Here is a 134,953-nt window from a genome sequence, read left to right as displayed (position 1 = left end):
AAAGAAAACTAGAAACTAAGTTCTTCCTCATGTTTGGAGTATGAACAACATTCTTCAGCATCACTTTTTGCCCTGAAGTGAAGCAAAGCTCAACGTCCCCAACATCGAGTACCTTTGTAGTATGCATGTCCCCTAAAAGCACCTTCTTCTTATTGTCTGCAGGCGCATACGTCTTGAACCACTTCCTGTCAAAACACACATGACGGGATGTACCAGGGTCGACTCACCACCCTTCAGATCCTCCAACAATATTAACTTCAGTGATCATAGCCACAAGTGGCTCTTCTGTCACGTTGGCTTGAGGGATTGGCGCATTCTTCTTACGTCGACACATCTGTTCAATATGACCTTTGAGACCACAAATATAACACACAACTTTGGAATAATCATTCTTTCCAGAAGTTGTGTTTTGGTTCTGAAGCTTGAAGGTACCTCGGTTTTGGTTCTCTTGCTTTTTCTTCAACTTATTTTTGGGCTTCAGATTCACTTGCGGTTTTTTATTTTGATTCTTAACAACAGAAATTGCATTCACATTAGTTACATTTTCAATATTCCCTTCTTTCTTATCTTGGTTACGGTTTTCTTCTTCGATCCGAAGACGAGCAAGAAGACCCTCCATCGATAGTTCTTTAGTTTTATGAAGAAGGGAATTTCTAAATTCTTTCCAAGAAGGGGGTAATTTTTCAATCACGGCTCCAACTTGAAATTGTTCACTTATAGTCATTCCTTCTGCAAGGATGTCGTGAACAAGTTTTTGCAACTCGTGGGTTGAGAAATCACCGTCTTCTCATCCACCATATAATATCTAAAATACTTACTAACCGCATATTTCTTAGACCCAGCCTCTTCCGTATCATATTTCTTTTATAAGGCTTCCCAAAGGGTAATGGAATCCTTACAATTACTATAAAAATCGTACAATTCGTCGGAGAGGCAATTGAGAATAAAGTTTTGGCATATGAAATCAGAATCTTTCCAGTTCTTTTTCAAAATAGATCTAACCGGTTCATGTTCTGATCGCCAAGGCCTTGGGTCTTCCAAAACATGGGCTACTTTCTTAGTGGTTAAAAAGAAAAATATTTTCTTCTTCCATCTCTTAAAATTGGTACCACTGAATCGAAAAGGCTTATTCGAATTTGAGGAATCCGACATAAATCATGGAATGCCATATTTTAGAAAGAGGAAAACAGAAACGAAAATCACCTTAAAATTATGGTAAAATTTTCCTCTAAATATAAAATTATGGCGTACCTGATCTCAGATTTCTGTAAAAAAAACTAAGAAATAAATGATTAGATGAAACCTTTTCGATGCGGCAAGGTGAGGCACGGACTTGGTCGCTCTCTTTAAGGTGATTTTGCGCCTCTGCGGAAAATCCTCTGGTGCAACAGATCAAAACGCAATCACCCCCAGGATACAACAGCCCGACGCACCGTCGAATCTATCTAAAGTGCACAATCAAATAGATCTGAACCAGACAGGGAACACTCGAATTGCCCAAAAAATAAAACAGTAGAAAAGAACAGAAGAAGAGAGCACGTTGGAGAAAGTCTGTTTTTAAAGGGTGCCCCTTCAAAACGTAAATACATCCTTTAAAAAACTAGCTGTTTTTTCAATACGAGTGATTCCCAAACCCAACCCACACGCACGCGCACCAGCGCCCACACCCCGACCTGACCCGACACGGCTCGGCGCATGCGCGAGTGTGTTTTTATTTGTTTCTTGTTGTTCTTTGTAAAATTCCCAAGGCAAACAAATTGAATGCCCTTGAAAGGCCCAAGCCTTTGTCTCAACACTCCATCTTATATGGATGGAAGAATTTTTCTCACTTTCCCATCTTGGACTAAACTTCACAAGTGAAAAGAGAGCACACTCCAAAGTCTTCAAAATTTTTTAGTAGGAAAAGTACAAAAGATAGAATCAATTTGAAAGCTTCAAATTTTGGGTGGGAAGTTCAAAAGTAAAAGGAATTTTTCAAAAAAAAAAAAAAGACTCTTTCTTAATTTTAGTATTAAAATACTAATAGATGATACACAAGGATTGTTAGCAAGATATCTTGCTAGTGTTATATATAAACAAAATGAATTTCTAGCAAGAAACGGAGGAAGGATAGGAAATGTGGGGTTAGTTACTCCCTACATGATGCATGGGCGGTTAGTGGGCTAGGATATTGGTGCATCATGCAGGGGTGGAACCCTGCCCTTGCACATTCATACTCATCCTTAAATTCACAGATTTTACAGAAAATCAAAAAAGCTACCACTTTCCTTCCTGCTTATATATAAATAGAGGAATATAGAGGAATAAGATTGTGCGGTCGACCGCACCAAGCTTAGGTGCGGTCGAGGGCCCCAAACTCATGTGGGCCCACTTTGTTAGGATGATCCAAATCATTGATTTTAAAGGCCCTTACATAGATGGGTATGTACAAAAAATCAGCTCCATAGGGTCATCCTAACCCATCCATTTGTGGAGGTCAAAATGGACAGACATCGTTTGCCACAAATTTGTCCATTTTTTCCCTCCACTTTTGGAGGGGTTAGGATGATCCAATGGACCTGATTTTTTGTACACACCCTAACTATGATGGAGCCTTGCAAATGAGTGGTTTTGATCAGCACAAAAAATGTGGGACCCATTTGTTTAGGTGCGCTCACCGCACACTCCTTTTCCTTATATATATATGGGAGAGAGAGAGAGAGAGAATAGAGTTCCTGAGGGTGCCCTCATATAGCTTATATGTGGTGGCTCTCACAAAACATAAGGGGCCCACATTGTTAGGATGATCCGAAACATTCATTTGAAAGGCCCCATCATAGATAGGGTGTGTACAAAAAATCAGCTCCATTAGATCATCCTAACCCCTCCAAAAGTGGGGGCAAAAATGGATAGACACGTTTTGTCCACAAATCTGCCCATTTCCCCCCCACTTTTGGAGGGGTTAGGATGATCCAATGGAGCTGATTTTTTGTACACAACCTATCTATGATGGGGCCTTTCAAATGAATGCTTCGGATCAACCTAACAATGTAGGGCCCTTATGTTTTGTGAGAGCCACCTCATATAAGCTTATATGAGGGCACCCTCAGGAACTCTATTCTCATATATATATATATATATATATATATATATATATATATATGGGGAAACATTTTCTGCACGATACCTCAGATAAGTTATCTGAGCAAGAGCTCAAAAAAACATATGGGCCCACATTGTTTGGATGATCCAAGGCATTCATTTGAACAGTGCAAAGATAGATAGAGTGTGCACAAAAAATCTACTCCACAGGATTATCCTAACCCTTCGATTTGTGGAGGTTAAAGTGGATGGGTATAAACCTCCACACATCTGTCCATTTTTAACCTCCAAAAATCGAAGGGTTAGGATGATTCTATGGAGTTGATTTTTTGGGCACACCCTATCTATGTAAGGGCCTATTGCTTAGATAAGTTATCTGAGCAAGAGCTCAACAAAACATATGGGCCCACATTGTTTGGATGATCCAAAGCATTCATTTGATAGTCCAAAGATAGATAGAGTGTGCACAAAAAATCAGCTCCACAAGATTATCCTAACCCTTTGATTTGTGGAGGTTAAAGTGGATGGCTATAAACCTCCACAAATCTTTCCATTTTTAACCTCCAAAAATCAAAGGGTTAGGATAATCCTATGAGCTAATTTTTTGGGCACACCCTATCTATGTAAGGGCCTATCAAATGAATGCTTTGGATCATCCAAACAATGTGGGCCCACATGATTTTTTGAGCTCTTGCTCAGATAACTTATCTGAGGTATCGCGCAGAAAACATTTCCCCGTATATATAGAATTTATATGATGCCCGACCGTCAAAAATCAAGGGCGAGGTGGCAAAGTAAATTACCCGGTCGGCCATCATATAAAAACTATATATATATATATATATATATATATATATATATATAGAGGAAAGTGTTTCTACTCGGTCCCCTAGATAAGCTTATCTACTCCTCCCTTTAAAAAAATACAGTGGGCCCGCGCTGTTTGGATGATCCAAAGCATTCATTTGATAGGTCTTAACATAGATAGGGTGTGCCCAAAAAATCAGCACCAAAGGGTCATCCTAGCCCTTCGTTTTGTTGGGCACACCGTGTCCAAAATGGACGCATATAAACGTGGACGTTTATATGTGTCCATTCTGGGCACCACAAGACACTACAAAACGAAGGGCTAGGATGACCCTTTGGTGCTGATTTTTTGGGCACACCCTATCTATGTTAAGACCTATCAAATGAATGCTTTGGATCATCCAAACAGCGTGGGCCCACTGTATTTTTTTAAAGGGAGGAGTAGATAAGCTTATCTAGGGGACCGAGTAGAAACACTTTCCTCATATATATATATGAAGTAAAAGCACCTTGGACAAAGTTCCAGTTGGAGATTATGAAGCAGTTACTCAAATTGTCAATATTTAAAAAAAATTCATGGTATTCTACGAGTTCCACATCATTAAGAGGTATTATTAGTCTAAGGGATCAAATATCAGGACTATCTAATCTTGGTGACCAAAAAATAACTTTTACACTGTAATCACACAGGAGCTCGAGGACCAGTATCAGGTATTTGATAAGCCATTACATGGTGACCCAGTGGGCCAAATGGAAACTTGTTTACAATATTGAGGGTTGCAAAATTTAATGGTTTGAATACATCTTAAAGGATGCTTTTGTTAAATTTAGAGAATAGAAAATTTCTATTATTCTTGGATGCATTACAATCAAGCCCAATGAGTGTTTATATAGGGAACACTCAAGAAGATAAACATAGAAAGAGATATGACATGATTTAGGAGATAATCCTAATCTAATCTTGTTACTTAATCTAGGCTTCTTCCTTAATCTACCACCTAATCAAATCAATCTAAAATCCAACCCAATCAATCTAAAATCCACCCCAATCAATCTACGATTTGATTTTATTCTCTAATAGCTTTTTCATCATTCTTGATCAGAAGTCTAGAATCAACCGATGAGAGTTGGGCCAAATGGAAATCTTGTTTACATTAATGGATGCAAAATTTAATGGTTTGAATACATCTTAAAGGATTCCTTTTCATCATTCTTGATCAGAGCTCTAGAATCAACCAATGAGAGTTGGGCCAGAGGGAACCTAGATTTGTGGTGGCAAACAATATTCATGGACAAGATCACGGGAAATGTGGTACATGGTCGATGTTGTACATGGTCGTTTTTCATAAAGACTGTGATGCCATCTTACAAGATTTTTCTTTAGACTTTCTGATATGTTTAAAAGTAACGTGGGCTTATATGGGTACTCATACAAAGAATGCACTTCTTCTTTTTTTTCTAAACGAAAAAATCTGTCCAGTTAAAATACAAGAAATGCTCACTTATTCAATGATATAAAATTATCAATATTAGGCCTCACAATAGCATGAACTTATAGAAAAATGATTTAGATCATACAACAAGGAGGCCACACTTGTTAAAGTTGGACGTATTTATCATTGGAAGAAAGAGCACATCCATCATATAAGAACCCAAATCATCCTCTCTATTAGAAATAGAACTATCTTAATCAAGGACTAAACTGTTTTTGGATAGAGCGGGGATGTTAGATTGGCACTTGATAATGGTGCCCTTTCTAGATCAATTTTTGCGACAGATCTTTTGTCCTAGAAATTCGCACATGCCATATAGTTCATTGGTTATAATTTGATGAATTTTTCCATATCCATATTTTAAAAGCTGATTAGGGTCCATAAAATTATGGATTTGTACTGGAGTTCTATGCATATCCTCTAATTAGATTAGGGTATCACCAGTTGTAAGAATGCATCCGATGAATTATAAGAATGCCCACAGATCATTGCAGTGTTATATAAGTATATCTTAAAAGGAAGCTTTAAATGTTTCTTATAACTTGGATTTTTATAAACTATAAGTATGTTTTTATGAAAAGAGTGTATACATTCTCTCCTTGCACTCAGTAGTAACATGTATTACATAATTTTTATTATGTTTTTAAAATAGATTACTATTTTTATTGGATCATGTATGATCTATTCTTAATCGGAATGATCCATACATAACTTCACACAAAAAGCATAGAACGCACAGAATTCTCTGTTTAAGATCTTATCCAATTACGATATGAGTGGATCATAACCTAGACATAGGTTGATACAATTTGAATAAGATTTGTTGAGACCCCTACAATGCATACTAAATTATCAACTTATTATTTTTACTTTAGTCAATTCGATCACGTATCTAATACAAAGAAATCACTTAACACCAAAACGACAACAACAAATCATATATGGTAGATTTCTATATTTTCAAATATTAGTATATACAAAAGAAATAAGTAGAATCTTCCTAATCTGCTTTCATAATCATTAGATAAACTATTATTCCTTACAGAACAGATTTCATGGTTTCCGAAGACATGAAATAGGCAAGATTTGCAATATCGACTAAACTAATCATGACACATGGTAGTGGATCCTTATAGCACATTATCCTTTCAATTAGCCTCTATTTCTTTCAATGAAAAATGAGCAGAAAAGAAATTTTAAGCCCATATGCAGAAAGAAATGATATTCCAGCTCTTTGCAGGCCTAAAAGTTCTTGGTTGGGGTTTAGACTAGACATATCTTTTTGTACATAACCAGCATCAGACCTAGCCTCCGTACATGAATTGGGGTGCCCTTTCTCGGTCACTGGGGTGGTGGACCCTTAGCAGGCAAAATTGGTGCTACAAAGGTTTGCGCATTGAACGGATAACAACAAAATAGCCTGTGGACAGGAATATGAATAAGGTTGTTTTCCAGACAGGACCCTTTAAATGTCCTAAGGCCTGAGGGGTCATATTAGTTCGTGGGCCCACTCCATGGATTTAGGCTTTCCAATGGTGGTTCTATTATCATAGTCACTTGAGGATTGTTCTAGGTCATAGGGTAACCCGCGAGGTCAATAGGGATGCCCAACATGGAATCCTCCACCTTTGACTGATGAGGAAAGTCATTTTTTGTTTGTATCTTAGCATAGGCTCTAAAATAAGTCTAGGCAAATGATTTGACACAGTGTTTATCTGTTTTCGTAAATAATTGGTGATTTCTTAAATTATTTTGCAAATGCATTTGCAGGCCTAGGTTGTTAGATTGAAAGGTATACCTTGGGTGGGCCCATGGGTAGATATTATCCAACCCCATAGGACCATGTTAGAGTATACACCCTGAAACGCCAGTAGAGTGACATTTATTAATCAATAAAGATTTATTTCAAGATATGAATGGGTAATTATATTAATGAATGTGTGTGATGTGCTTATTTTATGACACATGTTCATCCTTAGGTAGCGTGGTAGAAATGCCAAGCTCAAAGGAGATCCAAGGGAGCTAGGAGATATGGCATCTCGGTTCTATGCAAGCCTTAATAGTTCCTAGCTGGAAAAGAGACCGAACATCTCTTTCTGTATACAACTAGCATCAGTCTTGCCTACATGCACGTGTCGTGAGGTGACTTATCTCGGTCATCTCGGTAGTGGACCCTAAGCAAGAAGAGTGGGTGTGACGATTGGACGCGCAACCGAACCAGATCAAATAAAGAACAACTTGTGTACAAGAGAGTATAAAGTTGTTCTTCCAGACAGGTTCCTTCACATGTTAGACCTGAGGGATCTTAATTGTCTGTCAGCCCTTTCTAGGGTCTTAGTCTGTCTCATAGTAATTCTAGTTTAGAGTCACATTCGGATAGAGCTATATCCTAGAGCAAACCCTCGAGACCAATAGTGATGCTCAACATAGGATTCTTTGCCCTAAAATTTAGGGATTGACATCTACAATTTTGTCAGGGCGGTAGCCCTATTAAATAGCCTGGCCAGACGGACTTGATAAAAGGTTTATCGAAATATTTTATGAAACATTGAAATGTTTTCAAAGGATTTTATAAATCCATTTGGAGGCCGAACACCATTTGACCAAAATGGTATATCAAGAGTGGGCCAAGGAGGTAAGAGACGTCCACCCCCCGTATGACTCAACTTCGTAAATGTAGTCAAGAAGAAAGGACTTGCACATACAAGATGTGATTACGGGTAAGATGATCTGACGGTAATCTTCAGGGTTACGTCTCGATGGAGGCCACTGACCTAATGCGAGAGTAGTCAGACTATAGAGCGAGATCGCAGTGGGACCCACAATAGGGATCTGCAGGATCGACCGTCGGATCCCTGCGATGATCCCACTCATAACTCGAATGACCCGGTAACATCCAAACAGTTCAGGGTTCCGCATTTTATGTAATTGCACGGACAGATATGATTCGTTAGATCAATGTGGATATTAATAAAGTGTATATATATATATATATATATATATATATATATATATATACATGTCTTTGTTAATAGTTAACAAGAGACAATTAGAGAATTTTTTGAAGACAAATTGGAGCCGAAATAACTCTCATTGGATGCGAGTCAGTAATTAATTAAATAGATAATTAATTATTTATTTATTATTCATTTATTATAAATTATTATATATTATTAATATGATTAATAATAAGTATAATAATGTGAAATCCAAATGCGGATAGTTATTCCCAAATCGGTTTTGCAAAAGTCGCGGAATTGCAACGGAATTGGGAATTGGGAATTGGAATAGGACTACACATTTGGATAAGCTTGGTGGGGGCCACCACACGCCCAAAACAGTTGGAGTGCTGGGAAAAACGTTCCCAATTTCTTAAGGACTTTGAGTTGCACTCAAACTCCTCTTTGGATAAGAATAACTAAAATGTAGGATTTACAAAGCAAGCAATTTCTTTCCAACACCAACTCTTATGAGATAAGGCCACAAGGGCTGGAGAAAGGCTTCAATACACGTTCCCCAAGATTTCTTGGGCGTCCCCACAAAGCCTTGGACGTTTGGGAAGAGTCCCAATTCGTCAAGGAGTCTTAATGCAACAAGTCTTCATATTGGATAGGAATTAGGAGAGATAAACAAGAGGAAGATCAAACCAAACTCTTATTATTATTTAAAAGAGAGGGCTGAACGAATTTTACTTGTATTCCATCGCCAATATTCATCAGCCACTTCTCCTCTCCTTGGAAAATCGTTTTCACTCACTCTCTCTCTCTCTCTCTCTCTCTCTCTCTCTCTCTCTCTTCATCTTCTCAAATTGTTGGAATTATACTACATAGTTTCAAAGAGAAAGGATTTCAATTCAATTCTCTGATCTCTACAACAAAGGTACTGATTAGATCAGACCTTGTTGAAGTGAATAAGAGATATTCACATCCACAATCAACGGTGCAAAGAAATGAATCCATCGGTTCAACTTACAAGGTTCGCGACGTTGAGAACGATTGCAACCGTTCGAGGAGTAGATCAAGCAGCGTGGTTCCTTTATTTCTTCTTCAAAGAGGTATTTCTTTATGTTTAATTAACATAATTAACTCATCTAGACTTTAGGATCTTGGGCAAAAGCAAGATCGAAAAGAACATTTAAAGTTCTATGCTAGTTTTGTTATGCTGCGCAAAGCAATCTTGCCGGAAGGGGATAACCTTCCTTCTGACCTAACCTGGTAAATGAGGATTGGAAGTAGGATAGGGTGTACGCATTTGATTTCATTAGTGGTAATTGGATGATCTGAGAGTCATATGCAGTGTAATGTCCTGGTGAGGACCACTCACCTAAATGCGACCGCAGTGTGACTATAGGACAAAAGGCTGTTGGATCCCTTCGATCATCCCATTCATAACTCGCTTAACCCTTTAAGATTCTTGGAGAATCCAGGTCTTGGATTTCATTGCTTAAATTGATGAATTTGATCATCTACATAAGATGTAGAGTGGTGATGCACCATAATTATGGTGGGTGCCTGACATTTGTCCGAATGTGGATTTGTGTGGAAATCAATTAATTACTTAGATTAATTAATTAATTCCTACTAGATGAAGGACTTTCTAATTTAGATTAACTAAATAGTTTAATTGATCAATTGGAAGTTTCTAACTTCAAGGGAGAAGAATATTTAAATTTGGATTTTTTTAAAAGAGTTTCAAAAATTCATATTTTGTAAAAATTCAATTTAGGCAACCTAAGTTTGTTGGGCACCCAAGGTGACTTGAACGTCCAACCATGGGAGGTTTCCTAAACCAATTAAGTTTGCATTGGGATGTTGTAATATGAAAACAAGTCAATTTAAAAGAGGTAGGTTTGTATTGAGGTTCTTTTTTAAAATTAGTATTTGATTTAAAGGAAACTAAGAAAGAGAAAGAGAGATTTGATGAGTATGGACGTCCAAGGCAACTTGGACACCCAACCCACTTGTCTATATATATATATATATATATATATATATATATATATATATATATATATATATATATATATATGGGTTTTTGGAGAACACTATAGGTTACACATTTGGGTCTCTCTCTCTCTCTCTCTCTCTCTCTCTCTCACACACACACACACACACACACACACACACACTTAAGTTAAAAAATGTTTTCACTCTTCTCTCTCTCAAGTTCTTATTCTTCTTCTTCTTCCACTTCTAGTTATTGTAGAAAGGTTCTTCAAGAAAGGTTCCTCCACAAATCGTAATAAAAGGGTGCCATCGATCCAACTTCCAAGGCATTCATGTTTGAAAAGAATCGAGGCCTGCAAGGAGTAGATCAAAAATAGATTACTATTTTTTGAGTAATCACTTTGATATTATTTTCAAGATCTTTTTTTATTTAATTTTATCACTATTGACAGTCTAGTAACTAGGGATCCTGTAAATCCGATCAAGGGCGAAAATTTTTGTTTGTTCCAAGGCATTCTGTTGCGCCTTTATCCCTTGATCGGTACGGATTTAAACTAACAATGATATCAGAGCCTAACTACATAACTAGATTTGGTGTTTTTGCAACCAAGGATAGATCAAGACTTAATCCTTTGTGAGCTCGGACGCTAATTTAGGCTATTAGAGGTTGCGGATCTACTTGTGTTCTTAATACAAAATAGGAAGTTCTTGATTATTTTGATTGAATTTGCATAATAGTTTCGTGCCAAATATTTCCCTCTAAAAGTCTTTGAATCATGTCAGGATGACTGGATTCATCCCTTGAAATCAACTCTAATGAATGCAGAGTGATAAAAAATCTTTAGAAGGATTGAATGTATCAAGAAGAGTCAAAAGAATATGAATTTTGTGAATTTCCACAAAAATCTACAAAATCCAGAGAAAACTAGTTTTTCGAAGTGCGGTCGACCGAGAGGTATGCGGTCGACTGGCCCAGGCTCGGTTGACCGAGATTGCCTCTCTAGAAAATTTTTAAATTTTTGGGTTTTCTCCAAATTTGCATAGCTTTTGGAAATTGTCTTCCATACTTTGTTCGAATATGTTTTCATACTATCGATGGTGGTTCTCTCACATCAATTTGGAGATCATAGGCTATTGGAAATTTCTCAATTCTAGTCTCGAATGCATGCATGGTTTGTTTATTTAATAGTCCATGGGGATGTATAGACTTTTTTCTACATGAAATGTAATAATTTCTTCCTCCCCATCGCTCTCCCTCCACCTTTCTCTTTATTGATGTATTCCCCTTGGGTGGTTATGAAAATAACAGGTTTCCCAAGTTTCTAGTTATGGAAATTGATGTGTTGATTAATTAGGCTAGAATTAGGGGGAGAATTTGATATTGGTAGAGAACAACGGACGGATTCGAGTCACGTGTTGGATGCATGTGAAAGTCGATGAAGATCGATTGGGGAGACGAGGTGACACGACTCTAGTTGATCGAGTGGAAGCACATTATCGAAGACCATGGACATTGCTTCATCAGATGAAGCGGTCTTTGTGATGGGATCACAATACCTTTATTTCCCCATGATCACCACACGAATTGTCAATATGGCGTGTGAAGATTCTCGAGTTCACATTAAGAATAGTGGGAGGACCATTACTGCCTAAGATGCCAAATATGGGTTATTTGATGCATTTCATTTACATGTTATGTTTGTTAAATGCATGCAATATTCTAATGTATATTTGATTCATGAGATAAATGTTTACAACATGTTGTGTTTCATTTTATCAAATCTCCCGTAAATACCCTCACTAATAATATTAAGTTGATGAATTGGATCCCGTTAAAAAGGATCAGATCTCATGGCCTTCCATAGCCATCTGGTAGTTAGCTAATTAAAAGATAGGATGGTCACATGCCATAGCAGAAGCGGATCCTGATCTTTTAACTAAAGTAACTACCTTATTATCATTGAGATAAGGGAAAATGCATAGGATTCACTGGTCATATGCCACAACAGAAGCCATTAGTACTCTTTGCATGTTTTTTTTTCCCGAGGCGGTGGGTTTGATTTAACCTAGAAAAGGGTGTTGGTGCCCACGGGATATCCACATTGCGATGCTCCAAGGCTGAGTTAAATCAGATATCGTGTAGGACATGATGGATTAGATGACGCCACCTATCTTATGGCAAGTATGGTACACGATCCAAAGGCCAGCGACCAATGCTGCATGAGGAGGGCTTTTGATGCCCATTGGAGATATAATCCTATTTCTCTTGATCCATGGAGATGAGGGTCCCTAGATGAGACATGCAATGGGAGGCACCATCAAGATCGAAAACTCAGATCGGATGGTTATATGTCATAAAATTGAATTTAATATGAGGTAAATTGCTAGTTATACCTAAATTCTCTTTGCATATAGATAATTGAAAATGTCCTCTCTCAACCCATTGTATAGAATCCTAGATGATAACAAGTTTTCATGTCCTAATTATATCGACCGAAAAAAAAATCCTCATGATAGTACTGACAGCGGCAAAGGTCAACTATGTTATGACCACCAGTTTGCCTGGCATGCCTGATTTGAATACCACTCAAGAAGAGAAAGACAAGTTCATTGAGTGCATGACGATGTCGACATGTCCAAGTGCTACATCTTTCCGGACGATGTCGATATGTCCAGGTGCTACATCATTAAGTGGCCTTGAAAGATTCCCCTAATTATTACCTAATTTTCCGGACCTCAGCCGATCGGTCACGAACCTTAACAAAGTCTGATTAAAAATTAAAACTTAATAGACAATAAGACAAGATGAGTTAGGGGAAGATATCGAAACATGGGAGTGCCAGCATCATCTTAGAGCTTTTTAACTTTACTTGTTAAGTTTTATAGCTAACAAAGAACAAGGGATTGGGTTTTTACATTTTAGCTCTTGAGAGTCAATACTTTGTGCTATAGAATGTTAGCTTGGTCACTTACTTAATATGGCATTTCAAATGGAAGAATTTTGTCTTTTAGAGAAACGGCTGAGATGTGCTTTCTATCGATCATTTAAGAAGATCTCCCGACTCAACGGCCAAGATTGTGTTTCAACAAAGAATAAATGAGAGTTGCTTGGACCAATGGACCATCCCATGTGGCACTGAGAGAGGGAAATCATTTTTCTTTCTTGGATAAAGATTTTTCAAGAAAAGCAAATCCAAAGAAAGGAAAATGATAAGGGGGAATATTTTCCCAGAATAAGAATTCCAAGAAAAATACCACCTCGATCTTAAACGTTACATCTTTAATGAGGGCCGTCGATTTTGTAGATAATCTAAACCTTTACACTCTTAGGAGATCAGTGATTCATTCACTCCCATCTTGATCATCGAGTTCAGATAAAATGATCTCGGCCGTTGGTTCATAAACTTTAAATCCAAAGTGATCCTAATTTGCCAATCATTGGTCAAAAATTGATCTGGGCTCTTGATCTTGTGATCCATGGTCATCCCCTATCCAATGTGGGCTCGGGAGAGAGAAAAACAAGGAGACAAGGTCACGAAGGAGAGGAAAAATATGAAATATGACCGGACTGTAGAGAAATGAAGGAATAGCATGGAAGGTGACTCAAGAGGTCCTAGAACATTGGGATCGACCCAAGAGTGAGATGTTTTGAGTTGAGTAGGACTCTTTGGCTCTGAACATGTCCTAAATTTTAGGGGTCTTTCCAAAACACTCCGAAATGATTAGAAACAAGGACATTCTTTTAGGACATGAATATTATCCTAAAATTTAGGGAATACTCTAAAAGGTAGGACTTTCCCAAAATTTAGGAAACGGTCTGAAACAACTTGAAATGCAAGACATCCTTCCCAGATCCACGGGTTTCCCCTAGAATTTAGGGAATACCCCAAAATGTAGGACTCTCCTACAATTTAGGACTTTTCTAAAATTTAGGAAACGGTCTGAAACGACTCAGATTACTGTATACTCTTCCCGGATTAGAAGTTTTCTCCTAAAGTTTAGGGAATACCCTAAAATGTAGCACTTCCCTATAATTTAGGATTTTTCCTAAAATTTAGGAAATGGTCCTAAATGACTCGGAATGACTCGAAAGATCTCAGGATCTGCGGAATGCCTCCTTTTCTCAAGGAATTCCCTGAATACAAGACTTTTGAAATGACTCGTTTCATATAGCCTTTACTCTAGGGAATTCTCCTAGTATCTTAGGAATTTAGCAAAGAAACTCTAACTACTTCAAAACAGAGAAAAATGAGGGTGTCTACAATGAGGTTCTGAATAATGGTTGATAGGTTGCAATAGTGGTTCAAAGGGTCTCAATAGTGGTTCAGATGGTCTCAATAGTGGTTCATAGTGTGTAATAGTGGTTCAGAGGGTCTCAATAGTCTTTCAGAGAGTCTCATTAGTGGTTCAGAGGGTGTTATAGTGGTTGTGAAGGTCTCAATAGTGGTTTAGACATTTGAAATAGGTACAATAATGGTTCAAAGGGAGGATGTACTAGTGCTTCAGAGGGTCTCAATAGTGGTTGTGAGGGTCTCAATGGTGGTTCATACGGTGTAATAGTGGTTCATAGGGTCTCAATAATGGTTCAAAGGGTTTAATAGTGGTTGTGAGGTTCTTAATAGTGGTTCAGAGGGTGCAATAGTGGTTCAGAGGGTCTCAATAGTGGCTCATAGTGTTTAATATTGATTCCTAGTTGACTACCTTACGGATTTTTTTGCTGAGTGGAAGTCGGATGTAAGTGCATTTCCAATTATAGAGCTCGAAAAGCGGCCCATACAAAAAAATGGGTGATGTTTCTTACTTGATTAGATTTGGAACCTCTTCATTTGTAGAAATAAATTCCTTATCACCTCTGTTTTGCATCAGTACTTACTTGATTTAGTGTTCATGTTTTCAGCAATGACTATGGGTTGTTCGTTCTAAAAGAAATGGAATGCCTGGCTCGTGATGGTAGTTTAGACTTCACATAGGCAGATATTATAGTTATGAGAAGTAGATTACTCATCGAATTCTTAGATGGAGTATATGGGAGAGTAAAGAATTTATATAATGTCAACATGATGGTAGTGATGGTGGTGGTGGCTATGATGATTGTGGTGGTGGTAGTGGTGGTGGTGATTCATGATGGTCGTGGTGGTGGTGGTGATTCATGATAGTGGTGGTGGTGGTGGTAGTGATGTTCGTGGTGGAGAGGGGATTTGTAAACTAACTCCAAAATTTTATCCCTTTGGCAAACTGTAAACTAACCACATTGTTTTCTGCATTTGTAAACTTCAATGATGGCATTTGTAAATGTTTTCAATGGATGTCTTTGTTATCGATCTATTTTACAATTGAGTGACTGAGTGGCCCTTGAGGGACAAAAAAAATAAAGTCGACCTCAAGGTCGACTCTGAACCCCTAATCCTTAACAGAGGCAAATGAATGATATGGAGTCGACTTTAAATTCTTTTTCCAGTCTCGAGTTGACCTTGAGGTCGACTTTGGATTTTTATACGGGAGTCAACCTCGAGGTCGTCTCGGAACCCCAATTCTGAAACAGAAGCTACTGACCGAAATCAAGCCAACCAACCTTGAAGTCGACTTTGAGTTTTTTACACGTGAGTTGATCTCAAGGTCGACTCAGAACCCCAATTTCGAAACAGAAGCTATTGATTGAAATCAAGTCGACCTTGAGGTCGACTTTGAATTTTTTTTATATGGGAGTCCTCAAGGTCAACTTTGAATTTTTTTTTTATATGGGAGTCGACCTGAAGGTCGACTCGGAACCCCAATTTCGAAACATAAGCTAGTGACTGAAATCGAGTCGACATTGAGGTCAACTTTGAGTTTTTTTTAAACGTGAGCCGACCTCAAGGTCGACTCAGAACCCCAATTACGAAACAAAAGCTACTCATTATGATCTCGAATTTCTATGACATATCGACATTTTATAGATAATGAAACCTCGGTTACTATGGTCCCAATTCTGTTGTGAATTAAAGATTCAAATTCTGGAAAATTTATTTGCCGATTCTCAATTAGACACATCTTCGTCCCACCAACATATTCGAATGATATTGCATCCTTTAAGTAGCCATCAACGTGTAAGATCAAAGAAGCCCTTCTTTTTGTCATTTTCTACCACTACTAGATCCTTTGAACCGTTATTTAGTTCCTCTGAACCACTATTAGACCTATTTATAATGTTTGAACTACTATTCGAATGTATGAACCACTATTTATACTCTCTGAACCACTATTAATCCCAATGATATACTATTACAATGTAAGAACCACTATTTAGAAGGTTTGAACCTCTATTTCGAATTTTTGAACCACTGTTAGAATGTATGAACCACTATTTATACACTCCAAACCACTATTAGTCACAATGAGCAACTATTAGAATGTAAGAATCACTATTTAGAATGTTTGAACCACTATTAGAATGTAAGAACCACTATTTAGAATGTTTGAAATATAAGAACCATTATTTAGAATGTCTGAACCACTATTACAATGCATTAACCACTATTTATACACTCCGAACCACTATTCGTCCCAATGAACAATGTTTGAACCACTATTACAACGTTTGAATCACTTTTATACACTCAGAACCACTATTAGGTCCTCTGAACAACTATTAGACCTTATGAACCACTAATTAGATCTATTTAAGCAGTCTAAACCACTATTAAACCCTCTGGACCTCTATTAGATCTAATTACAATGTTTGAACCACTAAGATCCTCTGAACCACTATTCTCAGAGGCTCTAAATAGTGGTTCTGATAAGTTTTGGATTGTGGTTCAAATATTTTCCAATAGTGGTTCTATCAACCAGAAAAGGGAGAGAGAGAGAGAGAGAGAGAGAGAGAGAGAGAGAGAGAGAGAGAGATGACCTATCTTTAAGAAAAACAAAGAGATGGCAATGGCTCCAAAAAGAATGTCAATGGTAGCTTCTCCTTCTTCCTTCGGAAAAGCTGAAAGGTGGAGACGGCAATGGCAGAAGGTAAGGTAAGTCAAAGAAACATCCCATCAATTTTCTATCGTCAATCGAAGGAATGTGGGGGCAATGTTTAAACTCATTTTTGAATTTAATATCGGCCACTCGGGACTGAGCCATTGGCTGATGATTTGTCCATTAGAATTAGAGAGGTATTAACCGACGGTCATTTCTTCTAAAGGATAGAGACGACAGTTATTCACAACGAATTGAAGTTTAAAATTGAAAATGAAAATTGACAGTTATGATAGGTTCCCTCCTAGAGATCAATAAACGAGCAACTTTCAGAGCCAATATCAAACATGTCATAATTTATCTTTACATTTATCTTTTATTTTTCTACAGTGTCTTTTACTTTTCATTAGTTGTAGTTCAATCCTAGAATTGAAGATTTAAGGAATGGATTCATCGCCTTGTGTGAGCATTTCTATTTTATTTCAATTCTATATCACTACATTGGTTGCAGATTGTGTATTTCTGTTTAGAATTTAACCGAAATCTTGTCAGTCTCCGTCATGTGGTTTGCATTCAGTATGATTCCACATTAAGGCCATCACTTTGGCAACGCGTTACTGAAAAATCCTTTGTCTAAGAAGCATTAAAAGCCCAAGGAAAAAGTGATGTTTCCCACTTCTTTTCAATCGCCTGAAATCCAATTATACGGGACACAGTTGATTAACCGAACTTAATTTCGGACTTTCACCTTTCTGATTGGCCCGCTTGCGCATATCACACACAACACAAGTTGCAGTGACCCCACAATAACACCCCGGGTAATTAATCGCAACCAAGGTCCCACTTCATGGAACCCAAGAAATGAATAGTTTGGATCAACAAACCCATGTGGACCCACTGTATTTTTGCCCCACAAGAAATGAATGGATTGGATCATCAAAACCATGTGGGCCTACTGCTGAATGTCTGGATTCAGGACAAATTGGCAGCCAGAATGGGTCTGATCAAACTATTCACATTGCCGTTCAGTTAAGATAGAAGGTGGGTCCAGTTTGACTTACTCTGGCTAACAGGTCTACAAGACTACAACCCACAATCTAAACCCTAGAAATACTCTATATCACAAAGTCTAGAGCAGAGCAGACTAAAAACCCTAATTTCAGAGATGACCCAAAAGACGGCTCTTTTCAAAGGGCAGCAGAAGAAGAAGGCAATTCCTCCTAACCGCCATGGAAAAGCCCCTTCCATTCGCAAAGGTATAAGCCACTCTCTCTCTCTCTCTTAAATGAGTTTTTTTTTCTCTTCTTTTAATTGGGTTCTTTGTTCTCACACCCATCTTGTCATTGCAATTTGTAGGTAAGAGATTTGTGAAGCCCTCAAAGATAACTAAGGAGATGGATGCTGACCATGTGAGCCCAACACCTTTCCCATCGTTTACTTCTTTTTCTTGTAATTTATAGATAAAAGAGAGGGAGAACACAAATATGTGCCAAAAATTATCTATACAAGTTGGATGCAAAAGTTTGCAAATATCTTTTGATGATGCTCTTATAGCATCCATCAAAAGGGATGGAAATTATGGTCCTTTTGAACAATAGCATATTTGTAGATGATATGTGCATATAATTATGGTGTTTATGGGGTTGGTTGTAATGTAGTTATCGTCTAGTTGTGGGATTGTGTTTTAGGGTTGTGGGTGTTAGTTATTGCTTATGCGTCGTGTAAGTGGGTTAAGAGGGTAGTGATGTGGCAATCCTTTGTGCTTGTATTTAATGAGTTGTATATTAATGAAAACGTAGAGAACATAGTTACCAGGGTGGGAAATGAATTCGGGAAACGAAACTTGAAACGGAAACGGGAAACGCATGAAAAAAAATATAGGGGAAACGAGAAACGAGAAACAATATAAAATCTTACGAGAAACGTCTTAGGAAATTATGTGTTTTTTTCCAAAATGAATTTCGTAAGTTCCACACATGTTTCCTACACGTTTCATATGTGTTTTCTACGAGTGTTGCATATGTTTATCATGCGTTTACACATTATTTACATAAGTTTTCCATATGTTTCCCATGTGTTTCAGAAACATTTCTCCAATTTTGTATCATATTTTGGAAACATTTCCGAAACGTGTTTTCCTCGTTTTAGGGGAAACGAGTTTCCCACCTGTGAGAAACGCGTTTTAGGTGAAACGGGTTTCCCACCCTGCCAAGGAGTTTCCGGCAACTATGGTAGAGAATTTGTAGCCAAAACAGAAACTTATGTGGCACTCGAGTTGAACCGTTAGGAGGTCTGGTTGCCTCGAATCTCCCCCCTCCCCCCCTCTTGCTATCTTTATTTTTTGTTTAGTTGTGTTACAACCAATTAGGCACGTAACAGTAGATGTGTTGATACCGAGGGAAATGTGATTTTGACAATAGATACAAACTTATGAATCAACTAAGATCAATTTGATGAATTTAATGGAGATGGGTTTTGGGGAGTATTGGAGCATGAGCTTGTCAATACCTGCTCATGCTGTAACTTCATAAGTGTTTTGGATCGAGGGCAATCCTACTTCTGAATATTACTCTCACGAATTATGTATTTTTTATGGGATTTGCTTGCGTCCATCACAAAAGGCATTTCGCCTATGGTCTGTCGCATGTCAGAGCAGCCACACAGGCTGACTTTTCAGCAAATTTTGTCTTCATTCATGACGTGGCTGCTCTGACATGCGAGAAACCATCCGCGAAATGCCTTTTGCGATGGACACTAGCAAATCCCATATTTTATTCTTACAGGTGAAAAGATGATGTGTCATTTTCCTTTAATGGTAGCAGCCAAGAACCATGCAAAACTGTAGCAAAGTTGTTGTTTTTTAGTCGTCAAGATAGTCAAAAGCCTAATAATTCCCTTAGGCAGCCAAACCCTAGCATAGTTGTTGAGTGTTCACCCAGTCATAGTTTTAAAACTCCCTCGGGTCTGCATCGACTCCCCAAAGTCGAATCCTCTTTTACCCTGGCCGCGTTCCACGTTGCGCTACATCCATGTTCCACGTTGTGCCGCATTCGCGTTGCGCCCTACAGTGTCAATAAAAATTCCTTCGATTATCCCAAATTATGACGGTGTCAACAGAGTACTCAACCGTGTCATGCCGAGTCGACTCATGCCGAGTCGACTAGGATTTTCTTCGGCCGCGTTCCATGCCGCATTCGCATTTTTAAACGCTGCACTTGGTGCCTAGAAGGATAGAGGAAAGTTTTAGGGTAAATCTATGTTTTAGATCTTTTTATTCCAATTTGTACAATTTTTAATGGAACTATTAACTATATTTTAAGATGAGAGATCTTTTATTTGTACAATTAGTCTTTAATTGTTTAGGTTATCCCTTTGCACTAGGACTTTGTAAACACAATTTGTGTTTATCTGTGTGTTCTATACGTGATAACAGCCTCATGTAATTTTATGTGATTTTATGTAGCATGGCAAACCCTCATACATTAACACCATACACTTCGGTCACTTTAATTTTTTACCACTCTCTATGCATCATCCCTTTGTGTAGACATTTTGAGTGTGAAACGTAATGAGCTGAGAAAGCAAGGAAAAGTAGCACATCTTACTCGAATAGGCAATATCTATCTCTTTTTTCTCTAGAAATGGAATGATCTTGTGAACAAATTGGCAAATGCTAGTTTGTCTTCAAATCTATGCCAATTTTTTTAGATCCCAAAATAAGATCATCTAATTCATCAAAAAGAGAGGAGAAATGCCAAGGAGGCAACACCAATCTTCGCAACCATCGAATCACATTTAGTGAATCACCCTCCACAATGGTGTAATCCGTAACACCTCTGTCAAGCGTTTTGATACCCTGATAAACCGCCTTTATCTCCGCCACCGAAGCGTCACATATCCCTAAAGGGCCAGAATAGGCCCAACAACATTCCCACCATCATCACGACAAAGTCCTCCAATCCCAGCGGGCCCGGGTTCCCAAAACTCGGCCCATCGAAGTTTAATTTGAACATACCATTAGGCGGAGCCTCCCATCGCTGAGCAATCTTAGGCCGATCCTTCCTATTGAAAGTTTGAAACACACTTCCCGCCACCCCTCCCATAAGTCAAAAGCCGATGCAAACCGAAAAGCCGGAAGAGATCTCGCCCAAGATATGGTAAGAGTGATAATTTTAATGTAAAGCCAATAAAGGGACTTAGTCGATCCTTCAAACACTCTAGAATTTCTCTCCTTCCAGATCACCCATCATGTAGCAAGTGGGCAAATTTTCCACAACAATTTACCTTTCTTTTCCACGGCACCATGACCCAACTGCAAATCAAATTGGGAAATTTTCCACAACAATTTACTCTTCTATGCCAAAAATTTTGGTATCTACTTCCAAATCATTCTCCAAATGCTTTAAAAAATCATGTCACAACCTTTTGTTGGACAACATGCTTCCAAAAGTCCTTTTGGCAGGGGTCATCTTATCCATCACACCATATTCATTAGTAAGAACCCCTGTCTGGAACCCTTGTTCTGCTTACATGATTCTGGGCATTCTCGCTGTGCGTTGTTAGAGGTAGGATCCTATGAAATCCATGCCTTCCTACATTATTGTGGGCAGTGTGGAAGGAACATAATAGAAGAATTGTCAAAGGGTGAAGCCTGTTGGAACATTGAAAAGCATTGTGTTTGATGCTGGACCAAAAAAGTAGAAAAGTACATCTTGTAGCTATGTTTCCAAACTGATTAATAAGATATTTTGCCATTAAAAAAATGATACCAAACTGATGTAGGACGAATTTATGGAAGGTTTGAAACAGAGGGTTGGAAAAGATGAAATGGTTCCTATGGGTTACTTGATGGGATCCAATCTAGGAGTTTCCTGAAAATTAAGTTGGAGATTTTCGGGTTTAGAATACTAGCAAAAGTTAGCAACTGACTTAAAGGATTGACTGTGGTTAGTTTCTGGTGAGAAAACACCTTAGGATGGCAATATCAAAATTTGAGGTTGGTCAGACAACACAAAATCAAATCTTGGTAAGAATTTTCAATTTGAGATCTAAAACTCATCACTGATCTCAATTGAACCTTGGAAACCACCCCTCCTCTCCCCCCAAATCATAGGTATTTATCAGTATAGACTACGAGGAGAAGGATGCCCAACTTTCAGAGTGAACTGTAGAAAATTCCGATCAGAGTGAAAACAAAAGATCTGCAATATCCAAGTATTTACAAATTAGTTCGTTACCCGATTTTAGATCTTGTTGTTAGATTGGCTTGGAATTCAACCATGTACCGTCGTAGACCAAGATTGAGAAGATCTTAAAGTCTCGACACGATTTGAATGTTAGATCTGGAGAAAATTAGATCTTTTAATTTTTTTCGAACTTTAAATTCAGGAATTGCATTGGTTGAATATTAGGATTTTGTGAAAGTAAAAGCAAGTTCTAAGATGGCAAAGAGAACAATCAAGATTAAAGAAAAGAGGTAATGGTGAAGAACACTTACTAGTAATTATAATATGAACAGGGCATCACACCTTACTCTCTGGATCCTTACTTAATGCTCACAATCTAGCTTCCATCGAAACCAACTTTCAAGGGTGATGGCTGCTTTCTGAATCTTTAAGTAACATGAGTGTGCCACGTTGGAATTGCCTTTGGATTCTTAGTATGGCTCTCGTTCGTTGTTTTAAGTCGAGGGATTGTTGTGCCGCCAAGCCTCTCTCACAAGCTTGGATCTGGATGATTGAAGATAATTTCCTCTTGTATGCTTGCTTAGTCTGGTACATTCACCAAGTTGTCTGAATCCACAGACAAGCAGATTGCTTCACTGTACACGCCTTGGTTTTCTTGTCTAGTGTCTTGGGTTTTACCTTAGCATGGCTCTTAAGAGTCTCAAGGGACATAGGAGTCAGAAGGATGTACTTTCCCTTGTGCATGAAGCTATAGGTATTTGCTCTCCTGCTATGATATACATATTGGTCATACATGACGCCCCAACAGTATGTGAACACGTTCATGGGAGTGACTAGGGTTGCTTCCGTATCGAGATGGTGGTATTGTCTATCCATGCAATCTTGTGTGGCCTCGGATGAGGTTGGGAGGTGAGCTGCTGTCGATCAACAGTAGCCTGTGATATGGCATTCATACTGCTACGTCCGTCGATTACTTGCTTCTGCTTTTGATGAGGGCGTGGAAGATGGTGGTACATAGCCAATCATCCTCTATTGATCCCTCCTTAGGGACGGTCAGAATACGCCGAACAATGCAAGTTAGTAACTTATCCACCTTCCTACCCAAACTCAACATGAATTGGTTGTGCCCAATATTTGGGCCACTAATAAAGCCTATCACCTTGAACTAAAGGTAGAAAGAAGTTTAAGAGACTTGGTGGTTGTACTTGTCCTCAAGCGCAGGGAGAAGTTCTAATGATGTCATAGGACTAGATCGATCATATGGAAATTGATTCTAGCATTCTAATGTAAAGTACAAGTAGAGTACAGAAAAATATTATATCATATTTTGGATGGGAAAGATACATTCAATATATTAAAGTTTTGACTTTTGTGATTTAAGAGTTCATTTTGAATAAACTCCATGAGATTTTAATCTGATCAATTTGTAAAAATAGGAGGGATCTTGACTTGGGAGGTTTAGATGTGTCAGGACTGAATGTCCCGAGCTATTTTCCTCAACTAGAGGAGAAAATGATGTTTTAATAGAGACTTAGGGATCGGTCATTTCAGACCTTAGTCGTAGGTGCCCACTTGGGTCCTAAGCAATTGCTAGGCAACAAGGTTTTATTCCTTTTTTTTCCTTTGTGAGGAGAAAATGATGTTTCTGCAATTTGTCTAGGCGATCTTGTAAAACCAATGTTGCATGGACACAAACATGAGTGTCATGTCTAGCACGTCTATAGAGTACCTGAAATGGGTTAGTTTTTTTTTCGACTTCTGCATGGTAAAACAGACAAGATGTGATAAAACCCATAAGAGGCATCTACCTCAAGCCCTGAAAAGAATCTATGGTGAATCAGAGGTTTAGAAATCTTAGGAGGGAGAGAGGGAGGGAGGGAGAGGTAGGGAGAGGTTTGGAAATCTTATGGTCCTACCGTTGGACAATTTGGATTGTGACATCCGATAGACAGATGTTTGGAAATCTTATGGCGCTACAGTTGGACATTCGAGCCTTTGATTTTCACAGCAAAATCTTACGGTCCTACCATTGGACAATTTGGCTTTAAAATCAAAGGCTCGAAGGGAAGGAACCTTGGTAGTTTCTTTTGAAATCTTAGGGTTTCATGGTTCAACACTTTGGTTTGTGAAATCCTAGATTTGAAGATTCAAGGTTTTAAAATGAAAAGATATGGAGATGGGAAAAAAAAGTTGAACTTGAGAATAAAAGAGGGTTTTTTTCACCATCTTAGCAGAAAGTGATAGAGATTAGATAGGTATGTTCCTCTCTGTGTCTTCTCTTACCCTCTTTTAAAATCCCAATTTTTGGGGTTTCGTATTTGTTGGGTGAATGACGGCGCTAAGATGGGGTGTCGCCATATGTGATGCACGAAACATATGTTTTATATGGCTGGACTCGCATATAGTGCGTCTATGTCGAACGCATGTTTGACATTACAAGAAATTGAAGCATTCACCTAAACAACTGTGTGAATGACTAGGCCATATGGCATATGTAGCTAATTCCCAAGTGATGTTACTTGGTCCAATTAGCTAACAAACCCCATGCATAATGAAGCAGCTATAGCTACATGAAAAATGAGTATCTATCAGAAATGGATGAGGACGAACTTGATAAGAAACAATTTTGCTATATAATGGGAAAAAAATAGTAGGTGGCAAAACTCGGGTTGAGCCTAAATATTCTCTAAGGATACAGGCCTAAATATCCCCATGGCAAGAGCCAAAGAGTAGGAAGACTAAAATGTTCATTTTGGGATCTTTTGTTGAAACTCATGTATATATGATGGGTTAAATTTAAAATGTCCATGGATATGCTATTTTTAAACGGTAGGCCTTATTTGGCCGAATTTGGATGTGAAATTATATATAACTGCTATTATTAAAATCTGCAAAAAGTTATGTATAAATTATCCCTAAAATTTGTGATTTTAGAAACTGTGTAGCCAGGGTTCTCGGCAAATTAGATTAAATTGCAAATTGATCTAATTTCAACTTTTCTGCCTGTTTGGTTGCCCTCCAAATATGTAATTTGACAAAATTATAATGATAGTAGTTGGGGTGGGGTGGGGGCATCATCTATCATCAATAATACTGTTCTCATAAAAATGGGTTCATCCCAATGAGTTTTGTCTGCTTCTCCAAGGGGAATGGTTAAGAATCAACTTCATGATAGTAGGTTGCAAATGCCTTTGAAATAACTTGTTTCTTTTACCTTTCTCAATGCTACTACCTATAGGAAAACCAATATAAAAGCTAATGGATTGAGTGTTCATGGTGTGGTTAGACTCATTTGGGCCTTGCAAACTTTAAATCTAGTGGTTTTCCCTCTTACTGCACATTCTCTAATAAAAAAATCAATTGGAAAATACAATCATTAAAGTGCAGATTATTGTTGAACATAAATAGATTTTAATTTATACATCACATATGAGCAGAATATGAATTCTTTAACCACATCAATTCAATCAACTCAGACTTGAGAGATTTTTTTAGTCGAGCATTAAGTCCAAACGGGAATAAGTTACTACTCTTGTAATTATCAGTTATCAGAAAACATTTTCCTGATGAACTTGTGCTGATGAATTATTAATTTGGCTTGTTGGGTTCAGGAACTGAGCAAGTTCATAAACCAGTGCAATGAGATGAAAGCTGCGACTGCAGCCAACAAGGAAGGTGGTCAGCTTAGTATCATCAAGTCAGCGTTGGAGTTTACAAGCGCTGAAAATAAATAAGGAATGCTTCTCTGCTGAGAGGAGTTATGGTGGAGAATATGCAAGCATGATTTGCTTTGTATAGGGCTTCTAAGTCAATCTGAGTTTTGTGACTCTTATTTAAGGTATTATGTGTATTACAGATACAAGCTTCTCTTCGAAGGGCTTCTGCTTGGTGTTATTTTCTTTTTGTATGGCATGTCTTTTAGTTCCGGCGAGTTGATGCGATGGAAAAACTGCTGAGTTCTGGGAATTGAACTGAAATTTCAATGGAAATTTTCTGGGAGCAAACTTAATAGTTTCTTTGTGGATTTGCAAGACTCTTAGAACTTAAAAATCACTGGCATAACATTTCCTTCCAAAAGTTATTGGTTTTTTTCTCATCCATACTTCGGGTTAAGAAGTGGAAGTGCATTTCTTTGTGTAAGAACAGTGTGTTCTGAGGTGTGAAATGTAACAGGCTATACGAGTCCTTTAACCTGAAAGTTCTGCAAAAATATTTTTATAACGAGTTCTAAGATGAAGGGCGCCCTTGTTGATTGTAAATCGCCGAAGTGGTGCCCTTTCTTCCCTTTTTTTGCAAGGGCGTCCTTCAGTTTAGAACTCCTCTTTTATAATTTACAACACATATATAAGTTGGTTGGTCTTACATGCAACAGACCATTTGCGAAATGCCTTGTGCGATGGACGCTAGCAAATCCCATGAGAAATTGATGAATTGTTAGCCAAATAAGAAAATTTGCATTTAAATCCAAAAGGCAAATATTGTGAATTAATTGGGATTTTTTCAATTATTAAAGAGAATTTTGTAACAAGCTGAATGATGTTGCATGGGCATGAGGTGAGCTAGGCCATTGATCATGTATGCCACCCCCAAGCCCTTGGTGTTGTTTCAAAGCTTTTTATTAAAGTTTTACCATTCAATGGCACCCTCAATCTACTGATTCACCATCAGATCCAACTACTGAGACTAGATATTAGCAAGCGGACGAGATCAACTGAAAATTGCAATCAAGGGCTCCAATTTTCCTAGAGAATCACATGGATTGGGAATTGCATATCTCAAGGACAAAAAACTTCCTTCTTGGGACAAAAAATTGTTTCATGGGAATGTTTGTGTTGTGAGAGATGGGTGGGAGTGAGGGGAGCATGAAAAGTCACTAAAAAACAATTCAAAATAGCGTATGTATTATGTATGTAGAAATATTTAACTAAATCCCCACTCTCAGGATTGTGATATTTGTACCCTCTTTTTTTAGGAAAATGTTATCGGCACTACTGTATTTTGATGAGGGCACTCCTCACTTTATTAAAAGTACGGTATGGCCTGCACTGTAGGATGATCCAAACCGTCCATTAGATGGACCACATCCTAAATAGGTTGTGCCCAAAAATCATTTCCATGGGTTGATCCTAAACCTCCGATCTGAATGTTAGAGGCGTGATCCTAACCTATTATAGATCGGAGAGTTGAGATCAATATGGAAATAGTTTTTGGGGCACGGCCTAATTAGGCTGTGGCCCATCTAATGGACGGTTTGGATCATCCTATGGTGTGGGTCATACCGTACTTCTAATAAAGTGAGGAGTGCCCTCATCAAAATTCGGGTTGATATTCAAGAAACAGAGAGTGACATGAATATCAAGTTTGTCCACAGTGGAAACAAAAAATGAATTCAAGCAAACACAATCAGACAATTTATAAAGGGAAATGATTTCTGCACAACTATGTTTCCATACAAGATGCTCATGTTTCTTGTCTTTTATTATTTAATTGTGATGTTAGTGCTTTTTGGGAACCGTAAAACCCTTTTACAGCTCTTTAAATACTAAAAGACAAGAAACATGAGCATCTTGTATAAAAAATGTTTGTGTTGAAATCATTTCCCTTTATAAATAATTGGAAACAAGGAAGACTGGCCTAAGAACCTAGATGTGATACTTACCGTTAAGTAGGGAAATGATATTTTCTCCTCTCTAAAGGATAAAATCCCCCTCTTTAACGTTATCCGTTAAGTTTTAAAGGCAAATAAAAGCATTACAGGCGGGTGAATTTATCCTCAAGCAGTGAATCATTCTCACAGAAACCGTTAAAAAGTGGGGGATTTTCCTCCCATTTCAAGAAAGAAGTGCCTTAGTGACTTCGACAAGATGATTTTTACTTTCAGCCACTCAATTTTGTTGTTCTGTAAGGACAAGTCAGGTCTCAACAATCCCATATCCAAGGAGATAATCTTGCAAGTTGTTAGAAATATACTCTCCCCCATTATCAAAATGTAGGACCTTAAGATTTTTCTCAAATTGAGTTTGAATCATCTTGTGAAAACACTTAGGTTTTTTTACTGGCACCAAACTCGTGTGTTATGTTTCTCAATCAAGAATATGTTGTGATGTATGCGTTTCTGTTGCTGAGATGAGATTTAAGAGGTGCTGAAGATATGGATTATTCTGATTTGGATTTCTCACATTTGCAGCCCTTTTTGCATTGTAATTTGGATCAGATCAAATTCTTGGATTTCTTTTTCAGCAGCTGACAGTGAAAAAAATCAGATTTCTAAATTTGCTGTGGAAATAAGAAATTGGAAATCTGGCAGTTTCCTTCACCCTCTTTGCTCCTCAACCTCTCCCCTCCACTAGGAAGTACCCCTTTCCCTCTCTGTCTCCCTCTACAAGAGCTGCCGGATCTATTCAATTTGTATTCAAAACTCAATTCCAAATCCAAATACAAAATGGGAGGCATCAAAACGGGCCCTTAAGGATGCTTCTGACTTCACCTTTTGTTTTCATACAAAGTTATAAGCAAGGTTTCAAATTTCGGTTTCAGAATGTGTTTCAGTCCTCACCAAAATTTCAAAATTTTGGCCGAAATTGGATAAAATCTATTCAACGGCTATTTTTCCTCCTAATCTATTTCGACTTGGATAATATTAAATAATTATCAAAAATCCGGTGAAATTCCTTAAATTTTGTCCGAAATTTCGGGATATTTCGACCGAAATTTTGAAATTTAGGCCAAAATAAACTACAGTTTCGGGTATAATCAATTTTGGTTTCGTTATAGACCGAAACCTGAAATTTCGGCTTTTTGGTCGAAATTTAAAACCTTGGTTATAAGAGAATAATAATCAATACATGCAAAAAAAAAAAGAACTTCAAACACATAACCCACTAAGAGGAACCCCAAACATTTGAATACATAGCAAAGGGTTCATAAATTTTATTTAAAATAAAAGACAGAATGTCCACAATATGCCTCAATAAAGCAAAGTAGACACATTTTACTTGAGTAAGCAAGGAAAACAGATCACAAACTAGACAGAGAAACTTAAACATTTATGCCGAAGCATTAACTAGTCTTTATCAACTTCAATACAAGATAAATAAGCATCTTGAGCGTCCAAAAGATACAATCCATTGACTTCATCACCATCGCCCATCATTATCCTAGTTTCTAGATCTTGCAAGACACAATGTGAGAGAATATAAATATATAGTGCAATTAAGATGTTTGATAAGACAACATGCAAAGAAGAGAAAACTCAAAGCTATCTTCTTCCAATAGCAAGCACAGAATAACCATCAACCATCTTAACCTTATACCAAAACATTAAGCAATAGAACAGAAAATAGTAGTCTTAAAGGCCATATGGTCAAAAGCTATTGAATATACAATCCGCATAGCAGGGTTAAACGAAAGAGATGTGTGATGAAGAGTGGCAGTAAGTAGCTTAAATATATTTGGGCAATGTAGAAAGACCAAATCAAAGATAATCCTAAAACCTAAGGCCTTCCCCCACCTTGATGAAGGGAAAAAAATAATTCAAGAAGAAATTAATCTGCTCTGGCTTTAAATTGAAGCAGAATTGCATACACGATAAAATAAGGGAAAGAATATCAGCACAACCATGTTTTGTTTTGTTTTTTTCAATGGTAACCAAGGTTTGTTAGGGCGCCATTATAGATTGTCTTTTCCTTTTTAAGTGAATTGTGACCACTTTTTCGGAACTGTAATAACCTTTTGACAGTTCTTTAACTACTAAAAAAGAAAACATAGGTTAGCCCAAATATCAAAACATGTGGAAAATTTTCTTTCAGTATTGTAGCAGATCACAGCATGAGGGCATTATTGTAGAACTGTCGCAGTTACTGTAGCAAAACTTTCCAGTACAAATCCAAAAATAAATATCTCCAACTCACAAATTTCCAGCATCTAAAAATTCCAGGAAGAGACAGTTTGAATATTGAAACAATAATCCATGAAACTTGGGGAGAGGGTAGAATCCAAGTATGCAGCATCAGGACACATACATTAGTAAAATCTATCTAAAAGAAGAATCTAAGGCATCAAACGTAAAGAAAAATATCATTCTCATATCAAAATTTATAGCGAAGGGAACTTATATAGCTTCTCGTGTCTCAACCTCATAAAACCCTAAAACTAATAGCCCTTGATTCCAAGTCTAAGAGAGCTACTTGACCCCCAAGAAACTCTTAAGTTTCTACTCGAAAAGCACTATTCACGTTTTACAATGATAAGCAAACAGAAGACAACTCAAGTGAAACTTTTGTCATACATAAACTAATCCTAGTCTTTGAGAAACTTTAAAAACAAAATTTTCTATTCCTATTGTTTTTTCTTTTTTTCTTCTTCGAGCAAATGAAATTCATCAGTCGAGAAAGAAAAAAATACAAGCAGCTACCGAGTAGAGCCACCAAAGAAAAAAAAAAGCTACAAAGGCATCTGATCCTCCTACAAAAAAAAGAAAACATTATTTGCTAGAATGTCCCTTTTTGCATTTACTTCACGATGAATATGATGATATGAGTGATAGGGAATCAGAAAACATAAAATCTTAGGGAGTGTTCTTCAACACTTCTCATTATCCACTTCAACGAGCAGGTAAAATGGGCATAATAGAATCGCTTGAAAGTTGGAACAACTCCGCTATGCTCCAAAAATCTGCCTGTTATTTTTTTTTTTTTTTGAAAATTGACAAATATATTCATACCAGCAAAATTACGATGGGGACCAGTAGTCCCACAAAATTTACATGGTATGAATTGCCCACCCAGGAGCATTCTCCTTGGCCCAAAAGAAAAACCCATTACCCCTTACATTACCCAATAGCCTCAATTAAATCGAAAAAGTGTCATATTTGTGGGACCCCCAAGTCAAGATCGTGACCTGCCACGTCACACCGATTTCTCCACTATGATCCGCTGGCAAATTCGATTTTCAAAAATCCCGCTCGAAGGCCCAGAGCTATTGTGCGCCCCTAACCGTGAATGATAGCCAACCACCCAACATCATCATCCGATTTCCGGCGGCCTCCACTTCGAACAACCACCAAACCCCGATGGCTCCCCATTAAAAATATATCAAATCATTCCACCATCTTCTCCAAAACCTACTTCCACTAACCCAAAAATCATCCCATCCAAAAGCATACTCCTAGCCCTAACCCTAAACCGTAACCCTAAAGACTATACTACTCCCCCACCTCCTTCCCCAATCAACCCTAACCCTAACAACCCTAATATTCCCCTCCTCTTCCTCCTCCTTCAAACCTTAACTCTACAAGGTTCATTGCCGCTATCCACAACCTCCCTCACCTACATATCCAACCTCCTTCTTTTCCCCTAAAACCGAACACCCTTTTCCTTACATCGGCCCCTTCAACAGCCTCCAACAACTCCCACATCCATTTTCTCCATCGACCCTAAATAGATCCGGCCCTTTCACCATTAAATCCGGCCTTCTCAAGCCCAACTCCAATCATTCCGCCCTATAAATGGCCCCCGGCTTTCCATGATCCCCGAATCCGATAATCCGCGGCCTCTACGGCCTCACACCGCCTATAACTGGCCTTCCGCGGCTCCAGGTCTAGCACCCCACGGCCTTTCACGACCACCGGAAACCTTCACGGATTTCCCCGGCTCCAGATCCGGCCTCCATAGCTCCCAATCCAGCCTCCACAGCCCCAGATCTTGCCTCCACAGCCCTAGATCTAGCCACCACAGAAAAGCCATGTTCCAGATCTGGCCTCCACGGTTCCCGATTCGGCCTCCGCGGGTCATCTTTTGCCAACCATGGGAAACACGGTAAAAAGAGGGTTAGTAATGGGGAGAAAGAGGGAAACAGGGAAACAAGCGAGAGAGAGGGAAAGAGAGAGGGAGAACGAACGAGAGAGAAAGGGAGAGAGAGGGAGACGAGAGAGAGGAAGATATGGGAGAGAGAGAGGACGAGAGAGAGGAAGACGGACACCTCCCTCCCTAGACCGACGCCCTAGGGAGGGAGCTTTTTTAGTTGCCTTTTTTTTCGCTCAAGTTTTCTCCACGCAACCTAAAATCTGCCTGTTATAGCTGCCGGGAATTACGGATTTGGACAAATGGACAGAACGGGCAGGGTTTGGCAAACACCATTCGCTAGTTATCATCAACTTTTTCATTCTCTGCAATGAAGAAAAAAAACACGCTGCCGAGAAGGGTTAAAGAACAAAAACTTATCTATCCCTAAACAAAGGATAAAAGTGGCATGGAGGACCAATGAAGGTTTGCTAAGGCAATTGGTGGTGGTCAAAGAATCTCCTTCGATCCAAACTTTAAAGCATTCAATATCTAGTGTCGGTAACACACCTTGCCAACCCACTTTAACAACAACTTCAATTGTCTAGTCCTTTGGCCCAGAGGAGACCAGACTTTTAGATTTCTGCAATTTAGAACATAATAAGTGCAAATGCCAACCCAATTAGTAACTAACACATTAAGAAGATCATCACAAAAGCAATCAACTTCTTGATGCTTCAATTATAATTTGGTCAGTCATACCTTTTTAAGGTTTTAGCTTTCCCAAAAAAATACCAGAGCATTCTCCTCCTTCCAAACAAGCCAAGTTGTAAGGGGAAAAGAATGTTCCATAAGCATTTTAGATTATCTTCCTTCCAAATAAGCCAAGTTGTAAGGGGAAAAGAATGCTTCATAAGCATTTTAGATTCTCTTCCTTCCAAATAAGCCAAGTTGTAAGGGGAAAGAATGTTCCATAAGCATTTTAGATTCATGTTTAAAAACTCGCACTCGTGAGAGACCCGTCCATGGTAAAAACTGAATTGACTAGGGAGTCAATGACTAACGTGGTCAATTTGTTGCTAAGCTAGCCAAAGGAGTTTTTGATTGACTCGATAGGGCCAGACTTAAACTGAGATGAGAACCCGGGCAACATGCTGATCGACTTGGGGAGTTTTTAAATAGTGTTTTAGAGTTTTTTCCCATGGGACACCTCCACCAACTACAAAATTCCCAACAAAAAAAATGAGGAAGAGGTGCAAAAATATTAAATAGAGCAAAGAAATAGGTCATAGTCTGAACGATCCAGCAGCAATTAATCAGAATGCGGTTCAAGTCTCCACAAGATGATCACAAAATACACATTCCGCCACTCGATAAATTTTCTAGAGCTGATTCCCAATAGACATTACAATAATTGTGAGCCATAAAAAAATTGCAGCTCAAGAAGCAGTTTCCCATATTGAAGAGAAGTTATTCTCCAAACCAGCATGGACATCGTGGAATAATATGATTTTGTTGAAAACAAATACCAGAATTGTTAAAAGAAACCACGGGGCTTGTTGCTAGATCTAGGAATTTGTTAGAGGCTCTCAACGAAAGTCATTGTCCAATAATATAAGGACCGAAAGCAAACATGTCCCACACCACTTTTTGAGTCGAAAAGGTAATAGTCCCATCTCTAATATTAATTATAATCCTTTTCAAAAACAAGCAAAATTAAACCTTCCAGGGTTTTGAGATATGTGAACCCCTCAAGTTTCATTCACCAAAAAGAGACAATTATCAGGTTTTTTTTTTTTTTTGCAACAATAAGTGTCACACACAACTCATATGAATGGGTTGCAGCAGTCATCCACAGCTTGGCCAAAAGATAGGAATTCTGCCTTCGAATGCTTTTTATGCCGAGATCCAAGGTTTAAAATTTCGGTTTCGAACATAGCCGAAACTGAAATTTCAGACAAAATTTGGTAAAAAAAATCTATTTCATTATTGTGACGAAATTTTGATAATTTCGGCAAAAATTTTGGAAAAAAATTTTAAAAATTATATTTTCCCGATCGGCAGAAATTTCTGAAATTTTGGAAATTCGGTCCAAAATTTCAGATTTAGGTGGTTTCGGTGTCCAACCGAAACCCAAAATTTCGGTATTTCGGCCGAAATTTAAAACCATGCCAAGATCATCCTCTGTTGGGAAGAGAAAATTGTTGTCATTGTTTTGAAAATCTTCTGTTTTACTATTCAAATCAAATCTTATGGATTATGATTTGAATCTCATGATTGAATATTAATTCGTATTAATCTTGCGATTTTCGATTGAATCGTAAATTTTCAATTGAATCGATCTGTACGATTCATGTGATTTATCCTAATTATTTTTTATATAAATGAAAATAGTATTTTCTTTCGAAAGACTCTATTTCCCTTTTGCATTAGAAGAAGCCTTCAAAAACTCTCTCGTGAGAAGGAAGAAATCAAAGGAGGAGTTAGAACGAAACGAATCAAACCAGTTTGAACCAGTCAAGCACAGTACAAGTGCTATTAGGCTATTACTAGATGAACCTCTGGGAAAGAGGGACTAGTTCAAGAGTCAATTCTATTGGATTTTTTCAATTTTTCTGCCATTGACAGAGCTATTATAAACTACAGAAAGTAGTAACTTAGCAAGAGTAGCTTTTATAAGAGTGATCCTACCAAGAAACGAGAGATACCTACCCCTTCAATTTTCTATTACCGCTTCAATTCATTATATAATGGGATGCCAGTAATCCAAGATAAGGGCTCCTTCCCTTACGGTTCATTTGGTAGTATCAATTAGTAGAAGTAATGTTTTCAAAGGAGTGTGAGGCGTATGCCTCAAGGCTAGTTCCAAAAATGCCATGAGGAATTAAGAAAAAGTGTTTTGCTTATGAGGCATAAGCCTCAAAGGGGTGATGCATTTGAGGAATAAAAGGTGTATGCCTCTTTCGAGCATTCACAGAAAATAATGAATTTTGACAGCCCGAACACCTTAAAATTGATTTTTTCACCTTTTTTGTTTATTCTTCCCATAATCACCTATTAATACTTAAGTTAGATTAAGTATGGACTATACTTTTTTTATTAAAAAACGTATGAGCTATTAAGATCAATTTTAAGAAGAAAGTTTCTTAATAGATGTAGAGAGTTTTGATATATAAGGAACTCTTTTCCCTGTACTTTGGTTTTGTGATTTTTTTTTGGATGGTACTTTGGTTTTGTGATTTCTCTCCAACCATTCAACGAAATCAAAATTCATCGCGTTTTGTAATTTCTCTCCAACCATTCAACAGAATCAAAATTCATCGCTTCCGGAGATTTCTTTCAACAAAACAAAGGCTGTAGTGGTGGAAAACTTTGTGATTGCATGTGGTTTTAAATTTCCACCGAAACAGACACGAAACAACCGAAATGTTACTATTTTTCATCCCAACTGAGATGCATACCGAAATTGGAACACAAACTGAAACCAAAATCGTAAGTGTATTAGTGGCAAACAACATCAGTAAGTGTTTACATAATTATAGTTATATGTATTGCATGTGAAATGAAGTGTGTGTATTATGTGTAAATATTAATATGAATTACATATGAAATGTGGTATATACTAAATTATCACATGCACGAAAGAGCGTGTCACTAGGTGTTTGATATTAGTAAACATTATGGATAGCAGGCTTACTTATGTGATGGTTTCTAAGTGTGTATTTGTGCTTATTTTAGCATTTCTTGATATTTCAGCTTAAAATTCAATCATTTGCATAGTTTTCCATACGTTTTGTGATTTTATATGATTTCTATCGAAATTTCTAATTGAAACCGAAACGTTTTCATTTTTGTGGTGACTGAAACCGAAACCAAAACTGAAATTTAAAACCTTGATTGAGTACTCCTTTACTTGGTGAGTAAAAATCCTAAATTTTTAGGTATTTTCTTTTAAACATCCATCCATCCAAAGATATCCTTCTCAAATATTTGAGGCTATCGAAATGCATTTGATCTTTTCGATATAAACATGGGTGATAAGAAATATTTTGCATGGAGAAATGGAAAGAAAATTGAGGGGGAAACGGGATATATTAAATGTCCATTTTGTAATCAAAGGTGCACGGGGACATTAGCCTCCTAAAGAATAAAACGTCGGAGACATGTTACAGTATAAAATCGCGCGATAAGTGACCACCGAAAATTACTCATGAATGTTCGAACGCTTTGGAAAAAAAAATTAAAGTGAAAAGGAAAAAAGAAATGAACTTCTATCAGACATTGGAAGGACGAGGCTCTGGGAATGAAGATAGTTTAAGTGTTGAGGGGACTCTGATTAGTCGGGTACCAGCCACCTAGGCCAAGGGGTTCCATTGATTCTTTTTTCACTAGACTAAGGGCCCTAAACTCTATGCAGATGAAGAAAGAAAGTGCTAAAGAGTGCAAGAAGATTGAAACAATTGTCTTTGTAAATGCCCTTCCTTTTAATATTTTAAATAGCCCATATTTTGCAGCTATCATTGACGCTATTACTTGCATATGGGCCTGGCTTATAAACCCCTTCCATACATGAGATGAGGACATTGATCATCAAGGAAGAAGTTAAGATATCAGTGGCATAATGTAGTATCAACAGAAGGCATAGGCTAAGTATGGGTGTAGTATCATGTCAAATTGATCAACAGATGGGAAGAATAGATGCCTAATTTTCTTGTCAACGGTACAGCAAGGACATGGTTTTTAAAATCCGTTGATGCTTCTGTTTCCATCAAGGATTCAAAATTTGATATTTTGCCTCATTGATGACGTGATTGAGGAAATAGGAGAGGATAAAGTGGTGCAGGTTATCATTGATGATCGCTCTAGCTATGTAAGTGCAGGAAAGAAGTTGACGATGAAGAAAGAAAGATTGTATTTGACTTCCTAAGCTGCTCATTGCATTGACTTGATGCTAGAGAGCATCACTAAGCTATATGTGCATGCCAAGACCATTGAGAAGACAAGGAACGTTACAAAGTTAATATAGGAGCATCCAAGGGTTCTTAGTTTGATGAGAACCCATACAAAGAATTGTACGCATGGTTTTAAATTTCGGTTTCGGTACCGGTTTCGGACCCCACTGAAATCGAGAAATTTCGTTCGAAATCAGACAAAAAAAAAAAAAAAAAAGCCATTTTTTATCCGGCCTGAAATTTCGGCAAATTTCGGTAATTTCGGCCGATTTTTCAGGGAAGTATTAAATAATGGAGTATGATGGATTGCTTGGAGTTGTTAGTTGCTATAGTGGGTGATACAGATTGGCTTGGATTATGGTGATGAAGATTGCCTTGGATTTTGCAGATTTGCTTGGTTTCCCAACAGATCACGTTTGTTTCCTCTATTAGCTTTCTCTTCCTTTTGTATACGGTGTAATATTATCTATCCCTTATAATTAGGGATTATATATATATATATATATATATATATATATATATATATATATCAGTTATAAAATTTCGGACCAAAATTGCAGGAAACCGAAATTTCGACCGAAATTCTCGAAATTTCGGCGAAATAAATTACGGTTTCGGGTATTAGGTGTTTCGGTGTCGGTCCCGACCGAAACCATGATTGTGGGTTTCTCTATCCCGCAGTCAATAGATTTGCCATTAACTACCTAACACTACAGAGCTTATATAAGCAAACACAGCCTCTTATATCATCATTTTCCTTTGAGGCTTACACCACTAGTTCTTATGCCATGGTTGATGGCGTGAAGGCGCCCACAGTTGTATTATTTGATCCCAGCTTTTGGTAAAATATAGCCTACTACTACATAGCCCACAGTTGTATTATTTGATCCTAGCTTTTGGTAAAATATACCCTACTACTACATTAAGACTACAGTATCATTGATTAGTGTGCTTTGAGAGGTGGATTCAAAGGAGAGGCTTGTTATGATCTTTATTTATGAGCTGATGGATTCAACTAAGAAGAAGATTAAGGTTTAATTGTGGGTGAAACAAAAAAATTATATTCTTGTTTGGAAGCAGATGGATGGGAGATGGGCAGAACTATTGCATCATCCTCTACACACAGTTGGCTACTACCTAAATCCCCATCTCAGGTTGTTAGTTGGCTTCTCTGAGATGGATGAGGTAAAAGATGACCTCTACACACAGTTGGCTACTACGTAAATCCCCATCTGAGGTTGCAAGTTGGCTTCTCTGAGATGGATGAGGTAAAAGATGACCTATACTAGTCTTAGGATAGGCTATAAGGAAGTGGCATTGAACAATGTACGCTGGCAAATGTACAACTGAATTTTCATGACATGGTCAACGGCGATTTAGGCAAGGCACACACATGACCATTGAAACAAGAAACAAGCCTTGTCTAGGAACATTTTAGTTTGAAGTTTTTACTTGTTATATATTTACTAATAGTTGTTAGTTATCATTAAAAAAAAAAAACTATTAGTTGTTGGTTAAAGTCATATCTTGTCTTGATTTCTATATTCATTATTTCCTACTGTAATTTAATTCTAATAATATGTCAATTTCCTTCTTTTTTTTCTTATTGTAGTTGACTCATGGATCCGCGTTGAATAAAAAAACACCAAAGCTAAAGTCTTTGCTATAAGGAGCCTAAGATTTAGAGTAGAAATAATCTTGAAAACCAAAGAAAAGGGATGATCAAGACATTCGTCATCGGGAATCCGGGAGTGGAAATCTCACACCTCCAATATGCCGATGATACCTTGTTTTTTAGTAGCCCACAGAGAGTGAAACTGATTAACCTTAATGTCGTTTTAAGATGCTATAAAGCCATTTTGGGGTAACGAATCAATTTAGCCAAATCGATCATAATGGGTATCAATATGTAACATCGTAAATTGATGAATTTGTGGCTGCTTTGGGATGTAAATTCCGATCTCTCCCAAACTTGTACCTGGGTCTCCCTCTTTGGATCAATAGATCGTCTAAAAATATTTAGGGATCCAGTCATAAAGAGTTGAAAAAGCTCGCATCATGGAAGAAAAGAATGCCCTCTCTTGGAGGATAGAATTATACCTAGTTGTAAATTTCGTTTCGTTTCGGCCGAAATGGCCTGAACATTCCGGTTTCGTTCGAACACCGGAACGAAACAACCAAAATATCGTTTCGATCCGGATTTCGTCCGATTTCGGTAGTTTCAGACAAAATTCACCGAAATTCGGAATTTCGCCCAAAATTTGTCCAGTTAGTTGTTTTTGTTCCAGTCTCCTTATCTCTTCTTGGTTCTCTTCCCTTCTTCTTTTCTCCTCTTATACTTAAGATTTACATGTAAATAACGAAATACCCCCTATTTGGATCTATTAAAAATAGTTTCAAGACCCAAATCTAAGAGGATAAAAAGTCAACTCTCCTGTTCTAGTACAAAATTTGAAAAAAATGGGTCGAGTCAAAATCTTAACTTCCAAACGGTGGGGTAGTTTTCCAATTTTAAAAATTCATAAATTCTATCATGTCCAAAAATTATTAAATCCCAAAAGTCTGGTAAAAAAATCTCATAATTTGGTCTCCAAAAAATTTTCATCTTACCAGGCAACCGGTCAATACACTGGTGAATAGTCAGCACAGGCATTTCAGCTGACTGATAGTGATTTTTCTTTAAGTAAATGTTGGATCTTTTACATATTTGGCTCATTTTTCTAGAAATTTCTGATTTTTTTGGGTATTTTTTCCATTTTTTTACTTTTTTTTCTGGAACGAAAAGTTTCGAACGAAATTTGGCTGAAATGACCGAAAAATTTCATTCCGGTGGCCAAAACGAAATTTACAACTAAGGAATTATCCTACTCAAGGCAGTGTTGGTCGATCTTCACATTTACCATATGGCGGTCTTTCACTGTCTTGTAGTGGTAATCAATAGAACTGAACATATTCAGATAAACATTATGTGGAATGATAGCGGGTGTGAGACTTCCACAAAGAATCACTTACTTCATTGGGAAGAGGTGCGCAAGCAAAAGGGGGACCTGAGTTTTAGAAGCTTAATGATTACAAACAAGGCACCAACAAGCGGGGAGGCGAATGAGGTTTTTCCTTCTTCAAATGCATTTTCCGATAGTTGCGTGCAGACGGATTGGCGGGTGGGTATCGACGGGGAGGATCATAGGGACCACGAAGACTCCTTTTGGTCCGAAAATAGGAGTAATAACTTGGCGGTGGTTATGTCTCAGAAGGAAGATCCAAAACCCATTTCCTGGGTTGATCCTAAAGCTCAGATTCTGGAGGTGTTTGTTAACCACATCATTTCTACAAGCAGGGCCTTGGGCTTGACTTACTCCGGATCAGAGGATCAGTTAATTGATTTGTTCAGGGTTGCAGAGGGAAGAGAGTTAGATCAGCGAATGTTATCCGACCCTTCCAGCTTAGAGGGGATCAAGAAGATGCTGCGGGAACTAGCTAAACTTAAATCTGATGTTAATTATGAAGGGTCTCATGGTAGTATCCCTAAATCTTCAAATAGGAAAAACAGTAGAAGAGGAGGTCCAAGGGGTCTGTTACCTATTCAATCGGTGTGTCCATGAAGATAATTTCTTGGAATGTGAATGGGTTGGGGTCCTTGGAAAAAAAGGCCCAAGTTAAAGCAGTTGTATAAGATAATAAACCTGTGGTAGTCTGTATTCAAGAAACAAAGTTTGGGGGGGGGGGGGGGGGGGGGGTGAAAAGGTCTCTAATCAAGAGCTTAGGTGCGAATGCGAATTGGGAATTCCTGGCCTTGGACGCCATTGGAGCTGCAGGGGGCGTTCTAGTGATGTGGGATCAATCAAGGTGGGAAGTACAAGATTCTTGGATAGGCAAGTATTCAGTTTCAATCGTATTGAGGCAAAAGGAGGAACCTATTTTGGTAACCTTCACAGGCATTTATGGTCCAACAGTGAGGAATGACAAGGTCAAGTTATGGGAAGAATTAACCGTAGTCAGGAATAAGTGGGGTCATCCGTGGTGCTTGGGGGGGGGGGATTTTAATGAGGTTAGATGGGTGGACGAAAGGATGGGGTGCAGTAGATCCAATCAGTATATGGGTGACTTTTCAGATTTTATAGCTAGGCATGAATTGATTGATATACCTTTGTCGATGGCTAAATTTACTTGGTCTAGAAACTCCAGGAAGAGTCGGATTGGTCGGTTTTTGTTTTGCCCAGAGTGGTTATCCATCTTTCCGGACTCCTATCAAAAGACTCTTATTCATTCAGTCTCGGATCACTGCCCCCTATTGCTGGATCCGAGATTGGGATCTTGGGGTCCATCCCCTTTTAGATTCGACCTGGCTTGGCTGGAAATTCCTAAGATGGTGGAGTTGATGGGGGGATGGTGGGTATCTCACCAGGCAGACGGGGGTGGCGGATTTTGTCATAGGGGAAAAGCTCCGAGCGGTCAAAAAGAAACTCAAAGAATGGAACTCTAATAGACTGGGGGAACGATCAGGAAGGAAATTGTGGTTATTAAACCGCATTCGTGCGATCTCTTTGTCGGACGAGGAGGGGACTGCTGTAGAGGAAGAGCTGTTAGAGTTGGGTCGTTACAAGGACGAACATAGAAGTCTTCTATTGCAGGATGAAATATCTTGGAGGCAGAAATCAAGAGCTTTATGGCTAAAGGAGGGGGACAAAAACACAGCTTACTTTCACTGCATCGCTAGTGCGAGGAGGCGTAACAATCATATAGCAGCTCTTGAGGTTGACGGTGTTTCTTCATTCAATCGGGGTGTCATCACCAAGGAAATTCTGGATTTCTTTAGGTCTTTATATTCCTCGGAAGTCATTGTGAGACCGGTATTAGATGAAGTGCATTTTAAGGTTCTAGACGAACACAGCAGGTTGGCGCTGGAAAGGCCTTTCTCAGATGAAGAGGTAGAGATTGGCGTTTTTTCGATGGATCGCGATAAAGCTCCTGGGCCGGATGGTTTTTGTCTGGCTTTCTTCCAATCTTGCTGGGAGTATGTTAAAGGGGACATCTTTACATTTTTCAAGGACTTCTTCGAAGCGATGGAGCTGGATAGAGGTACTGGAGCGTCGTTCATAGCTTTGTTGCCAAAAATTAAAGGAGCGGTGAAGGTCTCGGATTTTCGTCCTATTAGTCTAGTTGGTTGTCTTTATAAAGTTTTGTCAAAAATATTGGCTGACAGACTAAAAGTGGTTCTTCCCTCAATCATCTCGTTGAATCAGTGTGCTTTTGTAAGCTAGAGGCAGCTTTTGGATTGCTCTCTGGGGTAAATTGTTTGGACCATTTCTCCAAAAGGATTTTTTAAATCGACTCGAGGCTTGAGGCAAGGGGACCCTTTATCTCCTTTCCTGTTCGTTATCGTTGCTGAAGCTTTGAGTCTCTTAATGGAGAAAGGCAAATCTGTGGGATTAGTTGAAGAGATCCAATGCGGCCCGAACGGCTTCAAAGTGTCTCATTTGCAATTTGCAGATGATACCCTTTTATTTAGTTCCCCCCAAATTTCTAAAATATTGAATCTTAAGACAGTTTTGAGATGCTACGAAATCATCACTGGTCAAAGATCGAACTTTTCAAAGTCCAGAATGTATGCGGTGAATGTGGGGGAGGAGGAAGCAAAGATGTTGGCGAATCTAATGGGTTGCCTTTTGGATAGGTTCCCTTCTTCCTATCTTGGGCTCCCTTTGGGAAGTGGCAGACCGAAAATAGGTTCGTGGGCGCCCATAGTGGAAAGAATCGAAAGGAGACTAGATACATGGAAAAGGAATTTGGTATCAAAAGGGGGAAGATTGACCTTGATTAAGGCCGTGCTGTCGAATATTCCTATTTACCAATTATCATTATTCAGGTGCCCTGTTTCTATTGCAAAGCGAATCGAATTGATTCAGGGGAGGTTTTTGTGGAGAGGTTCGAAGGAAAAAAAGAGTTTCTCTTTGGTCTCCTGGGCAGATGTTTGCAAGCCGGTACTCGGCGGAGGTTTGGGGATCCGTAAGATCAAACAGGTGAATGAAGCTCTCTTGGGGAAATGGCTGTGGAGGTTTGGCGAAGAACAGACTCAGTTATGGGCGAAAGTTATTGGTGGTAAATATGGCGCAGACGTGGGAAATTGGAGATCCCTAAATCGATTCAACAAACCAGGTGTGACTCTGTGGAGGGATATTTTGCGATTGAGTCCATGTTTTGACCGCGGCATAAGATATAGAGTATACTCGGGGGATAGAATTTCTTTTTGGAATATGGTATGGTGTTCCGACATCCCTTTAAAAGATTTGTTCCCTGATTTATATGTGGTGGCCAGGGACAAACAAGCTTTAGTCAAAGATTGCTTTGAATTTCGGGCCAATAAGGTGATATGGAAGCCGTTGTTCCGCAGAAATTTCTTCAACAAGGAATTGCTCTCGCTGGTTTCTTTTCTTCAGGTCTTGGACGCCAACTGCATTCGTTCATCAGGGGCGGATAAAAGGATCTGGGTGTAGGATTCATCGGGTTATTTTTCGGTAAAATCTTTCTACAAAAGACTGTATCCGTGTGCGGCAAATCTATCTGTGGCAAAAGTGTGCAAGATGAAGGTTCCTCCTAGAATTTGTTTCTTCGGATGGACGGTGATTCAAGGCCGTATTCAAACGGTAGATTTTTTTAGGGCAAGGAATATGATCATAGTAAATCATTGTGCTATGTGTATCGAAGCTGGAGAATCAATGGAGCATTTATTTATCCATTGCAAAGTCGCTCGTGAGGTATGGGGAAGGGTTCTGGCGAGATTCGGCATCGAGTGGGTATTCCCTTCCCAAGTGAAGGATCTATTTGAGGGGTGGGCGTTTACTCAATGGAGGTCAAAAGGTAAAGTCTTGTGGTCGATTTCATTACTGGCTACGCTGTGGGTTTTGTGGTCGGAAAGAAACAATAGGATTTTCGCTGGGCGTTCAAATTCTCCCTATTACCTGTATATCAAGGTAGTAGCCTTATCGATTTCATGGGCGAGGGCACTGCCCATGTTCAAATTTGTTTCGACGTTCGACCTGTGGGCGGGATGGAAAGTGGTATGCAACAGTCAAGTACCAGCTCCTAGAATCTCTCAGCAATGGGTCAATCCTCCTGTAGGTTTTTCTAAGCTGAATTTTGACGGATCCAGCTTGGGTAACCCTGGTCCAGCTGGGATCGGGGGTGTCCTAAGAAATTCAGAGGGGGATGTTGTGCAGGCTTTTTCCGGGCCTATAGGTGTCGCAGATTCTAACGAAGCTGAAGTCAGAGCCGCTTCTCAAGGATTTCTGATGTTAGGAAGCGAGAGGGTAGCGAACACTATCGTGGAAGGAGACTCTGTAAATGTCATTAGGTGGCTTAAGGGTTCGGTGAATCCTCCTTGGAAATTTCCTCGTTTTTTCAATGAAATAAAGGATATATCGGTCGGATGCTTGGTAGATTTCCTTCATGTTAGGAGATCAGCCAATGAAATCGCTGATACTTTGGCTAAAGCGGGTGTGGTCAAGCAGTCTCTGGAGCTTTACGACTTTCTCCCCCCTTAATTTCTTTTTGTATTGTTTTTCCTTTTTCTCCTTTCTTCCTGTGTGTAATTCTAGCCTAGTGGGGGGTGCGGGATGCCTTTTTTCGGTCTATCCCTTTTTAATATATTCAGTTACCATTCAAAAAAAAAAAAAAAAAAGTGGATGTGGAAGTTTCCTAGGCTTTTTAGGATGGCTCTGGAAAAGGATATCAGTGTTGTGGATTCTTTGCGCAGAGTCAACGTGATAGCAAAATGGATCGTTAGGTTTAGGAGAAATTTCTGTGATTGGGAGGTTGAACAGATCACCACCTTTTTTTGGTGGGTAAGTTAGCTCACCTCCTTCCTCAGCATAATTAACTCAATTTACATCAGGAGAGGGGAGTGGATAGGAGAATTTGAAGGTGGGATCCAACTTGGAACTTCTCAATTTCATCCTTTTACTCCCCGGTGTTCAGCCATCATAGTCCGTCTCCAACTAGGGAAGCGTGGGTCTCTAAGGCTCCGCATGGAATTAAGGCCTCTTGTTTGATTGGCCACTTGAATAAGATCCTCACTGCTGACCATCTTCGTCAACCGGAAAAAAAAAACAGTGTCAACCATTGTGCTTTGTATATCATTGATTCAGAGTATGCTGTCCATCATCAGGTCCATTATAGGCGAGATTTGGCACTCCATTTTAAGTCTATTTCAGGTTAGTTGGGTCTTCCTGTGTCATATTGTTGAGTTTTCAGATCAAAAAAAGAAAAATTGTTGAGTTTTTAGAGGCATGGAAATTTGCTCATTAGTCTTCTAGCGGTCGAACCCTTTGGCACCTCACTCTTTTTTTGACATGATTTGGTTTATCTGGAAGGAGAGAAACATAAGAGTTTGCAAAGACATGTCCAGCAGCTGGCACACCATTCAAAAGAAAATCTTCTCTGCAGTCATTCAGTGGGCCTCATGCCTCCCTTTGTCTAGAGACTTCTCAGTGAACATGTTCTATAGATCCTGGGAAGAAATCACGTTGAGCGTTTTTAGAAAAGTGCACATCAACCCTAGGTGGGATCTTCTTCCTCCATGATTTATGAAGTTGAATTTTGATGCCTCGAGTCTCAGTACTCCAAGCTCGAGTGTATCGTGGGTCCCTTGAGGACTCATGAGAGTGGCAAGGAAGGTATTCTTGGAGCCCATCAGTGTGATGGATTCCAACTTACTCATGAGGCAGAAGTTCAGGATATTATTTATGGGATCCGCCTTGTTGATCAGCCACTAATTAATCAACTAATTATAGAGGAAGATTACCTCAATGATGTTAGATGGGTGACAGACGATCTCTGCTTACCTTAGAGATTTGCAGACTTGATCGAGGAGATTCACGATTTGATTGAGGGACATGACATAGAGATCATACACATTTGGCGTTCTGCAAGTGTCGGGGCTAACAGACTTGTTAATTCTCAATAGAGCTAGAGTATAGGCCTTTGATTTTCTTATTCCTTCAGGCCTTCCTGTCATGGATATTTATGTTGTTTCTTTTATTTTATTTTTTGTGGCATTTTCTAGTTTCTCGCTCTTTTATTGCTCTGAGACCCCCTCAGTCTCTTTGTTCATTCCATTTCCTTTGATTTAATGAATTCCCATAAAAAACTTAATAATAACAACGAGTTAGAAATCACTGAGTAAGCCATATCGGCTCAAATATGAAGGAAGCAAAAAAAATTTAGATCAACTTCTAGTATTAAACAAAATAGAGGAGTGATCCAAGATAATATGTGGTAGGATTCCCTGAAAAAAATAAAGAACAACTCTTCCCAACCAGTAGACTGAAGAAAGGAATCAAGTTTGCAAAGGGACAACGTTGGCCTCTCCACACTCAACTAGGTGAACTTGCCTTCCTACAGAGGTTAACCATATTAAGACTAGCAATTGCTTCTGAAAATATGGGCCTACTCAAATAAATAACAGATTCGTTAATTTCTCCTTTGGCCAACAGACAACCTTGAAATCCTCAGCCGTACGCCGAGGACTGCTGAACAAATGCTGGACAAAGATGATCGAGGAGAGCTCCTCCACCAGAATCTCTCTACAAGACTCATTGCAAAGGTTATAGTGACCTTAATAGGCAAAGAAAAATAGTTGAAGCATAATTGAACCTCAAGTCGCCTATCAATTTGGAGGCAGTGTTTGATTACAAAGCAGCAACCCCTAATTCTCAGAAATTATTGGAGAGAGGAACACTATCCAAATCACATAGAATGGCACAAGCATAATCATTCCCATAAATTCAACATCAAAGAGAAACACCCACAAATTCCACATATACACTATTACCCCTACAATTCAACACCAAACATAGAGATTACCATGAAAAAATTCATAAATGTCAATGACAACATACAGAAAAAAAACCCTAAAACAGCAAGTACCTCCACCAACAAACCCTAATTCTCAGAAATTATTGGAAAGAGAAACACTATTCAAATCACATAAAATGGCACAAACATAAATCAAGCAGAAACACCCACAAATGCACAATTACCCTAACAATTCAACACCCAAAATAGCAATTACCAAAAAAAAACCATAAATATTTATTAAAAAAAACCCCAATTCAGAAATTACCTCCATCATTCAACAGTGGCCGCCACGCCTTTCCCCTCACTAGAACAACAACCCCCATGATGATGATGATGATGATGACCATGATGATGATGATGACCAGAATGACTAGATTGCCCTTGAGGTTTCCCCTTAAGTTGTTTCCTCATATCATAAGCATCCTCACCATCAGCATAATACTTAGCTTCAACATCATGAATCTTATAACCTAAAGTTTGTGTATACAAATTAAAAGCAGCCCTATTACTCCTTCTAACATGTAGTGACACATAATCAGCCCCAAATACTTGTTCCATAGCGTTTTGAGCCGCGGTCATGAGCTTAGTGGCGAGACCAAGTTTCCGGTGGGTTCGAAGAACGGCGAGCGAGGTTATGTGGCCATGACATTCGGAGCTCTCTTCTTCCATTTTGGCTAGGACATAGCCTACTATGTGGCCCCCATAGTCCTCGGCTACATAGAGGAGGTGGGGCCATGAGAGGATGTGGTAGAAATAGTATTTCATTTGGTAGTTTTCTGGGAGGCAGAGTAGGTTGCAGGCTTGCATTGCTAGGAGGTCGTCCATCGTTGCTCTACGAATGCAAACCATTTTTTTCTTCTTCTTCTTCTTCTCCCACTCTTCCTCCGAATAAGGCTCTTTTTTATTAGGGTTTCGTTTCTCTGTAGGGAGCGAGGAGAAATTGTCGTTATATGGCCTCGAGAACGTTCGCTTCTTAATGAGTAAGACCTGGCAAACGGGTGGGCCCGGCCCGTACTCTACGGGCCTGGTCATAAATGATCCGGAATTTTACTCGTCATAATTTGGTGAACCACCCCACTTGTACGGGCCGGTCGGACCCGCGGGTCACCCGTTTTTTTTTATTATTATTGGTTGCTGTTTTTCTTCCCACACTATAATAGGATGATCCGAACTCGATATGTGTTGGGGCATAACGTAAATAGGCTATGCCCAAAAAATAATTTCCATAGAATGATCCTAGCCTTCTGATCTATGGAGGAATTACATATTATTATCTATGGACGAGTTTTGACGGGTTGGGCCGTGCTGTGTTAGATTTCAACAAGTCACTAATTTAGTTACCTAGACCCGTAAATTACGGGCAGGCCGAGTGGACTCGTAGGTCCGGGTCACTTTTTGCTAGGTCTAGATGCAAGGCATTATTATAGGATAAAAAAGAAGGCTACTGATATAATGATATTTGCACTGCTATGTTTTGATAATTGCACTAAATCAACTTTTTTTATATAATTTAAACAGCTGCCAAATCTTATTACAGTTCCCAAAAGCTCACAGAAGTCAATTATAAAAGAAAAGACAAGCAGAGTTTGTACGATTATTAAAAAATGGTAGTGTCAATATCAGTGAACGACCATTGATATTCGCAGTACCATGTTTTGATAATGGCGCAAGCTCTGCTTGTCTTTCCTTGTTAATACAGCGAATGAGCTTTTTGGGAATTGTAATAGCCTTTTGACAGCTAGTTGAATAATTAAAGAGAAATGAGTTCGCGCTATTATCAAAACAAGGTAGTGCGAATATTAGTCCCCAAATGAACTTTGCACAAATCCCTTTGGACGCTGGGAGATGATTGGGAAAGGGAAAGGGTAATGTGGCCGACAAGGAATGGATATGAAAGGTAAGGCCTGGAATCGGAAAATTTTCCGATTCGAGGTGGTGTTTGGTTTTCTCGATAGGGGAAAAAATATGAGCCACAAAACCACGGGTCTTTCTCAACCAGACCAAGTCGAAACACTCTGAGAAGACAACCAAAATTATGGGGATAAATATGGGAGAGGATGGGGGACTGGGCTTGTGGTGGACCATCGGGACGGAAAGGATCGGGGGTTTGGCGCTCAATTTATTCGGTGTGGGATCAGTTTAGCAAATTTGTCAGATTCAAGGTGGGAGTTGGAGATTCAGTGAGGTTCTGGTCTGATATATGGATTGGTGAATCACCTCTTTGCGATTCATTTCCAATCCTTTACAGAATCGCATCGGATCGTCATGCCAAGATATCAAATTACTTGATTCGTAACCCTGAGACAGGCGGGATATTCTGGGATATACAGTTGAGAAGAAACCTCAGGGATAGTGAGATTGATATTTTCATGGCTCTCTTAGAAAGGCTAGATTCAACTTATACGTCCATAAAAGTAAAAGATGAGTGGATTTGGATTTCGGACACAGAAGGTGTTTTTCAGTGAAATCCTTCTTTCAGAAGTTGGACGAGGAATTCTCCCAAATCACTCGCTGGTGTAATTGTTGGAGATCATATATTCCACCACGTGTCGTGGCATTCGCATGGGCGGTATCGCACCGCTGTGTAAATACGTGTGACAGATTGAAATCTAGGAACATACACTTTGCTAGCTGGTGCATCTTATGCCAAAAGAATGTGGAGACACTGGATCAAGTGCTACTTCTGTACCCCTTCTCTTCATCCGTTTGGATGGACATCATGAGATTCTATGGGATGGCTTGTGATGCAGTCCAAGAATCTGGATGCTCTTCATGGTGCAGCAACAGATGTAAGATTGATAAAATAAATGAAAAAAATGGCCCTTTGAATACCGTCGTAGGGAATAGAATACTTCGATCACCGTCGAAGGGGATGTGATTTACTTCGATCCCGTCGAAGTCGAGTTTCTCAGAGCAAAACTAGAAAATACTCCTACATGTGCTAATCCAAGCAACCAAAAGTTATAAAAAGAACTCAAAAGCCTAAAGGCAAATTTCATTCAATAATCAAAGTCCATTACAATGCTTACATAACATATATTTATAATAAAAGAAACCCTAAAAGCTAACTTAATACCCAAGCAACTAATCATAGCCATCCATCTAAAATAACATAAATAAAACCTAAAACTTACCTAAAATAGTAATCCCGTAATAGACAAATCGCTTAATCTTGGGTTCTTTAGATAGGTAATCAAAAAACCTTTCTAAAAACACCAAAATTAGCCCAAAAGAACAAGATTTGATGCCCTAAAAAATACTACAAATAAAATGACAAAAATACAAATTAAAAATAAGAAACTTGTTCCACACCAACGAACCGAACTATTCTTGGTGATTTCCGTCCCAATCATACTCCCTTGGTTCAAAAAAACTCGTCCTCGAGTTTTAAAGTGTTGAAGAACATTCATCAATTGAATCCCTCGAGGATCAAACCCTGCTTCATAATCTTCAAGGCAAATAGATAATCTATCACGATCTTGAATAGGCTTGAAGTCACGAATATCCACGGTAAGCTTGAGCGTACGATTCAATAAAAACGGATCAATAAAAATTGATGAAAAAAATTATTTATTATTTTTCCATTCACCCATCTCTTCAATCTCCATTAGTTCACCTAATATATTGTCGGAATCTAATTTCTCTTGGTTCTTTGCTCATGATTTCAAGCGGCACAACAATCATCTCTTCAAGTGATTCGGCGATCGCTTCGTCACCGTCGAAAGATAATGACTCCTAATCCGAAATTTTAGTAATAATCAAATACCCATCTTCTAAATATTCATCATAGATTGGTGGTGAGTTCCAATTTATGATTTCTTCCTCTAGGTAATTAAAAAATGATTTTAATTGTGGTGTTACCCCCCAATCTTGGAATTTAGAAACCCTCCTTTGAAGTGACCGAAGATAGTCTGTAGCCATCGCGAATCCACGCAAATCTCGCTACTAATTTTCCTCTTCAACCCAAGGAAGGAATCAACTCTGATACCAACTGATGTAGTCCAAGAATCTGGACGCTCTTCGTGGCGCAGCAGTGGATGCAAGATTGATAAAATAAATGAAAAATGGGCCCTTCGAACACCGTCGTAGGGAATAGAATACTTCGATCACCGTCGAAGGGGATGTGATTTACTTTGATCCCGTCGAAGTCGAGTTTCTCAGAGCGAAACTAGAAAATAGTCCTGCATGTGCTAATCCAAGCAACCAAAAGTTTTCAAAAGAACTCAAAAGCCTAAAAGCAAATTTCATTCAATAATCAAAGTCCATTACAATGCTTACATAACATATATTTATAATAAAAGAAACCCTAAAAGCTAACTTAATACCCAAGCAACTAATCATAGTCGTCCATCTAAAATAACATAAATAAAACCTAAAAACTTACCTAAAAAAGTTATCCCGTAATAGACACTTACCATATCCTAAAACTGCTTATAACTTAGCCAAATCAAGTCCAAATCGCTTAATCTTGGGCTCTTTAAATAGGTAATCAAAAAACCTTTCTAAAAACACTAAAATTAGGCCAAAAGAATAAGATTTGATGCCCTAAAAAATACTACAATAAAATGATGAAAATACAAATTAAAAAATAAGAACTTGTTCCACACCAACGAACCGAACTATTCTTGGTGATTTCCGCCCACATCAGCTTGGGTATCATCAAATAAAATTTCTGAAACTTTGATGAATTGGAGATGTGCCTATAAAGGATGTATAGGAGAAACGATGTGGTGCTCTGTACCCTATGCCGTCATCTGGTGTATATTGCTAGAAAGAAATAATAGAATTTTCAGTAGTAAATCCAGCGCAGCTTCATATATCTCTCTTACTATTAAGATTGCCATCATTCAGTGGGTGAAATGTAAGGGGGAACTCCCATTATGGATTGATCAATCTTTACGGAAAGGTCAAATTGTCTTCTCGGAAAGAAAAGCATCAAATAGCATACGTCTACGATGGAACGCTCCTCCCGACAGTTATTACAAATTAGATTTTGATGGAAGTTCACTGGAAATCCAGGTCTCGAGGGAATTGGGGGCGTTGTGCGTGATGCAAATTGCACAATTATCATGACTTACTTAGGGCCGGTTGGGGTTTGTGATGCAGATGAGGTTGAGGCAAAAGCCTTACTGTTCGGTCTGACGTGGGATAAGACCCATAACATGGGTTCCTTTAGGGTTGCAACAGGGTCGGGTTTTTCAAAACCCTAGCCCAACCCTGGATCCCATTATCTCGGCCTTGACCTACCCTGACCCTGAGTCAGGGCCGAAAAACCTCAACCCATTGCTCGCCCTACAGGGCTCAGTGTGGGCCCTGGCCCACCCTGATTGACCCTGATGGCCCTGATTGGGCAGAGTCGGGCCGGGCCTGCCCTAATTCACCCTAGTGCAAATACCTGTTAAGAGTGTCAAAAATAAAGCAACCACTTATCATATAGAACAAAATGATCAATAAACAGAGAAAGAAAACAAAATAAGACAATATGAATTCAACAACATGATGGGCAACAGAGACAATTAATAATAATAATCTAAAGAAACATCAATCCAAGATAATAGAAAACACTAGCAAAAGAAACATGCACATATGGTTCAATTCTATAATAGAAAACTTAGGGTCGGGCCGGGTCAGGGTACCCAAGGCATTAACCTAGAACCCGACCCGACCTAAGTTAGGGTCTAAAAAAATGAACCCTGACTCGCCCTCAGGGTTGGAAAATCCACCCCTGACCCTGTTCGGGCTCAGGGCGGGTCAGAGCTGACAGGGCCAAACTTGCACCCCTAGGTCACTTAATAGTGGAAGGGGATTCCACAAATGTTATTGGTTGGGCTGGGAGCAAATGTGTTGAGCCATGGTGTGGACCCCGATCCCGAGATCGGTGAGGGGCGAGCCCCCAACAGCCTCTAAGATCTCGACATGTGAAGAAAAGCTCTTGCCAAGAAACTCTCTCGAAATGGTGCCCTCACAGCATGAGTGGCGATATATGAGATATCTCTTGATTCGGAGAGAAGCCCGGAACCAAGACGTACCTGAAATAAGAAAGAGTCGTCATCCATGGAATACGGCCATGGAACCAAAGATTTACTCTGTGCAATGATTAAATCCAGAGATATAATTTGGGTCCGTGCCTAATTCTGAGTTGGGAAGGTGTTAGGCATCCAACTCGCCCGAGCGCACTCGGTCTCTTATGCCATTTTTATTATTAATTTTGAAGAATTTTGGGTGAAAATCATATGAAATGAGAACAGATATCCCCGAGAAGACGTCTACCAATGAATGCATGCTCCAAGGATGGGTAAAAGAAAAATAAATATCAAAGTCCTAAGAAGAGTTGATATCAGTATCATCTGGCATTGGAATGAATACTAGAATCCAACGTCTCTTAGAGAGGCGTAGAAGACTAATGCTTATCCAATATATGATAATCCTGCCACTAATCTCCAAACATCACATCTAACATCCATGCCTAAAGAGAGTTGGTACCAGTATCATCTGTCATTAGAATGAATACTAGAATCAACCGTCTCATAAAGACGCGTAGAAGACTAGTATCGATCCGATAACAGATAACCCTATTACCGGTCTCTACACATCTCATCTAGTCCTAATTCAACATATCTAGAAAATAATAAACAAACACATGCACATCTACATTTAAAGATACAAACCTGCACAGTGAGCAAATGTCAGTAGATGATAACAAAAGTAATAATTATCAATAGTAAAGAGCTACAGCTAAGCATGTGAGAGCTACAACTAAGCATGTGAATAAGCAGTAAACTAGATAAGATGAGCATGTTAATGCTACAGCTAAGCATGTGAAATTTACAGCTAAACATGCGAGTAATCACATAAAGAAATAATCTCGATCTAAAAGAAAACACATTGTTATGACCCCATGCAAGAAACAGTGATAACCACAAACACAAACCCTAAAACACTAACAACAAACCCTAAGACTCTAATTATTTTTCGGGCCCAAATCTTGGATGGTCTGATATTCATCCAAAGCCGCCTATGTATCCCCACTTCTACAGGAATCAAGGCCACGTAGTTCTTGCACCTCTTCTAAACTACAATGCCTAACCCATCTAAGACTGCTATCCTAGACTCAATCAACTAGACTCGACTAATTGTTAACAGCTTATTGAATGCGATTGGTTAAGTTCCAATTGTTTGTGAGTTTTAGGACTCCCTATATGTCCTAACTAATGCAAGTTAATCATAAACTAATGCAGGTGATTTCTACATCCTATATGCACTGAGCTGTACCTTAGAGAAGACAATGGGTTATCTAGTGCATCCTAATCTAGTCATCAGTCGGCGAAGAGTATCGCCAACTGACCGGATAGAGGCGAGAACAGACTCTTAGCTAAGATAGACTCCTAACTCTAAAACACGCAAGACATCTAGGACATACCCCTAACTCTAAAGGAAGATCTTTTCGAAAACAGTTTGCAAAGTTTTGCTTGAAAGCTTTTTGTGCTTTTCAAAAGGTTTAAAATGATTTATTTTTAAAGGTTTGACAGTACGTGAGATAAGGATCACAAACTGCCTACGTATCCCGTGGGAGGGGATCAAGCCAACGTAGTTCAGAAACAGACTTTCCTAACTACTCTCCTAATACATTTTGACTTTTCAGATGTTTTGAAGTTTTCAGATATTTTTGATGTTTTATGTTTTTGTTGTTTCATGCTGTGGACCCCGATCTTGGAGAGGCGGGGGGACGGGCCCCACACGAGTCTCAGGATCATCCACGTGAATGGAGAGCTCTACCAAGGAACTCTCGAAAGAAGTGCCTCTCACAGCATGAGTGGCGATATAAGGTGAGATACCTCTCGATTCGGGGACTAGCCTAGAGTCGAGGCGTACCTTAAACAAAGAAGAGTCGCCATCCAAGGAAGTGGGCCCTGAATCCCATACTATGCTCTACTGCAACGGATAACCAGAGATATAAAAGAAGGTTCGTGCCTGGTTACGAATTTGGAAGGTCCGAAGAGCACCTCATCCGCCCAAGTGCAAACACCAGGTCTCTTATGCCATTTACTTATTGATTTTGAAGAATTTTGGGCGAAAGTCATGTGAAATGGGAACACATATCTCCGAGAAGATGTCTATCTAATCATGCATGTCTCGGAGGAATAATAAGCACACACAAAATAGATGAAAGTAGTGTCGCCTAAGAATAGCTAGGTTATGAGTGTCATACCTAATTGGTGTCTAAGTTCTGGTGTGCAAACACATGCATGCTACAGCTAAAGGTATAGGATCTGTACATGAAAGTAAGAAAACACAGCAAAACACACAACACAAATCAACTCTATACATGACTGGACAAGACGAATCCTAAAACTCTAATGCAGGACTTGACTCGGACCAAGATGGTCGTCCATCCCAGCTGCTCTACGTATCCCGGCCTCGGAAAGAATCGGAGTCAACGTAGTTCGATGACTTATTCTAAACTACGATGCCTAACCAACTAGAACCTCTATCCTAGACTCGATCAACTAGACTCGACTGGTTTTTAAAGCTTTTTTGTACGATCGCTTAAGTTCAAGTGAATTGTAATTTTTAGGACTCTCTATATGCCCTAACTAATGCAAGTTGGTTAGCCTTAAGCTAATGCAGGTGGGCCCTACATCTTATGTGTAATTAGGTTGTGCATCCTAAGGAAAACCATGGGCTGACTAAATGCTTCCTAGTCTAGCCATCGGTTCGACTAAATGTCTAACCGACCACGACTCGAGGCCTCCTAACTCTAGGGACACTCACATGACAGGACACACCATATCAATACAAATCACGACAGACTCATAACTCTAAAACACCCCGAATATCTAGGACAAACTCCTAACTCTAGGGGAAGATCTTTTTGAAAAATATTTTGAAGAAGTTTTGTATTTTTAGAGGTTTTGAAATGCTTATTTTGAAAGGTTTGGCTGGACCTGGGATATGAATCCCAGGCTGCACTACGTACCTCGTGGAAGAGGATCAAGCCAACGTAGTTCGGAAGAGAATTTCCTAACTACTCCTAATGATTCTTGATTTTTGAGATTTTTGGTTTTTAGATGATTTTTTGAATTTTCAAGTGTTTTAGACTCAAGAGGACAAATTCCTATCATCATAAGAGTATGACAGACTCCTGATATCCCGTAAAGGTTGGACAACATCCTATGCTTTGCGAGGGAAAAGAACAGAATCACAACTCTGCAAGGGTTGGACAGTATCCTATACCTTGCAAGAGTGGATAAGATCACATGATTTGATGAGAGGTTGAAATAATCCTAACCCCTATGATGATAGGACTAACTCCTGAAAGAAGGACTGACTCTCTAGCTAAAGACAGACTCCTATGCTAAGGACTGACTCTGAAATTAGAATTTCTAAGAAGGAGGTGCTAATGAGACAAAGCCTGTCTCCAAATGATTTGATTTTTTTATTGAGACATAGCTTTCTCTTTAAAAAAATGGGTGGGCTCTAGATGACTATTTCATTGCCCTTGCGATGAATGGAAGGATATAGGAAGGATCTAATGACTTGAAGCTGTCTTTATAAAAGACAAAAGAAAGAGGGATACTACATGGACCAAGTAGGTCTCCCTAAAAGATGGGCTTGGGCTAGCGCCTTCATCGCCCTTAGCTAACACTGAGTTAAAAATCTTGCTTAATTATCATGAAGGGCATTATTTCTATGATGAAAAGTATACTAAAAAAATTATATAAGTTTATGACATTCTCACAAACTAAATGAAACAATCAAAAGAATTGAATATAACTATTCTGACATCATGCAAATAATACTATCAAGTATATTTTATATAATAATCATATTATACTGTGCAGCAGTTTAATGAAAGAAAATTCAGAAAATCTTGCACCACAACCAACATTGTAACTTTTGATGAAAGAAAAGCATAGACATATCTTGTCTCAAAACCAACAGAGTACCATTCTATAAAAGAAATGCAAGTAATTTTTATACTATAAACTTTTCCCACATTGCATTATTTAAGGAGTATTAAATAGAGCTAAAGATTCTAAAAACAAACCTGCACATTTCAAATTTAAATTCAAGGCATAAAGAAATAACAAACTAAAGATACAAAAGTTCAGATCTTATTGATTTCGGGATTTAAACCATAACACTGTCATTTGCCTTACTCAGACATTATAACACCACATTTATCTTACAAATGAATCCAATATACTCAGTAGAATAAGACAATATCAACCTTGGTACCATTATCTGTATTACAGTACTTAGATAAAATCGTTAGTAGCATTATCTAGTCACTCATTTGCTTAGATGTTGGTTATACAAATAACATACCATATAAGTGTATACCATTAAACCTGATTAGTATAAAGCAATATAACAGCACTATTATCATACTAAAGTAGCGTGGATACTAACCCTCTAAAACCACCTTAAGTTAATAACATCATTTCCAGTACATGCTCCTGATTTGAATATAGAAAATGAGATTATCAACAGGCTGATAAACTTCCAGCAATATAAAACCAAAATTCTCAATAGAAATCAAGTAATGAGCTTAAAGCTCACTTGACAATGCTATAAGAGTCACAAACGGAATCACTTGAGGGACAAGTGGTGATTTTTAAATGGGTAGCTACTTCTTTACTTACACACAAATTGTCCATTTCTCCATTTTGACAAGTTTCAATGTAAACCAAAAGACTTTGTCATTTTTTTTTTGAAATCATTGCAAATCAAACTAAAGAGCCAAAATGATAAGATAAGCTTGAATCATGTAAGTATCAAAATAGTTATCGCTTAAAATAGGGGAATTTTCTATATGAAGACGAACCTAAAAATAAGGAGAAAAGATTTCACAAGAACTAAGCAGGGGTTATGTTCATTCTTTTATGACAAAATCAACAAATGTCGGCATGCAAAACCCATCAAAAGAATGCATACAGATGAAGTTATTTCAAATTGTCTAGTACATTTACTTCAGGCCACTTGACAAAAATTCACTCAATCATAATTCCTTGACATATGTATGCTATTGAGATAAATATAACTATTCATTATCTTTTCTTACAAGCAGCCCTCCCATATTAGACAAAATACATGAGGGCAATCAATACATATTATGAAATATACCAGTTTCAAGAGAATGTCAATATCACCAACGAGCATATCAATTAATAAACTAGGAAAATATAAAAGGTAAACAAGCTCATATAACTACATAACTATCACAACACAGATTTATTAGTTATATGGAAAAAGAAAATTTGCCAAATGCATGCAACTGCTAAAATACAAATAAACAAGGAAACCTTCCTCTGTTACATTGTTATGACAGTACAAAAAAAAGTGAACCAATATATAGAATAATTAGCACGCAATACACAATCTATGCAATAGAAATCATCATAAGAAAACTTTGATAATTTAAAAGACGATAATCAACTAAAATAATCCAAATTTAAGTAGATTACCTCGCTAGGCTTCAGATCTGGAACCTTTAAGTTGTTAAGATTTAAATCCTTTGATCAACGGTTGAAATTCACCAATTCTGAGTTATTCTAGACCTTGAAATTGCTCTTTGTCTTTCAGATTTTGAAGCCAGAACTTCACTCTTATATTACAGAATTGAAATTTATCTAATCATAAGATAAGGTTCATCATCTTCAAAAATCACAGATCTAAACTTTCTGAGATAGAAGAATACAGATCTTGATAAAGTGAAGAAGAAAAATAGGCCTTATATAAGAGAAATTTACAGATCTGAAGATCAAGAAAGGAAAATCTGAAATTCCAAAGCTAGGAAGAAGAGGAAGAAGAACAGTGTAAACAAGAACAAAAAAAATCAGATTAAAAATGACCAGTGTTGGGTCGGAATCTAATGAATTTGGCCGGAGAAGAAAACCTTTGGTCGGAATACAAGATCCGGACAAAGATGTGTTCGCCGAAGAAGATGAGCTCCCCAGAAATGGTGGATCGACCGGAGAAATAGCCGGAGAAGAAGAGAAATGAGATTAGGGTTTCAACTCTAGAGGATTAGGGATTTTAAGGCTCAATGGAAGATCAGAACAACAAGATTATTACAAATAAGGGATTGACCGAAGGCTTACCGGAAAAATGACCGGAGAAATCAAAGATCGCCGGAGAAGAAGGGGTTTCAAGAGTAGATCTAGGATTTCTAGTTGCAGGAAAGGATTTGAGGCTGAGATAAGAAGAGATGGAGAATATGATCGGAGGTTGCAGATCTTGCCAGAGCTCCAGTGGATCTGGCCAGAGAAGATCGATCGGAGAAGAAGAACGGTGAGATTTACTTTCTCTCACTGGCTTTCTCTCTCTTTCTCTCTCTAAAATGAATTTCTCTCTTTTTCTTTTTTAGAAAGATGAGAGAAAATCAATATTTATAGGCATTTTTGAAAATTGATAATGGCACCCAGATTGATAAGGCGCGCAAAAATTTGATATGGCGCACTCGTAACTTTTGTCCTATTCGGCCCAGGTTTGGCTCCATCCAGGATAATCCACCCCCCTTTTGGTTTACACTACGGACACTTTCCCATCTCGTTCACATGTCCCAATCTAGAGCGTAACAATTTATGATCAATAAGAGATGAACTAACCTGACTAATTGTTTCATTTGCTAAACTCAATCTATACATACCATCGATCAAGAATGCGCAACCAAAATAATAAGAGTTAACAGATAAAGTTACTCTACCACCCAAAAATGAAGTGCACATACCAGCATTGTCTAAAAGACTAATGGAAAATAAATTCTTTTGAAGAAAAGGAACTACTTTAACATTTTTCAGAGTTAGTAGTTTACCTGAGGAAATGACCAAGTTCGCAGTTCCAGTGTGAGTCACCTCCGCCTCTGTTCCACTAGGCACTGTAACTGTAACGCCCCGGTTTTTCTTGAAAATACAAACTCGGTGCGTATAAAAATATGACATCATCTTTCTCAAAAACTTTCATTATTCTCAAACACTTTCATTATTCCCAAGATCTCAAATACGTTTAGAGGATTTACAGAAATTAGGTCTAACTTATTACATCGTAATTCAAGACATAGTTGATACACACTTAAAACATAATTGTTCTTTAGAACAGTTCTGCATTCAACTCTAGCATTCCTCATCTTCCATCTATACTTCACCTGGGTTTTGGAACCATAAAACAAGGAAAAGAAGGGGGTGAGCTCAAATAGCCCAGTAGGGTATAAACAACAAGTGATGTAGAATTGTCAAGCTCATAAGAACATGATATTTTGCAGATATGACATCTCATATGGAAAGAAAGAATAAGCACAACAGGCTTTCCAAACGTATAGAGAAAACTTTTAGAACTTGATATCAAGATATATAGACTTCATTAAGCATAGATGCTTTCATTCATAGCCATATCTCGGCTCATTCATAGCCATACCTCGGCTCATAATCCTCTAGATTTACACTCTCTAGAGTCGTCATTACCCACGTGCACATGGAGGACTATAACGCGTCCATCCGTCATCATATCATAACTCAGTCCATATTCAGAATTAGGGTATCACAAGATAAACCCTAAACATAAACATATCTCATTGAAACAAGTTTCGGAGAAGAAAAACCTTTATATCAGCAAAAGAGAATCAATAGATAGGCAACCCTTACCTCAAAAACATAAGGCAACCCTTACCTCAAAAACATAAAAGGAACACTCCTTACTTCAAATATAGCAAAAGAGAATCAATGAGAGAATCAATGATAGGGGACCCTTACCTCAAAAACATAAGGCAACCCTTACCTCAAAAACATAAAAGGAACACTCCTTACTTCAAATATAGCAAGAGAGAATCAATGATAGGGGACCCTTACTTAAAAGAGAATCAATGATAGAAAACCCTTACGACCCTTACCAATAGTTTTCCGGTCACAGGTTTGTTTGAGCTTACACCTTGGAGTGAATAACCTGTAAATATTCTAATTTGTATCAAAGTCATGTTTTAAGATCATGTGGACCCCACATGCACTATTCATGTGGACCCCACATGTTACTATTCATGTGGACCCCACATTTTACATTCATGTGGACCCCACATGTTACTATTCATGTGGACCCCACATGTAAATTCATGTGGACCCCACATGTTACTATTCATGTGGACCCCACATGTTACTATGCTCAGCAGGTTTACCATTCTTTGATTTCGTTTATTTCTTGGCTACTATGCTTAGCAGTTCGCCTATGCTTAGCAGTTTGCCTTTCTTTGATAAAATTTACTTTTACGGTTACTATGCGAGCATTTCACCGTTCAGATAAGATTATAAAACGTGCATAATCTGTAGCGAGTTATCGCCTCATATGCATGCTTTATACATAGGTGGTAGAACCAACCATTTACTTTACGGTTACTATGCCAGCATTTCACCGTTCAAATAAGATGATAAAACTTACATAATCTATAGCGAGTTATCGCCTCATATGCACGTTTTATCCTAAATTACTAAGATTAACCAATCATAAATATTTTAAAAGACTTACCTTGAAGCGGATTTCCTTTTCCTCTTCTTCTCTCCCTCTCTTCCTCTTTCCCTCTTTCCCCTCCTATTTTCTCTTCTCTGTTTCTCTCGTGAGTTTTTTTCTTCTTCTGAGATCCGCTATTTATAGATTTTTTTTGTGAACAGTACTTTTGAATTAAATACTATTTAGATATTTAATTATTATATTCGTCAACGAAGTAACAGTGATTAATATTATTTAATTATTTTTCGTCGATAATTATATTATTAAATTATTATTTTCGTTGTTTGAACAGTAAATGTTAGGTGTAATAGTAGACAGTGTGCGTGACTGTAATAGTTGTGCTGACTAGTGATGGGTCCCGCTGTTGGTGGGACCCGCTTGTGTAGGACCCGCTGATGTGGGACCCGCTTGTGTGGGACCCGCTGATGTGGGACCCGTTTGTGTGGGACCCGCTTGTGAATAGTACTCGGTGGGTCCTACTGTGAATAGTACTTTTAGTGAACTTGCATAGTATTTCTGCATAGTAATCTTACATAGTATTTCTGCATAGTAAATCTTGCATAGTGACTATTGGAAAATTTTAATATATGTATATATCTATTCCGTTTTTGTTGACATCTGGGGCGGTGGCTTAGTGGTAGGAAGTCGTTCAATCCTAGCTTTGAGTTGGGTTCGAATCGCGTATGCCCCATTATGCCAGATGTCCTCATGCCCGATTACTTGGGGAAAATGAGTAATGGCCGATGATTACCCACCTATGAGGCTATTTTTATTTATTTATACATATATATTTTACCGGTTCTTACATCCTACCCCCCTTAAAAAAAATTTCGTCCTCGAAATTCTTTAAAAAAATAATTTCGTCATCGAAATTTTACGTACCTTAAGAAGTAAATAGATGAGGATACTTTTGTTTCATCTCCTCTTCCGGTTCCCGTTTTGGGACCGTCTTGCAGTCCTTTGCCACATGTCCTTCCATTCCGCATTGGAAGCATTTTCGTGTCCCCGCGTAACAGACACCTCTATGTCTCTTTCCACATTTGGAGCAATGTTGCTGGTCTCCTGCTTCCTTGGTATTAGGTCTCTTTGTTCCAGATTCTCCTGGTTGGCTTTCATTCGTTCTCTTGACGCCGGTCAACTTGTTTTTGGACTGCTGAAAGTCCAAATGTTCAATTTCCACTTTCAAAGCACATCTCACCATGGCTTCGTAGCTTTGAAAATCTAAAGCTGCTAATGCTCGCCTGACACTAGGCTTTAATCCGTATTGAAATTTGTCCACCTTACTTTGAACGTCAATCACTAGATGGGTTGCATATCGAGCCAGTCTTGTGAATTTTGCTTCATATTGAGAGACTGTCTCTCCCTCTTCTTGCTTTAATGAAATAAATTCTCTCACTAGCTGAGCTCTTAGTGGTTGTGGGAAGTATTTTTCGAGGAAGATTCTTTTGAATTCATTCCAACATATTGCGTTCATTTCTTCTTCGGTTTTTGTATTTCGGACTAAATCCCACCACTGATCCGCATCACCGGCCAATCTATACGTCGCCAATCTTACACGTTGTTGGCTGGTGCAGTCAATTACTGAAAAGATCTTTTCGATGGAGTGAATCCATCTTTCAGCTTCTAAGGGATCTGTAGTTCCCGAGAAGGCAGCAGGATGTTGCCTTATAAATTGTTCCAGTATAGCTCCTTCGTTTTGAAGTGGAGCAGATGGGGCTCGTTGTTGGTTCATGTTTGTCATTGCTTGGGCTAGCTGTGCCAATGCAGTGGCAATGGCATCATTTCCTGCGTTGTTATTTCTAGCGTTGGCTGCGTTGGCTGTAGGTTGTTCGTTTCTTGCTTGCCTTTCTCTGCGTGGCCTGCCACGTCCCCTCCTTGCCTCAGCCTCAATTGCAAAATTATGTTCCTGATTTTCCGCCATCTTCATATCATAGGATCACATTAGTAATCTAAATTATAACTCATCTTAAAAGCATTTAGATCACAGAAATCATAACTAGCACAAGTTCTATATTAACCAATGACTATTGGTATACTTAACATCTTTTAACATAACATTTAGATAGGGTAAAATCAAATCCTATCTTTTTGAATCCTAATTTCCAAAACCGACTAAATTTCGCTTTGATACCAAATGTAACGCCCCGGTTTTTCTTGAAAATACAAACTCGGTGCGTATAAAAATATGACATCATCTTTCTCAAAAACTTTCATTATTCTCAAACACTTTCATTATTCCCAAGATCTCAAATACGTTTAGAGGATTTACAGAAATTAGGTCTAACTTATTACATCGTAATTCAAGACATAGTTGATACACACTTAAAACATAATTGTTCTTTAGAACAGTTCTGCATTCAACTCTAGCATTCCTCATCTTCCATCTATACTTCACCTGGGTTTTGGAACCATAAAACAAGGAAAAGAAGGGGGTGAGCTCAAATAGCCCAGTAGGGTATAAACAACAAGTGATGTAGAATTGTCAAGCTCATAAGAACATGATATTTTGCAGATATGACATCTCATATGGAAAGAAAGAATAAGCACAACAGGCTTTCCAAACGTATAGAGAAAACTTTTAGAACTTGATATCAAGATATATAGACTTCATTAAGCATAGATGCTTTCATTCATAGCCATATCTCGGCTCATTCATAGCCATACCTCGGCTCATAATCCTCTAGATTTACACTCTCTAGAGTCGTCATTACCCACGTGCACATGGAGGACTATAACGCGTCCATCCGTCATCATATCATAACTCAGTCCATATTCAGAATTAGGGTATCACAAGATAAACCCTAAACATAAACATATCTCATTGAAACAAGTTTCGGAGAAGAAAAACCTTTATATCAGCAAAAGAGAATCAATAGATAGGCAACCCTTACCTCAAAAACATAAGGCAACCCTTACCTCAAAAACATAAAAGGAACACTCCTTACTTCAAATATAGCAAAAGAGAATCAATGAGAGAATCAATGATAGGGGACCCTTACCTCAAAAACATAAGGCAACCCTTACCTCAAAAACATAAAAGGAACACTCCTTACTTCAAATATAGCAAGAGAGAATCAATGATAGGGGACCCTTACTTAAAAGAGAATCAATGATAGAAAACCCTTACGACCCTTACCAATAGTTTTCCGGTCACAGGTTTGTTTGAGCTTACACCTTGGAGTGAATAACCTGTAAATATTCTAATTTGTATCAAAGTCATGTTTTAAGATCATGTGGACCCCACATGCACTATTCATGTGGACCCCACATGTTACTATTCATGTGGACCCCACATTTTACATTCATGTGGACCCCACATGTTACTATTCATGTGGACCCCACATGTAAATTCATGTGGACCCCACATGTTACTATTCATGTGGACCCCACATGTTACTATGCTCAGCAGGTTTACCATTCTTTGATTTCGTTTATTTCTTGGCTACTATGCTTAGCAGTTCGCCTATGCTTAGCAGTTTGCCTTTCTTTGATAAAATTTACTTTTACGGTTACTATGCGAGCATTTCACCGTTCAGATAAGATTATAAAACGTGCATAATCTGTAGCGAGTTATCGCCTCATATGCATGCTTTATACATAGGTGGTAGAACCAACCATTTACTTTACGGTTACTATGCCAGCATTTCACCGTTCAAATAAGATGATAAAACTTACATAATCTATAGCGAGTTATCGCCTCATATGCACGTTTTATCCTAAATTACTAAGATTAACCAATCATAAATATTTTAAAAGACTTACCTTGAAGCGGATTTCCTTTTCCTCTTCTTCTCTCCCTCTCTTCCTCTTTCCCTCTTTCCCCTCCTATTTTCTCTTCTCTGTTTCTCTCGTGAGTTTTTTTCTTCTTCTGAGATCCGCTATTTATAGATTTTTTTTGTGAACAGTACTTTTGAATAGTAAATACTATTTAGATATTTAATTATTATATTCGTCAACGAAGTAACAGTGATTAATATTATTTAATTATTTTTCGTCGATAATTATATTATTAAATTATTATTTTCGTTGTTTGAACAGTAAATGTTAGGTGTAATAGTAGACGGTGTGCGTGACTGTAATAGTTGTGCTGACTAGTGATGGGTCCCGCTGTTGGTGGGACCCGCTTGTGTAGGACCCGCTGATGTGGGACCCGCTTGTGTGGGACCCGCTGATGTGGGACCCGTTTGTGTGGGACCCGCTTGTGAATAGTACTCGGTGGGTCCTACTGTGAATAGTACTTTTAGTGAACTTGCATAGTATTTCTGCATAGTAATCTTACATAGTATTTCTGCATAGTAAATCTTGCATAGTGACTATTGGAAAATTTTAATATATGTATATATCTATTCCGTTTTTGTTGACATCTGGGGCGGTGGCTTAGTGGTAGGAAGTCGTTCAATCCTAGCTTTGAGTTGGGTTCGAATCGCGTATGCCCCATTATGCCAGATGTCCTCATGCCCGATTACTTGGGGAAAATGAGTAATGGCCGATGATTACCCACCTATGAGGCTATTTTTATTTTACATATATATTTTACCGGTTCTTACAGTAACAGTCTCTTTCGCTCCAACAACACCAGTAAGGAGTTTATTGGAGTTGCAAACATGACACGTGGCTCCTGTATCTAACCACCAGTCTGAAGAAGTACTGGCCTGACATTTGCCCAACATAGTAACAAAACTATTAGGCTCAGCCTTGCCCACCAGCATATGAGCTTCTTTCTGTGATTTGTTAGATTTAGGCTTCCTAGGTACCCTACAATCTGTTGCAAAGTGACCCCATTTCCCACAGCTATGGCACTTGCCCTTCTTTTCTTAGAGATAGTCGCTTTGGCCTCCAACTTGGGTTCACTTTTAGGTGACTTGGATTTCTGAGCAAATTTCTTGGGATTTGTTACCGCGTTAGCAGCAGACTGTTGCTGTCTAACCATCTCCAAGTTATTCCTGCCTCGATTTTGATCTTCGATTCGAATGAATCGTTTGAGATCACTCAGTCCCACTTGCACCTTTTTCTTATACATTTCAGTTTTGAAAGAGTGCCATGCAAATGGTAATTTATATATGATTGTACCCACAAGAAAATGATTACATATAACAATGTTCTCATTGTTCAATTTAGATCTCAAATTCTCAAGATCAGTTACTTGAGGAGTGATTTCCTTATCGTCCTAAAACTTGAAATCCATGAATTTGTCTACAGGATGAGTCTTGCACAATTCCTCCTCCTTTTTAAATTGAGCATCTAAATTATCTCGAATTTAGTGTTAAATTTGCTATAAGTTTCTGCAAGACGATCTGAAAGACAATTTAACAAGTAGTCTTTGTAGAAATCCTCATCTCTAAGCCATTGAGTTTCATCAACATCTTCAACCGCATCAGCAAAGGTACTCAAAACGGTGTAGAAACAATTTAAATATTTTAAACCGAATAAAGTCTTTCGCTTCAATGAATTAAATTCAAACCCCCCAAACGATTGAAGTTTGATCATCTCAAACGGAATAATGTTATTTTCCATTGTATATTTTAGATAATAGTAAAAAGTGGATGAGTGCACCTGATTGCGAATCGCGAGATTTCAAATCGCGTACCAAATCCAAGAACCGAAGCTAAGCTTGATGATATTTTGCCCAGTCCCTATATATAGAGATACACTAGAGTTACTAACTGGTTAATGGACTCTAGCCCATGTAGACCCACTGCACCGGTCCATTATCTTAATGGGCTTATATTAGAACATATCTAGGGTTATAATATATACCCAACAAGCATTTGGGTGCTACATCAACAAAACCCCTTGTTTGGTTGCTAATATAGCATATTGAAATCCCTGAAGACTACCAAGAGATGTCTCTTGGTTGTATGTCCACCGATGTGTCACCCTCGTCTCTTCCCTATAAAATCCAAGCAGAAAATTAAGAAAGGTGAAATTTTTCTTGGATTTCTTGGGAATGATGCTTCTCTCTCTTTGTATCTCTTTAATCATTGCATGTCTGTTGGTGTGTCACCCTTGTCTCTTTCCTATAAAATCCAATCAAAAAACCACAAAAGGTGGAATTTGCTTGAATTTCCTAGCAATGATGCTTCTCTGTATCTCTCTTTTTCTTCTCTCTACAATGGTAATGACACTTCCTACCACTACTCTACGAGGTTGACAACCAAACACAATACGAGGTAAATTCCAAGTAAATCCAAGGCTTGTTTCCTAGCTCTTTCCGGGATATTAGTGTGTTCTTTTTCATCTTGCCAGGAAGAAATCTCTTTATAGAATATTAGAATTAGGGGGAAATATTTGAAAAACAAAGTAGGACTGGAATTCGTGCCTAGAACTAGTTCAAATTTTTTTTAGCAAGAGGACAAATGGTGGATGACTAGGATTTATTATTTATAAAAACATGTTTGCTTTGTTTAGAGCTAAAGGATGGAAACAAAACTAGATTTAGACACGAGTATAAGTATCTTCCTAGATGTCAAATTTGGAAAGGCAGTCGTTTTAAAAGACTTCTCTGATCCAAGCAAATCCATTTGGAGTCATTTTGAAGAGTTTCTAAATTTAATTTTTTGCGCATGAATTGCACTAGCGCTGATCAACCCCTGAGTTTTATTGTCAGTGGCTTCTACTAACAATCCACAATTTGGACTCTTGATTGTCACCGAGTGACTACATTCGAGATTTTTTACATTTTTTTTTGTGAAATGTAACAAATCACTCCTAAGGGACATTGCACCATTTAACTTATGCTTCAAGTATGGGTCAACTAAAATGATTATTATTTAAACCTCTTAAGGATATTTTTGATAAGAAGGCTGCTAGCAAAACAAGATTTTGTTTGAAAAAAAAGAAGATAGAATCCCTATGCACAAGTGCAGGAAGACAAGTGATCTCGAATCCCCACGAATGCAAAAAAAAAACACTGTGGAAGTGACCAAATCGTCTGTCAATTCCACTCTCATCTTCTTTTTTTTCAAACGAAAACACTTCTTGGAAGTGTTTTCCTTTTGATAAATATGAGAACATGCTGATTTCGAAAATATTAATCCTTTCCATCTTAATTCTATTCAAGAGATGCTCTCTTGCACTAAAAAACAGCATCGACCATCATTGGAATATACAATCCCAATGGGTGACAAATGTAAGGTTAGACAAGAACAAAATGATTTGTCTACACCTAGCCAAATATAACATCTATTACATGATTCTAATTGTTTGGTAAGAGCAAAGTTAGCCACAGAATGCAAACTGCAGGTGGTCCCTTTGGTCTTTCATTTGTTGTTCTCAAAAGGTCTTTAATTAGATGGCTAACATCAATTGATCTCTCTGATTTTTTACAACAAAAACTTTATTGGTGAAGAAAGAAAATCCAAGATAAATTCTTTGAGTGGAGAACATCTGTAAGTGTTGAAGCATTTGGTGAATCACTTTTTTTTTAATGGTAAAACATTTCATTAGAAAGAGGACCGGACCGAGATGGTCGACAACAAAATATGAAAAGGGAGAAAGACAAGGAAAGAGAAAGCAACTATACAGAGAATGAAACAGTTAAGAGAAGAAAATCAATCAAGGCAGGAGGAAGTCGAACTGCTGCAAAGACTCCAATCGAACCCCCATCCCCGATCCTGGCCAACCTATCCGCATCACCATTAGCCATCCTCCTAATATGGCGAAAAGATATATGCGACCAGACCACTATGTCTTTAATCTCATAAAAAATATCCGCAAATCTCCAAGAGCAAACACGAGAGCCCGACAACCATCGAATCACATTAAGTGAGTCTCCCTAAACCACCACTCTATTGAGGTCTTACCCCACAAGATACTTTAAACCTTGATGGACCGCACGTGCCTCCGCCTCACTAGAGTCTCCCACTCCGATGGGAGCTGTAAAGGCCCATTTCATCACTCCCTCCTCATCTCTAAGACACCCCTAATCCCAGTCGAACCCGGGTTCCCAAAGCTAGATCCGTCAAAATTGAACTTTTGAAGTCTAGCCTCAGGAGGCTCCCAAGTCCCAACCTTGAATTATGGACGGTTTCACAGTTAAATATAATTGCTCAAGTTGAAAACATAAAAAATTCATATGCCAAATAGGTTGCATTCTTTAACCGTTCTTAAGATTGATTTTTTCGTTTTTAGCCCAAAAATAAAGAGAATGACGTTCATTAACGATTTCAATAACTCATCTCATGACACATTCAGTTTTTTAGGCTTTATTTTTTGGAGCGAAAGTTTATCGCTCTAGGGAATTAAATTAAAAAGATAAGATTTATCGGGTTCTGTCTCACATCCTCCCCTCTCTCCACTATCCAACGTTTTCCCGTCTCTCTCTACAAGGAAACCTTCTCTCCCTAGCTAGATGGTTTCATCTTCACCCGGCCACACAAAATCCAGAACCCAAAACCGTCCAACCCTCTTGCATCTCGGTCACCCGATTAGCCTTCCAAAACTAGTCCACAACAACAGTTCACATATTTTAACTCCCCTCCAGTAAAGGATATTCTTGCATCAATCTGTTCTTCCCAAGAACCCAGAACCGCCAGCCCTCCTTCACTTTCAACCAATTCTTGGATTCTCCCATACTTCTACACAAGAACTTCACCTCCTCCCTAACTCTCTAACCCAGTATGTGTTAAACTTTTTGAACACCTCCAACCCTTTGTTCTTTGGGGAAACCTCCATACGCCTAGAAATCAACTTCCAACCAACCCTTTTACTCCCTAAATAACTCCGTTAAATCACTCATATTCTCCACCTTCCCTTCAAGAAAGACTTCCATTAGTTTCCAACAAACTTTTTCACACTCCCTCCCCCTTCTAAACCGCTTTCCCTTTCCAAACCTATACTCTTTTCCTCCTTCTCCAGACCCAGCCTCCTACCATACTTGGTCACTTGCGATGCAACTACCTCCAACAATATTTGATATTTTCTAACTTGCCAAAATTTTCATTTTATGTATACTCCACAAGTTAATACACTAGAATTAATATTTTGATTTTAAAGGAGTTAAAAAATGTAATTCTGATACTGAAAGGACTCCAAAAGAATGAGAACTGATTCTAATTATTTTCATAATGAGAATCATGAAAGGACTCCAAAAGAATGAGAGTTGATTCTATTTTTTAGAATGAAAATCATGACAATATTCTAATCCAAAACTATGCATTCAAACAAGATGCAATAATCCACAAAAAAGAAATGCACAATGATACTAATTAGCTTACAAAGCAATGCCAACTTAAACCATTATTTCAGCAGGAAAACCAAGGTGGAAGTCAGCTCGAAGGAAGCACTTATAACCATCAAAACACAGAAATTTGATCATTATGTCTCTAAAATTCAATCAGATAAAGCTTACGATTTGATCAAATAATTCTTGGGAGTTTGATCAAATTTCAATATAAATTCATTCAAAATCAACCACGAAACAAACCAAAATCACCCAAAAAAATTTGAATCTCGAACAAGTAAATGCTAACAAAGATTTTAAGGATGTGAATTGTGGCCCATAATTCTCCTGCAAACAATGCTGAAAAAGTCCCACAAAAACACCAAACTAAGCCATGCTTTTAGTCCACATTAATGCCATAAAAAATCAAACAAAAAAAAAAAAAACAAAAAATAAAGTTTTAGGGATTGAAATTGAGTCCAATATCAGCATGATGCATTCCATTCAAAACTATCAAAAGAACGGGGTTTTTAACCTCTGCAAACTTCATAATTTCAGCTACTGAAAACAGGTTAAAAGAGTTTCCTTCTAGCCCTTAAAAGAGGAACTGATTTGTGCACAATTTTTGCTGCACTACTATGTTTACTACGAGAAATTTTAAAATGAAGGATGCCCTTGCAAAAATCAGGCACATGGGGGCGCCTCCATGGCACTTTGATGATGTGGATCCAATGGAGGTGCCCTTGCGGCTGATTTTTGAAAGGGTGCCCTTCATCGATTTATATAGTGACGATTAGTACGGCCCTTGCTCAAGAATGACACATACAACGTAAAGGTGCCCTTCATTATTTTATACAGAGAAGATTAGCATGCCCCCTACGCAATGATGACAGGCACAACATAAGGGCACCCTTCATCATTTTATAGAGAGAAGATTAGCATATGGCTCCTGTCCAAGGATGACACACATATCGAGAAATTATGCAAGCTTGGAAACACATTAATGGATCTTCAATCTGATAATCCTTGAACCCAAAGAGAATCCCAAGAAAAAGACTGAAATTTCAATCCAAAACATAAGGACTAACACAGAGACAAAAAAAAAAAAACAAGGATTAAGCATTAGTTTCAACATGGATTCAAACATAATCTCTTGCTGTTCAGATCTGCATTTAAACCCAATATCAATATCAATCAAAATATTAAGTGAAACCATATACATTCCACATAAAACCCATTAAGAATTCATAAAATCAGTAGTAAATATAAAATATCTGTCTTCAGTCACCCCGTTCAGATCCATTGTAGATCAAATTTTATCATCTAAGCCTCTAAATAGTACTAGGTCAGTGGGCCCAAAGTCTGGCCAGTTTCCCAAAACTTGTAGAGCAAACTTTCATGTTGGTACATTGTTGAGGGTTTTTCTCGCTGAACACAAATCCCAAATCCCCTCCTCATCTCTCACCACAAAACCCCTCTTTTTTTCTCTTCTTCTGCAATGGAAACCCTAAGAGCCACATACAAAGACGAGGAAGAGGAGGAGGAATGGTGCAATGGGGGCTTAGATCACACCCAAAACTCCACAAGAAACCCCCCAGAACAAAGCAATAGAGAAAGCAATGGCAAGAAGAAGAAAAAGAGGGAAAAAATAGAGATAATCAACAACAACAACAACAACAGCTCTTCAAAAGAAGATGATGAAGAAGAAGAATATGAAGAAGAAGAGGATGAGGTTGAAGATGAAGATGAAGAAGATGAAGACATAGATATCATTACCCATAAGAAGCAAAAACCCCTTTCAACCCTAACCCTAACCCTACCAGAGACAGAAACCCAACAACCCACAACAATGGCAAGGACTAAAACAGCCCCCGCGAAGAAATCCAAGAAGAAAAACAACACCAACAATATCTGGACTAAATCCAATTCAAGAAAGGGTAAAAAGAAGGCTAAATCATCTGCCCCAGAAGATACTGTTCTCATCACCCCAATCCCTCGATTCCCCGACAAGACCGACGATTCCCCTGACCTAAAAATCTGCCTCTCAAAGGCCTATAAGGCTGAGAAAGTCGAGCTTAGCGATGATCGCCTTTGTGCTTCGAGTTGTAAGGGTTATCGTATGGTTAGAGCGACTAGAGGGGTTATGGAGGGAGTTTGGTTTTTTGAAATTAAGGTTTTGAAGCTTGGGGAGACTGGGCATAGTAGGCTTGGGTGGTCGACGGATAAGGGGGATTTGCAGGCACCAGTTGGGTATGATGCCAATAGTTTTGGGTATAGGGATGTGGATGGGAGTAAGGTTCATAAGGCTTTGAGGGAGAAGTATGGGGAGGAGGGGTACATTGAAGGAGATGTTGTTGGTTGTTATATTCGTCTACCTGAGGGGAGTTTGTATGTGCCGAAACCGCCACAGTTGGTTTGGTATAAGGGTCAGAGGTACCAATGTGCCCCTGATGGGAAGGATGATCCACCCAAAGTAGTGCCTGGTGAGTGAACTAATCATGGTGTTCTTTCATTATTTGTTTCTGTTATGATTTTTTAAAAAAAATTAAATTTATTGTGATTGGAGTATTTAGCGTGCTTACATTATGTGTTTCTTTGGTTTTTGGCGAATGTAGGAATCAACTGCAAATGCTATTTCTTCCTTTCACTGAAATAGTATCTTTTTTCTTCTTCTTCCTTTTACTATTATTATTGTTATTGTTTTCATCACCAATTCACCATTATTTTTATCTTCTTTTGAGTTATCTTTTACTAAAAAATATGATCCAAAAACAAGTGATAAACATGGACAAAAAACAAGGATTATGCTTTCTTTTCAACATGGATCGCAATCTCGTGTTGTTCAGTTCTGCATACCCCAAGTCTGGATCCTATTCGAATTACAATATAAATTTCAGATTTGATTAGCCTAAGGATTTGGCCTGTGGGACCCCTCATTGGCACTGTGGACTATCTCTTGTGCAAATGACTTTTGGGGACATATGAAGGGGTTGGATGAGGGAGTGCGTACTGATGGTGTGGTTTTAAATCTCGTCAAAGGTCCACCTTTCTTCAAAAGTGCTGGAGGCTCGAGGCAAGGAGACCTCCTCTCCCCCAGTGGGGCTGCCGATAGGCTAGTCTGAAAAAAAGTCGAGGAATAGGCGAATGAGGATTTCAAAGTGAATTGCTTTTGAGTTAAATACTGCATCTGAACTTCACGAGTGATACCTTAGTGTTTTGTGGTGTCAATGGAGCAGGGTTTCCACTTTAAGGTCGTTCTAAGGTGTTTTAAGGCAACGTTGAGAAAACGAATAAATATGGCATAACTAATGGTGATGGTAGTGATGTTGGATGATGACCAAAGGAGGTCACATTGGTGTTGTATTATAGGAGTGGAAACTTTCTTTCGTACTTGGGTTTACCTCTTTATTTAAAAACAAACTATCCACATAAAAGAACAACTACCATTGGGGGAAGAATAACTTTAATTAAATCAGTACTATCTAATGTGCCACTATTTTATGTCATTATTTATATTCTTGGCTTCTATGGCGGATCGACTTGAGAGGCTATCAAAGAATTTCCTTTGGAATGATGATGAGACCAAAATGAAATATCAATTTGCTAGCCGGGGATGGGGTGTTCAATTAAAAAGAGGAGGTCCAAAGAAATGAATCAACCCTCCTTGGGAAAGTTTTTGTGATGATTTGGAGAGGAAGGCAATGACTTATGGAATCAAGTAATAAAAGAAATATGGGGAGTATTTTGGGGAATGGGCTTCCCATGACGTGTTTATAAATCTTATGATATGGTCATGAAGGGAAATGTGTGGGGTTGCTGATAGGGTGGCTAGATGTTTTTTAAAAGAGCTTTGAACGATGGGGAGTTCATGTCACCTCTTAGGCAGTCATACCTCCTAAATGGTTTGTATATCCATAGGTTAGGTGGGGATCATGAGAGTGGGAATGCTACCTAGATGCGACATTCTCATCACTTTGTTGGTCCTTGGTGTATGTGGTTAGTGAGTTAGTGTCTCCCACGAGTAGGTTGTGGTTCTTCTTAGGTCCTATCAAAGTTGTTGCTTTTTGTTGGATTTCAGGGCATTATGATTATTATGGTAGGTCATTCCATTCATTTACATTGGTGATTCCCAAATACATGCATCATGTGTCATGTTGAGGAGGAAACAGTTATTAGTTTGCTGTTTTTCTAACCTTCACTTTGTTGTTATATGCATTCATTTTCTCTAATTTTGGATTAAGTTGGTCCATCTTTGGATCAATTGCTTTCTTTCTTGGAGGCGTGGATAGTGCACTCATCTGCATCAAGTGGTACTGTGTTGTGGAAGCTAACTTTACAGGCAGGCCACAATGTGATTGATTTGGGAACACAATCTTGTTGCTAAAAGAAAAGTGTTCAGCTATCTAGGTGTAGATGAAAATCTATATCATTTGCCGTGAGATTTTGTAGATAAAATAAATGCGTAGTAGCTATCAACGCATAGATAGAAAGCTATATCATTTATCAGATATCATCTATCAGCCGAGCATCAGAAATGAATGCCCAACTCACAACATATGGGTGTTGGAATGAAATACTAAACATTGATTGAAGCAATGAGAAAAAGGTGGCAAACTATGATGCTCATATACTTATAGAGGCCCAAAGTACCTTGTCTGACACAACATGTTACATGAATACTTCACGGATACTTCAATTGGCCAAATAGGCCAAATAATTATCTTGTTTCAAACATATGCCTCTATTCGGATTAACTATCATGTTGTTTACTTGTTACTGTCTTCCATTCATTATTAATTGTTACTATCATCATCTAAGTTAAATCTAGTTAAGTTTTATGATATTTAAATTATAGATGTTGCATACTTGCTTGTCTTCTCATGACATGAGATACATGTCTCCATATCGTGTCCTACATTTTTGAAAATGCCAAGTCATATTTCCTTTCCTGTGCCATTGTCTGTATCCATATCCGTATTTGGGTCTCATAGGTGGCAAATTATGTTACATGAATACTTCACGGATACTTCAATTGGCCAAATAGGCCAAATAATTATCTTGTTTCAAACATATGCCTGTATTCGGATTAACTATCATGTTGTTTACTTGTTACTGTCTTCCATTCATTATTAATTGTTACTATCATCATCTAAGTTAAATCTAGTTAAGTTTTATGATATTTAAATTATAGATGTTGCATACTTGCTTGTCTTCTCATGACATGAGATACATGTCTCCATATCGTGTCCTACATTTTTGAAAATGCCAAGTCATATTTCCTTTCCTGTGCCATTGTCTGTATCCATATCCGTATTTGGGTCTCATAGGTGGCAAATTAGCAGCCGCCTCCACTTCATCATCTCAAGCACAAAGTTGACGGCTCTTCTTTCGGTGAGCTTGGGCTGATGAGGATGGGTTACATTGTTAGGGATCATGTAGGAGTTATTAGATAGTCATTTTCCAGTCCATTGAGAGAGGATTGAGGCAGAGGCACTAGTGTCACGACATGGTCCAATAATTATACTACACCAATTTATTAATTTAAGGGAAATTTATAGCTGTAGGTGATCCCTTGAATGTGATTAGATTTATTAATATCATTTAGAAAAAAATAGATGTTTGGTAGAGGTTAGAAAAAGATTATATCTGTTTAGTAGAAAAGAGAGGTTTTACCATTCAAACAAAAAAAAGTAAAACAAGAAAGAAAGAAAAGAGACGTTTCCTTGGATGCTAATGAACCCTTTCAAAGGGATTTTAGGCATTTACTCCTGTTTTTTGAATGGCAACAGTTTATTAATAAAAAGGGGTAAGGCCTAGGGACCGAGATGGCCGATGCAAGTTAAATTAAAAAGAAAAAAAGGAAATACAAATAAAGGATTAAAGGTGGAAGAAATTTGAAAAGCTCCAGGTCAGAATTGTTGACTGGAGTCAGCACAATGATCTGCCTCAAAATTTGTGGACCGCCAAATGTGCTGGAAGCCTGGAACCTAGCAGAGTGGCCCTCAACCCAGTTGAGGACCTCTTCAATCGCGTCTGCACATCTCCATTGATAGGTCGTGCCCTTGTTCATACAACGAATCACGTTGAGGGAATCTTCTAGTACAATCAGATGATCCAAGTCTCTTACCTCAACTTAGCGTATTTCAACAAAGAGGGCCTGCACTTCCACAGGGTTGCGTTTTTTTTTGGTCCAACGTGCTAGAGTACACCCACTTGGTAAAAGTCAATTGTCCTCTTTGTGTCTAACAATTGACTTTTAAACATGCCGAAACTTCACCAGGAACACCCGCTAGATGTTCTTTTAATTGGGTTATGCCTCTAACCTTTATGAGTTTATCACAAAAACTGCATCTAACACAGACCCGGAATCACTAAGCCATATGCCCATGCCGGGTCATCCGATCTAGCGGGTCGTGTGGAACCAATAGAGGAGTCTCCTCCGGATGGTCCCGAACTCATATTGTAATCAAAGAAAAAGGGAATTACTTAAGGAAATGAATTTAAAGAAAGCTTGCAACTTATCTCCTCAAGATGAAGCCTTTGGAGGTGTCAGAGAAAGTAGAAGCCTTTGGAAATGGAGGAGAGCAGCCTTCGAAGTTGAAGCCTTTGGAAATGGAGGAGAGTAGCCTTTGAAGTTGAAGCCGTAGTTGGAGGAGATAAGCTCTTGTAGTGTAGTTGTAAGTGTAGTGGAAGCTCTTGAAGTGTAACTTGTAAGTAATAAGTAATTAGTACTTTGAAGCCTTCCTTTTGAGATTGATCCAAAATCCAACTTATTTGGATCTTTGGATGGAGTAGACTTGGAATGTGGAGAGATTTAAGAAGCTTGAAGTGTGTAGTTGAAGCTTAGAGTAGAGAATGGTAAGTAGGAAAGTGTTGTAGTGAAGTTTGTAAGGTCGTGAAAAAATGATTAGAGGGGTATATATAGAGATCTAAGGGCTTTTGGATGCAAAAAGATTTCAAATGCCCTTGCAACGGCTATAAAAAATGAGGGTAGAAGGGTAAAAAAACACCTCCCAATGGTCCTAATGGCAGTGCTGTAATTTTTTTGATTTTTTCCCGCATTTCCAACAAATTCCAGATGAAACAGGTTGTTTTGCCTGTTTTGTCCGGAATTCCACTCGTCGCCGGAATTTTGGCCGGAATGGACCGGAATTCTGTCCTGAACGAAAAAATAGGGAATTCATTCCGGACTCCGAGCTGGAACCGGAATTCCGGTCCATTTCGTCCGAAATGAAATGGAATTTATAAGTAAGGTCACGATAGAATTTATGAATTTTTAAAATTGGCAAAATGCCCCCATTGTTTGAAAGTTAGGATTTTGACCCAGCCCCGAAATGACTAAAAACTGTCGGATTTTGTACTAGAACTGGAAAGTTGACTTTTTATCCTTATAGAATTGAGTCTTGAAACTATTTTTTATAAATCCAAATGGGAGCTATTCCCTTATTCACATGCAAATCTGAAGTAAATGGACATTTACTCAAATGACTTTGCATGTAAATGCCCAGTTCCCTGCATTTCTCTTGTTCTTCATCATAGAACTAAGAAGAGGCAAGAGGAAGAGAGTAACGGAACAAGATCCCGAACGATTCCAAAAAAACCCGAAATGTAATCCCTGGGGATCCAAAACATTCTTCCCCAAACACGGAAATGCTTTTCCAGGAAGTGGGAGGAAGTGCGCTTCCCACGTTTTGGAAATGCGCTTCCCAACATTTTGGGAAGCGTGCCATTTCCTGCTTTGGAAACACACTTCCGAGAAGCGAGCTTCCCATCCCCATAGTTGTATTCGGCAACATTGGTTTAAGATGCGTCCTAATGTTCTTTGTGTAAAAAGATTTAACTGAGAATTTGTCTTCTAGATGACCAAATAATCTTAGGGCGATGATATTTTATCCCCCCTGCAGTACGTAATCGGCCGCGCTCCCCCACCCACTCCTCAAAAAGCGTTAAAGTTGCCCACTGTTCACGTTATAAGGGATGCGAATGCGTACTGCAGAGGGGGTGAAAATATCATCTCCCTAATCTGATCTCTAATTCCTTAAATTCATATCTCCCAACTTTTTTCGATATTTAGTCCAATTATGGGCATCATTTCCATTGAAATATGTTAGTCTGGAATTCGACAGGGAGTGTCCTGGATGATCCAAACTGATGATGCTGCTTCCAACCTCTGTGATTTTTTGGTACTTTGCCTCCCAAAACAATTTGCAACTTACAAGCCATTTTGAGATGCTAAAAAATGTTACAAACCAGGGATTGATTTCTAGTTTCTTAGTGATGATAAAAAAATGTTAAGGCTGCTGACATTAATGGGGTCACGGGATCAACTGTGACATGCACATGCTAAAAAATACAGAAAAACAAACAAACCGGGGAATGATTTGTAGCGGGGTGAGTGGATTGGTAGATGTCCGTCCCCTAGACTTGGATCGGGTGCATGGAACTCAATCTGCTCCACAAGAGAGCTCTTTTTACCTAATATCCAATACAGAATGGGCCGTGGCAATGATGTCCGGTTCTGGTGTGATCTCTGGCTTGGTGAGCAACTCTTGCTGATAGATTTCCGGAACTTTATTTATTGGCGGTGAATCAAGAGGCCAGAATTGTGGATTATCTATTGCAAAATGATGAATCCAAGAGCTGTTTCTGGGATATCCGGTTACGGCGTAATCTGAAGGAATTGGAGATTGATCTTTTTCAAAATCTTATTCAACTTCTATCTGGGACATATTTATCACAGTATGAGGAGGATAGATGGGTGTGGATGCTTGACTCAGAAGGAGGTTTCTCTGTTCGATCTTTTTTCTGGATGATTACTGACGGCAACCAGCCTGTGTCCGTGCGTGTCAAGATTTGGAAACCAATCGCCCCCCCTCGTGTCGTGGCTTTTTCATGGACGGTGGTACACAGAGGTATCAACATCTGCGACCGACTTCAGAAGCGAGGGGTCCGCATGGCAAGCAGATGTGTACTTTGCTGCAATGTGGAAGAGTCTTTGGATCATCTGTTCGTGGGGTGTCCTTTTGCTCATCTAGTCTGGATGAATATACTTAAATCCTTTGGCGTCTCTTGTGTAATGCATAACAGAATATCCAATGTAATACTTGACTGGAACTGGGCTTTCTTTGGGTGCCTCAGGCAATCGATGTGGATGGCAATCCCATATGCTGTGGTCGGGCACCTTTGGAAAGAAAGGAACAACAGGATTTTTAATGAGATGAAGCGAGTGCACCACTATATTGCACTGGATAAATAATTATCAATTATCGCTTGGGCTCGTGCGAAAGGGGATATCCTGTATTCTGTGGGGAGTATATTGAGAAATTGGATCACAATTATCTGTGAGAATAAAGGAAGGCATCGCATTTCACCCCGATGGTCTCCACCGTCGGAAGGGTGGTTCAAACTTAATTTTGATGGGAGTTCTAAAGGAAATCCAGCGAGGGTGGGTTTGGGAGGCTTGATCGGAGATCATATGGGTAAATTCATAATCATGTTTTCCGGCCAGAATATGTGATTCAAACAAGGCAGAGGCTAAGGCACTCCTATGTGGATTAAAATGGAATGTTGATCATAATTTGGGTCCACTTATCTTTAAAAAAAATCATAATTTGGCTCCACTAATTGTGGAAGGAGACTCTGCTAATAAAATAGCATGGGCGTCTAACCGGTGCGTAGGCCTTGGAGACTCGCTTCTATCATAGATGAGATTCATTCGGGACACGTACGATTGCTCAAACCACAGCTGCAGCACAGGAGGTCTTCCAATTCAATGGCGGATGGCTTGGCGAATTCAGGCGTGGATCGCCTATCCACTTTTTTTGGGCTGGATATCCAAGCTCTGGAGTGAAATTGATGTAACTGTTGATTGTCCTTGTAATGCCCAGATTGGGACTCTTCAGGGGACATCTTGTCCCCTGTTTTCTTTTTTTTGCTTTTGGCTTAATAATATTCGTTATCTTTAAAAAAAAAAACAGATTTGTAGTTTGGTATTGTTGCTAAAAAATTTGAAGCCCACAAGGTTGATAATCATATTCACGAGATCAATTGTGACATGCACCTCCACAAGACTAGAAAGGACACCTGATTACACTTTAGATGGATGATGCCTGCTTCCTGAGCACTTTTATGATGAGAAATTTTCTATAATTTAATTATATAGAAATTTATATTGTCGCAGTGTTACCCAAAAACCATCTTCTATGTATTTACGAGGAACACCATATGCATGCATGCAGGAAGTGAGATATCTTTCTTCAAGAATGGAATATGTCAAGGTGTGGCTTTCACTGATCTATATGGCGGGCGCTATTATCCCGCTGCATCCATGTACACACTCCCCAACCAGCCTAACTGTGTTGTGAAGTTCAATTTTGGACCGGATTTCGAATTCTTTCCCCAAGACTTTGATGGCCGTCCAATACCCAAACCCATGATTGAAGTTCCTTATCATGGATATTACAACAGTGTCGATGGTGCTGTTCAAAATGGTGTTCAAAATGGTATCTGCACAGAGAATAAACTATAGTGCATGCTCAACAAGTGGGAGGTAAAGAAATGTCACCATATTCCCACTTTTGATCTAACTGTGATGAATTAACAAGATTCTGTGAAATGAAAATTTTCGTGGGATTTTAATGGATGGATGGATTGAATAGTTTTCATTTGATGCTATGCTCTCCACAATTGCATCTTCTCTTTAATTTCTAGCACTTGTCATTTATACTGTTTAAGTACCTAAGATGTCATGACTTTTATGTGTAGAAAATGATCCAATATTGGAAAATGTCATGGCTTTTGATCTGGAAAAAAATGATCCTATATTGGTCACCAAACGCAAGATTATGCTACTGGTGAAACCTTATAATGATTTCAATCAGAGTGAGTGGATCCCACTTGCCTAACTTTTAGGAGGTGATGGGATCAAGTTGGGTCCTTTTACAAGTATCATTGTTCAACATTGTATCATTCCCTTTGATGTTAAATGGAAATTGTTCCTGTACCTTGTGTACATGAATGGTCCTAACCACCCAATTGTTAAGTTTTGCCTGTGGGTGGATTGCAATTGGATGTTGGTAACTCCTCATTCCCCAGGCATTTTCGTCAATCATAAGTGATCTTGACACACATGATCAGTGTAATTATATACCCTTCTGTAATAAGAAGGGCTTAGTTCTTGCTTGGTCTTTGATGTTTTGTGCGGAAGTTATAAAATTGTTGCCCATTGTTATTGTGGAAGGTTTTAGTTCTTGTTTGCTTTTTGAAGGTTATTTGGTAGTTATAAACTGTTGCCCATTGTACTCTTTTCTTTTTGTTTATTTTCTTTGTATCATAGGTCCAAGCATCTTTGAAACAAACAGGTAAGAAATTTTGCTACCATGGTATATACTTTGCTAGGACTTGTTCCATATCCCAAATTGTTGGTTGATTCTAGGGGTGTGCACTATTCGGTTAACACCGAATTAACCGACCGAACCGATTAGGATTTTCAGTTTCGGTTTTGTTACCTGTAAAATTGGTTTGGTATCGGTTTTGAAACTCGGTATTAATCAATTTTCGGTTTTGGTTTCCAACGTAAATAAATATGGTTAACCGAAAATCCGAAATACAATATCTGTCACTATTGTTTGTCCACTTGCATTAGTCTCGCTAATATTTTTCAAGGTGTGAGGGGACTTTTGTGCCAGTGGCCATAAAAAGCAGATAGTGACAGTAAGGGTGTCAATTTTGGCTCGGAAGCTCGCTCGAGCTCGAGCTCGGCTCGGAAAAAGCTCAGCTCGAGCTCGGCTCGAATCCTTAACGAGCCGAGCCGAGCTGGCTGGCCAAGCTCGTTAAGCTTAACGAGCCCGAGCTAGGCTAGGCTTGGCTTGTTAAGGATTTAATGTATTTAAATATTATATTATATACACATACAGTAAAATGGATAAAAAATGAAGAAAAGACGAGGAGTTGGTGTGATTATGAAGACACACATACAGGCTGTACAAAAGATGCTTCTTAGCACTGACAGTGCCTTAGCCATAGGGTCTTCACTAGCTTTTCTTTATTGACCAAAGACAACAGAGCATTAATGGGTGATGTAATTGCTAGCCCTTTCTCCCCAGAAAAACATGAATGCCTTATTAGGTTCTACCATATTATCCAATGAATACCTTTTACTCATTTCCCTTCTTGATTTTTTAAAAAAATACAGAGAGAGAGAGCTTAGAGAGAAAAAGAGATGGGCTTCCTCCGGCAAATCCTTCCCGCCGGCCATCCTCACCACCACCTCCACCCAGATCCGACCCCCTTCACCTCCACCACCACCTCATCACAACCATCATTTTCATGATTTCATCATCCGTTTCTATGTTAAATCCGGCCATACCCATTAATTCCGGTGATCCCACCGGAATCCGCCGACACAAACCCACCTCAGCCTATATCTATACCTTCTTCTACCTTTGGCTTCCCTCACAAACCCAAACCCATTTCATTCCTCCCTTATGCTAGCAGCAACCCTACCCCATTTCATTCCTCCCTTATGCTAGCAGCAACCCTACCCCATTTCTTCCAAGCTTGGCTAGAATCTTCTATTTCCACTGATTTTGTAGAACCCATCTCTTCCATCTACTCCCTCATATCTATCCATCCTCATCACATCACTACGATCTATCTAGACCTCCATTAATTCCGGCAAGCTCGCACGGGCTCGCGAGCCTGGTCGAGCCGAGCCCGAGCCGAGCCCGAGCTCAGGTTTTGAGCTTAACGAGTCGAGCTGAGCTGGGCCAAGCTCTGCTTGGCTCGGCTCGTTTACACCCCTAAGTGACAGATATGATAGGACATGTGAATATATTTAATTGCAAGTGGACAAAAGAGTAGTGAGTGGACCACAACAGGTGAATATATGTAATTGCATTCATATGAACAACCCTGACTCCTCAAGTGAATTGATATATCCACCCATTTTTTTACTTGGGAAAGCCTCCACTATACTAAAAAGAATACACAGTCACAAGGGGCTGTCCCGTGTACAAATAAGAGTGAATATATTACTAAGTAATATTAACATAAAATTCCTCTTTCACTTTTGTGACCTAGGTCACACAAACAGAGCCCTTTTTTCTTTTCTTATCTAGTTCTCTTTACTCTTGGTTTAGGGTTTGTCCGCCGCCTCTCCAAGATTCCAACTCCGGCAACCCCATCTCCGCGGCCTCCGCCTCTCAAAGACTCCAACTCCGGCAACCCCATCTCCGCGGCCAACTACTTCTGGTTCATTTGAAAGAGAAATAGGGTTTGGCTGAGGTAGACTGAAAGGGAAAGTTTTTTTGAGAGATTCTATTAGGGTTTTGAGGAGGAACAGAGAGAATGGGATTTTTTTGGAATTGTAAGAAGAAAATCAGAGAGGGTAATTATATCTTCTTCTTCCCATGTTTATTCTTTTATCTATTATTTTCTTTCGGTTATAACCGAACTAACCGAAGAACCGATTTTTTTTTCGGTTTCAGTTAAAGTTCGGTTACAATGAATTTCGGTTCGGTTTCGGTGCCCTTCTCCCACTAACCGAAATAATTCGGTTCGGTTTTTTCAAGCAAATTCGGTTCGGGTTTAACCGAATGAACAGCCCTAGTTGATTCATTTCCACTGCACATGTAATGTTCTTTGATTGGCAATCAGAATTGTTCAACCGGGGAATCTTACAGCGAATGGTCAGAATTGGATGATTATTGTCGACTAAGATTATCCATCCGTCCTTGATTCTTCAGCTTTATGGTGTGAGAGTAAGACATTTACTTGATCTAATACGTCGTCTAATCAGTGAAATTCTAGGGCTCACTGAGCAAATGGTTCCAAGTTCAAACCATTTAATGCAGGCTCTGGATTGGGATGGGCTCTGGATTGGTCCATGTGGGCTACTTGCCTTTTTCTCCATTAAGAAAATCAAACATGCCCAGAACAAATCAAAGGGACTTGAATTAGAGAGGAATGGTTTAGTCGGGCACGACTGCATTTTCATACGATGAAGCACACGCATTTTTATGTAGTGGAGCCGCACCTTTGGTTGATCTAAATTGTCTATCTCATAGGCTCTTTGTTGAATCTCCAATAGCTTTAAAATTATGGCGGTCAGACAATCCTAATATCCAATAATATATATATATATATATATATATATATATATATATATATATATATATGTTGGCTATTGAATGTGGGCCTTGCCTATATGCTTCAACATCCAACCACTAAATGTGTATTTACTAAGATGTTGGTATTGTTTGGCTCATGTGATCTTTGGGCCATTGGAGATCCAACATAGGGGCTATCAAATAGACTGTTCAAATTGATCGGTGGTGGGGCACATTATGTAGTAGTGAATGTGTGAATGATGTTGCGCCCTACAGATGCACTCTGAATTGGATCCGTTGGGATAAGATTGTTGCTACTTTGAGGGTTTGTATGAGACATACATGTTTGCATTGAAAGGTATGGAGTACAGGTTGTCTTTGGCAGTAGGAAAATGAAAGTGGATCAAGGATGGAAATGTAAAGAAAACAAAGACAGAGAAAGCTTCTTTCTACATTTTACGATTCCGCGCGCAAATTGCACTCGGAATCCAATTGGACTGTGCAACCAAACCAGAAACTGCTAGAACCAACCACCATCCTCCCAAGAGTCCAAATATCTCTCTAGTGAGTAATCAACCCATGTTCAAAGAATTCCAATTGTCGCATTGTTAGAACAAGGGAGTGCTGAGGTAATATTTTTGCAGCAATAGAGTGGTTTTGGTCACAAAAGTGATGTTTAGAATGGTTTTAGCCATAAATTGTGCAATTTCAGGTTCTAGCATGAGATTTGCTTGGCTGCAATGATTATATCACTGGGTCCAGGATTGTTGCCAGATCTGTTTGAGGGATTGCAATTTTGAAGGATTGTTGAAATTTGGTCAAGTATCATTCTTGGTGGATTTCTTGGGGGACTAAAACTGCTAATAGTGGTTTTGGGTTTTCATTGACATAGTTTACCTGTTGAGATGTGGGGTTGCAAGTAACAGAAAAAAGAGAAATATGATGCTATTGAAATGAACTGACAAAGAACGATTCATTCTTAGTATTAGGAGCGGAACTCAGGAATCTCGTTCTAATATGATTTTGCTTCCTCAAAATGTTCATTGAGCATATGAGAGAGAAGGGAGTTTTGCAGAAACTTTTTCCTACTAGAACAAAAGAGGCTTTACAGGTTTGGTTTTCATGGGAGGATGTCAGTAGAGGCTTTCTTGGAAGCTTTTGTCGGCGGGATTAAAATACTCGTAAGCAGGGATTTCCTCGAAGGGGTTGTAGGTGGGGAAGAACTGAGAATGGTTGAGGAATAAGAGAAGAATTGCTCAAGTAATAGATAAGCTGATATTTTCTTCCAGCTTTGTTGTATTGTGCAAGTAGACACCCCATTGACGATTCTATGGTGGATAGATGAAGAAAAGAAGGCATGTTTGGAGCAGCTGACGCAAAAAAGGTGGGTTGAATAGATGCTCTTTGACTTTCTTGAAGGACACGACATTCATCATTCTATTCCTCCTAAACGTTCGTTTTGAGCATGTAGGATTTGGTTTCTTGATTAACCAACTTATATAATGGATGCTGATGCACCCAAAGAGCCCTATGGTTTATTTTTCACTCCGTGATGGAGGAAGATCTCTTATGGCTTTGATCTTTGAGGACTCTATCTCGATCTCGCGATGGCTATCAATAAAATCTAATAATTTCCCACATGATCCGCTGATTATATATTGGTTCGATTGAGACAAAGCTGATATTTCTTTAATTGATAACAGATTTTCTTTAAAGCTCTGGGACGATCTTCCCTGTCCATAGATTTTGCTACCATGTCATCTACATTGACTTCAACTTCTTTGTGGATCATACAATGGAAGAGGGTAATCATTTGACTTCAATTAGTGACGCTTGCGTTCTTAAGTCCAAAGGGCATGTCTTTGTAACAAAAGGTTCCCTAGGTCTGATGAATGAGATTTCCTTCCTATATTCTCTAGCCGTAAGTATTCGATTATATCATGAAAAGCCATAATGAATGCAATCATTTCGTGTCGCACAATATTGTGTATGGAAATCAATGTGCAAAAATGGGTGACAATCTTTTGTGCTTTCAATGTTCAAACTTTTATAGTCAAAACATGCAAACTCGTCTGTCTTCTTTGGTATGGGCACTATGTTGGCCAAACAGTCTGAGTATGATGTGACCATGGGAAAACCTGCCTGGAATTGTTTCATGATTTATTGATTTTTAGGGTCCCTTCGGGCCTCAACCTTTACTTTTGTTGGATTGGACTTGCGTTGCGAAGGAGTAGGATCTGATGACAATCTCACCATCAGTAGCTTCTTTTCATGACAACCTCACCATTGGTACCAATTTATTTTGGTGAAACCCTAACCATTAGTAGTTTTATCCTCACTGATAGTATTCCTTTTGGTTACACCCTCACCGATAGTAGTTACTTTTGATGACATTCTTATTATTAGTAGTTACCCTTTCCGTGATATCCTCACAGTTAGTTGTTCCTTTCAGTGATAACCTCACTTACAGTAGTCTCTTGTCAATGACAATCTCATCAATAACAATTTCTTTTGATGGCATTCTCATCAGTAAAACCTCACTTACATTAGTTTCTTTTCAATGACTCTCATCAATGGCAATTTCTTTGGATGATATTCTCATTGATAGTAAACCTCACAGTAGTTTCTTTTCAATGACTATCTCATCAATAGCTATTTATTTTGATGATATTCCCATCGATAGTATTTTTTATTTTATGTCATTCTCACCAATCTTAGTTTTCTTTCTGTGACAACCACATTGATAGTAGTTTTTACCGATGACATCTTCTTCATCACAGTTTCTTCTGGCGATACTCTCACCACAATATCTCCTTCAAATCTGTAGGTAGTTTCCAGTTCTTTTGGTGATACTACAACTTTTAGTAGTTTCTAGCCAATACTTTCACCATATAACCCAATGAAGTCTCGCTTTCTTTCAATGATTTCCTTCACTAATAGTAGTTTCTTTCGTCAGAGAGGGACGGAGAGCAACGTTGCTTATGATGGAGAAAAAAATTCTAGGAAACAAAACCATTGATTTTGTCAATCAATCAAAATTTTTTTTTGTCATCTCTTGGCTCTGACATGCGGTCGCCTTGCAGCCTTAGTTGAAAGGGGCATCTGTACACCTTACATTTTATTCATGCCTGACCTTCCATTAGTTACCACTTACCACTGAGGTGGTGTGGTCTAATGACGATCAGTGTTTCCCTCGACAGCCGAAAGAAATGTATCGGGAATGATTTGGAATAGTTTGAGTTAAATTGCGGAAATCATGGATTGGGCCTGAATTGGTGCCGTTCGACAGTCAACGTTGCCGATCGATTGTCAAATCTACATAATGCAATACTTGTGCTCCGATTGATATTTGGTGTGGTTCAATGCAGGAACTAAATTTAGAAACTATCCAAAATTGGCAGTGATTTGTTTCAATTAGCATTCTTAAACACAATCCTTTCCAAATCCAACCTTAATCCCAGCCTTTGATTTCTAACTAAAGAGCAATTATACTTTGGCACAATCTAATCTGGGCACTCAAAACCAAACTTCTTTCTAAAAATACATCGAGGAACAATTCCAAGTAGGGCTATTCATTCGGTTAAACTTGCTTGAAAAAATCGAACCGAATTATTTCGCTTAGTGGGAGAAGGGCACCAAAACCGAACCGAAATTCATTGTAACCGTACTTTAACCGAAACCGAAAAAAAATCGGTTTCGGTTAAAGTTCATTCGGTTAAACCCGAACCGAATTTGCTTGAAAAAACCGAACCAAATTATTTCGGTTAGTGGGAGAAGGGCACCAAAACCGAACCGAAATTCATTGTAACCGAACTTTAACTGAAACCGAAAAAAATCGGTTCTTCGGTTAGTTCGGTTATAACCGAAAGAAAATAATAGATAAAAGAATAAACAGAGGAAGAAGAAGATATAATTACCCTCTCTGATTTTCTTCTAAACAATTCCAAAAAAATCCCATTCTCTTTGTTCCTCCTTGAAGAAACCCTAATAGAACCTCTAAAAAAAACTCTCTCTTTCAGTCTACCTCAGCCAAACCTTATTTCTCTTTCAAATGAACCAGAAGTTGTTGGCCGCAGAGATGGGGTTGTCGGAGTTGGAATCTTGGAGAGGCGGCGGACAAACCCTAATCCGAGAGTAAAGAGAACTAGATAAGAAAAGAAAAATGGGCTTTGTTTGTGTGACCTAGGTCACGAAAGTGAAAGAGGAATTTTAAGTTAATATTACTTAGTAATATATTCACTCTTATTTTTACACGGGACAACCCCTTGTGACTGTGTATTCTTTTTAGTATAGTGGAGGCTTTCCCAAGTAAAAAAAGGGGTGGATATATCAATTCACTTGGGGAGTCAGGGTTGTTCATATGAATGCAATTAAATATATTCACCTGTTGTGGTCCACTCACTACTCTTTTGTCCACTTGCAATTAAATATATTCACATGTTCTATCATATCTGTCACTATCTGCTTTTTATGGCCACTGGCACAAAAGTCCCCTCACGCCTTGAAAAATATTAGCGAGACTAATGCAAGTGGACAAACAATAGTGACATATATTTGTTTTTCGGTTAACCGTATTTATTTACGTTGGAATCTGAAACCGAAACTGAACACCGATTAATACCGAGTTTCAAAACCGAAACCAAATCGATTTTACAGGTAACCGAACCGAAATCGAAAATCCTAATCAGTTCGGTCGGTTAATTCGGTGTTAACCGAATAGTGCACACCCCTAATTCCAAGTTGGATTTTAAGCGTAGTTTTAGTCTCACATTGGTCCCAAATCATTTTTCCAAAACCTACACTATGAAAGAGGACGATTTGAATCACAAAAATACTACACAATTCCTCTGGGAGAGAGCACACGGCACCATCCACAACTCTTTGGGAGAATTCCAAATCCCTCATTTAGAGAAACTTGAGGAATGCACAACTTCCACTCCCTCATCTTCAAGTAAGTATTTTGCTTTTAGTTTTTTTTTTTTGAAAATAGTAGTGGAATTTATTAAATCCAAAGCGACGAGATGGTCGATACAAAGAGGGAAAAGAAGATACATAAAACTGAAGAAGCACAAGAAAAAAGGAATCAAGGCAGAAGCATGTCAAAAAGCGCTAAAGAATCCTTGAGGACTCCATCTCTAGCAAGACTATCCGCCACTTGATTAGCAGAACGCTGAACATGCCGCAAAGTAAACGCATAAGATCTCGCCCAATCAAACATCTCGTCGAACCACCTATCAAACCTCCGAGGGGGATAGTGAGATTCATTGAACCAACGGATAACATTCAACGAATCTCCTTCTACCACCACATTATTAAGGTGATCTCTTACCACCAACTGCAAACCTTGCTATACCGCGCGTACCTCCGCTTCCATGGCATCCGCAATCCCAATGGGACCTCCATAACACCATAAAACCTCCCCACGATCATTTCTTACGACGACCCCAATTCCCGCTGGTCTGGGGTTCCCCAAACTTGAGCCATCAAAATTCAGCTTCAAAAAGCTCGGGAGAGGAGGAAACCATTCTTGAACAAGCTTTTGTGTAACCTCTACACTATAGCATACGTCCCTCCACCTTCCCAAAGATCATAGGCTGATACAAATTTGAATTGCGGTAGAGGCTTTGCCCAAGAAACAGTTAGGGAATCACTCTAATAAAAAGGAAAGCAGAGGATTTTGAAACTCCTTTAAATACCCTAGCGTTTCTTTCCTTCAATAGCACCCATATAGTAGCTAGGAAAGATACATTCCATAGATTTTTTCCTTTTTCTTTCCACGGATTTGACGACCATCCCAAGAAAAGGTTAAAGAGGGTTGCAGGGAAAACCCAACAAATGCCAAACCTGTTTAGCAGTTTACTCCATATTTCTCTACCAATTCGGCAATGGATGAATAGGTGATTAACTGATTCTCCCGCTTCAAGGCAGAGAGCGCAGTTTGGATTCTTTCCGTCAAAGCCGCCCATCCGATGGTGCAAACTCTAGGAGGAGCCTGGGAGGTCCACACCCTAGCCACCTTGGAAGACGCCAGACTAGCCACTAGATGATGATAGAAGGATTTTACTGACAAGTAGCCAGATGGATTCTAGATCCAAACTCCTTTACTTCCCCATCTTGTTTTATGTAGCCCCCCTCAATCAACTCCAGAAATCTAGCCATTGATGCCAATTCGCGATTAAAAAAACTCCTTCAACTCTATCATTCCTCCTCTCCTTGTTATCCTTTACGAAGCTATCTTTGGCCACTGCCGATACAAATAAGTCCGGGAACATATCTTTTAAAGATCTCTCATAACACCATGTCATGCCAGAACCAAATTCTATCCCCAGAATAGACCCTGAATTTTATGCCTCCTTTAAACAAATAGCTGGATCTCAAAATGTCTCTCTATATCATCACTTGATGTCTAAAATTGTCTACTGAAATCCAGTTCCCTGATAAAGCACCATACTTACTTTTAATGACTCTGACCCAGAGATGATAGCCTTCTTTTCCAAATCTCCACAACCATTTACCTAACAATGCAATGTTAGCTTCTTTGATTCTCTTTGTCCCTAAACCTCCGCCTCCGATAGGCTTGTAAACTTCTTCCCACTTAACCAACGGAATACCACGTTTATCATCTAACCCACCCAAAGAAAGCGCCTTTGTATTTGCTCAATTCTATTAACGACATTGATGGGACATTTGGTAAATTGGGATATTGGAAAGCATTGCTTTAATAAGAGTAATTTTACCACCCCTAGACACCATATTCCTTTTCCATGTATCCAACCTTTTCTCCACCCTTTCTACAATGTTGTCCCAATGAACCTTTTTCGCTCTTCCTACTCCAAGTGTCAAACCAAGGTATGATTTGGGAAAGGAGTCCACCTTACTCCCCATGATCCCAGCTAGTCCTTGAAAAGATTCCTCTTCAAGATGGATGCTGAACATTCTGGATTTGTTAAAATTAGATCTTTGCCCCATTATAACTTCGTAACATCTCAGAATAGCTTTCAAATTCAACACATTAATCACGTCAGGAGAGCTGAACAACAAAGTGTCATCTGCAAATTATTATTGAGTCACTTCAACTCCACTTTCACCTATCTTGAAACCTTCGATTAAACCGCATGATCTCCCCTTTTCAATGAGCCTACTCAAAGTTTCGGCCACAATGACTTAGGGGAATGGAGAAAGAGGAGCCCCTTGTCTTAGACCCCTAGAAGATTTAAAGAATCCTTTTGGAGATCCATTGATGAGAATTGAAAACCATGTCGACGATATGCACCTCATAATCCAAGATCTCCACCTAGGCCCAAAACCCATTCTTAACATGAGATAGTCAAAACATTTCCATTCCACCCTGTCATACGTCTTTTCCATATCCAACTTCGACCAACCTTATAATGATGGTCTACCACTTCATTGGCTATAAGTGAACAATCTAAAATTTGTCTCTCACTAACAAAAGCATTTTGGCTACCGGAGATAATTGATGGAAGAACCTTTTTTAACTGTTCAGCTAGCACTTTGGCAAGTACCTTTTACAAACTTCTAACTAAACTGATTGGCCGGAATTCTGATATTGTTGTGGCACCCTTCACCTTTGGAATCAATGCAATAAATGTTGCTCCGGTTCCACAATCCAGTTCCATACCATCATAGAATTCTTTAAAAAGCGGAGGAGATCTTCCTTTACATACTCCCAGCAACTTTGAAAAAATGCGAGGCAAAAGCCGCCCGGGCCAGGAGCTTTATTTTGCTTTTAGTTTTATTTACGGTTTTCTTTCTTTTTACTCGGTTTACATGAGTTTTAGGTTTTTTTTTTTATAATTTCAATTAGCTAGTTTAGATCTTTACCACGTTTTCAAAGTTATTGGCTTACTTAGGATTGCATCTTACAATATAGATTAGTAGTTTTGATTCTTTAAATAGGACTAATTGCTTTTCAAATCAATTAATTTGTAAAACTATTTAGATTCCATCCTTCTATTAATCATGGTTATTTTCATTTTAATTTTATGTTTCGACTTGTCTACCAAAATCAGTTTGCTGTTATCAAAACTTTCATTGTTATTTTAGATAAAATACCTTGTGAAATAGTTTCTGCAATGATGGATGCTTAGTAGGCGTTTCTACCAATCGATGGTTAACGACATCGATCGGTGAGCTTGGTTGCCGATCAAGTTGCATTTTGCAGACAGTCCCAATTGGATTCAGCTTTGGTTCCTGGTTTTTCCTGTTTTTCTTGAGATGCATGTTAGGATAGCTTATTAGCGTGCTTTTAAATTATTTCAGACCATACTAGATTAATAATAGTTGAATTGCATGTTTGTGTTCATCCTTATTAGTTTCATACATGTATAGTTGGATACATGATAGTTTTGCATGATTTCACCTCCTTTTAAGCACATTAGTTAGTATCAAGATTTCAAATTTCGGTTACGGTTTCGGTTTCAGTTTCAGTTTCAGTTTCAGTTTTGGTCGTCGCAGAAGTGAAAACGTTTCGGTTTTAGTGGGAAATTTCAGTGGAAACCCTATAAAATCACGTAAACGTATGGAAACATATGCAAATGCTAGAATTTAAAGATGAAACTTCGGAAAATGTTAGAATAAGCACAAATGCACCTCTAGAAACGATCACATAAGCAAGACAAACATGCATAATGGTTCAAAAACATCGAATACCTAGTGACTCGTGCATGTCTGATAATTTAGCACGTACCAAATTTCACATGTAATTCATATAAATATTTATACGTAATACATGCACCGCATTTCACATGCAATCATATAAATGTAATTATGTAATACATACCGATATAGTATACTACTATTACACTTACGATTTTGGTTTCTGCATTTCGGTCGTTTCGGTTTCATTGGGGTGGGCAATGGAAACATTTTGGTCGTTTCTTGTTGGTTTCAGTGGAAATTTAAAACCATGGTTTGTATTGCATGTTAGGTTACAATCAAAAGCTCGTGGGTATAAGTGGACATCAGTTTCAAATGGGCAGGGTTGATTCCTAATACCCTCCAACTACTGAACCTGGTTTTGAACCCCTCTAGGTATAAAAGATCGGTAGCAATTAGAGTTAATATTGGGTCCTTGGCTCTGACCTAGGTGGCAACTCTAAAATGGAGTTAATCTTCCAACTCAAAGATATTTCACTGGTGGCACCTACTATCAGCAAGCACACCTTTCTTGCTACAATGGGTGGTACTAGGCTAGATGCCACAACTGACACTTTTTGTTATTATGTTGGTCATGGTTGGCGACATTGCCTTTAGTGTTGTGAGGTCCTTGCTTATAGAACTGGTGACAGAAGTAACTTTTTGGGAAGTGGGCAAATCAGGCTCTTTCCTCTTATAAATTGAGTTGGATACAATAATGAAATGTATTTGATATTAAGTGGCCGTAAGATGAACGGAGCATCAGTAGAAGGTGGTATGCTGTACTGTCAAAACTCCTTCACGTCGTCATGGACTCCCCCAAGTCGACTCCCATTTATCTTGGCCGCGTTCTTGTCCGAGTTCTCATTTTTCCCTACAGTGTTATGGGAATCGTAGGGGCATCGCAAACCCGTGAGGCCCAATAAGTGGCATATTTTTGCAATAAGTATCATAAACTTTTAGGGTTTTTATTTCCATGTTATTTAGTTTTAGGGTTTATTTCCATGTTATTTAGATTTAGAGATTTTATTTCCATATTATTTCAATTGCCTATATATATGAGGCCTCATGTATTGGATAATATAGTTTTTGGAATAAGATTGATTATAGAGCTGTCTCCCGATAATCTCTTCTTCTTTCCCCTCTTTCCTCTCTTCTTCTTCTTCCTCTCTTCTTTTCCTACTTTTCCTATTCTTCTTCTCTTCTTCTTATCTACTTTTTCTCCTTCTCCTTCTTCTCTTCACTTGGCCAGCATCAAATTAGTATTAGAGCGAAAGATCCAGGAGTCTCCAATGAAAATCTTCTGGCTTTCTCACCATTGTGCACCACCCTTCACGACCAGCACTCCATAACTTAGCCGTGTCCACCTTTCTGCTTATTGTTTACGCAATTCCTTAACTACAGCCCATCGTTTCCATCCTCTTCGTTCAACTGATACACACACCTTTTCATCTTCACCGTACAGTCACCAGCCCCTCAACCCAGGATCCCATCGCATTCAACATCTTGCTGTTCATGTAACCTAGAAAAGAAGACCCAAGTTTCTGTTCAAACGCAGAAACCAGTCCACCTTTTCCTTCACTCACTTCACACCCAAAACAGCCCAAAGATCCCATCCATTGCAGCAACACCTGGTTTACCCACAAACCAGCCCTTTCTAGACCACCTGCAGACTTCTTGAATGCAAAACCTTGTTTTCACTCAGCCTTTTGCATCACAATACCTCCAAAAAAATAGCCTCCGATCCCTTATTTTAGGCGATTTACACCCAGAAATCCTGATTCCTGCTTCATCCGATTAAACAAAGACTTGCAATTCTCCTAGATACTAGCCGCGACCCAGGCCTCCTTGAGTTACCGGCATGTGCACAAGTAATCTTCCCTGCTGCAGAACCCAGCTGCTTCTCCATTTCCAGCAGATCCCCAGTCCGGCATCGAGTTACTGCAGCAATTTATCGACTGATCGTTCCCCGTTGCCGACGTTTGTCGCATCCTCAAGCCGATCATCATTTTTTTTTCAGGACGATACAGCCTCCATCAATGAATTGATTTGATTGTCGGATGGTTGCTGAATAACTTGTCGTTTTTTGTCGGAGCTGCCCCAGCCACCACTGCACCAATCTGCTCCTTGCCAGTCGCCCCAAATCTTGACCTTGCCAATTTTTGTCGGCCACCAGTTGCCATATGCAACCAGTCGAGTTGGGTTTCCTCTATTACTGCCCTATTTTTAGGTTAATTGGATTTTTTGGCTCTGGTTACAGCAAGCCCTACACGAACAACAAAAAAAAAGTTTTTAGAAAGTTTTCCCCAAGGCAAAGGACATATGTAACTTATCCTATTCCTGTGGAAGAATCCAACTCATTTTATTGGATTCTTCCATAGGAATCTCCTCACAACATCAACGACTACAATTTTCAATAACACAACTTACTAATGAAATACAACTTACTAAACACTAGTTAATGAAGCACAACTTACTAGACTTAATGAAATACAACTTACTAAACACTAGTTAATGAAGCACAACTTACTAGACCTCTTAATGAAGTACAACATACTAGGACTAGTGAATGAGTAGTTGTAGAAAAAGTCTTCTAAGCATTCATTACAAAACAACCTTGGGTATTCTCACCCAAGCCACTTAGGCATGACATGGTTCCCAAATTGGCACTATATCAATAATTATAAGAGAGCTCTGCTAGAGGAAGCACCATATCCCATTGCTTGGATCTTTTTGCCGCCATACTCTTAAGAAAATTTCGCAAGGTTCAATTCACCACCACGATTTGTCCATCTATTTGAGGGTGATAGGAACTATTATAGAGCAAGCTAGTACGAATCCATTTCCATAAACACCTCCAAAAATAACTAAGGAATTTGGTATTTCTATTCTAAATAATGGGCTTGGGAATGCAGGAGTGATAGTCCCAATGCTACTTTCGTAAGTCAGGGTATGCCCTGACTTGCCCTTATAGATGCTATGTGATGTTACTAGGGACTTCTTGTCCCCTTTGTATCTTTCATGGTATCAATAAATATATGTCGCCTTTCAAAAAAAATAATAATGGGCTTGGGAATACCATAATGCTTAACTACCTCCTTAAAAAATGTTGGAGTAGTGTAATTAGTGTACCCATTTAGGGGCATTCTTGTCTTCTCTCATGTAACTCTAGTTTCGAGTATATAATACATATTATGAGAGGGAGAGAAGTTAATCTCTCTCTCTCTCTCTCTCTCCAATGGAACCTCGAATACATTGAACATTGTATCATAGCATTAGTAAAACAAAAAAAAAGGGGAAAGGAGGAGAAACCCTAGCTGCCACCCCCTTTTTCCCCTAGCCGCTCCCTCACTCCAAAACCCTAGTTGCCTCATCCCTTACTGTTGTCGCCCACGCTCCTCCCTCTCCCCCCCACACCCCCACCCCCCCATCCTCTAAAAAAAATACCCACAAAACCCTAGCCACCCCCTTGTGTTGCCGACCACCTCCCCTCCTTTTTCCTAGCCCTCCTCTCTTTTCCCATAGTCGTCGCCTCCCTCACCCCCAAAACCCTAGCCGCCCCACCCGTAGTGTTGCTGCATACATCTTCCTTCAAAACCCTAGCCGGCCTCCTATTCTTGGGTTTTTCTCCATTCAAAACCCTTATTTGGTCCTTTACTCCTTGCTGGTACCCATATTCGTGGTTCCTTGTTGCTGCAGCCATGCTGGGTATTGGTGTTGTTTGCTACTTTGCTTCAGCCCTCTCTGGCACTTCTCCGACACAAATCTTTTTTTTTTACCTACTTACTGTTAGCTTTTGTTTTTGTGACGGTGTAATTCCTCGCCTACTTCATTATTGATGTTGCGTGTCTCTGGATCACCTGCTTGCTTGTTGCTTCGCGCTAAAAGTCTGGCCATGGGATTGGTTCATGCGTGTGCTCTATTCGGTTGGTATGGTTGATGAGGTTTGTTGATTTGGAGACTTCGGGTTTCTTTGTTGGATCAGTGTTTCTTCTTCAGGTAGCCTGTGTTCGTCATTGTGATTTGCGTTTGTCGTAGTTTGTGGCTTGTTTGCTTATGGATGCTCCTATTGCTTCTACTACTTCCTCTATTGCCCCTACTATGGAGTTTCAGAACATTCAGATGACATTCCGATGGCTCAAATTATCCACCATGTCGGATGGTTGTTGAAATATGTGGGAAGTTTGAATATATCGAAAAAGATCCTCAGCCTGTTGACGATAAGTCTTGTGCGAAGTGGCAACATGAAGATGATGTGATTAACAAACTCCTATGGAATAGTCTGGAGCAAGGAAGCAGGATTCTTCCCTGGGAGCCTTCGATTCCCGCTCTGGCAACCTTGAGCAGGATTCTTCCCTGGGAGCCTTCGATTCCCGCTTTCGATTCCCGTTTCGATTCCCGCTTTCGATTCCCGCTCTGGCTACCTTGGTCTGGAGCCTAAGGTTGCAAGGCGAATGACGTATCTACGATCTTCAAAGGATATTTGGCAAAGGGCTGCCACATTATATTCATGCGCAAATAATTTGACTCGCATTTGTGATGTCTAAATCCTGGGTTGTTGAGTTTGAAGCACGACGACATGACTTTTTTTTATTTCTATTCTCAGTTTGTCACGTTATGTGAGCAACTGGATATGTATCTGCCGTTCACTACGGATCCCACCCAAGGTTGCCAGAGCGGGAATCGAAAGCGGGAATCGAAATGGGAATCGAAAGAGAGAATCGAAGGCTCCCGGGATGGTCGGAAGCGGGAATCGTGAAGTCGCCTGAGAGTCATCGGAGAGTCGCCGGGGAATTGTCGGGGAATCGTTGGGGAGTTGGGCGTCGCCAGGGAATCTCCTGGGAATCGCTGGGAAATCCCGTTAAACACAACATTAAACCGCGGTTCCCAAAAGTAGGAATTGGATTTCCGGGGAATCATAAACCGTGATTCCCAATAGTGGAAATCGGGTTTCCGGCGAATCCGAACCGGGATTCCCAGTTTTTAGGGATTCGAGAAGATTCCCGTTTCGGATTCAAGAACCCGGGAATCGAGGTTCCCCACTCCCAGGGAAAAATCCTGCTTCCTTGATCCCACGATCCCGGCTAAGCGCCAATAAGACTTGCGGGTTGTCGAGTTCCTCAATGCCCTTGGCCCAGACTTCCTTCCGATTCGATAGTAGATTGTCGGCTTGGGATCTTTGTCGTCCCTTGATGAGGTCTTTTCTCATGTTCAACGATCTATGAGAGTTGATGTTCTTAGTGATTCCATTGTTGGGCACTCTGTCCTTACATCCTAGATAGGTAGTGATCGTGCTGGTCGAGGTGGCAGATCTGGCCATGGCAGAGGCCGTCGTGGTCGTAGAGGCGTTCGTGATTCAAGGGGAGGCCATGCCACTGGGGGCCGTGGATCCCGCTTTGTACACACTATGGTATGGATGGTCACTCTGTTGATTTCTTTTGTCTTGTACCATGAGTTGAAGCCGTCTAGATATGCTACTCATGCCTCAGTTAATACGTCTGAGGGTTCTGCACCTTCTTCCTCTTCTCTGGTTGAGCAGCCCGACCCCTTGGCTGTCTCTCGTGTAGACTATGATGAGTTCTTGCGATTTAAAGATAAAGGCAAGCAAGCAACCCACTGCGACATTCGCTCAATGAAGTTGCAATTCCTCTTATTTTCTTTTTAGATCTGGATCTTGGCTCATAGATTCTGGAGCTTCCTATCATATGACTGGTAAATCAGATTTACATCGTTCTATTCAGTCATTTTCTTCTCATGTTCATTGTGTTCCCTTGGCTGATGGGACTACATCACCTGTCTCTAGCGGCGTAGCTTCCCCTCATTCAAGTCTTTCCTTAGCTTCTGTTCTTTTTGTGTCTAAGTTTCCATTTAATTTACTATCTGTTAGCTAGTTAACGAAGAATCTTAACTGCTCTGTGTCCTTTTTCCCATCTCATTGTGTTTTTCAGGATCTGAAGACCGTGAGGAAGATTGGTTCAGGTTGTGAAATAGATGGACTCTATTATCTTGATTGCGGTACCATTGGTGCAGCATTACGTGGCATTGTCGCCTAGGCCACCCTTCCCTGGAGAAGCCTCATAAGTCTACTTCAGCCTCTAGTCCTGTTAGTTACTTTTCAGTGTGAGTCTTGTGCATTGGGGAAACACCATAGGGTGTCCTTTCCTTTTGGAGTCATGAATCGTGTCTCCCGTTCCTTTGAGTTGGTTCATTAAGATGTGTAGGGTCATTCAAGGACTATGTCGTTGTTCGATGTCAGATATTTTATTATTTTTGTTGATGATTTTTCTAGAATGACATGGCTATTTTTAACAAAAGATCGTTCTGAAGTATTTGTTGCGTTTCGTACGTTTTATGTTGAAATTTGTAATTAATATCATTGTACTCTTAAGTGTTTCGGTACTAATAATGCATGTGATTTTTTTTCAGTTTCTAATGGCTTTCAGGAATTCTTGGACAATCATAGTATTTTGCATCAATCCTCTTGTGCCTACACCTCTCAACAAAATGGTGTTGCCGAGAGGAAACTTCGGTACCTTTTGGATATGACCCGTACCCTCATGCTTCAAATGAGGGTTCGTAAAGTTTATTGGGGAGATGCTGTTCTAACTGCCTATTTCATGGCTAATCGTGTTCCGTCATCGTCTTGGACAATCAGTCCCCATTCTTCGTCTTACAACTTCTGGGGACCCATGTCCATTTCTTGCACGTGTGTTTGGCTGTGTCTTTTTGTTCAAAACTTGTTTCCTGGTTTGGACAAATTGAATCATCGTGCAGAAAATTGTGTATTTCCAGGCTATTCTGATGCTCAGAAGGGTTAGAAATGTTACAACCCATGTTTGCGCAAGTTGTATGTTTCTGCGGATGTCACCTTCTTTGAGTCCACGTCGTACTTCTCTTCATATGCAGATGGTGTTGCTGATCACACTCACTTGCCTCTTCCTATTTTGTATGTTTATATGGAAACTACTTCTTCTCCACTGCAGGTTAATACTCGTGGGCCTAGACGGATTGTCCAGCTTTCTCCACCCGATCCATCAACCTCCTAGCCAGATAGATCCATCCCTCCTCAGGTAAATGATGTTCCATCCACCTCCATTTCTGTTGATTCTCCAATAGCTTTGCGTACATGTTCCCGCACTGTTGCTCTTCATATATCATTTTGTTTCGTATGATTGGATTTCCCCTTTTATCGTAGTTTTTTGTCTTCATTATCTTATGTTACTTTACCGAGGTTTGTTGCAGAGGCACTTGATCATCTAGTGCAGTCTCAGATGCCCTCCATTCTAATCTCACTTGGGATTTGGTTTCCTTGCCCCTGGTGCTCAGACAGTTAGTTGGTTGTTGTTCGGTGTAAACGGTCAAATACTTGTCAAATGGGACAATTGAACGGTTAAAGGCATGATTGGTAGCCAAGGGTGGCACTTAGACCTTTGGAGTTGACCGTATTGAGATGTTTTCTGCATTTTCCAAACTTCCTTCTGTGCGGATTCTGATTTCATTAGCTGTGAAGGAGGGCTGGCCACTTTATCAGCTTGATGTCAAAAATGCTTTCTTGCATGGTAATCTCGACGAGGAAGTTTTCATGGTGCAACCTCCGGGGTATGTTACTCAAGGGGAGAATCGGCTATCTGCATGTCGTCTGTGTAAAGCCATCTATGGCCTAAAACAAACTCTGAGAGCGTGGCTTGATAGATTTATTGATGCTGTTATGAGATTTGGCATGGGGCAGTGTGCAATTGACCACTCAGTGTTTAGCTCTCAGTCCGATGGTGGGTGCATTTTCTTGATTGTATTTGTGGATGATATTGTCATTACTGAAAGTGATAGGGAAGGTATTCAAAGACAAAAGAATTCCTATAGAAAAAATTTTGCGCTAAGGATCTTGGCCTCCTTAGATACTTTCTTAGAGTTGATGTAGCTCTTTCACAAGGGGATTGTCCTTGTCTCAGAGGAAATATGTGTTGAACATACTAGAAGAGGCAAGTTCTTTGAGAGTGAAGCCAGCTGAAGTACCCGTGGATCATAATATGAAGCTTTATCCTAATCAAGGGGATTTGTTAGAGGATTTAAGTAGATACATTTGACTAGTTAGGAAACTTATCTACTTGATAGTAACTCTTCCAGATATTTCCTTTTCAGTGGGAGTTGTGAGTCAGTTTATGACCTCGCCACGTACCTCTCATTGGGCAATAGTTACCCAACTTGTCAAATACTTGAAGAAGGCTCTTGCTAAAGCTTTGTCCTTTAAGCGACATAACCACTTGAACCTTCAAGGGTTCACTTATGCAGACTGGGCGGGATCTCCTGCAGATAGACGGTCGAATACATGATATTGTACCTCAGTTGGAGGAAACTTGGTGTCATGGCGAAGCATGAAGCAGGATGTAGTGGCTAAACTAGTGCATAGGCTGAGTATTGGGCTATGGCAGATACCTGCGATGAGTTGACCTGGTTAAGGTCATTTGTGTCTAAAATTGGTATTCCCCCTTCATATTTAGTTTGCTGTATTGTGATACTAAAGCTGCTGTTCACATTGCCTCGAACCCAGTTTTTCATGAGAGGACTAAATAGATTGAAATGGATTTCCATTTTATTCATCAGAAGATACAGAGTGGGGAAATATTTACAGTTTTTAGTTTTTACTAGATCAGGAGACCATGTAGCTAATGTGTTTACTAAACCTCTTGGAACAGTGAAGTTGACTGACATTTGTAACAAGCTAGGGTTGTATGATATATACACTCTAGCTTAGGGGGAGTGTTGAAGGAGCGGTGTAATCAGAGTACCCGATTAGGTGCATTCTTTTCTTCTCATATGTAACCCTAGTTTCGAGTCTATAATACGTATTATGAGCGAGAAAGAAGTTAATCTCTCTTTTCTCTTCTACCTCCTCTCTTTCTCCATTGGATCCTCAAATACCTCGAATACATTGCACAAAGATTAGCAACATGGGAAGCATACATAGTTTTCTTGCAAGGAATAAAATGAGCCATTTTAGAAAAGTGAACAACAACTACAAAAATGGAATCATTACGTCTTTGAGTTCTTGGCAAGCCAATCACAAAATCCATACTAACAGCTTCCCTTGTAGCATTAAGGACGGTAGGAACCAGTGTTTTGATTATGTCCCTTGGAAGTTTGGCATATTCGGCACCTCTTCACATTACAGGTCACACCTCGGTAAATGGTAGGTGAAAAATATTTCTCTTTCACTGGCAAAATAGTTTTGTCTCTTCCAAAATGTCCTTCTAAATCTCCTGAATGTAACTCTTTAACATTGTACTCTCTAAGGGAGCTTTTTGGAATTTAAAGAGCATTTTGGAATGTATAGCGGAATCCTCTTAAAGAGAAAATCATCTTGGAGAAGATCATCTTGTTGCCCTTATTTACGAAGCTTCCAAATTTCAACAAAGTCTTCATCATTGGCATACATGTCTCTAATAACTTCAAACCCTTATACTTACACACTCATGGAATGAAGAAGAGCTACTATTCTATTAAGAGCATCCGCCGCTTGGTTGCATGTTCCAGTCTTATTGTTTAACTCAAAAGTATACTCTTCTAAGGAAGCAACCCACTTTGCATGTCTTCGGTTTAGGCTCCCTTGATTGTTGGTGCGCTTGAGAGCTTCATGATCGGAATTTAGAATAAACTCCCTTTGAGTAAGATAGGACTGCCAATGCTGAAGTGCTTGAACAAGGGAATAAAATTCCACATCATAGGTAGCGTACTTCTTTATTTCGTTGAGTTTTTCACTAAAGAAAGTAATGGGGTGACCTTCTTGGCTAAGTACTCTGCTAATATCTACACAAGAGGCATCACTATCAACCTCGAACATCTTCTTGAGTCCGGCAAAGCAAGCACAGGAGCAATGGACAACTTATCTTTTACAAGTTGAAAACTCTTTTCGGCCTCCATTTTCCACTTGAATCCATCTTTCTTCATGCAATCATTCAAGAGGGTTAATAATAGTGTTGGAATTTCTTGTGAATCGGCAATAGAATGAAGCCAATCCATAAAAACTCTTCCCTTATATTCTTTTTGGTATAGCCCATTCTTGGACAACTTTGATCTTCTCATTATCCACTTTAATCCCTGTGGAAGTCAATACAAAGCATAGGAAAGCTAGGCTAGTTATCATGAATGAACACTTTTTGAGGTTTACATAGAGTTTTTCACCTCAAAGTGGTTACAACAACTCTCAAAGGGTCTACATGCTCACTTTTATCATGACTTTAAACAAGAAAATCATCAAAATAAACAACAAATTTTCTAATAAAAGGGCGAAAGACGTGATTCATTGCCGTCATGAAGGTACTTGGAGCACTGGAGGGGCCAAATGACATAACAAGCCACTTTTACAAGTCTTCACATGTCTTGAAAGTGGTCTTCCATTCATCACATGGCTTGATCCGAATTCGATGGTATCCACTTTTAAGATCAATCTTGGAAAATTTCCTTTCACCGGCAAGCATGTCAAACACATAATTAATTCTTAGAATTTGATAGTAATATGGTTAGTGGCATGGGTATCCACACACACTATTTTCCATCTTTCTTTGGAGTTAATAATGCCGTCACCATGCAAGGGTTCATCTTTCTTTGATGTAACATTTCTTCAACAACTCCATGACTTGCGTATTCAACTATTTATATTCTTTAGGACTCACATAGTAGTGAGATTTGTTAGGTAGATTAGAACTTGGATTGAAATCAATTTGATGTTGAATGTCTCTTAGGAGAAAGTTCATTGGGTAACTTTGCCGGGGTGGCATCCTTGAATTTCCTTGAGAGAAGTTCTATCTCACTAGGCACAATTTTTTTGAAACTAGGCACATTGAGAATTTTTTCTAATTCTTTAGACACCAGCATATACATAATATCTGCTCTCACTTTCTTTAACAAACTCTGATGAAGTGAGAAAATTGCTGCCATCCTCTTGTAAAGATTTGGGTGCCCTTGCATATTTACTAGGCACACAAACAATTTCTATTTTCCGATCCTAAAGGTGTATATATTTTTATAGCCATCATGGGTGGCATGTCTATCATATTACCATGGCCTTTTTAGGAGTATATGACAAACATCCATAGTAACTAACATCGCAACAAACTTGGTCATGATAATTTTTACCCATTGAAAATGAAACTAAACTTCGCTTAGTAACTTTTACCTCAGCACCCTTTTTAAACTGTGCAATCTAATAGGGCTTTGGATGAGGCTCAGTTTTGAGCTTGAACTTGTTCATCATTTCATGAGATAAAATGTTTCCACAACTCCCACCATCAATTTCAATAGTACATACCTTATCATGAGATTTGTATCGAGTCTTGAAAATATTAGATTGAAACCAATCATCATCGGAATCAACATTTGGTGTAACAAGTACTCCTTGGATTACCAAGCTTTCACCTTACTCGAGTTCAATCTTCTTACATTGTATGTCACATTCCTCATCATATATGGGCTGATTTAAATCATCAACAAGATCATTCTCATTTTCTTCATCACCGAAGGCTACCACTTGCCTCTTTGGGCAATCTTTGTACCGATGGCCAACTTGACCACACATTAAACACGCATTTGGATTTTTGGAGCGATTGGATTGATTTCCAACTTGATGTGTAGGGGTTGATTTTGTAGAAATTTTGTTGAAATTTTAAAATTTTTATTTTGCACCTCACCATATGAAGATTCACCTTTGGAAGAAAGAGAGTATGAACACTCACAAACTTCTTGGCACCATGTCGAGAAAGCTTAGCCTCCCACCTTCAAGGATAGTTGATAAGCATCTTTGACACTCAATAATCGGTATGTCTCAACTTCATCACGATTATAAACTTCAAACCACCAACATACCTTGTCACAAGTTGATATTCACTATCTTGAATACCATTACGATCCATGAGTTTGTAAAATTCTTTGGTGTAGTTGAATACATTCTTGGATTCTTGACGTAGGTTGTTGAATTGTGAAAATATAATTTGAGAAAAATCTAATGGAAGAAATTTCTCCTTAAGTCTTGACGTCATTTCTGTTGGACAAATAGATACTGAGAAAATGGAGATGAGATGCTTTAAGGCTCGTTACTGTCGTCGCTTTCCTTACGATGATATTCGCCCCCACCAATGTTGTGTGAGAATCACGAAATCACCACTAAGATACAATGAAGCCTAGTGAAACTTTACCCTTTGTTAGTTGACATATTGCACAATTGGTAACAAACTCGAAATACCTTTGGATTTTCAAGTATGTGAAACACTAGTGGCTGTTTCTAGAGAATAACAATACACTAGAAAGAAAACTTCTAAAGAACAAGAAGGCTTTGAAAAGCTTTAAGGGAGCGTTTGGATTGTGGGAATCAGAAATCGGTATCAGTATCGTATTCCAATCCAATTCCAATTCCCCCTGTAAATGGAATAACGATTCCAATTCTAGTGTTTGTGTAAGCATTGGAATTTATCCAGGGAATCGATCGTGATTTCGATTCTAGTGGTTGGTACCGTCCACACCGTCGGAATGGAATCAAATTTTCAATAAATATTTCATAATATCTTAATCAATATGATTTTTTTACTAAAATCTAAGACAATATATATTACTAAGACATTGACACTGTAGAAATGTCTTTGCTAAGATAACCAAATTGCATCCATTATCTTAATTTCACTCTAATAGCAATTTAAAGGTCACACCAATGACTAGGCATTAAAACACACATCCCATATACAACAACTTACTTGATCATCACAATTTTCATGATTAGTGGCATTTTGGTCATTTTTCATGACTAGGGGTATTCCGCTTGATTTTACCCGATTGACGTATTTTGATCATTTTTTATGACATGGGGGTATTTTAGTAATTTTCAATGACTAGGGGTATCTTGGTCATTTTTCATGGCCCAGTAGTATTGTGGTCATTTTTACCCGATATGGTGTATTTTGGTCCTTTTTTTTTTATCATGGGAGTATTTTAGTCATTTTCCACGCCTTAGGGGTTTTTTTTTCTATTTTTTACTCAATATAGGGGTATTTTTCCATAACTCAGGGGTAGTCCGACCATTTTTACCCGATATGGGGTATTATGATAATTTTTCGTACTAGTGGTTTTGCCGGTCGTTTTTACCCAATATGGGGTATTTTGATTATTTTATACCATAAGGTTGTTTCAGTCATTTTCCACAACCCAGGGTATTCTTGTCATTTTTACTCAATATGTGGTATCTTGATATGTTCCTAGCTATAAAGTCTTTCCTCACTATTTCTAACAGAGAGGAAAGACTTCATAGCTAGGAACATAACAGAGAACATGACCTTGGATATGATAGAATTGAAAAAAATGATCCACGTAGAAGAACCTAACTAGAACCAGGATTAGAGCCAGGTAGATTTCTTTTACCTTCCATATGATTTTTTCTGAAGGATTCATTTAGCGGACCCCAACTAGTTTGGGACAAAGGCTTTGTTGAATTGAGTTGAGTTATATGGTATCTTGATCATTTTTATGTAAATGGGGTATTTTAGTCATTTTCCATAACTCAAGGGTATTTTGGTCATTTTACTCGATAGAAGGGGTATTTCTGTCATTTCCTCGATTCAAGATTATTTTGGTCATTTTACCCATACAATCATTTTTATGTCGTGGGAGTATTTTACTCATTTTCATTGACTAGGAGTATCTTGGCCATTTTTCATGACTCAGGGGTATTATAGTCATTTTACACGATATGGGGGCATTTTAATCATTCTTATATCATGGGTGATCTTATTTAGGGAAGTGATATTTACGTCCCTTTTGATCACAAGGGACACCCAGCGTTAGTGTATCATTGACTAAAGGAGGGCTAATGTACTTACGTCCGAAGAATCCAATGGCTTTGATTGCCACGTACATTGGGGCTTGGTGTCCCTAATGATCAAAAGGGGCGTAAATATCATTTCCCCTTATTTATTCAACATGACTCAATGGTATTTTGGACATTTTTAATCAACGTAGGTGTATATCAATTATTTTCTATGACTTGAGGCTATTCTAGTCATTTTACCCTCTATGAGGGTATTTTGATCACTTTTATGTCATAAGTGTGTTTTAGTCATTTCCCACGACTTAGGGTTATTTTAGTCATTTTAACCCTATATGTGGTTGTGGATCATATTTATGTAATGGCGGTATTTTCGTCTTATCAATGACTAGGGGTATTCCAGTCATTTTTACACGATATGGGGTATTTTGATCATTTTTATATCATGGGGTGATTTTATTTGTTCAGCATGACTCAGTGGTATTTTGGTCATTTTAATCAACACAAGGGTATTTCAATTATTTTCTATGACTCGGGGCTATTCTAGTCATTTTAACCTTTATGGGGGTAAGCATTTATGGGGCTATTAAAGTATTTTGATCATTTTTATGCCGTAAGTGTATTTTAGTCATTTCCAAGACTTAGGGGTATTTTGGTCATTTTCACCCGATTAGGGGTATTTTGGTCATTTTCCATGATACAGGGGTATTCTAGTTATTTAAACTTGATTGCCGTATTTTGATCATTTTTTATGTCATGGGGGTTATTTTAGTCATTCTTCACGCGGATTAGGTCAAGTACCCAAGTGCCTTTGAAAGGAGATTTAATGCCTTTTTCTCTCATCAGAATACCATCATCCCCTTGGGTGGGTATAAAAAAGCACCAATTATTCCGTCGTTTATTCTGATCGGAGGTAAGCATCATTTCCCATTCCAATATGCAAACGAATCCAAACGCTGGAATTGAATAAATCGGAATTGGATACCGATTCCCGATTCTGGCAATCAAAACGCACCCTAAGATAATTGCAAATGTGCTTTGGAATCATTAAATTTGGAGTCTCCACCTGGAATTTTGTAATACTCTTGAAATAGTGAGTTTCTGATCATTTTATCAACTAGAATGTCTTTTTTGTTTGAGTAACACATTACAGGGGCACTTGATTATACTGCGTTGAAATATGATCGTTAGATTGCGTTCAATTGTGATTCTACGATCTAAATTAATCATGGAGTGACTGGCTTTGATAGAAACTCCTCCTCCCCCGTACCCTCTAGACTGCGACCGATCACCAATTTGCAGCTCAGTTCGCAACTGATCGGCACTTAATCTTTGGGACACGATTGGTCGGGATCCGACGATCCATATTGCACTCGATCAGACACTCATCGTTACCTTCCATAGAAGTTACGTTGCAATTCTATACTCTAGAATGCACCCGATCAACCACTAGCCGTTGGTGCACATCCGAGCGCGATCCTATGGTCTCACACCTATTTAGATCAATGGCTCAGATCTAATCTCGAAAAATTTAAGCGTTGTAAACTCTCCTCGCGATGATGCATTGTGCGAAGTGCAAAGTGCACCAAAACGTGCCACTCGCACCATACAACCCACTGCCCACACTGCGTGCAGGCACGGTGTCCTGCGAGCCCACCATTTGCCAAAACCCACATGTGCTACAAAAGCAAGAGAGAGAAGTGAGGGGGTCTTTATTAACTCGTCTCTAACTTTTTCACTTTCCAATGTGGGACTGAACTTTTGCTGATCCCTTCAGAGGCTTAGCTCATTGGTGAATTGGTCGTCACTCTAAACTGAAGATTTCATCACTTATTCCCGAACGTAGAAAGGCACATTGAGCGCACTTGAGACTAGGCCAGCTTCATAAGAAGTAGCACCACTTCCACACTCACTGACTTACATAGGTACGCTCATTAAGAGTGCACCTGTAACTGTAGCACTCTAACAACTATGTTATAAGACTATAAAGAGCCCATATGCCTAAGTTGTAAATTCCGTTCCGGTCGCCGTTCCGTTCTGGCTACTGGAACGGAACGTTTCGGCTGTTTCGTTTGAAACTTTTCGTTCCGCTCCAGTGAGGGGAATTTAAAAAAAAAAAAGTTAAAAATATGAAAAAATCCAGTGGGTATAGTGAATTTGTTGGAATTTTTTGTTCCGCTCCAGCGAGGGGAATTTTTTGATTCTTTTTGAATTTTTTGCAAAAAGACGAAAATAGCCCTCCCAACAGCACCTTTACGGTCATAAAACGAGGATAAATATGTAAAATACACTCCCCAACAGCCATAAGGGCATTTCTGTAATTTTTTGGAATTTTTTTATTTTTTCCAACTTTCCAGCACTTTCCGGCTGGAATATAGGGGGTTACGCCCATTCCTCCCGGAATGACCGGAACGGACTGGAATCCGGACCGGAACGGAAAATATAGGCATTCCGTTCCGGAATCCGGACCGGAACCGGAATTCCGATGCGTTCCGGCCGGAACGGAACGGAATTGATAACTTAGCCATATGCCCAACCTCTTCCTTTATACATTATTAGTATCAAGCACTTTCCTTTGTGTTGACATTTATATAATATTATAGTACTTGCAATCACTCCATGTGATGTACTTTGACTCATTGAACGAAAGACTTGATGTCTCTTAAAGTGTTGAGTTAGTTTCCAGCATCGGCGCTCATCTATTGTTGGCTTTAGACCCATCCCTATTGATGTTTTATATACCAAATCTCATGTATGACCTCTTGTTGGTAGGTCCGCCAAGTTTTGGTTTGATCTCACAAAATCTATTGTTACTACTCCATCAGTAAGTAACTGCTTGCTTTCGTTTGTATGTTTACTGTTTTCGGAATAAATATTTAGTTACCTTACCATTCAAAACAATATTTAGTTTCCTTTTCAAAAAAAAAAGAAGTAACTGCTTGACAACACTATGTCTAAATCATATATGCTTGGACTTACCATTATATACATGATTATATGCTCGTGATAGTGTGGCCTGACTATGACAATGCACATAAATTGATGGCATAGGTTTTAGACCAAACTGGAATTTCTCATTTTAAATTCCTTAGCCATTCAACCTCTTTAAAACACGAAGCCAATGCAATGCAACATACTGCTTTCATGGTGGAACTAGTTATGTATGTCTTCTTCTTGGATGCATAGGGGATAACTTCCCCACCAAGAGTGAATATCCATCCACTCGTTGATGAATGATCAACATGCTCAGTTATCTAACTGGCATTTGTGTATCCTTCTAATACTACATGATACCCACTTTAGGACAACCCATAGTTCCTTTTAGATATTTAATATCCTATTTACAACATTCCTGTGTATATGACTTGGATTACTAGTAAATCTACTAAGTTTTCCTACAAAGAATGCAATGTCGGGTCTAGTACATGTTAAAATATATCAATCAACTAATTACACTAGCATACTCTAGCTGAGAAATTACTCAAAATCACATCTGCAACACCCATATATTTCATATCAAAATTTGATGACAAAAATTCTTTAGTACCTATGATACTATCAATTTAGTACCAAATATTAACATGTCATCGACATATAAACATATTGTTATCCTTTACTACTTTTAAACTTGCTATAGACAAGGTTTTAAATTTCGGTTTCGAGGGTGATTTCGGTCCTCATTGAAACCGAAATTTTAGGTCGAAATTTCCGGCGAAATCCATGAAATTAAATAAAACAATATTTTATTCCATAGAAAATTTCAACCGAAATTACCGAAATTCTTGTTTCGGGAAAGTATTTTTTAACAGAAAAAATCTCTTTTTTGGGTGAAATTCCTTAAATTTTGGGGGAAATGAAATTTAGGTTGAAATTTTATACCGTTTTGGGTATACCAGGTTTCAGTTTTGTCCTCTACCGAAATCCGAAATTTTGGATTTCGGTCGAAATTTAAAACCTTGGCTATACACACATTTATTTGATTCATGTATAATAAAATTATTTGACACTAAGACGATGTCAAATCCTCCATGTCACTGTTTAGGGGCTTGCTTAAGGTCATATAAAGATTTAATTAATTTGCAAACCTTACGCTCTCGACTAGGCATCATAAAGCCTTTAGGTTGCTCCATGTACACTTCTTCATCAAGTTCACCATTCAAGAATGTAGTTTTAACATTCATTTAGTAAATATGAAATTTATATATGGATGTAAGAGCAATTAGGACTCTAATAGTGGAAATCCCAGCAACTGAGCCATAATTATCAAAATAACCCATTTCGGCTTTTTGTGTAAAGCCCTTTGCAACTAATCTTGCGGTAAATTTTTTTATGGTTCCATCTACTTCTATCGTCTTCTTGAAGATCCATTTACAGCTATGGGTTTAGATCTAGGTGGTAAGTCAACTAATTTTCATGTAAATCCATTTCATCACTAATGGCTTCTTTCTAGGAGGCCGCATCTTGAGATTTTCAGGCTTCTTCATAGTTTCGAAGATCAATTTCTATGCTTAGATCTAACAGGGTTGATGTGGAGCATATCGCTTGATCCTTCTAGCCTTCTACTAAGTCACAAAATTAGGACCAAAGCTCTTTTTTCTTCTTTCTCTTTTACTTCTTCTAATTTCATTAGGTTCCTAATTAGTTGCCTGTTGAGGCTCTAATAATGATTTTCAAGGTGGGTTAGAATTCATCAATTTTGGAATAGAAGAGAATCTATTTTCAAAGAAGATAGTATTGATTGCTACTAGGTCATTTGGTTAGAATTCATCATTTGGTTAGACTCAATAATAGTATTGATTGCTACTAGGTCATTTGGTTCTATAACTAGAAACCTATAAGCTTTACTATGGTTTGCATATCCTAAGACTATGCATTCAATACTCTTTTCTCCTAGCTTTTTTTCTTAGGTTTGGGTGCTTGAGCAATTGCTCTACAACTCCATGCATTGAGATAACCTAAGTTAGGTTTTCCATTCGTCCAAATTTCATAGGGAGTTATTTGAGTTTTATATTCTATTTAATATGCAACAAGCCATTAACCAGGCTTCACCCCAAAACTCTTCTTTAATCCTGAATTAACTAACATAGAATTAATCATTTCAGTTATAGTTATATTTTTTTATTCTGCAACCCCATTTTGTTGTGGTGTGTACGGCGCAGAAAACTCATGAATTATTCCTTCATTTTCACAAAAGTCAGGAAAATGGTATTCACCACCCTTATCGGTCTTAAGACAATTGATCTTAGATTCACATTGATTTTCTATGTTTATTTTATAAGTTTTAAATTTTTTTCTAAAACCTCATTTTTATGACCTAGAAGACATACATAACAGTATTTAGAAAAGTAAATGTGACAAAATACTTTTTACCCCCTCTAGTAGGAGTTCTACGTAAATCACATACATTACTATGTATTAGTTGTAATAATGGTATAGATCTTTCTAAACTACAAGAGGATTTTATAACTTAGTTTGCATCCCAACCTTATATTTATCTATCATGTTTTCATCACATTTATGTATTAATTATAATTTTACCATACTATGCATTTTCCTAAAAATAACATGTCCTAAACGACCATGCCATAAAGAAATAGAATCAAGCATGTTAATGAAAGCAATAACTTTATTAATATTCATCTTAACCATACCCTCATACATATAATCCTTCCCCACAAAGACTCACACTCTTGGAAAGAATAAACTTGCTTGACTCAAATATAAGTTTAAAGCTATTATTATTCAGAATGTTACCAGATACAAGATTCATTCTTTTTAACATCTGATACATAATACACATCGGTAAGAGTAAGGACTTTTCCGGAAGTAAATTCAATTTCCACTTTCCCTTGTCCTTTCAACAATTGAAGAGTTTTGCATATATGGAACACCCATCTTTGTCTGAAACATATGTTGAAAATGTGTTCCTATCTTTACAAACATGTCTTGTAGTGTCCGAGTCAATCCACCATGCGTCTTCACTTTCGAAGAAATTAACCACGGATATCATGGCAATAAACTTCACTTTAGTATTGGACTTTTTATTAAATAAATCAGCACTCTTTCTTAAAGTGGCCCGGTTTGCCACAATGGAAACAAGAACCTTTTCTTGTTTTTTCAAGAACCTTTGTCTTGATGCAAAATTTTCTTTCGATTGCCTTTCAAAGATTGAGAAGGGAGATTTGATCCTTTGACATTTTCCACCACATGAACTATAGAGTACAGAGGTGCATGCTCTTCTTTATTTGCATTCTCTTCTTTATTTGCATTCTCTTCTCTATTGTCTCGGAGCTTAAATTCTTCCTCTACTTGGAGACTCAACTCAACTCAACTCAACAAAGCCTTTGTCCCAAACTAGTTGGGTTCGGCTAAATGAATCCTTTAGAAAAAATTCTTCCTCTACTTGGTTGGTGACACTGAATCAAAATCTTCAAGTGACATTTCTTCTTTCTTATGTTTGAGACTTTTTCTAAACTCTTTCCAAGATGGTGGAAGTTTATCGATGATCAAGGGGACGATTACAGTATCATCAAGATTAACCCTTGTTTATGAACTTGACTAATGATATGTTGGATTTCATGAATTTGATCAACGACCAACTTATCATCACTAATCTTTTAATTTAAAAGATAACTTACAACAAACTTCTTGGCTCTGGCGTTTTCTTATTGTTATTTCACCTCAAAAGCCCTTCAAAGCGCACTCGCCGACCTCATGCTATGATAAATGTTGAAAAGTTCGTCGGACATGGCGTTGCGAATATGGCCTTTGCACAAATAGTCATCTTCCTTCTCCTACGGGCTTGGGCAATTGTTTCATCTTAGAGTTCCGCCGGTTTTGGAGAAGTGAGAAGGTAGACCAATTTGAGTGTGGTGAGGATGAAATGAACCTTCTTTTGCCACCTCTTGAAATTGTCTTTGTTGAACCGCTCAAGTTTGACGAATTCATGAGTCATTTGCTTGACCGATTGAAGCGCCATGAAGATCTCCTAATATCGTCTTAAGATTGTTGGAAAAAAATAACGGTGGAGATGGTGAGATAATGGAGATTAGATGCTTTAAAGTGCGTTACAGTCATCACTTTCTTTGAGAGGATATACTCCCCCACCAATAGTGTGCAAGGGGAACCACGAATTCGCCTCCAAGTTACAATGAAGCCTAGTGAAAGTTTACCCTTTTTTTGTTGACGTATGCACAAACGGCAACAAACCTGAACCACCTTTGGATTTTTGAGTATATGAGACTCTAGTGATTGTTTCTGCAGAACAACAGTACACTAGAGAGAAAACTTCTAAAGAACAAGAAGAAGGCTTTCAAAGGCTTTAAGAGAATTGCAAATGTTCTTTAGAATCACTAAATTTGGAGTCTCCACTTGGAAGTTCGTAATATTCTTGAAATGGTGTTTCGGGTCATTTTATAAATTAGATGTCATTGCTGTTTGAAATACACCTTTACAGGGCACCTGATCAGACTGGGTTGAATTTGACCATTAGATCACTCCCAATAGCGATTCTACAACCCATATATCCTAGAGTCACCATTGGCTTTAGGAAAACCCCCATCCTCCCCAGTAACCGCTAGATCGCTACCGATCATCAATTTGTGGCTCGGATCGCACTCGACAGCTCATGATCGTTAGGACATGACTGGTTGCGATTCGATGATCCAGATTGCACTTGATCGGACACTAGCCGTTACCTTGTGATCCTACGCTCCAGATCGCACCCAATCAACCACTAGTCATTGGAGCACATCCGAGCACGATACAGTCCAGATCGTAGCCGCTCGGGATCACCATCTGATCACATCGGTCTAGATCAACGGCTCATATCTAATCTTGAAAAATTTAAGCGCTCAAATTGCTCATCGTGTCGATGCATCGTGTGAAGTGCAAAGTGTGCCATTAGTGCCCTACTACCTGCGTTGCACTGTCCCGTGGGCCCACTATTTGCAAATACCTATTACATGTGATACAAAAGCAAGAGAGAGAAGTGAGGGGGTTTTTATTAATCCCTCCCTAACTTTTTCACTTTCCAATTGGGGACTAAACTTTTACTCTTCCCACAAGCACTTTTCACCCTCTTTCAAAGAGCACCCATTTTCCAAAATAAAATTCTTTTATTTCCAAAACTTTTTTAAAACTCAATTTTATTTTGAAAATTCTATTTTATTGTTTAAAGTTCTCTATCAATTTTCCCCCAAGAAGAAATCTTACACTTTTCTTTGTGGACCCTCATGTCTTAAACTTTGTCCCACCATGTTAAAGTGTAGCCACACAGTCTTTTAGCCGCAAGTATGACACGTTGGCTTTTCAATGTCTCCTTGTAATCAATGAACTTCTCAACGGCTCTGAGCCATTAAAGAAACTCCTCGGATTTTAGACGACCATGAAACTCGGGCAAGTCAATCTTAATAGTGTCGAAATTACGATAAAACCTCCCCAACCTACGCTCACAATTATTAGCAAAGGGTTTCACATCAGATTTGTCACTAGAATTGCCATGTCTTGACCCACCACACTCACTATGAACTTCTTGGCGCACAATTTGCATGCCAAGTTGTTCAACTTTTCTTTGAAGTGCTTGAAGTTCATCATTTCTTTCAGCTCTCAAATCTTCTATCATATGTTTACCACACCTTCCTCATCCTCTTCGTGTTGCGATGGAAAGAAACCAAATCAAAGCTAGCCGAGGAGTAATGTTAGCTTTGATATCAGATAATGCGGGTGATTAAGTGGGAAGAAGAAGAAAGTAGAGCACAAGAATACAAGCTAGAGAAGAAGAAGGAAAGGTGAGCAATGCTCAACCAAATTGATATATTACCAATAATATAAGTTTATCCAAAATCCCCCAGCTCCATCTCATACAATACATTTTATAGTATTCTTCCAAAGGAACTTCCCCGCAACATTAACTATTGCAATTTTCATAACGCAACTTACAAGACCTGCTTAAAGAAATACAACTTACTAAACACGACTTACTAGACTCAGCTAATGAAAGACGACTTACTAGACTTAGCTAGTGAGAGACGACTTACTAGTTTTAGCTAATGAAATACAACTTACTAGCACTAATAAATAGTTCAGGTGTAGAAAAATTCTTTCAAGCATTTATTTCAAAACAACCTTGGGTGCTCCACCCAAGTCACCTAGGCGTAACATGGTTGCCATGCTGGTACTGCATCAGAGATATTTCTATCGCACTTGTTAAGACGTCCCTCGGTGAATTTCCCCTGCGATTTTCTATTGGTTCTTTATATTTTGTTTCCCGTAGACTTTTCTCGTGTTTTCTTCTCTGGTTCCACATTTTGCTTCTCAAATTTGTTTCTCAACCAGGTAACTACGCTTTTACCGCTCTAAATATATTTTTACGGCTCCAAATAAGTTTTATCGCTTTGAATAAATTACTGTTCTAAATTATTTTCCTCTCTAAATTAGTTTTCACGCTTTGAATAAGATTTTCGCTTCGAGCAAGTGTTGATGTTACAATTTTATCCCTCTAAATGTTTTACTATTCTAAATATCTTTTAACGCTCTTATAACTGTTTACTGCAATCAAAATGAGAAAGTTAGGAAGCTTTTAAACCATGATAAATCCCACTATTGCACTTGTTTGAGATTTTTAGTTCAGTTTCGTTCTTTTTCTAGGTTTCACTCATTCTCATTGTTCATAGTTACGATAATCTCTGACGACTTCATCTTCCAGGTAATCTTTCTCTCATTTTTTTTTTTCTATTTCCCTGTCTCTCTCTTTGGTTTGATTTTTTTTCCTTTCACAGCAAATCAATTTAGAGTTATTCTTTTGTTAAACATTTTAGATTTAGAAAGGGGCCAGGAGAGAGAGAGTGGTGAGAGCATGAGTGACGGAAAATATTTTTTTTTTGCAAAAAACTCCCTTTGCAATAAGATATTTTTTGCTGATTTTTACCCCCTTCCCAAGATACACTTATGACCCTCTCTTCTCCTTTTCCACCCACCCTTCTCCTTTCCAACATGTTTGTAGCATGCTTATTTTTATTTCCAGTTTATAAAATGGAGATATATTTTGATGGATCTTTTTTTTTGGTTTTTTTCAATATATTTTTTTATAACAGAAAATGATTCTTTACAAGAAGACATTGTTGATGTGGATTCCCATCAAGAAAATTTCATCTCCCATCATCAACCATGGTAACTTTTCTTCTTTTGACTGAACCCAATGATCTCTTCTACTAACATATGATATTTTACGTATTGAATAATTATTTCATACATATGTAGGTGCTTCTTATAACTACGTGGATTCTCAATGCTCTCCAACAAAGCTAGTTAAGTATGTACACCAATTATCTCGGAACAACATTTTCGAGCATTTAGAAATACACCTTTTGCTTATCTTTTTAGTGGGCCTCAATTAAGTGTCTAAAAAGCCCTTGTACACTTGCTCATCCCATGTTAGGACAATGAGGAAATGACTTAAACTAGTGAATTAGTGTCTTTCAGACTTTTTGATATTTCCGTTAAGATTGTCCACTAGAGTTGAAAGAATAAATAAAAAATCTCAATTGTCTATCAGCCTTGAAAAGGATGATGATATTAAGAGAAATTTTTGATGCACTTAAATTTTTAATAATCTAAAATAGTTAGCACCGAAAGAGGATGAAAACATTTGATCTTGCTTCACTTTTCAACATTTTATTTCTAAACTCACTACTCGTAGTCATTTATAATTTTGCATTCGGTCTTACTTCTCTTTTCAACAGTTTTGTTTGTCAACTCAGCACACTTGTTCAAAATCAAATTAGCTTCACTATGGATAAAGTTGAAGGTTTGCGAAATTGTACACTGGGCGTGACTGTATGGCTATTTTTTGAAATGTTTTGATAGTAATTGTCAGGTATGAGGCTTGTCCTCGCCCCAAGACCCGGATGTTAACACAAATTCCTAAGTGGGACACATCAGAATTCTCAAATACATTGTTCTGAGTACATAAATAATTTATAAATATACCAAAGGCTTTCATTCATAAATCATATTATAAAACTTAATTTCGAGCTAAGTTATGTTCCCTAGTGGTCCCATCTTTTGCAAAAGATAAAACGAAACTACAAATACACTAGGTATTATAATCAAATCCCTCAAAAATAACAACCAACATTAGGAAAACAGTAAAGATGCGGCCACCCTGGCAGAACCTCTAATCACAGATTCACTAGTGCTCTCCTCCAAAACTCTCCCCTCGCTCTAAACTCAAACTAATCTACAATCATCATTAGATGAGCTAGTTCATAGCTTAGTAAGTGAGTAAATGTACATTATAAGCTAATGTAAGAGGAAAGCTATATGACAAGATTCTTGAACATAATGAGCACGAATCATAATATAGTAGACAAAACGCAATTCATAGTCTTGCATCACATAAACCACTTTGCTTCATGCCCGTGAATCACATATCATATGATTTCTCACATAGAATTCACACGGATCACATCAAAGGCACACACCACCTCATTTGGATGGGTTCAAAGCAATAGAAGAGGACTTGTGCAAGCCACGATCCCTATTGCCCTCATTGTGGCGACAAACATATGCATAACGGTTAAAATAACAGTCACGAACTCATTTTCTTTTTTATCTTCAAGACACTCACTCATATGCCTTAATGTTAAAATCACATCGTAGGTAGGCCTTTTTAGTTTTTATGTTAAAGGCACTCATAGGACTCACTATTAAAATCACAATGCAGGCTCTCACATTCAGATCCTATCAAATGAAGCACACGAGTAATTGTAGATACTTAATCTCAAAATATTCAAGTCAATTCAACATGTGTTCCATAAATCATGCCACAGTTATATGTGCACAACATTAGTGTTCTATAAACCATATCACAAACATATGAGCACAATATTAGTGTTATATAAATCATGTCCCAATAATATCTATACAACACTGATTTTTGTTGTTAAAGGAATTGAAAAAATTCAAAGGAGATTTTTTTTTCTTTTTTTTTTTTTGGGGGGGGGAGGCGGGGGGGGGGGGGGGGGGCAAAGATAAACAAAGATAAACGAGGCATTCCTTTAGTGAAGTGGCAAGAAGTTTGTAAACCTTTAAAGAGTGGAGGCCTCGACAGAAGAAGGATAAAGGAGGTGAATATTTCCGGTCTTGGGAAATGGTTATGGTTATGGGTCAAAGTAATTGAAGGTAATAATGGTGCTTCCCCGGGACATTGGCTATCAGATGACAGATTTAGATGTGCGGGATTGACGATATGGAGGGATATTCTTAGGTTCAGGCATACTTTTGAGGCTGGTATCCGTTTCAGAGTGTATGAGGGTAGCAAAATCCGGTTTTGGCTTGATAAATGGATTTCAAATCAGTCTCTCAAGGATATGTTTCCGGGAATATTTGCAATGACAGTGCACAAGGAGGGATTTGTACAGGAATTCATGGATCAAAGGTGTCATGCCCCCGACCCTGGATCCTCGAGGCACGGGCACGCTAGGCGAACCCAGCAAGCGTGGAAGAGCAAGCGTGGAAGGTCTCTGGACATATAAACATCTTGGAAAGCATGGTAGAAACATAATATTTACAAATAACAAATGACAGGAAATAATAGAAACTTTCTTTCATTTATATACAACTTCCCAAGTTATCTTTATAATGACAGAATTAAATAAAATACAACATGTACGAACCATATTCACTCTATAGTATGGTACAACACACTCTCTCCTTGAATACGGTCTCCGCAAGAATGACTCAGGATCTAAAATGTGCAACATCGAGTAATGCTTGTAAGCAATATAATAATCTAGCAGTGTATCATAATCTGCTACTGGTTATAGTATCATATACATACTATCTCATGCCATTTTCAGATACACTTTCAACTTTAAAGCCGATGGGCACATAGAGATGCAATTTATTTTCAAAGCCAATATGCAACATAGTTATATAACTAGTCACACCACTAAAAAAGGTCAATTATAGCCAATATAATCACTGGTCGGGGTCACTGTATATCCAGTTACACCACTAGTCGGGGTCCATATATATATATATATATATATATATATATATATATATAGAGAGAGAGAGAGAGAGAGAGAGAGAGAGAGAGAGAACGGTTTCTACACACTAGTGTAGATAAGTTATCTACTCACTAGCTTAAAATATAGTGGGGGCCCACATTTTTTGGGTGATCCCAAGCATTGATTTGATGGGCCCTCACATAGATAGGGTGTGCCAAAAAAATCAGCTTCATAGGATCATCCTAACCCTTCGAACCGTGGAGGCAAAAAATGGACAGATTTGTGAAGGTTTATACATGTCCATTTTACCTCCACAAATCGTATGGTTGGGATGATCCTATATAGCTGATTTTTTGTGGACATCCTATCTATGTGATGGCCAATCAAATGAATGGTTTGGATCACCCAAATAATAAGCCTTCCACTGTATTTTAAGCTAGTGTGTAGATAACTTATCTACACTTGTGTATAGAAACCGTTTTCTCATATATATATATATATATATGAGAGAATGGTTCCTACACATATGTGTAGATAACTTATCTACACACTAGCTTAAAATACAGTGGGGGCCCTCACATAGATAGGGTGTCCACAAAAAATCAGATCCATAGGATCATCCTAACCATTCGCACTGTGGAGGCAAAAAATGGACTAATTTGTAAAGGTTTAAAGACATCCATTTTACCTCCACAAATCGTAGGGTTGGGATGATCCTATGGATCTGATTTTTTGTAGACACCCTATCTAGGTGAGGGCCTTTAAAATGGATGGCTTGGATCACCCAAACAATGTGGGCCCCCACTGTATTTTAAGCTAGTGTGTAGAGAACTCTCTACACATATGTGTAGGAACCGTTTTCTCTCTATATATATATATATATATGAGAAAACGTTTTCTCTCTCTCTCTCTCTCTCTATATATATATATATATATATATATATATATATATGAGAAAAGTGTAGCTACACCGACGGCTTAAAATACAGTGGGCCCCACATTGTTTGGGTGATGCAAACCATTCATTTGATGGGCCCTCACATAGATAGGGTGTGCCCAAAAAATCAGCTCCATAGGATCATCCCAACCCTACGATTTGTGGAGGCAAAAATGGATGTATAAAAACCTTCACAAATCTGTCCATTTTTGCCTCCACAGTTTGAAGGGTTGAGATCATCCAATGGAGCTGATTTTTTGGGCACACCCTATCAATGTGAGGTCCTATCAAATGAATGGTTTGGATCACCCAAATAATGTGGGCCCACTGTATTTTAAGCCGTCGGTGTAGCTAAGTTAGCTACACGTATGTGTAGCTTCACTTAACTCTCTCTCTCTCTCTCTCTCTCTCTATATATATATATATATATATATATATATATATATATATATATATATTTACAATAAGCTGGGATGTAAAGACGAGAGTTTTTTCGATTTTTTTGAAAATTATGTGAGAATTACACCTCACATTTTTTGACTTTTTTGAACAAATGCACCCATTCAACTCATATAATTTCAATCCAACCCCCCGTCCTTTTTGCTTTTAACAAAGGCACCCATTGAATCATATAATTTCAATCCTACCATTCCTTTATGCTTTTAACAAAGGCACCCATTAAAGCCGTATAATTTCGATCTTACCCCCCTCCTTTATGGTTTTTTAATTAAAAAACTATAGGGTGATCTTGACCATCCGATTTAAGATAAGAGGAATTATGGAAACATCTATAGATTGGAGGGCTAGGATCAGCCTATGGAAATGATTTTTGGGGCACAATCTATTTATGTTGTGTTCCATCACATGGACGGTTTGGATCAACCTATGACGTGGTCCGTACCGTTCTTTGTCGGCCCGTGCATCGCACGGGTTTTTTACTAGTATATATAGGAGAAGAGAAAAGAAGAGAATTTTTTGAATTTTTGGAAAATTCTATGAGAATTACACATCACTTTTTTTGACTTTTTTTAGCAAATGCACCCAATCAACTCACATATTTTCAATCGTACCCCCTGCTTTATGCTTTTTAACAAATGCACCCATTAAAGCCACATAATTTCAATCTTACCCCCCTCTTTTATGGTTTTTTAATAAAAAATCTATAGGGTGATCTTAACCATCCGATTTAAGAGGAATTATGGAAACCTCTATAGATTGGACGGCTAGGATCAGCCTATGGAAATGATTTTTGGGGCACAACCTATATATGTTGTGTTCCATCACATGGACGGTTTTGATCAACCTATGACGTGGTCCGTACAATTCTTTGTCGGCCTGTGCATCGCACGGGGTTTTTTACTAGTATATATATAGAGGAACTGTTGGTGAGCTAGCTTGCCCAATCACATGGGTCCCACATTTTGGGGAGTGATCCAAACCATTCATTTGCAAGGCCTTATCATAGATAGGGGGTGTACCAAAAATCAGCTCCATAGGATCATCCTAACCCCTCCATTTGTGGAGGACAAAAATGGGGCAGATTTGTGTCTGTCCATTTTTGTCCTCCACAAATGGAGGGGTTAGGATGATCCTATGGAGCTGATTTTTGGCACACCCCCTATCTATGTAAGGGACTTTCAAATGAATGGTTTGGATCATCATAACAAAGTGGGCCCCCATGTGATTGGGCAAGCTAGCTCACCATAAGTTTGGTGAGCATAACAGTTTCCTCACACACATATATATATATATATATATATATATATATATATATATATATATATTATATATATATACTGGTCGGGGTCAACCATTTACACTACTGTTCGGGGTCTATATTTCTCATACTGGTACTCAGCATGTGAGACATATTAGTTTTATACATACGGTCTAACTGTAGCTACATTCAGTAATAATAGGACAGAAAGATATCACCAAGCACAACCTTATTAACTCATCTTCTTCTTATCAATCATGTCTTTTATTGATTTGGTTTGCATAACAAAATATGCACACAAAAAGGTACTGAATCACTTACTAGAACGTACTTTGTCTTTTCCCTTTCCATTTCTTCTCTTTCCTTCTCCTCTTGTTGCCACCCTACATATTAGGGGTCTCATATCAATGTCAATCTCCTGTCATATGCATCATGCACAACCCACTCGAGGTGGAAAACCAGTGTTCAAAACATAACTTTAGTGTGGATTTTGCAAACATTTTTATACATCTTAAATGACAAAATCACAAAAACTCTTAAACATAAAAGTTGTCACATGTAGAGTAAGGAACAACTTTCCAGTTATCAATTCCAGCCAATTCCCACAGGAGATGGCCCGAAAACACAAAATTCCGATCAGGCACTAAACTGCCATTCTACATGAAATCTGAAATCTTAAGATACACATAACTCACAATCCTTTTTGAACTGGTCTCAGCATCAAACATAAAAGCTATTACATATAAAGTAAGGAACAACTTTCCAGTTATCAACTCCGGCCAATTCCCACTAGAGATGGCCGGAAAGCACAAAATTCTGATCAGACATAAAATACAGATTTTATGAAAACTGAAATCTTCAAGTTGAAATAAATTTTCATACACTTAGAACTAAACTTTGCACCAAACATAAGAGTTGTTTTCTAACTCATTTCCAATAACTTTCATGTTTACACCTCTGGCCAAATCTTCCCGGAGGTGGCCGGAAAAAAAAAAACCATCTGCTTCCCTTGAATTTCAGAATAGTAAAAAGACCATAACTCTTTCAAATCAAAATAAAAAATCAAAATCTTATATGAATTTGCATGCTCTCAAGCTGATCTGCAACTTTATAGTTGAAGACATTTGCAAAAAGTGGCCGGAAAACAGACAGGAATTGAAAATGCATAATTTAAACACTTAAACCTAAAATTATCTTGAATTTCCTCTTTTCTTCTTCTTCTTGAATATTTATTCTTAATAAATTAGAAATCCAAAACAAACACCATATAATTTCTTTGATATTCCCAACGAATTTCCACTATTTTTCTCTGATTTTTCCTTATTTTCTCTTGATTCGCTTAAAAATGAATTTATCTTCTCAGGCTTAAAAGCAGTATCATGCTTGACTTGACTTTGCCTACTTCTAGAAAGTGGAGTGGAGTCTGACGCACTGCGGTTTGCCTTAGATAAAGCTAGCATGAAAGAGAAGTGACACATGGATTTCCAAGTTTCACTCATAACAATCCCAACCATGCATATAGCTAATGGCCAAAATGCCCTTCCATTCTCTCTTGACTTATTTTAACTATCCCTGTATCCCATGATGGAAATTACCAGACTACCCTTGGTCTTTAGAATTAAAAAAAGATTATATAATTAATGATAATTATATTTCACTAATTACACTTAAAATCCTTAAGTACACTTGTCATTCCTTAATCACTCTTATCATCCTTAATCACAATTATAAAGTTTTATTCACACTTATACTTCTTAATCACACTTGTCATTTCTTAATCACTTAGGGTTAAGTTAAACCTAAATTTTGCTCCTTTCAAAAGGGAAGGATATGTGGTATGGAACCCTATTCTTAGAAGGAACTTCTTTGACCGGGAACTTGCATCTATTACTTGGCTCATGGAAGTGTTAAATGAGGTTTATATCAAGCAAGATGGGGATGATAAAAGGGTTTGGATATGGAATTCATCGGGTGACTTCTCCGTGAAGCCTTTCTATCTTCAGCTACTGGTATGCCCTGTGTCTGCAAATATTGCCAAAGTTTGGACAATCCAAACTCCGCCTAGGGTAGGGGTGCAACTCGGGTCGGGTTGAACCTGATTTTTTGCCCGGTCGGGTTGGGTTTTCTGAAATTCTAGTTGGGTTCCGGTTGGAAAAACTCAACCCGATTTTTCTCCGTGAAGCCTTTCTATCTTCAGCTAGTGGTATGCCCTGTGTCTGCAAATATTGCCAAAGTTTGGACAATCCAAACTCCGCCTAGGGTAGGGGTGCAACTCGGGTCGGGTTGAACCTGATTTTTAACCCGGTCGGGTTGGGTTTTCTGAAATTCTGGTTGGGTTCGAGTTGGAAAAACTCAACCTAATTTGAATTCGGGTTGGGGTATCGGGAACCTGACCCGAGACCCGACTTGTATTTTTAAAATAATAAAATATACTAAAAATGAAAGTTGCAAATTTGCCTTTCTGATTTTCCCTCTCAAAAATTTTGATTTTATATTTTACTTTTAATATTACCTAAAAAGCTAAAAGTAAAAAAACTAAAAAGGAATGATATTTTCCACCTCTTACGCATAAAATCCCCCCTTTAACGTTACTTCGTCGTTAAGTTTTCAAGGCAAATAGAAAGGTTAAAAAGGTAAAATTCAAAAAATCAGAAAGGAATGATATTTTCCCCCTTTGACGCATAAAATCCCCCCTTTAACGTTACTTCTTTGTTAAGTTTTCAAGGCAAATGGAAAGGTTAAAGCCTAAAGGGAGTGAATTTATCCTGGAGCTGGGAACCTTTATAATAGAAACCGTTAAAGGGGGGGATTTTATCCGTTTAGGGGGTGAAAATCGGGTCGGGTCGGGTTGAAACCCCTAGGGTTGGCGTCGGGTTGGGCCAGGTTCGGGTTGAGGATATGGCTCTTCGGGTTGGGTTCGGGTTGGCCTCAACCCGACCCAACCCGACCCGAGTTGCACCCCTAGCCTAGGGTTTGCACTTTTGGTTGGGCGGCTTGTCTTGGGAGGATTCAAACAGTGGATTTCCTAAGGAAGCAGAACTTGTTATTTGTTGACCATTGTGCCTAATGCGTAGAGGCTGGAGAAACTGCAAGCCATCTTCTCTTTCATTGTAAAGTGGCTAGGGAGGTTTGGGACAAGCTTCTTAGTCGGTTTGCCCCATGGAAGAAAAAAGGAAAAAATTTGTGGAATGTTTCCCTACTAGCTACAATTTGGGTTCTATGGAAGGAAATAAATGCGAGAATATTTAAAGGTATTCTAGAGGTCCTACATACTTATTCGTCAAAATGATTGCCTTCACGATTACTTGAGTGAGATCCCTCCCATCATTCAATTCTGTATCTGCGTATGACTTATGGGCAAAGTTTTAAATTTCGGTTTCGGAATGCATTTCGGTCCTCACCGAAACCGAAATTTCCAAAATTTCGGCTGAATCAATTGAAATTAAATAAGTAATATTTTCTCTAGTACCAAATTTTGATAATATCCCCGAAATTTCGAGACAATATTAAATAATGAATAAAAGGCTGATTTTTTTGGAGATATTCCTTAAATTTCAGGAGAAACGAAATTTCGATTGAAATTTCGAAATTTCAGTCGAAATTTTGTAACATTTTGACTTTACCAAATTTCAGTTTTGGTCTCGACCAAAACCCGAAATTTCGGATTTCAATCGAAATTTAAAACCTTGCTTATGGGAAAGGACAGAGAGAGGTTTGTTGGAGTGTAGAATTGAAGGATAATGTGATACAAAATTGGGAATCGCCACCTCCCAACACCATAAAGTTAAACTTTGATAGATCGAGTTTGGGTAATTCGGGTCCGGTTGGTAGGGGGGGGGGGGGGGGGGGGGTTTAAGAAATGACCAAGGGGATGTAGTTTGGGTCTTCGCGGGCCTCATTGGGGAGGCGGATTCTTTGGAGGCTGAGGTTCGCGTAGCTCACCAGGCCTTAAAACTCTTGGCCGTGAATTGTGTAGACAATGTGATCGCAGAAGGGGACTCTCTGAATGTTATTAAGTGGCTTAATGGTTCACAAAGTCACCCATGGAGATTTGATAGATTTTTTGATGAAATGTTTGATTAGATGAAGCCTATCTATTCAGTTTACGCATGTTCGCCGGTCAGCTAACGAGGTGGCCGATAGACTTGTAAGAGAAGGAGTGTCAAAAGAGGCATTGGCATTATTCGATTCTTTCCCCATGTGAAATTTTTTGGTAAATCTTTATTGTTTTCTTTGTCTTGTTGCTCCCTTACCTTTGTAACTTGACCATTTCGGTCTTTTTTAGCAATACAATTGGCAATCATTAAAAAAACACTGATTTGTTTTAAAGAAACTAAATTACATACAAAATTGAAATTCTAAGATTAGTTTATACAATCTGTAATATTGGTGAAGGTGCTACCGAGACCAATGGAGCCCTTTAGATAGCGCAATATCCGTTTGACTATCTCAAGATGAACAATGGTTGATTTGTGCATGAACTACAGGCCCGATTGACTGCATATGAGATGTCTGGGAAACTTAACCTGAGATACGGAAGAGCACTGACAATGCTGCTGTAAGCGGTGGTTTCTGATAATGCGGTACCATCATGAATGAACAATTTGGAGCCATTGATCTTCGGGTTTGAATAGGTTTAGCCTCAAGCATATTAGATCGTTTGGGAAGATCCAGTGTGTACTTCATCTGAGTGAGGTCTAAAGACGTGGGTGTGCGCTGAACTTCCATTCTAAGTAAAAAATATAAATTACCAAGGTTGCGCATGGAGAACCACTTCGATAGGTAAGCCATGAATTGCTGAATCCCAATAGTATCATTTCATTACCTGTAAGCACTATATTATCAAGGCACAAAAGGAGATAAATGGATTCTTGCTCAGATTCTTTAACAATTAGTGAGGTGTCACTAGTGCCGCAGTGTAGGCCCTGCGTTTGCAACGTAGAGTTGAACTTTTGGAACCAAGCTCGAGGGGCTTGCTTGAGTCCATAAATGGCTTTGTGAACATAAACGAGGTGTAGTGGACTAGTAAATCTCATAGGTTGTTGCATATAGAGTTCTTCCTAAAGGTGACCATGAGGAAGACATACTGGCATCGAGTTGACGAAGTGGCCAATGATACTAGCATGCAAGGGAGTGGATAAAGCGGATGGTAGGTGCCTTAACGAATAGGCTAAAGCTGTCATCAAAGTCAATTCCATACTGTTGGTGAAATCCTTTGGCAACTAGGTGAACCTTGTGGTGATTGAGAGATTCGTTCAATTTGAGTTTGGTCTTGAAGACCCACTTGCAACCTACGATATTCATGTCGGGTTTAGGAGGAACCAAAGATTGGGTACGGTTGTGGAGGAGAGCAATGAACTCATATTGTATCGCTCCCACCACTTAGCATGTGGGATCAAGGGTGGCATCAAGAGTGGTGAGATAGCAATTGGGAATAGGGTATTTGACCACAATCTAAGCCTTGGGTTTCCGAATACCATCTATGAGCCTGGTTATCATGGGGTGAATATTAGTGTGAGGGTGAGGGTGAGGAAGGAGGTAGTGGGAGAGAGTAATGTGGAGTCTATGTAATGGTAGATTCGGTCATGGATGAGGCATGTGACAAGTTAGCAGAAGGGGATGAGACTGATGTGCAATCAATAGGGTTGAAAGCTGATTGGGGTTTGGATAACTATAGAGGGTTGGTCCATTGCAGAATGTTATACGTGGTTGGGTGCTGGAGCCCGCGTGAGACACTCAAAAGGGAATGACGATTTGTCAAATACAACATGACGAGAGATACTGATACTACCCGATATGGGTTCAAGACATTGGTAACCCTTACTCAAAAGGGAATGACGATTTGTCAAATACAACATGACGAGAGATACTGATACTACCCGATATGGGTTCAAGACATTGGTAACCCTTATGTTGGATCTCGTAACCAAGGAAGATGCATTGCCGAGTCCAAGCATCAAGTTTAGATTTGTTGTATGGCACCAAAAGAGAGTAGCAATCACATCCAAATGCTCATAAATGGTGATAAGCGGGAGATGTCCCAAACAAGATCTTATACAGACATTTTCTGTTTAGGACCAAGGTTGGTAATATGTTGATCAAGTAGACAACAATTGAAATGCTTCCAACCAAAAAGACTGAGGTAGCCGAGCTTGATCAAGAAGAGCTAAGCCCATTTTAATGATATGACAGTGCTTTCGTTCTGCGATCCCATTTTGTTCAGGAGTGTGTGGGCACGAAATGAGGTGACGTATTCCACTGGTGGACAGAATGTGAGGGAATTGATGTCTTGTATACCCTCCTCCATCATCCGTTTGAATTGCTTTTATTTCCATACCCAAGGCATTCTCAATTAATAGTTTAAACTTAACAAAACAAGATGCCGCATCACTCTTTTAAAATAAAGTAAATATTCATGAGAAACGGAAAAAAATCATCCATTATTAATAAATAAAATCGATATCCACCATTACTTAAGGTAAACACAGAACCCCATAGATTCGAATGGAGTAGTTCTAAGAATGGAATTTTGCAGTGTTTTCATCCTTACAACTCGAACACAATGAATTTTCAATCAGAATAGTACCAATTTCAATGGACTTAATAGACGTTAATTTCCGCAAAACTTGATCACAAGGGTGCCCCAAGCACATGTGCCAGACATCTTTTGAAGCTTGAACTGTAGAGTATGCTTGGGGTAGGCCAGATTGATCCGCAACAGTTGAGCAAAGAGGGTAAAGCCCACCTTTAGATTTTCCTTGACGAGGATTTTTTATCGACACTCGATCCTGAATAGTAAAACCCCAAGATTCAAAGATGAAGATATAATCAATATCCCATGTAAGTTGAGCTACGGAAATGAGGTTGAGAGATCAATGTGAATATCAATCGATCCAGTATGAAATATAGGTAGGACAGATCTATTTCCAACATAGATCGATGAATTACCTGTATATTCTAAGCGATTTTGAATCAAATGTTGGTTGAAGGTGATATGATTGGTGGCACCCGTGTTAGGTTACGACTCCTGACTTATTAGCTCATTCAGATAGCCATGTTTCAACCGAACTGTCCTCTTCCTTCCATTGAAGAACGAGTTCTCAGCAACAACACTAGCAGCCTGATTGTCGCAATACATTGTGATCGCAGTCAATTGATCCTTATGTAACGGAAGATCCAACAGGAGATCTCTAAGCCACTTTGTTTCATCTCATGCGCTTGCAAGAGCAAAGAACTCAGATTTCATGGATGATTGTGCTATCATAGTCTGTTTTTTAGACTTCCACGACACAGCTGCACCACCCAGGGTGAACACAAATCTGCTTGTTGATCTACACTCATCTGGTTCTGAGCACCAGCTAGCATCTGAGAATCCTTCGACCCCTGTAGGATACCCAGAATAGATCAAGCCATGATTAAGGATAGCTTTCAGATATCTCTTCAGTCTCTAAAGAACATCCCAATGTGCCTTTCCCGAATTTTTAGTAAACCGACTCAACATCCCAACAACAAAGGCTATATCTGGTCTAGTACAACTCATGGCATACATCAGACTGCTAATCACCTTCGAGTATTCCAACTATCTGACCATCCTACCAGTATTGGTGTGGATTCCGCCCTGGAGAGGGTGGCCCACGAGGGTGTGTGTTTTTTTTTTATGATGATAGCGCCTTTGTCCATTGGATTTGAATATGATTGCTTTTTCCATAAACTTAGGATAAAAATCCTAACTTCACGAAAGAAGCAACTGACCAGAGTCGCCACCTAGATTAGGAATCTAGGACCCATGATTAACTCTGTTAATTTGGTCTACGCTTTGAGTTCTGGGTAAGTTACCTGATTACGAAGTCGAAAGGTGTACCGCACGAAGTGTACAGCAACTACCTTGCCTAACTTTTGAAAGGTTTAATTACTTAGGTTTAACAAAGGGGGTGAATGTGAACTTTATTAACCTAGATGCATTCTAATTTTTTTAGCCGTTCACAGTTTAGACTCATGCGGGCCAGGAGTGGTGATCCTAAATGCCTAGCTAGAATGCTTAGATGCCTATATGAGTGATTTGACATTTTATGAGATTTGATGAGATTTGGTTTAATTTGATTAATTGATTGGACTTAAGATGACCTATGCTATATGAACCTAGATCTAATGCAATGGACCTAAGTTGCATTTTCTGTATATTTGAGAAGTTTGGATTCCAAGAATTCTATTTTGGGGAACCTAGAGTATGATTTCTAAGTTTAGAACCTTAGAACTTTATATTTAGGAGATTGGAATGTTCTAATTCAAGTGATTACGAGTTCTTAGATTCTTTAAGATTTTTGAATTCTTTTGAGTTTCAAATTTAACAAACAACCTTAATCATGCAAAGAAAGCAACTAGCATGCAAAACAAGTGAAAGCAAAGCAAAACACCTAGCATGTGATTTCTAAGCATACGATAAGAACAATTATGCAATTAATCATGCAATGAAGCAAAAAAAACATTTAACATGCAAAAAGGTTTAAAGGCAATGAGAGGGTGAACAACAGAATGGGAGAGATAAAGACGGGTGTGGAGGATGGAGAAAGGTACAGAAAGGTGCGACTGAACTTGGGAGTGCCAAGTTGCCTACGTACCCCGTGGTGGGGATCAAGCCACACGTAGTTCCATTGGAGGAGGTTGGATCTTGAGAATGGAATAGATGGTGGGATTAGTACTTGAACTTGTACTTTGGATCAGAAGCTTAGATTTGGGATTGGAACTTGGAATTGGGCTTTAAAGAATTGGACAAAGAGTCTCCCATATTCGAGGAAATGGATTTGAGGGTTCAATGGATGAGCTTAGGAAATTTGGCAAAGTGAATGGGGATTGGGCTGACTCGGGCATCAAACCGGGCTGACTCAGGCCGACTCGGGTTGACTTGGATTGACTTGGGTTCGAACTGGGCGGACTCGGGTTAACTTGGGTTGAGCCCGGACTGACTTGGGTTGGCTTGGCTGACTCGAGGTGACTCGGGTTGAGTCCGGGTTGGCTTGGGTTGGATCGGGTTGAGTCTGGGTCAAGGCTGAATTGCGGTCCGGTTCAGACCGGGTTACGGTTCGGGTCCACTTTGGGTTTGGTCCGATCGGATTAAGCTGGACCGGTTTGGTCCGGGTTGACTTGGGTTAACTTGGATTGATCCGGGTTGGGTTCGGGTTGGACTGGTCCAAGTGGGTTTGGGTATCATGGCTCGGTTGGTTTAGGTGGGCTGGATGGATGGATTATAGATTGGTGGAGTATGGGATGGGTAGGGAATATATCATCTGAAGGGATATTGGTCGAGGATATGTGGGGGATGGGATTAGATAGCTGAATGGTCTATGTATGTTGATGAGCATGAGTATATGGGTAAACGAGAGATGGGTATGTGGATATGAGGTTTGGAGATAGGATGTATGTGGGTTATGTGGATGGTCTAATGCTAGTGGGGGTTGGGTAGCCAAGTGGGACATGAGTAGGAGTAGGGCCGAGGGTTAGGGCCAAGGCTAAGGTGGCTGCGATGTTCAGGTCAAAGTCCAATGGGCCGGGGGTTTGGATCAAGGCTGAGTAGGGTGCGGCTTGGATTGGGCTCGGGTTAGTGTTGGGGCGCGGCTTAGGGGTGCGGATTGGGATGCGGCTTAGAGTGCGGCTTTAGGGTGTAGGTTGGGGCTGAACCGGATTGGGTCGGGTTAGGTTCGGGTTGGATGGGATTGAACCAGGGTTAGAGTCAGATTGGGTTGGATTGAACCAGGTGGGTTGGGGCTGAACCGGATTGGTTGGGTTGGGTTGGACCGGGCTCACTCGGATTGGGGTCGGGTTGCGGGTCCGAGTTGGGGTTGAATCGGATTAAGGCTGAACCGAGTTAGATTGGGGTTGGAACTGGGCTCACTCGGGGTGGACATGGGCTCACTCGGGTTGACTCGGGGTGGACCCGGGCTCACTCGGGTTAACTTGGGTCGGCTTGGGCTGATCTGCTTGGATCGGGTTGGGTTATATTCGGTTGGGTACAGGTTGACTCAAGTTGGGTCATGCTGGGTTCGGGTTGGGATGTGGCTGAGTGGATGTGGGTAGGGGTTTGTAGGTGTAAAGGGAATTGGGTCGAGTTGTAGGTAGGTGTGGTTCAAGTTGACTCCTTATGCGCACAGTGCACACATATGGGTTTTAGGCTTGGGCTTTGAAAGAGGTTTCGAGGGATAAAAAGAAAAGAAATTAGAGGAGAGAGAGAGAGAGAGAGAGAGAGAGAGAGAGAGAGAGAATGCATGAATTGAATTACACTAATATGATCCTAACATGCATAAGAACATGGATTTAAGAAAATTTAATGAAAATCTTACCTCTTTTGACGTTCGATGTCGATCCTCGCGCTCTTTCTCGATGTTGAATTTGCCGCAATCAAGATGGGATGAAGGGGTGTGGCCAACCAAGATTTGGATAGAAAGAATTTTGTGAAATTCAGCTAACAATGGTAGCAAAAAAAAAAAAAACAAGAAGATGCACCAATTTTTGAGGAAGGAGGAAAACTCCCATTTTTCCGTCCCCTTCACGGGGTAAGTGAGGAGGTATTTATAGGGAAGGATTTACAAGAGTTGCCAACTTTGGAGCATGTAAAGTTGTAGGGGGAAGATTAAAGGTCAAGCATAGGAGACAAATGGAGGGACAAGATTAAAGCTCCTAGAAAGTTCCTTGATCAAAATAGGGAGTGAAGATATATGCTTTGTTCTTTTCTTAGAAATGAATCTCCCAAGATGACTTGCTCTCTAAATGAGTGTGAACCGTTTGCCTATATAAAGAGAGTTTCTTTTTCTTCCTAGAAAAATCCAACGTGAGCTGCTTCTAATAGAAAGTCAACTTTCCTCTTTAAGAAATATGAGAAAAAGAAAGCACAAGTTGCTGAAATTAAAAAGTTGCTCACGATCTTGTTGGTGTTGCTAAAAAGAGATGAGAAACAATTTTTGCCAAAGCTACCCTATGTCTGCTATTTGTGGGATCTTTGTAAGCTTGCATCACAACCACTCATCCAAAGAGTGATATCCATATGTCCAATAGACCCTTGATCTTATTTACTCTTGAGATTTAGATAGGCTCATAGTGGGACCCACACAAGATGCTTTGATAAAATAAATCCCCAACACAAAATCCTCATCCGATTCCTCCTTGACTAAGCAAAACTCAAACAGCCTTGCTTTCATTTTGGTTCAAGATGGGACCCACACAAGATGCTTTATCTCTCTCAACACAAGATGGGGCCCACCTAAGATTGACAACTTGAATTTGACCTCTTCTAACACATATATGGGCAATCCCTTCTTTGACCGAGACTCACATTCCTCTAAAATTCGAATTTTATACCATGTAAAAATTGTAATTTGGCCCTACATGAATAGCCATAAATCCATATTTCCTTAAATACCCAAAATAAGATAGTTCTAATAGCATTTGGCGGGTCCCACTCATTGTGGGCCAAATTCATTGATTTCTTGAGTTGAGCTGAATTGAGTACGTGGGCCCACTTTAGATTAAGCAAGTCCTCTAAAGAATTTGAGCTTATGCAAAATGGTGGACTCCACTCGAATTGGCCGAAAATGCACCTCTTTGGAATGTAATTTTTTCATGAAAAAACCCCTTAAAAAATGATGGAGATTGGATGGAAAATAGAAAGTGAGGGAAAGCGAGGGAAATGCTGGGAATTAACTTAGAAAATGAAAGTACTCAGAAACTGACCCAACAGGATGAAAACTAATGAGATCATTTGTTGGAGAAAGCGGAGCAAAATGGGGGTGTCTACAATTGGATCCTAGCTTCTTGTTGTAATTGTTAAGAGTAGTGCGCATTGGTCTACGGGGTCAGTTTAGTCATTTTGTGTTACCATATATATATATATATTATATATATATATATATATTTCATATCTCGTGTGGGAGAGTTGTACGATTGACTCTCTCATTCACACTTCCTTCCCAAACTATCTTGTATCTCTCTTAATCACTACAATCTCCATCATTTAATGTAACATGGT

General features: G+C 38.8%; 4 protein-coding genes and 1 long non-coding RNA gene across 11 annotated transcripts; 2 read left to right on the top strand and 3 right to left on the bottom strand.

Moving 5' to 3' along the window:
* The first annotated feature begins 18,362 nt into the window (after nucleotides 1-18,362).
* LOC143882886 (2,3-bisphosphoglycerate-dependent phosphoglycerate mutase) lies at nucleotides 18,363-26,474 on the top strand. Its single transcript, XM_077386275.1, has 3 exons — nucleotides 18,363-18,528; nucleotides 18,629-18,681; nucleotides 26,070-26,474. Exons 1-3 carry the CDS (start codon nucleotides 18,438-18,440, stop codon nucleotides 26,190-26,192), a joined length of 267 nt encoding a protein of 88 aa, XP_077242390.1. The 5' UTR covers nucleotides 18,363-18,437; the 3' UTR covers nucleotides 26,193-26,474.
* Nucleotides 26,475-29,366: 2,892 nt separating this feature from the next.
* Nucleotides 29,367-47,990, bottom strand: LOC143888381 (Acyl-CoA N-acyltransferases (NAT) superfamily protein). 2 transcript variants are annotated; one of them, XM_077392804.1, is made up of 2 exons: nucleotides 47,310-47,990; nucleotides 29,367-29,628 (listed from the first exon to the last, which is right to left on the bottom strand). In XM_077392804.1, exon 1 carries the CDS (start codon nucleotides 47,891-47,893, stop codon nucleotides 47,315-47,317), a length of 579 nt encoding a protein of 192 aa, XP_077248919.1. In that variant the 5' UTR covers nucleotides 47,894-47,990; the 3' UTR covers nucleotides 29,367-29,628; nucleotides 47,310-47,314. The 2 variants fall into 2 exon arrangements, with proteins under 2 accessions (XP_077248919.1, XP_077248993.1); XM_077392878.1 differs by having other exon boundaries at nucleotides 29,367-29,622.
* A 14,433-nt stretch (nucleotides 47,991-62,423) lies between these two features.
* LOC143889551 (uncharacterized) lies at nucleotides 62,424-63,461 on the bottom strand. Its single transcript, XM_077393805.1, has one exon. It carries the CDS (start codon nucleotides 63,459-63,461, stop codon nucleotides 62,424-62,426), a length of 1,038 nt encoding a protein of 345 aa, XP_077249920.1.
* Nucleotides 63,462-72,035: 8,574 nt separating this feature from the next.
* Nucleotides 72,036-117,767, top strand: LOC143888177 (protein TRAUCO-like). Of its 6 annotated transcripts, XR_013254513.1 has the most exons (7): nucleotides 72,037-73,183; nucleotides 80,939-81,249; nucleotides 100,450-100,536; nucleotides 100,709-101,923; nucleotides 116,919-116,976; nucleotides 117,365-117,440; nucleotides 117,531-117,767. XR_013254513.1 is itself a non-coding variant. In XM_077392711.1 (3 exons), the coding sequence occupies exons 1-2, from the start codon at nucleotides 72,199-72,201 to the stop codon at nucleotides 81,226-81,228; spliced, it is 1,275 nt and encodes a 424-aa protein (XP_077248826.1). In that variant the 5' UTR covers nucleotides 72,036-72,198; the 3' UTR covers nucleotides 81,229-81,249; nucleotides 99,893-100,395. The 6 variants fall into 6 exon arrangements, 1 of the variants encoding a protein (XP_077248826.1); XR_013254504.1 differs by lacking the exon at nucleotides 100,709-101,923; XR_013254508.1 differs by lacking the exons at nucleotides 100,450-100,536; nucleotides 100,709-101,923 and having other exon boundaries at nucleotides 72,036-73,183.
* Nucleotides 117,768-129,349: 11,582 nt separating this feature from the next.
* Nucleotides 129,350-133,470, bottom strand: LOC143882881 (uncharacterized). The gene is made up of 3 exons (XR_013252323.1): nucleotides 133,272-133,470; nucleotides 129,886-130,320; nucleotides 129,350-129,725 (listed from the first exon to the last, which is right to left on the bottom strand). It is a non-coding gene; the product is annotated as an uncharacterized LOC143882881 (long non-coding RNA).
* Between the last annotated feature and the right edge of the window lie 1,483 nt (nucleotides 133,471-134,953).

This window comes from Tasmannia lanceolata, unplaced genomic scaffold, assembly GCF_043159265.1.
Source record: "Tasmannia lanceolata isolate RefF3 unplaced genomic scaffold, GAP_Taslan_0.1 ptg000002l, whole genome shotgun sequence".
Lineage (NCBI taxonomy): Eukaryota > Viridiplantae > Streptophyta > Magnoliopsida > Canellales > Winteraceae > Tasmannia > Tasmannia lanceolata.
The sequence above is the reverse complement of the archived record's forward strand: the minus strand, read 5'-3'. Positions and strand labels throughout refer to the sequence as shown.

Bases quoted from the DNA above. Each gene is read 5' to 3' on its own strand.
- LOC143888177 (XM_077392711.1), top strand. From the start codon at position 72,199: ATGGAAACCCTAAGAGCCACATACAAAGACGAGGAAGAGGAGGAGGAA. The intron at 73,184-80,938 runs GTGAGTGAACTA...GCATGCATGCAG, and splicing joins TCCACCCAAAGTAGTGCCTG to GAAGTGAGATATCTTTCTTC.
- LOC143889551 (XM_077393805.1), bottom strand. From the start codon at position 63,461: ATGGCGGAAAATCAGGAACATAATTTTGCAATTGAGGCTGAGGCAAGG.
- LOC143888381 (XM_077392804.1), bottom strand. From the start codon at position 47,893: ATGGTTTGCATTCGTAGAGCAACGATGGACGACCTCCTAGCAATGCAA.
- LOC143882886 (XM_077386275.1), top strand. From the start codon at position 18,438: ATGACCCAAAAGACGGCTCTTTTCAAAGGGCAGCAGAAGAAGAAGGCA. The intron at 18,529-18,628 runs GTATAAGCCACT...TGCAATTTGTAG, and splicing joins AGCCCCTTCCATTCGCAAAG to GTAAGAGATTTGTGAAGCCC. The intron at 18,682-26,069 runs GTGAGCCCAACA...TGTTGGGTTCAG, and splicing joins AGGAGATGGATGCTGACCAT to GAACTGAGCAAGTTCATAAA.